Genomic DNA, 111,323 nt, shown 5'->3' on the forward strand with positions numbered 1-111,323 from the left:
AGATTATAATAGAGAGAACCAAGCTAATATTTATATGTTACTTGTAATAATCAAAGTCTAAACAGGGGTTAATTCAATTCAAGGGTAGAGTGATACAAAGAAGAAGCGCTCAATATTCCCATACATACTAATTCTAGGATAAGTGGGAAAGAATGAGAAAAGAATCATTTCTTATACTTCTAATATACATACATACAACTTTGGTCAATATTATCTACTATATAATTATATAGCCAATACCCCACTTACGATGCCCTCCTGGTGTTTCGAGAGACCACCCCTGGTTGCCGAATTTCTTACGACAACCCGTCATGGCCATCCAACCGAGGCTAAATACGGAGGAGTACCCTCCTCAGGAAAGTAACTTAGGATTATATACTAACGTGGAGGAATACCCGTACTGAGCTGTCACCATCAGCGGCCCACCTCTACTGTCCCGTAGCATATAACCCCAAATAATGATATTCAATAGCCTAAGCACCTCGCTTATACTACCAAATACTACTCTACAATCATCATCATGACATAGAGTAATCATATGAATGAACATTATACCCACACCATTGCATCTCCCGAGTAAGCTAGCTAGACAATTATATCTTGAATACTATATTGAAAAGCTGGTACTCAAATGATCAAAGTGAAGTAAAGTACCGTAAATATATTGAGAAGAATATTCTATAAATAGTACATGTCTTACAAAAGAAGGAAAAACTAGTAGAGCCATACCCGAACTCTTCCGAAGACTCTATTCTATTTCTATTCCACTATATTCTAGAGATTAAACTAAATTGGAGAGAATGTAAGAAGTTTCTTGCTTGAGTGTGTGGAAGAGTGAAGGATGAGAGCTCCTTAAATAGCCTCCCAATGACGATTGTGGTGGTTGGAATGGTTGGAAATGCCCTCCAACCGACATTGGGATGCAATCCTGGACGTCCATGTCAAACCTTGCATCCAACGGCGCTGGTGGGGGTGGTTCGGCCAAACCATGGGCTGGCCCAATCCAGTCCATTTTTGGCTGGCGGCCTCTTTGACTTCTTCTCTCCGCAGACTTGTGAATTCTGGCCCAATTTAGTTGTGTTATTTCTAAGTTATTGGCCCATCTTCCTCTAAGTCTGATTCTCGACATCGTCTGATTGATCGATCATCTATTTTTTTGTGGATTCTCCGGCCTCCATTTAATGTTTATTCTCTGCAAGAGGTTAGAAATCCTAGTGCTACTGGAAAATATCTTATTCTAACATGAATATGCATTGCAAGCATAACTAGTTCTCTTTTATTTTATTAATATTGACGGGTGAAACTAATCGATAATGACCGTCAACAGACACCATCAAGGAAACAGAGATGCTAGCCGCAAAGTTGGACCTCCTGATGAAAATGTTGGACAATCAGGACAAAAGCCAGCCTCAAGGAACCGTGAAGGCATTGGATTCGCACATCTCGTGCAAGGTCTGCGGGAACATGGGCCACTCGGGAAATGACTGTCTCGAGACCCGTGAGGAGGCCATGTTCATGGGGAACAACAACAACAATGGATATCGTCCGCACAAAGGCCAAGGGTGGAACCAGCCCCGCCCGTTCTACCACGGAGGTAACAACAACAATGGTAATTTCAATAACCAACCCTCCTTACGGCACACTGTTCCGCCAGATCGCGAAAGGTGAGAGCAAAGAAGAATCCATCCATCCATCCATCGGTCGATCCTTGGATGCATCTAGCTCTACCGCATTGGGATCGGTGGTGCTAGTGATATATTGTGCCAAGCTATAGCCACAATGTCGTGCAACAGGGGCCTGCCGACCTCGATCGGGAAGGAATCTAGGTCAATCACCTTCCCCGTTAGCTGCCAATCGATATCATCGTCTCCTTTTGATCCCGGACTCTCCGAGTGGGCTCTGTTTAGTTCGCAAAAAGAAAATGTTTAGGTGTCGCATCAGACGTTTGACCGGATGTCGGAAGGGGTTTTCGGACCAGGGTTTAATGTTACAGTTTGATGATTTGTATCGGGGGTGGCTGAAATACCAAAATTTCAAAAAATTCGGTCCGAAATTTTACAAATTTTTGAATAAAATTTGATCAATTTTGAACAAAATATTAACAAATTCATGAAAAAATGAAAAAAAAAATAAAAATCTCGCCCAAAACTATATCTTATCGGGGGGATGGTCCGATAGAACCGAAATTTCCGAAATTTCGAACTGAAATTGTGAATCATGTTTCGGACACGAATGGAAAAACTAATTTCATATCTCGCCTGGAAACCGTGTGACAAATTTATTAAGCCTAACTAATCCGTCATTAGCACATGTGGGTGTTGGTATTTCTTAACAACATTGCTAGAAATATAATTCCCAGCAATAGCATAGAAACACTCTTGGTATACTATGGTTACAGATTTCATCCGCAAGTGCACGGATATACCATTGTAGCATTTCACCCGAGAGTATTCCAAAGGTATCGTATTTATTTAATCCCGTGAAAAGATTATAATAGAAAGAACTATACTAATAATTTATATATTACTTGCAATAATCAAAGTCTAAACAGGGTTTAAGATAAAGAATAGGGTAGAATAACACACAGTAAGAGAATTATATACTCTCATAATAAATTGTCCAAGCTAAGTGGAAAGAAAATAGAAAGAATATATTCCTACACTTCTAATAGACATACATATTATACACACATCCTACCTATATGATTACTTAGCTAATACCCTCTTTCCAATGTCCTCCTGGTGCTTCGAGAAGCCACCCCTGATTGCCGAGTTTCTTACGACAATCCGTCATGACCATCCAACCGGGGCTAAATACGGAGGAGTACCCTCCCCAGGAAAGTAACTTAGAACTATATACACGCACGGAGGAATACCCGTACTGAGCTGTCACCATCAGCGGCCCACCTCGGCATATAACCCCAAATAATGATATCCGGTAATCTAAACACCACACTTAAATTACCAAATACTACTCTAATATCATCGTCATGACATAGAGCAATCGTATGCACGATCATTATACCCACACCATTGCATTTCTCAGATAAGCTAGCATCATAATCAATATAGTTTGGATGTATGATAAAGTTGGTATTCATATACTCCGAAAGTAGTACAATACCAGAGTAGTATAAAGAAAAATATTCTAATAAAAGTATAAGTCTTACAAAAAAAAAGTAAAGCTACTAGAGCCATACCCAAATTCCTCCGAAGACTTCTTGGACTAAGACTCCTATTCTATTCCTACTCCACTAGCTTGAGAACACTACTAAACTAGAGAGAGAGAGCTTGATTATTCTTGCTTGAGGTGTGTTTAAGAAATGAGGAGGTGAAGACTTTATATAGCTCTCCAATGACGGTAGTTGTCACGCTCAGAAATTCACGAACCAGAATTTCTAAGCTGAATGTGCATTTAATCCCTGTCCAGGACCAGCCAGGGTACACAAACGACAATTGTTGACATACGGATCCACGTCTTACAAAAATATAAAAGATTACAAATGCAGCGGAAAAGATAAAACGAGCTAGACGTGGAAACTTGACTTCAGCACAGGCAATCCTTGACGGCAGCGACGAAACCAACCTCTCTGAGATGGCTCCAACTGAGAAGAACTTCAACTCTGGTGTGGGGGAAAAGAGAGCAAGACTGAGTACTACCCACTGTACTCAGCAAGTCATACCGGAAGAGGAGGTATGATGTAGGATATAACCAGAGGAGGCTAAAGGTTCTTTTGCATAAAGCAGGCATTTCAAAGCAGTGGTTGAAAGCAGTAAAACAGTTGTAGTAATTAATCAATATGAACTAATCACTGTCCAACGCTACACCACGTTGCAACAGGCCCAACCATCCACCTGAACTACACCAGTTCATTAAGCTAAACTAAGGTGAGACTAATCACCGTGAATCTGGTTGGTCGCCCATAACCGCGGGCACGGCTATTCGAATAGTTTTACTCTGGCCAGAGGTGTACAACTGTACCCACAAGACACGATTCCACACATGTCGCCATGCCCCGAAGTATCACCATGATACTGCAAAGGGGGAAATCGTGACAAGACCCTCTGCATAACCCTCCCCTAACCATCCTCACTACGTTAAGGTTTCACCCCCACCCCTCAAAAGGCAGTGGGCGGTCCCCTCTTGCGCCGCGGTGAATCCGGCAGCTGGACAACCGGACACCCCGGTCGACCCAACTCCATCACGCCCACCCTCGCCACCGGTGCCTAGGAAAGGGTTGAGCTATACCTCAGATCAAGCAGTTACCCACTCCCGCTTGTGGTAAGCACGGTAAGTCTCCCAGGGTTTCCCGTGAACCGGTCCTTAACTGCCATGGGTGCGACCAGCTAAACCATTCACCCACAGCCCACCATTCAGTGTATTTTAATTAACTAACAACATTACGGTGGCACCAATCCAAAGCTACGCTCATAGTCAAAGTCTATGTAATCATGTGATCCCCATTTGTGCACTAGTTGAACTAGGCATGGCTAAGAATTTCCTAAACCAACATCTAGTCATTTTGATACCCAAGTTATCAATGGCATAAGGTAAACAATATATGGCTGAGTAATAGGACCCATCCCACATGACATTGTAAAAGAATGCAACATTTAATAGAAATGCAGGATATTTGTAAATTGGGTACAATATGATCAATTGTAATGCATGACTTGCCTTGCTCTTGCACTGATGAGACCTCAGCAACGTCTTCGAGAAACCGCGGATCAACGAAACGGCCGAAATCTACGCGACAAACAAAGCACACAAGCAAAACATGCTATAAGACTACTGAAACAGGAAACAAAACCATTTTTAATGGGTTCTTTGCATTTTTCTTGATTTACTGAGACTTGAATGGACTTAAACGGAGCTCGGATAAATTAGTTATGAATTTTAGAAGATAAACTGTGTTTTTACTAATAAAGAAAAAGTCCTTAATTAATTATTGCGCAATAAATCCCCAGGGCTGACGTCAGCAAGGGGGAGGAGCGGCACCGACAGGCGGGCCCCGCACGTCAGCTGCTCAAGAGAGAGGGAGGGGGCGCCGACAGGTGGGCCCCACGGGCAGCGGCAAAAAGGGAGGGGGGTGAGGCGTCAACCGGCTCGGCTCGGCTCCAAAACCGGCCGGCCGGCCAAACATGGCGAGCGGCGGCGGCATGCGGTCGCCGGCGACGGCAACCGGCGGCGCAGGAGGCGGTGGCGGGCGGCGCAGGAGGCGGTGGCGGCTTGGCCCGGCGCTAGGAGGGAGAGGAAGGGGAAAAGAGGGGAGGAGTGCCTCACCGTGAGTTGGCCGGCGTGGGGGAAGACGATGGCGAACGGCGACGGTGAGAGACGGGAGGACGACGGCCACGGGCGGACGGGCTCCGGGAGGACCTAACGAACACAACGGGGAAAACTAGAGAGAGGAAGAAGGTCCGCGGCGAGCGAACCCATGGCCGAAGGCAGCGGCAATGGAGAAACTCACCGGCGTGCGAAGAGGGGCGGGCTCCGACGGCGGGTTTAGCCGGGCAGACGGCGGACGCGGCGGCTCGCGGGATGGCAAACGCGGCGGCTCGCGGGATGGCGAACGCGGCGGCGTCGACGGTGAGACTCGGCGCGGCGGCTAGCGATGGGTGAAGGGGAGCGGGAGCAAAGGAGGGCACGGGGGAGCTCGGCGAAAGCGAAAAACGAGAAAGGGGGACACGGGGAGCGTTTTATAGGCGGAGGGGAGGCGGACGTGGCCGGGGAGGTAGCCGAAACCGCCGGCGACGTGGGGAGGTGGAGGGAGAGAGAATGGGGGGATTCAAATTCGAATCCCGCCCCTTGCGAGCGCGCGTGCGGGTCGGGAGACGCGGGGAGAGAAGGCAACGTGCGGAGGACGCGGGAGCGGCGCGGCGTGGGCGCGGGAGGAGCGGAGGAGGCGGCGGCGTGGCGGTTTCGGCGGCGGTTGCCGACGTGGGGCGGGCGGCTGGAGGAAGGGGACGACCCCGACAGGTGGGCCCTACCTGTCGGCGTCACGGAGGGAGGGGGAAAGGGGAACGGGCCGGCCCAACAAGGGGATGGGCGCGCGCGGGCGGCGGGGTGGACTGGGCCGACGGCCCAAGAAGAGGAAAAAGGAGGAAAAAGAAAAGGAAAAAGAAGAAAGGATTTTTCCTGGGATTTAAAATTGCACTTTGGTGATTTTTAATTGGTTAAAATTATTTCCAAAGCACTGAAAATTCCACTAAAAATCCTGTTAATATATTGTGACATGTGGAACTCAAGAAAAATCCCACAATGCCAATTCCAATTATTAATTGCATTTATTAATTAAGGATTCAACTCTAGGTTAATTAGAACAATTTCTTCGGACGATTTATTAAACCAATTTTTAAAGCAAGAAAAAAGGGGAAAACTTCAGGGCGTGACAGTAGTGATGGTTGGAATGGTCGGAAATGTCCTCCAACCATCATTAGGGAGTGATCGGAGTGTCCAGAAGAAACTCTGCATCAACGGCGCCTAGGAGGGTTCAGTCAAACCATGGGTTGGGCCTTCCTGGCCCATTTTCAGCAGGTGGCCTCCTATCTTGCTCCCATATACAGACTTGTGAATTTTGGGTTGCATTGATCGTGTCAAATTAGTGTTCTCAGCCTACTTGTCCGTAAGTCTGATTCTCCACAGCGTCAGATTAATTGATCGTCTATTTTGCTATCGGTTCTCCTCCATTTATGCTCATTCTCTGTAAAAGGTTAGAATGCCTTGTGCTAGTGGAATATATCTTATTTTAATACAATATGCATTGCAAGCATAACTTAGTTCTCGTTTATTTTAGCAATATTAACGGGCGAAACTGATCGATAACGACCATTAACAGTGGGTTACTGTAACACTTATGGCTAATCATGAACTAATTAAACTCAAAAGATTCGTCTCATGATTTCCATGTAAACTGTGCAATTAGTTTTTATTTTTATCTATATTTTATGCTCCCGTATGTGTCCAAAGATTTGATGCGCCGTTTCTGGGGGAAAAAAATTTGGGAACTAAAACCAGGCCTCACAGGAGGAAATAGCAGATGGCGGCGGCGTGCACATGGCGGCAACGTGTGCAATCACAACAGCGTCTTTGCTGATTAGAGTAGTGCCAACTTTTAATTTGGACTGGGCTAACCCTCCGTCTTAAAATATCTATACACCTAATTTAAAACCACATTATTCAATGACATGTGGGTCAGGGTGGCATATCACAAATTTTACAAAATTTGTGTGGCATGGTTCAAATTCTCCCTTAAAAAAAATACAAAGCTTCCGCACCAATTTTCATTCGTTCCTTCCTCCCTCCCTCCCTCCCAACGCCCCCCATCTCTTAGTAAACTTGTTTTTTTCACGGTAACTTCGTCTCTACAGCTTTCAACATTGCTGAATCGTAGATGTGTTCTGAATTTCTGCAGGTTTCTTTTATCCTGACTTTCGTTTTCTTATACTCGCCTGGTGAAATATTTTATGTAGTGGACTTCGACTAGCTATTTTATTTAAAAAATAAAATTGATATAATATCATTTTATGTTATGTCTTATTTTATTATTAAAAATATTTTAAATGTGAATTATGTTTTTATATATTTACACTAAATTTCTGAATAAATTGTCAAACTTAATGGTTAAATCAATTGCATGACTAGTGGTAGTACTCTCTTCGTCTCAAAATAAATCAACCTCGAACTATAATGTAACACATAATCTTAGTACAATGAATCTGGACATAGTTGTATAGTTGTAGTAGGATGTCATATCCTTAGGCCCTGTTTTGTTAGGGGTGAAAAGTTTTTGCGTGTCACATCAGATATACGGATACACGTTTAAAGTATTAAACGTAGTCTAATAACAAAACAAATTACAGATTCCGCATGTAAACCGTGAGACGAATTTATTAAGCATAATTGATCCGTTATTTGAAAATGTTTACTATAGCACCACATTATCAAATCATGACGCAATTAGGCTTAAAAGATTCGTCTCGCAATTTACACGCAATTTGTGTAATTAGTTTTTTTCTATATTTAATACTCCATACATGTGCCCAAACATTCAATGTGACATGGTGAAAAAAATTTTTTTGGAACTAATCAGTGCCTAAGGGCCTGTTTAGATCCCACCCCAAAATTTTACACCCTTTCACATCGAACATTTGAATAGATGCATGAAGTATTAAATATAGGCTAAAAAAATACTCCCTCCGTCCAAAAAAAAGGCATGTGACCCCTTCTAGGTTGCCTTTTTTCTCAATTGCACAGATTGAGACTAATTTGCGAGATGAATCTTTTAAGCCTAATTGCTCTATAATTTGATAATGTTGTGCTACAGTAAACATGTGGTAATGACGGATTAATTAGGCTTAATAAATTCGTCTCGCGGTTTAATGATGGATTATGTAATTAGTTTTTTTATTAGTGCCCGAATACTCCATGTGTCACCCTATATAATACCCAATGTGACACGCCAAAACTTTACACCCTTTACCCTTTGATCTAAACACCCCTTAATACGAGGATGGTTTATTTTAGGACGGAGCGAGGGAGTATATATATGTCCCAGTCCAGCTGTGGTCCGGTCTGGCTGTTCTTTTTCATTGATACATACGTAAGCACTGACGCAGTCTGCAAACGCGCTAAAATAAAAGTGCAAATAGTGTCATGAAAGCTCTTGTCGTGGAAATGAAACATCAAATGACCAGAAAATATTGTATGGAAATTGCTATACATACGACTTGTATGTACGGCTTGTGTCCGACCAACACTCAGCTGCTGCTCGCCCTGGCCCACATGGAAAGAAGCAGACTTATATGGAATGCAGTGATTGGCTGATGAGGCGGGTCGGACAGGAGTCGGACAATAGGGTCGTATGTATAGCACGATTCATATTGTATTTGTGGTTAGTGGCTAGCCACGCATGACAAGAAAAATAAATTATGACAAATGGGGAGGCTATTAACTATAGTCATATTGCATTTGCGCGTGAGAAGATGTGGCCGTGCGACTGCTTGTTACGTGATGAATAGCGAAATTCTACCCAAAAAAGAGAGAAAAAACAGCTGTGTGCTAGAGAGATATAAGGAGAGAGGCACCATTGTGCTCTTACACCAGCACAACATGTGCTGTGAATTTGAAAGGGGAAATACCAGCTATGGAAGCAGCGATAGTGAGTGCTTCGACGGGAGTGATGCGTTCCCTCCTCGCCAAGCTCACAAACCTTCTTGGTGGTGAGTACAAGCTACTTAAGTGGCTCCGTAGGGAGATGGAGTTCCTCGAGAGCGAGCTCCGTAGCATGAGCATCTTCTTGGAGAGGTTGGAGGACACGCAAAAGCTTCACCCCCAAATGAAGGATTGGAGGGATCGAGTACGCGAGTTGGCATACGACATTGAGGATTGCATCGACGACTTCATACTACAGCTTGATTCCAAGGATGCGAAGGTTGGGTTTGGGCAAAAGCTTCTTGCATCCCGTAGGATTGGCCACATGATTCGAGAACTCAAGGCGCGTGTAATGGAGGAGAGTGAGAGACAAAGGAGGTACATGCTTGATGGCTTGGCATCTGGGCCTAGTGTTCGTGTGAAGGTTGATCCACGGCTATCGGCTCTCTATGTCGACGAGGACAGATTAGTTGGTATTGATGCCCCGAGAGATGAGATCATTGGGCGGCTGTTGGACAAGCGGAGAAGTGCCTCAGCAAAACAGGTCATGACAATTTCCATCGTGGGTTGCGGAGGATTGGGGAAGACCACCCTTGCCAATCAAATTTACTGCAAAATCAAAGGAAAATTTGAGTGCGCAGCTTTTGCGTCAGTGTTCCAAAATCCCAACACCAAGAAGGTTTTGACGAATATTCTTTCCCAAGTGGCCACTACTGCTGCTGTGGAAGACGATGAGCAAGCCATCATCAACAAGCTAAGGGAATACCTTAGTGACAAGAGGTACGTACACCACCATCCCTATGTTTTTTTTTATGACGTTTTAATATGGATTAGGATCTAATACTCCCTCTATTTTTACTTTGGCCAAGTTTACAGAGAAATTTTAGCAACATCTATAACAACAAATTTGTTTTATTAAAACTAACATACAATATATTTGATAATATGTTTGTTTTGTGTTGAACATGTTACTATATTTTTTATAAACCTAGTCAAACATAAAAAAAAATTAACTAACAAAAGAGTCAAAACGATTAATGATATGAAACATATGTAGTAATTGATATTCCTAGTATACCATGTAGGGTACTACACTCAAGGGTAATATAGACTTTTCGCTAATCCTATACACCTCACATGCTACAAATGCTGATCTAATATGGTACTTCTCCACACTCCTTGTAAGTGGCACAGGTGCTCCGTAGCAATTGAGACCTGCCAATAATCCTTCCATTTATCCTTATATGCGTGAACCCGCCATGGGCATTCATCTTTCTCCTTCACACACACCTCACCTCATAAACATTTTTGCATGACTTCTCTACCCTCAACTCCCTTTGAATCTTCCAATGGAAAAAGTACGAATTACACCCCCCCCCCCGAACTATCGCGGTTGACCGAATTACCCCCTACCCGATTGAGATGACTTAATCTCTATCGGGCATTAACTAAAGACCATCACAGATGACTCATCCGTGACGGACTCTATACTAATGCCCGATTGAGATGACTTAATCTTTATCGGGCATTAACTAAAGCCCATCACTGATGATTATTTTTCCATTTTCCATATGAAATGTTTATATTCAATTTATGTGGTATTTTTTATTTTCAATTTATGAGAACTTTAAATATAATTTTAGGCTGATTTTTGTGTTTCAAATGTAAAAAACACAAACAACAAAATTGTACAACTCATCGAGATTTACAACTATTGTATTGGTCCTTTTTACAAATAAGTACATTTGAACAATTTAAATTTTGAATGTTCAAAATTTGACATCTTCGAACAAAAATAGGGTTAATAAATGATATCAAATAGAAAAGTCACCAAAACCAAAATTGTAGAATTCATCGAGGTGCAAAATTTTTATTTTGGTCATTTTTCCATCTGACTCTATTTGAACAATTTGAAATTTGAAATTCAAAGTTTGAGAACTTTAAATAGAATTCTTTTTATTAGTGAACGACTTCAACTGAAAAGTCATTAACAACAACAAAGCTGTATAACTCATCAAGGTCTATAACTTTTATTTTGGTCATTTTTCTATATAACGTTTTTTAACAATTTGAATTTGAATTTGAAAATATGACAACTTCAAATAACATTTTTAAATACTAAATGATTTCAACTAGAAAAGTCATCAACAACAAAGTTGTATAACACATCAAGATCTATAACTTTTATTTCGGTCATTTCTTTATTCGACAAAGTGATAGTAACATTATTCACAAAATTCACATATCTCTCATCTAGCTATTTTATGAACAATGTTACTAACACTTTGTCAGATGAAAAAATGACAAAAATAAAAGTTATAGATCTTGATAAGTTATACAACTTTGTTGTTGATGACTTTTTTAGTTGAAATTATTTAGTATTTGAAAATGTTGTTTTGAAGTTATCATATTTTCAAATTCAAATTCAAACTATTCAAAAAAAGTTATATAGAAAAATGGCCAAACTAAAAGTTGTAAATCTTGATAAGTTATACAATTTTGTTGTTGACAATTTTTTCATTTGGAATCATTTAGTATTTGAAAATGTTATTTGAAGTTGTCATATTTTTAAATTCAAATTCAAACTGTTAAAAAAAGTTATATAGAAAAATGACCAAACTAAAAGTTGTAAATCTTGATAAGTTATACAATTTTGTTGTTGACAATTTTTCCATTTGAAATCATTTACTACCCGAAAAATTATTTTGACTAATAAAATAAATTATTATACTGCAGTTAATTATTTTGCTACAGGTCAACTTACAATATAAACATTTCATATAAAAAATAGAAAAATACTCATCGGTGATGGGCATTAGTTAAACCCTGATAGAGATTAAGTCATATCAATCGAGCATTAGTATAGAGCCCGTCATATCAATCGGGCCTAGTTTGTATCTAAATCGGGCCCAAGTTGGTGCCCGTCACGGATGACAGCCAACTTGAGGCCCGATTGAGATATGGAATGTTATCTCAATCAGGCCTAAACTACGGCCTGTCACGAATAGATTTTATTCGTGACGGGCCTGAGTTTTATACCCATCTAACATGTCTGTGCGACCATATCTCAATCGGACGCTTTATCGGCCCGATTGAGATAACTTCCTTGTGACAGCCCGCTAATTCCAGGCATGTTAGAGGCAGCCACAGATGGAAGGATCTGTACTTGTGTCAGATAAGCATAAAAATTTCGTCTAGCTCCATTGCTCATGCTCCCTTTTTACTTTTTTTTTAGTTTTTTTGTCACTCATTTTAATATAAGAATTAATAGTTATTTGAGATTTATTTTCCTATTTACATGTAATAATTAAGGTAGTACATGGTTATTCCTCAGAAAACTGTAACTCCGTGCGTGCATAACTCAAACATGTGATGTGTTACACAGGTACATTGTCATAGTTGATGATATATGGGATATGCAAATATGGAAATTTATTGAATGTGCGTTGGTCAAGAACTGCCGTGGTAGCAGAATTATCACAACAACACGTATACATGATATTGCTAAATTGTGCTGTTCATCTCATGGCGATTATATTTACGAAATGAAGCCTCTTGGAGTTATTGACTCCAAAATATTGTTCGACAAAAGAATTTTTGATCCAGAGGAAAGGCGCCCACCGCAGTTGACAGAAGTTTCTGAGGAAATATTGAAAAAATGTGGTGGTTTGCCTTTGGCGATCATTTCCATATCAAGTTTGTTGGCAAGCAAACCAAAGTCAAAAGATCAATGGGACAGGGTCAAGGTTTCTCTTAGCTCTACGCTTGAAAGGACTCCAGACATTGAAACCATGGAATGGGTGCTATCACTCAGTTACTCTGATCTTCCTAATCATTTAAAAACATGTCTGTTATATTTGAGTATATTCCCTGAGGGCTATGAGATAAACAGGGAACGTTTGGTGAGTAGATGGATTGCTGAAGGATTCATTTACAAAAAACATGGACAAAATCCATATGAAGTGGGGGACAGTTATTTTAATGAGCTTGTGAACAGAAGCTTGATTCAACCAGCAAACATTAAGCCTGATGGTCAGACAAATGCTTGTCGAGTGGATGACACCGTTCATGATTTTATTGTGTCCATGTCAGTTGAAGAAAATTTCGTTACATTATTTGGTGGTTCAAAATTGGTACCAAGGTCACATGGTAAGGTTCGTCGATTATCTATTCAAAATGGCGGCATTCAAGAAAATATTGTCACATCAACGCACTTGGTTACATCGCAAGTCCGGTCACTAACTTTATTTGCTGTAGAAATGCCATCTCTTTTAGGTTTTGGTATGTTACGTGTATTGGACCTAGAAGATTGTTATGCATTAGAAGACCATCATCTTACGAACCTGGAAAGGCTAGTCCAGTTACGGTATTTGAGTATAAGAACATCACCCATTAGTGAACTCCCGAAACAAATTGGGCAGCTTCAATATCTGGAAACACTAGATTTAAGAGCTACGGGTGTGGAAGAATTGCCATCAACCATTGGTAGACTAAAGAGTTTGGTCCGTTTATTCGTTGATTATCATGTTAAATTACCAAAAGAAATCAGCAATATGCATGCACTGGAAGAGCTAACAAGTTTCTCAGCCTTGATGTACTCTCCAGACTTTCTGAAAGAACTAGGTCAGCTTACAAACATGAGGGTGCTCCGAGTAATTTGTGACTGTGATAGCTTTAAAGGTGATGCAGGAAGTTGCTTGGAAAATTTAGCTTCTTCTTTATGTAATCTAGGCACATATAACCTTCATTCCCTTTTTGTTGACATCAATGGATATGGTGAAGACAACTTCTCACTAGATACATGGCAACCTGTTCCATCTAGACTAAGAAGATTTTCCATTGACCGGTGGTGCCCCATCAATAAGATTCCGAATTGGGTGGGTTCACTGATCAACCTTGAAGAGTTAGTCCTATATGTCAACAAAATTTGGCAGGAGGATTTCGAATTGCTAGGACATATGCCTGCTCTGTCATCTCTGACCATATACTCAAATACTGCCCTTCAAGGGAGGATCATCATCAGTGGATTCCATTCTACCAAGTTTTTCAAGTTCTATTGCAATCCTGCAGGGTTAACCTTTGACGCAGGAAGTCTGTTAAAGCTCGAATGCCTTGATGTCATAATGAATGTGTTCAACACGAAGTCTTCAAATGGTAGCTTTGATTTTGGCATTCAATATCTTACCAACCTTAGAAATGTCTACATTCAACTTGATTGTAATGGGTCGACTGGTGGAGAATTGGAAGCAGCTAAAGCTTCCATCAAGAGCTCAGTAAACAAACTTCCAGGACAGCCTAAGCTGAACTTGAGCACATTGAATGAAAATATGTTAGTCCATGAAGAAGCTAATTAATTAAATGGAAGGGGACGTAAATTTCGAGTACGAACATTGCAGGTATCAATTTCGGTTTTGATTTTTTTTTTTTGCAGAAAGGACCAGTACCAAAAATACCATTTGTAATTTATAGTCTAACAATTCTTTACCCATCAAAATAATTCTCCAGAATTTCTGTTGAATTTGGTAAATGTTCACCATCACACTCCTAGAAAAAGCATTTTCCCATGCAGGGGAAATGCGTCATCCTAGGCAGATGGTGGCTCCGCCTGCACACCAACGCCGATCTTCGCAGTCGGGTAGGAGGTCCGCCTGGGAAGATCATTTTCCCTAGCGGACTGGAGCTAGACACGCTGCCTGGGAAAATATATCTTAGTCCGCCTGAAAAAATGAGATGACGCCGCCTGCGAAAATAGGTAAAAAATTTGAAAAAATGTTACAATAATAATTTGTGATAAATAATGTTCCAATTAATTAATTAATTGATGCTTAAATAATATTAGTAACTAACAAACATTTGATACTGACAAATATACATATATTACATAAGTGAATAGTGTCATCAAAATGTTAAAATATTTTTTACATTGTCACTTCGAGTACACTATCTAATTATATTATGGCATCGCGTTGTTCGGTTGTTCCACTCCTGAAGATTCTTGTAAGCTTCGCTTGTAGCCAGAATGCTCTCTGCGTCGAAGAATCGTCCTTTGACATGATAGCACTCATGGTGGATGAAGTGGTAGAGGTCACACTGCACATTTATAATGCATGTATCGTCAAAGCTTGTTCGAAGTTCTATTCTAGGCAACTGCATGCATGAAAGAAGCACAATATATTAGTATCATCTAGATGTGCAGTTCTCCGATGCACTTATACATTGAGTCAAGAGATTTACATCCTCTGCATTAACCATGTATCTTCCATTAACCCTGAGGAATTTGCATGCATAATACCCGCAGAGGACCGTGCCTCTAGATTGCTTGTGACACTTCATGACATATCATAGAAGAAAATAGTTAAGTTTTGTAATTAGTAAAACAATTGAAATACATTAAGTGAGTGGAGTATTACCGGCCAATATGTATATACTAACAGCTTCTCCCTTGTTTGAATCTACTCTCCACCCTTCTTCTTGTAGTAGTTGTATGCACTGTATGGATTTTTTACCGTTTCATATTAAGTAGGAGATTTAATTTTAATACATTATTAGTAGACATGCAAGAGTATTAGAATCACTTACTATTATAAGATTGTTAGAAATTGTTTGTACGTCATGTGATGATAATCAAGGGGGTCCAAGATTGTCACGGTGCCGTAGTTCGGGTAGATAATGAAACAGATGTAATAATCGCTTCATAGTAATGACGTTGTAGTTAGTCACGGATGAAATAACACAGATATGTACAAAAAAATCTACTGGACTTACTTAAAGTTGTACGCGGTCAGGATGACTCTTATTGTGAAAGTGTAAGTGTTGACAGTCCTTAAATCATAATTTATGACCGTCAATGCCTGCATATAATGAGATAAAATATGATATCCAACTTAGTGGTAGGGATTATTACTAATAATTTCCACTAGTGTTGGTGAAATATGTGTATGCAGGTATTTTACAAAGAAAACATATCCGTCATGCGACAAAATACACCTCCGAACAATCAGGACACGTTTACACAGATTGGAGGCCCAATAAGTCAATAAAAACCACTTAGAATTGGACCAAAACATAGTACATAATGTTAGGGGCCCAATAAGCAACCTCCCAGCTGAAGGAGAGGCCAGGAGGAGTGTTTTTGGGTTCGACCGAACCCTTCCTAGCGCATCATGCCATCTGCTTTCACGTGGACAGCCCTGATTACTCCCTAATGATGGTTGAAGGGTATTTTTGTCATTTCCCATGGCTATAACTGCCATCTGGAGCCTATAAAAGGAGGAGAGGCTCTCGTTCCAAAACACACAACTTTGAGCTGAATTACAAGAGGCTCTATTGTATCTTTTGTACATTAGAAAATAGGTAGAGAGTGAGGAGAAACTCTGGAGGAGTGCCCGGAAGTTTGGCGCTCTCTCCGACTTCTACCTCGACGAGTGTAGCTTTCTTTCTATGAGTAATTCTAGAGTAGTACCGGAGCTGTCGGTACACTCTACTCCGGGTTCGGAGAGTCTTCTTCTATAAAGCAAGTATTCGAGATCATTTCTTATGCTATTTAATTACTTAGTCTAAGTAGCAGAGATTTTCATCTTTGTGGGTTTATTTTTTATTATTCATACTAAGTGCTCTAGTACTAGAACTTTGGATAAAGAAGGAAGTTCCTGTGCAAGTATTATAGAGCAGTATTATGTTTTGGCTAGACGCCTAGACATCCCTAGTGGCTAGACGACCTAACCATGAGCAGTCTCCTTCTTCCAGATGACCACGCAAACGCTTGGCTAAAAAAAGACCACGCAAACAGGAACCTCACCTCGACCACCAAATCATATGCTGCTGCCTGTGGATTTCATTGCCAGCTACTGAAAATCAAACCCTTTACAATCCCGGTCTCATGTAGCTTATTATCCCCATCGATTAATCTGTGTAGAGGCTCTGATTTGAAACCTAATCCAAGTCTAGGCAGCAGCAGGAAAGCTTCCCTCGAGGCCTAGAGCCCAAGACGGACGAAGGGCGAAGGAAACGATCCGGATTTGGGAGCGATGCGTGAAGCCGATTGAAAAGTAATGAATTTTTTAAGTTGTTATATATATTAAGGATTTGTTGGTACAAGATAACGGGTCCATCAATTTAAGTGAAAATCGATGACAATATAGATCTAATCTAACGATATAAAATAACGGGTCCATTAATTTAAATGAAAATCGACGGTGAGATTAGACAGTACCATGTGGCTGCCTATGAGCATTTGTAGGAGTGCAATGTGACGACCTAGGAGTGTTTGTAGAAAATTTAATGGACTTTTAATGTATAACTAGTTGGGCGTCCCACGCAATTGCGTGGCTTGCATCAATTTTTAATTATCTATTTTTACACATTATTTTTTTTAAATTATCATTCGTTACCCCTTGCTCCTTTGACACCTTTTCATTTGGTTACTCGATCTACCACTACATCCATTTATCCTCTTTAGAACTTTAAAAATTAAGCCTTATAGTTTTTAGAGTTTATTATCTTGTTGGGTTTCGTTTTCATAATTTTTAGAAGTATCATTAAACATCGCCAATTTACTACTCTACGGCCCGTCCGCTGCCACCTCTCTTTATTGTCATTGGGATTTTAAAAGTCTTTCCAAATCGTTAGTGGTTTCACCACCATACTCCTCTACAGCCCGCCTGCTGCCTTCCCTCCTTATTGTCATTGATATTTTAAAAATCGAACATGATTATGGGATTTATTTTTACTCTCCATAAGTCCCGCTAACCGTCATGACCATGCTGCTTAACGGCATGCCTATCGTCACTCCTCTTAATCATTATTGGGATTCCATTTGGGGTTTTGTCTATAGTTTTTAGATATACCATCAACTGCCACCACTCTACTCCTTGCCTATTGCTTCTCCCCTCTTTATTGTCATTTATCATCGTTGTGTTCTAGATGAACTATTTTAAAAAATTGCATATTTTTCATTCTGATAACTTTTATTCATAAATTATACTCCTACTTGAACTCTTATAATTACTTTTCTATTTTTTTAAAATTTATTCTATTTATTATTTTGAACTTTAATTAATCTCATCATGTGTTCTAGATTGTATTTTATTTCAATAGTCTTTATTTTTTTTACAAATGTTAGTTATTTATAAATTGTATTCTAGTTGAGCTCTTATTTTTCTTTTTCTATATTCTGAATTTATTTTACTTTTTATTTTGAAATTTAATTAATCTCGTATTGTGTTCTATATAAACTATTCTTTTAATATATTTCTTATTTTTATTTTAAATTTTAATTGTTTCAAAATTGTATTCCTACTTGAACTCTTGGATTTTATTTGATTTTTAATTTTTAATTTTTAATTTTAATTAATATTATCTCCGTCCCAAAATACCTGGCGCTTTGAGTTTTTATTTATAATATTTGATCATTCGTCTTATTCAAAAAATTATGGAATTATTGTTTATTTTGTTTGTGGCTTGCTTTATTATCAAAACTACTTTAAGTATAACTTATCATTTTATATATTTGCACTAATTTTTCAAATAAGACGAATAGTCAAACATTCCAAGCAAAATGTCAAAGCGACCACTAATTTGGGATGGAGGTAGTATCGTATTGGTTTCTTATAAGAAATCTTCTTTCAATATCACTTATTTTTAATTTCGAATTTTAATTATTTTCAAATTGTATTCCTACGTGAACTCTTATTATTTTTTTTCTAATTTCAGATTTTATTTTATTTTTATTCCGAATTTTAATTAATCGCGTATTGGATTCTTATATTAACTCTTATTTCAATATTTCTTATTTTTAATTCTGAATTTAAGTTATTTTTAAATTTTATTCATACTTGGACTTTTTTTTCTAATTTCGGATTTTATTTTTATTTTTATCCAAATTTTGATTACTCTTGTGTTAGATTCTTATATGGACTCTTCTTTCAATATTGCTTAATTTTAATTCCGAATTTCAGCTGTTTTTAAATTGTATTTCTACTTAGACTCTTTTTTCTTTTTCTCCGATTAATGTGAGAATTTCTAGCCCCCACAGCGAACGTGGTGCCTATTTTCAAAGCTGTTTAATAATATAATACTCCCTCCGTTTCGAAATGTTTGACGCCGTTGACTTTTTAGCACATGTTTGACCATTCGTCTTATTCAAAAAATTTAAATAATTATTAATTCTTTTTCTATCATTTGATTCATTGTTAAATATATTTTTATGTAGCCATATAATTTTACATATTTCACAAAAGTTTTTGAATAAGACGAACGATTAAACATGTGCTAAAAAGTCAATGGTGTCAAACATTTCGAAACGGAGGGAGTAGATAGATAAATAGATAATAGATAGATAGATGACCATAGAAGCAGGCATATAGTGTTTTCTGCCTGACATATATAGTGGCATGCACTCGTACAACAGGCTGGGTAAAAACACCAAACCTGAAAACATGGCACCAAATCACCAGTTGCCAATACAAAAGGAAAAATTGCTTCAACCTGAACAATGCATATGCTTCAATCCAGTCGGCGCAACCATTGCCCCAAACGCAGCTGTTTCAACGGAGGACCAACATAGTGCTTCCCTTTGCGAGGGCACTTCCATTTACCGCGGATCTCTGTCGTTGTTGGAGCAGCTGCTACTTCTGAAACATTAGTCATGTCTGCTAAGGGGCTTCTGCTAGTGCGTTCTTGGACTACGACTTTCTGTTCCACAATGTCACGGTTCTCTTGCAACGTCGTGGACTTCGCTCTTCTCGTTGGGGGCTTAGGAATTTTGTTTGTGTTGAATGTTTGTTCTAGTTTCTCCTTTCTCTTGATGGCAACAAAACCATCAGCTGCAACTGTTTCTTCCTGCTCTTTGTCATCCATTGCAGGGTTGCCATGGCAAGTTTCTTCTCCTGGAGAATTTTCTTCAGTGTTAGGTATGATGATATCATTACAACCGATGGATGGTAGGCTGCTCTTAATGCCATTTCCGTCAAACCGCCTTTTGGTGCGATCCTTGCATGTTCTAGTACAATCAACTGACAGTTTGCTCTGCTCATTACCATCTTTCGGGGTGATTTTGTCAGCATGACATGAACTCATACCATCACCAATTAGCAGTTTGCTCTGCTCTTTCTCCTGATCAACCTGGGAACCTTCTTGAGTATCACCTACATCGATGCCATTACAATCCACCGGCAGCTCACTGCATTCGATCGCGCCTTCCTGACCTCCTTGAGTATCATCATCATCAGGCAAGCCCATGGCATTGCGATCTGGCAGAGGCTCGGCTTCATTTCTCTGAACAGACAACACCGCCTGAGTTTCAGTTTCAGAAGTCTCACCGATGTTGTCAAGAAAGCCATCTCCGAACAAGCTCCGCAAGCTTTGCTTCCTCTTCGTGCCACGCTCCACTTTGCTCTTACTAATGGGAATGAACTCTCTAATAGCAGAAACCTCATGCTCGTGTTGCTGTCCACATTGGTTTCCCCTCAAAGCAGAATCACCATCACCATCACCATCACCATCATGGGTGGTCGGTTCCAACAACGAATCCACAGGCACCCCGACCTGGATATTCTAGAACAAAATATGAATTTAAGGAAGTCAATTTGGATAGGAATCTCTGAGAAAAAAAATTGGATTGTAATAATTTGTGAGAATGGGTAGCAAGATAAATAGAAGCAAATCGAGCATGATCTGACCAAAAAGAAAAAATTGCAGCAACATTTTACCTCCAGCGGGTCTTGGGTCTCGCTGCCGCTATTGCCGCCATTGCCACCAACCAGCTCCGGCACCTCCGGCGACTCGTACTCATAGCTCGAGAACCAGTTCTTGATATCCGGCGGCTCTGACGAACAACACCGAAAATGAGATCGGAAGATCCAAAATTGCCGTATCAAGAAATGCTACAATCTGTCAGGGAACACAAGGGAACCTACGGGAAGGGAACGAGAACGGGTGCGAGCTCCATCCTCGCGCCTGCAGGACCAAAAAAAAAATCGCCATCGTGAGGGTAAGAGCATCCCGAAAGGCCAATCGGTTGAGCCGGCGAGCGGCGGTCGACGGGATAGCATTGAAGAAGCAAGGATTGGGAGGATAGGAGGAGATCGAAGGGGAATGCCTTGAGGCGGCGTACCTCGATTGCGGCCGCGGATTCGTCGGGGGTCTCGGCCATGGCGGCGACCGAGGCCGGAGGGTGGGAGTCGCGAGGAGGAAGAAGAAGATGCCGCTCTGCCGCGGTGCCGCGTCTGGGGCTCTGAAATTTCGAAGTGCCCGCGAAGCGAAAAGCTCATGTTGCCGCGCGAAATGAAAAAGGGGAAAAAGAAATCGCCAAAGACTTTTCGGCTTCCCGTCAATGCATTGACCAGGCCGTGAGGCCCCTCGTGGCTAGAAATGGCGGGCACAAATGAGCCGGCCCATATAAAGTTTTTCTTTTCCTCTTTCTGTATTCGTAACAACCCGTAATAAAATATTGACTCGTCAGGCAACTGTCACGCTTTACGTTTCTTGATCTTGACGGAAGCTAGTCAACCGTCTCTGACAAAAGTCAACCAACATTTTGATCTCTACTCGGTTAGACAGCTCGGTGGATCGACGTCCCCAAACGCCACCCCGTGCGCGTTCCGGCAGAACGACGCCGCCGGCTGCTCCTCCTCCGCCGCCGCCGCCGGTGGCTGGTACCTCAGCCGGACGTCCCTCATGGCGATCCCGGCGCACGGCCGGCTCGGGCTGCAGTCGAACCTCACCGCCGTCGCCGTCGCCGACGTCCCCTCGATGTCCGTGTACGACACGCCGCTGATCTCGATCCCCGACCCCTGAACACACAGCAGAGAGAGAAGCCATTACGACGTCGGCATCCATGGCGATGGCGCGACGAGGTCACAGGTTTCAGGGCTGCGTGCCTCGGTTGGGCAGCTGGCGTTGCCGGGGCAGTAGTTCTGGTCGACGATGATCGGGTTGCTGACGTTCCGCATGACGACGCCGGAGAAGGAGACGCCGGCGACCGCGCCGGCGTTCGCCTTCGCCCACGTCTTGATCCGCAGCCCGTTCGTCGTCCCGGCGAGCGCCGCGCCCTTCACGGTGATGTTCCGCACCGCCACCTGCTCCGGCGTGTCCCCCAGGCTCCCGATGCTGCCACACAACACAGCAATGGAGCTCTCTCTGAGCATCTTCGAGCAGACGACATGGATTTCGGCTGTGTCGCTCACCTGATGCCGTGGCCGGGGCCGCAAGTGACGGCCTCGATCAGGACGTCGGAGGAGCCCTCGACCATGGAGACGCAGTCGTCGCCGGTGCCGATGACGGCGTTGCGGACGGTCACGCCGGTGGACTGCTTGATGTGGATGCCGTCGGTGTTGGGGCTGCGCCCCGGCGCCGACACCACCGTGTCCACGATCGCCACGCCGGCGCTCGCCTGCACGGTGATGTGGATCCCGGCGCTGTCCCGCGACGTCAGCCCGCGCACCGCCACGTTCCTCGACCGGTATATCGTCAGCGACCTCGTGGCGGGCGGGCAGTCGGGGCGGCGTGCGCGCCGGCACGCCCAGAGCGCGCGGCCGCGGCCGTCCAGCGTCCCGCCGGCGACGGACACGCCGTCCACGTCCTGGAACACGATCCACAGCTGCACGCCGGCGTACGGCACGGGCGCGACCACCGTGGCGCCCGTCATGTTCACGGCCACCGCGCCGCTCCGGCACGGCCCGGCGAACCTCGCCCTGGACACCAGGTACACCCCGCCCGCCGGCACGACCACCGTCGCCGCCGCCGCCGCCGCGTCGCCCGCGCACGCCGCCGCCCACGCGGCCTCGAACGCCCGCGCGCTGTCCGTCACCCCGCCGTCGTCGCCCACCGCGCCATAGTCGATGACATTGTACGTCGCCGCCGCCGCCGCCGCCGCCGCAACGAACGCCGACACCAGCAAGTGCGCGGCGACGGCGGCATGAGCATGAGCGCGGCGCGGCATTGGGTGGTGGGGGAAGATAAGCTTGCGATGCGATTGCTGGTGCGATGCAACAAGAGTTGGTTGTGTTAAAGCGACACGTTGATGTGGCCTTCAAAACTGTCTTGGACGTGTGTGCCATGAGTGGTTTGAGGGGCAATTACTTGTAAGATTAGGCAATGTTATGTACTGCTGCTAATGTGTGGACCAGTTGCTACGCCACTTATTCGTGTGCACGGGTGCACAGCAAGGTTAGGCAGGACTTCAGGAGCTTGCAGTGCAGTGCAGCCTTGCAGGACATTACCTTCTTTTCTCAGTTCCCTCTAGGCCTTGGTGCTACGAATCTTAGGGCATGTATAAGGCCACTTACAGTGCGGTGAGGTGTCGTGTGGCAATCTCCATCCACGTTGGCCCAATGTACGCGTGGAGGAGAGAAGGAGGTGGGGCCCACGTTTTCCCCAGGTTCGCGTGGCTAGTTTTGGCTCCGAGAACCTCAGCAAATTTTGTCAGAGAAAAGCACATGCCACAGAGCGAGAGAGAGAGAGAGTGAAGAAGCTCGCCGGAGAGGGAGAGGAGTAGGGGCGCTGAATCCGTACCAGATCTGTGCCGAGTTCGCCATCCCATCCGGCGGCGACGAGAAGAGCTCGCCCGCGGAGGTGGTGAAGCGACGGCGCCCCGCCGGCCGACGCCGAGCTACCTGGCCGCCAAATCCTCCGCCGCCGAGCTCCCCCGCCGCCTAATCCTCCTGCTACGAGTGGTCTCGATGTGACATGCAAGATAAGACCACTTAAAGACCACAACTCCCACAATGGAAGCCACCCTTGAGTGTTTTTTGTGTTTTAGTCCTTAGTTTCTTACATGTCGGCCCTTGTAAAACTTTATTATTAAATCCTTGATTTTTTTTATAATTGGACTCTATGACAACAAAAAGAAACACAAATATACCCCTGATCTCCTGTCGGTCCCACTTGTCAGCCCCTATCTCCTTTTCCTCCCCTCCCCTACTCCTTTTCCCCATCAAAGCCACCAGACGCCACCAACTCCTCCCCTCCCACTCCGCTCACCGCCGGTGGCAGCACTGCCTCTACCCTCCCTCGGCTACACTGATCGGGGCGTCAAGCTCCGTGGCAGAGGGCTACGAGCTCGAGCTCTCTCCTCTCTCCGCCAGCGAACTGGAGCTCTCTAGTCTCTCCCCTCTCCTCGTGACGGACCGAGGGGGGCACGGCAGCGATGAGACAACGAGCTCACCTGATCTGACCGTTATCTCGGTGGGCAATGAGCTCATGCGGTGGAGTCCTCGGCGGTGGCGCAGACGACCTCATTGAATTCGGACGCAATCTTGCTAGATCCGGCCATGACCTTGGCAAGCGACGAGCTTGTGCGGTGGAGTTCGTGGCGGTGGCGCAGACGAACTCGCCGGATCTGGACGCAGGCTCGTCAAATCCGGATGTTGGTGACTTGCCGGACTCCTTGAAGGCGTTGGCGGCACACGACGACAACCTTGGCAGTGGCGGCGGCGCATATATAAGTCATCCCTCATATATAAGTCATCCTTGGGGCAGGGCGGGCAGTGCAGCCGTCATGGCCCCAGGCGTTAAGCACCCCCCCCCCCCCCAACCAAACTATATGTAGCTAAGTGTGCATATATAGTTTGGGTTTGTAAGTACATGTTGCTTTATGTTGTACTTCCTCAGGAAAAAAAAACCTCATATTCATTGTACTTATGTCCCCTTCTAGATTTTTTTTTGGATGGAGTATTAGTTATCTCTTGGAAAGAGAGTTAGGTTCTTATATATATATTATGCTATATGTATGTACTACTTCCATCACAAATAAACCAACATGGGTAGGGATGCGATACTAGACAGTACAACAAATCTAGATATGATTCATTGTACTATCTACTGTCACATTCATACTCAGCTTGGTTTATTTTGAGATGGAGGTAGTATGGTTAAAATCCCTTGAACACACAAAAAAAAGATAATAGTTCGATGATTTTTATTTGTTCTACGAGATGGCCATGTTAGTTAGTGCCTTAGTAATCTATAGCATAATTTCCATGATTGATTCATTTCTCTTGTAGCACTGCACTAATTTTCTACAGATTGCGTGATTTTTAAATTTTAGGGCCATAACAGATATTATACACTTGAAAAGTTTGGTGTTGATAATTCCTTTTTATAGTTAATTTGTTTTTCTATTCAATTATCACCTAACAAATAGTTTATGTTTAGTGATGTGTTAAAGTTAAACATTCCATTCTATTTAAAATAAAAGGCCACCCGTTAGGGTTCAAATCCTATTGCCCATATACATTAAGCACACGTAAGTGGACTTTCAATAAGAATTTATTCAGGCTACGGATGTGAAATTGGTCTTCGTGTATGTTAGGGGTAGACTTGTGTGTAGTAATGTGCACATGTGTGTCTCCCGTATAGTATGAAAAGTTTAGTCATATTTATATATACAAATGCTAGTTATCGTAGGGTCTCAATTTTTATCTCGCTCTACACTAAAATTTCAGGTCCGGCCCTGCTCACTTAGGGCAATCTTCAGACAAACTCCAAGAAAAAGTAGTGAAAATAAAAGGTGAATTGAACAAACAAATAAAATAAAAATATTAAGGTGATAGATTGTACAAATTATCTTTTAGTTTACAAGAATAAAATTAGAGGTGATAATTGCCTATTCTACACAACTTGCTCTTACTCCCTCCGTCCCTAAATATTTAACGTTATTGACTTTTTTAAACATGTTTGTCCGTTCGTCTTATCCAAAAAATTTAAGTAATTATTAATTCTTTTCCTATCATTTGATTCATTGTTAAATATACTTTTATGTATACATATAGTTTTACATATTTCACAACAGTTTTTGAATAAGATAAATGGTGAAATATATTTAAAAAAGTCAACGGCGTTAAATATTTAGTGACGGAGGGAGTATTACCCTGTAAACTGATGGTGTATGGTCAGCGGCGTTGTCCGTTTGGAATTTGATCGTTTCTGCTAACTAAAAGCGAACCTAGTTTCAAGTGATATATCTCGGACTTTCAGACGGAAATTAATTTGACATTCATGTGGAAAGCGCGACAGCTTTTGAGTAAAGTTGGGTAAACTTAAACTGAAATTAAAGGCAGAACAACTTCCACCTAAAGATATCCCATCCACTCTCAACCAAAAGTCTCGAGCTTCCGGTTCACTTTCAATTAATCATTGGCATTATTAACCATGATTTTGGAGCGGTTTAAAGTCAGATATTATCGGCTGACCGCTCAGGACAATTTTGCAGAGGCACATGCATGAAACATTCGAAACATTTGTTCTTTTTTTTCCGGACACTCAAGCTTTGGCATGAGCTTAGCACGACAATCCATTAGAAGATGCAGAGTCAGGCCTGGGCGACAAGGCTACTCGTTTATCTCAAAATTTATAGAAAGTCTGAAAATATCATATCACCGTTTCGCTCACAGTACTTAGGTGAAACGGCTGTTAGCGTAAAAGTTTTTATAAGTAATACTTTTGTGTTCCTCAATGACTTAAAAGTAAATGCTGAAAAATTAACTACAAACAGAAAAACTCAAAATCAAATCTAGTTAAACTTAAGTTTTAAAATTCAATTTTTTTATGCTTAATAAAGAAACCATATTTGATACCGGAATATTTGTTTTGATAACATGCAACTGGTTTCCCCGTTGGGTAATCCTTCACATTTGGCAAAAAAAGAAATTTCAAGAACTAGAAAGCCTACGTGGCTACGTAATACTCTGTTTTTATATTAATAATTTGGAATATTTTGAGCATACTTTAGCTTTCTTTGCAAAAATCCAAGAGAGTGGCTTAATCCGCCCGTTAGTCCGTTACTAGGGCCGGCCGTCGTAGCTTCCGGATACACCAACCAATATGGCTTGCTTTTTCCGTCGCAAATCACCAAGATTTTCACATGTAGATGCAACCATTGTACGCTTGCTGCCGTACGTCGGCGGCGTCGTGCCGTGCCGTGCGGTCGCCGGTCAGAGGCAGCTCGGTGGGATGACCACGCCGGACGCCGACCCGCCGGCGTTCTTGCAGAAGGACCTCGCCGGCTTGCCGCCGCCGCCGTCGTACGTCAGGTTGATGTTCCTGAGCCTGATCCCCGTGCATGGGTTGCTCCCGCTGCAGTCGAACCTCACCGCCACCGCCGTCGCCGACGTCCCCGTGATTCCCTCGTACTCCACGTCGCTGATCTTCACCCCCGAGCTCTGTTGATCATCAGCCATGGCGCCCGATCAGCTCACACGCACCGAGCTCCAAGCTCAAGCATGGCGTGTTGCTAGCAACAAGCTAGGTTTGGATTTTTATTTTTATTTTTTTGAACTTTTTTAATTTTAAAAATATAAACTCTTTCAAAACTTAATTATTTACAAGATATGAATCATTTGACCATGCCAACCAGACAAACGTCCAGTTTACCTGATGTGATAGTGTTATTTGGCCACGCCGGATTGATTAGAGTGACAATGTTATTTGGTCACACCATCCTAATTGATGGTAAGATAAAACTGTACAGTTGTTTGTGTTATTTTACTATGTCAAACGGGCTAGGGTAGCCAAAAGGTTCATATTTTAAAAAAAGTTTTGGAAGATTTATTTTTAAAATTTCAAAAAGAAAAAAGAAAAAAAAATATCCTATGTTTGTGGTTACCTGGCCGGGGCAGTTGACGTTGCCGGGGCAGTAGTTCTGGTCGACGACGATGGGGTTCTGGACGTCGCGCATGGCGACGTTGGCGAACCGTACGCCGGAGACGCGGCCGGCGAAGGGCTTCCCCCACGTCTTGATCCGGAGGCCGTTCTGCGTGCCGGCGAGCGACGCGGACTCCACCGTCACGTTCCGGACCTCACCCTCGCCGGCGCGCCCGCCGAGGCTGCCGATGCTGATCCCGTGCCCGGGGCCGCACCGGATGTTGCGGATGGCCACGCCGGAGGTGCCGGGCCCCACGGAGACGCAGTCGTCGCCGGTGCGCACCGTCGCGCTGAGGACGGCGACGTCGCGGGACAGCGCGACGTGGATGCCGTCGGTGTTGGGGCTGTCCGCCGGCGCCGCGATCCGCACGCCCTGGAGCGTCACGCCGGCGCAGTCGAAGATGGAGACGTGCACGTTCTTGCTGTCCACCAGCGTCACCCGCTTCACCGACACGTTGTTCGACTGGCTGATGTCCAGCGTCTAAAAGCCAAATTCGATCAAATTTACGAACAAATTCAAACGTGAAACACAGTATGGGTTTGAATATTTGAAAGAAATTAATTACTGTGGTGCCTGGTGGGCAGCGGCGGCCGGCGGCGGCCTTGCACGCCCAGAAGGCGTGGCCGTTGCCATCGAGCGTGCCGCCGCGGATGGCGAGGCCGTGGGCGTAGTGGAACGTGATCCACGACGCGTTGCCGACGGCCGGCGGCGCGACGACGGTGCCGTCGATGGCGAGCACCACGCCGCCGGCGCTGCGGCAGGGCCCGCGGAAGTACGCCCGCCCGACCAGGAACGTCCCCGCGGGGACGCGCATCACCGGCCGCTCGCCGTCGTCGCCGCACGCCGCCGCCCACGCGGCCAGGAACGCCCCCGCCGCGTCCGCCCTCCCGCCCGCCCGCGCGCCGTAGTCCACCACGCTGTACTCCGCCGCCATTACTGACGCCGCCGCCGCGAGCGCGAGGACGACGCCGACCACCACAACCACCGTGATGACGCTCATCTCCTCTGCTCGATCTCAAGCTGATCGAGAGAGAGGGAGATCCAGAGACGGGATCGGCTGCGAGATTGCTCGTATTTAATGGCGATCTTTCTTGCATTTGCGTTGATTTGCGGGCGGCGCGGCCATGTTGGGGTGCCTCGATCGGAGTGCGTGTGATCGGCTAGGTAGGAGTGTGGGGTGAAGGATTGCGCGGCGGCTTCGCGCGCTTCAATGGCGGGAAGGATCGGATGCACGGAATGGAATGAGATTAGCGGCCGTACAGAATGCCGTGGTGTGTACGGATTGCTTGCCGTACAGATGAATGTGTAGGAGAGACGGTTTGACCGCGGGCGACGGAAAATTGTTCGTGATTATGCATATTTGTGGTTTCATCCATGATACTAATGTGTCTTTCAAAATACTCTCTCCTTCCCCCTAAATGTTTGACGCCGTTAACTTTTTTAAATATATTTGACCGTTCGTTTTATTCAAAAACTTTTATGAAATGTGTAAAACTATATGTATACATAAAATTATATTTAACAATAAATCAAATGATAGGAAAAGAATTAATAATTACTTAAATTTTTTGAATAAGACGAACGGTCAAACATTTTTAAAAAAATCAACGGCGTCAAATATTTTGGGATGGAGTAAGTATAGTAGAAGTGTTATATTAATAAGAGAGTACTTATTTTTTGAATGGGCTGACATTTCTTAGCTGGACGTTCTGCTATGGTTCTTTTGTAATTGTACTGAGCAGATAAATTACTTAAAAGAAACTAGCACTATATATCATGAAGAAATGAAAACATACGGTATAGTTGTTTAATATAGTATAGGAGGAATTAGATTACTTTGTAATATATATTGGATTCGTTGTATTGAGTCCTGTATATATGACCAGTATATATAGAGATTATATGGATAGAGATAAGAAAGGATAGGATACAATCAATCCTATCGTATTACAAATTTAACTATCATATACTTTAGTAATATAATATATTCTAATAGTATATAATTGAATGTGTCAAACAAATAGGGCTTATGATCTTGATTATGAATCGAACAACTATGTAAATGTAGGAATGATGTGATCTGACTTTTGTGTGTTGTCCATGTACAAGCTATACCTAATGAGTGCATTGAAATATCCGATTGCTAAAAATAACGAAAAGTTAACCTACTGCCGCTTATTCGTGCTGTTTGTACTCTACTGACTGGTCATTCGTCTGGTTAATTTGCTACCTACTTTCTTCCTTCGTCCTAAAGTGTTGTTATTTAAGATTGTGATCCAAATAAATCTTTGATTTGTACTTCATCCAAAAAAGAACTCAACATAATATAGGATAATATAGGATGTGATCTGTCCATATTCATTTTACTAGAAGAAGTCACATCTCCATCTACAAGCATAGGTATCTTTGATAATAGTGTTTTCATTATCTTGATGAGCTCCTCTTTATTTAGGCTTACGAGCCATCTTATTAAAAAAAAAAGAGAATAAAGCCCAAACAAATAAACAACTTAATCCGATGAATAGGATGGCAGGAAAGGTATCATCCTAAATGAACTTATCATGATTCATGCCAAATTAATACTTAGTCACATAAAACCCCGGCCTTAAACTACTAATCCACAGAAAATACCAAAAATTGATGGGCGGATGCGTGCATGTTTCTTTTTTTTTTCTCTCCCACCGCATTATCCTCTTCTGTGTAAGCAGAAATTTTATATGGCCAATTCTGATTCAGAATTGAAAGTTTCTTAGGGCATTCTCAATGGTTAAGGTCACTAGAGCAATAAGATGGGACCCACATTCTTATGTTCTTTTGTATATAACATATGCTACAATATATATAGCTTTTTCTTGATATTAAGCTGGGACCCACTCATGAAAAAACTCTATTCAACATAAAGAGCATCATGCGTGGTGCAAAAGGTATGAAATATTTTTTTATTTCTTATGGTCTAACCTTAAGGTTGGTTATAGCCATATTTTTACTTTCTCCTCTCCCAATGCATAAAGGTAGAAAAAATACTACTTTATTCTTTAAGGTGGCTTTGCATGCAACGTTGTGGATGCCCTTATGGAAAAGTTTTCGAGAATAACGATTTATGATAGACTTGACAATCCCAAGCCAAACCATACACATTTATGTGTGCACCGGGGATGCAAGTGTGCTTCTTTTTCTCGCTTATCCTATCTATATTTTTTTTTCTAAAATTTATATTACCATGTAAAAAATAAACCACCAAGCATGTTTTTATATGGAGAGTAGAACTGCCCATTTATGCATTTGTACGTGTTTTTATATGGATAATAGAACTGCCCACTTTCATGGCTAAAGTACATAAACATTCGCCAATCTATCTATTATATAATTAAAGGAATAGAAAAAGAAGCCTCCACGGTCGCTCTTATGGCCTAGAAATTCTCATATTAATCGGAGAAAAAGAAAAAACAGAGTCCATATAGAAATATAATTTAAAAATAGTTGAAATTCGAAATTAAATAATAAGGAATATTAAAAGAGGAGACTAGAGTCCATATAGAAATACAATTTAGAAATAGTTGAAATCGGAATTAAAAAATAAGAAATATTAGAAGAGGAGACTAGAGTCCATATAGAAATACAATTAGGAAATAACTGAAATTCGGAATTAAAAATAAGGAATATTAGAAGAAGAGACTAGAGTCCATATTAAAATACAATTAGGAAATAACTGAAATTCGAAATTAAAAATAAGGAATATTAGAAGAGGAGACTAGAGTCCATATAGAAATATAATTAGAAAATAACTGAAATTCGGAATTAAAAATAAGAAATATTAGAAGAGGAGGCTAGAGTCCATATAGAAAAACAATTAGGAAATAACTGAAATTCGAAATTAAAAATAAGAAATATTAGAAGTAGAGTATAGAGTCCATATAGAAATACAATTAGGAAATAACTGAAATTCGAAATTAAAAATAAAGAATATTAGAAATAGAGTATAGAGTCCATATATAAATACAATTAGGAAATAACTGAAATTCGAAATTAAAAATAAGGGATATTAGAAGTAGAGTATAGAGTCTATATAGAAATATAATTTACAGAAAATTTAGAATTTTTTAAAAAAATATATTAAAAGACGAGTGTAGAGTCCATATAGGAATATATATAATTTACAAATAACTAAAATTTGATATTAAAAATAATTAATAACTAACACGTATATAAAATATAATATGAATATTACACATTAGTAGTTTTATAAAGTTATTGCAAAATTTAAAATTATGTTGTCATTTTAATATATTTGAATAATATAATGAGAAAACATATATGCTATTATATGAGAAAAAAATATAATGATAATAGCAGCGTAATCTGTGCGGGCCACCATGCTAGTTATATAAAACCAACCAAATTTAGCGTAATAACAACCATTCATCACAGCTTACCTCACCCAGAACAAAAAAAAAACAAACAAACAAACAGCTGAGCTCCTCTTTTTGACTGAACTATCACAATCCACCATCAGTTGACTAACCCAAACCATCATCATCCAACGGCCCTCCGCCCTCCTCTCCACATCGTCATCACATCAAATCCGTCGCACCAGACCAAAGCACCCCACCCCACTCCAGTCCACGCTCCAAACCCTCACGCCCCCACCTCACCGCCGCCGGACGGCGACCCCTCCCCGGCCGGGATCGGCGGCCAGGCGAGCTCGGGCGCCCACGGCTAGCCCCGATCTTCGGGGATCCACGCGCGGCTCGGCTGCAGCCGGCGAGCGCGAGGTCGACTGCGGGGGAGGCCGCGGCCTAGGTGTACGGGATCGGGCGGCGGCCGCTGCGACGGCGAGCTCTCTCGGCTGCGTGACCGCCGGCGTGGTGCGGGGGACTGTGGTATTCTCTTTACCTCCACCGGCCTCTCGCGACCTAGCTGTTTCTTGGTCAAAGTCAAACCTCCTCCTGATTAGCTCTGTATTTAGCTGTTCATAGTGATGTCGATTTCCGCTTTTCCCCTGATTTGCTCTGCTGCTAGTATCGGATCGAATTCCTGCTGACGGGGATGCTCCTGTTTTGCTCGTTAGGTGATCCAGGTTGCATGTCCTAGTGCTAGTTGGTTGTTGACCATTGGTGAGAGCTTTTTCATGTTAAGCTGTGGTCTGGTCGATGACCAAAAAAAAAAGAACTCTTGCTGTTGTTATCTTTCGGTTCCAGCATTTATTTTGTATAGATCCATGGTGCATTTAATCCACTTGCCTTCATGCCTTGTATATATCTTAAATAAGTTTGGCTAGCAAGAATGATGTACTTGATGCCTCGATGAGCCACAGTATCAATGTGTGTGTTACGTGTGATTTAGCTATAGTCTGATGTGCTACAAATCTAAACGTTAGTTCTTATGCATTGGTAAACTCTGTATGAGTATTCTTGTGAATGTTCACACTATTTTCTCTTATGTTTCCATGTAGGCATCCAAGAGCTTCATTCTCAAGTTTGGATGTTGAAGGGGTTCAGGAAGTAGAGCACACCAGGATGTCTGTCAAGTGTTCCATTACTATTATCATCCAACTTCTCTTCTGCTATATGCTTTGTCAGCCATGCTATGGCACATTAAGTGACATCCAATGCCTAAAGAGACTGAAGGAATCAGTTGACCCAAACAATAAATTGGAATGGACATTTACTAACACTACTGAGGGATCTATATGCGGATTCAATGGCGTGGAGTGCTGGCATCCTAATGAAAACAAGATTCTTTCTCTTCATCTTGGCAGCATGGGTCTTAAGGGCCATTTCCCTGATGGGCTTGAGAATTGTAGTAGCATGACTTCACTGGATCTCTCGAGCAACAGCCTTTCCGGTCCAATCCCAGCTGACATCTCAAAACAGCTGCCATTCATTACAAACCTTGATCTATCTTATAATAGTTTCTCAGGGGAGATTCCAGAATCCCTAGCTAATTGTACTTATCTAAATATTGTCAATTTGCAAAATAACAAATTAACTGGAGCAATCCCAGGGCAGCTTGGTATTCTATCTCGCCTAAGCCAGTTTAATGTTGCCAACAATCAACTGTCAGGGCCGATACCTTCATCTTTCGGCAAATTCGCGTCATCCAATTTTGCAAATCAAGACCTCTGTGGGAGACCTCTGAGCAATGATTGCACTGCCACTTCAAGCAGCCGTACAGGGGTCATTATTGGTTCTGCTGTTGGTGGTGCAGTTATAATGTTTATAATAGTTGGTGTTATCCTGTTCATTTTCTTGCGGAAAATGCCTGCCAAGAAGAAGGAAAAGGATTTGGAAGAGAATAAGTGGGCAAAGAATATCAAGAGTGCAAAAGGAGCGAAGGTATACTTCTCATTTTGGAATTGTGGTGTATTTTTGAGCGTGCACATCTATCTATTTGAATTCACCTTGTTACTCTTCCCAATTTATGAAACTTGGTTATTTTCTGGTGGTGGCAGTTATTGTCTTTTCCAATCACGCTTTTGTTCTTGGGATTTAAGAATTAATAGGTGCCTGTACTTGTTCAGATGTTCAAAAATTGTGGGTATTGGTTAACTCGCTAAGCATACTAACATATTTTCATGCCACGAAATAACCACTTAACAAAGATTTTATTGTTATACAATCTCTCTTTCGTAATTGATGGTATATTAATGTCCAAAGCATGTTTCTATTTTCCCAATCTGTTATCAAGTGGCACCCTCTTCCCAGTTCCCACCCATCTCTAAAGAAACTTAATTGTATATTTTATCAGTACAGCGCTTAGGGATTTATTTTTAGCATCAGACCTGATAATATTTGATTAGTCAGCACATTCACCTACAGAAACAGTATTGTTTGATGGATTTTCAACCTTTTTTTTTATTCAGGTATCCATGTTTGAGAAATCAGTTGCAAAGATGAAGTTAAATGATCTGATGAAGGCAACAGGTGATTTTACTAAGGATAATATTATTGGATCTGGTCGATCAGGAACTATGTACAAAGCTACACTCCCAGATGGTTCATTCCTTGCTATCAAGAGGCTACAGGATACTCAACATTCCGAGAGTCAATTTGCATCTGAGATGTCAACATTGGGAAGTGTAAGGCAGCGCAACTTACTTCCTCTTTTAGGCTATTGTATTGCTAAGAAAGAGAGGCTCTTGGTATACAAGTATATGCCCAAGGGTTCACTCTATGATCAGCTACACCAACAGACTAGTGAGAAAAAGGCATTGGAGTGGCCATTGAGGCTCAAAATTGCCATTGGGTCTGCTAAAGGTTTGGCATGGCTTCACCACAGTTGCAATCCCCGCATCCTTCACCGGAACATTAGTTCGAAGTGCATATTACTCGATGATGACTATGACCCTAAAATTTCTGATTTTGGGTTGGCAAGGCTTATGAACCCCATCGACACCCACCTGAGCACATTTGTCAACGGTGAATTTGGAGACTTGGGGTATGTAGCTCCTGAGTATGCACGTACCCTCGTGGCCACTCCAAAAGGGGATGTTTATAGCTTTGGAGTTGTGTTGCTTGAACTTGTCACTGGTGAAGAGCCCACACAGGTGAAAAATGCCCCGGAAAACTTCAAAGGAAGTTTGGTGGATTGGATAACATACCTGTCAAACAATGCTATCCTTCAGGATGCAGTTGATAAGTCCTTGATTGGAAAGGATCATGATGCTGAGCTGCTTCAATTCATGAAGGTTGCATGCTCGTGTGTGCTTTCCGCTCCAAAGGAAAGACCGACAATGTTTGAGGTTTACCAGCTAATGAGAGCTATTGGAGAGAAATACCATTTTAGCGCTGCAGACGATGAATTGACGATGCAGCCGCAGAATGCTGAAGCCGAAAAGCTTGATGAGCTTATTGTAGCAAACTAGATGAGGGTGATGAATGGATGTTGCTCAGATGCAGTAGCTACTGTGAAGCTTCTAGATAATCAGGGTGATCCGAACTGAATGGAATCCTGCTCAGTATATTTTTTCCAGCAATTGCACTGCTGAGCAACACTAGGTAAAGCTGTAAGCTCCAAGATATGCATGCCATTTGGTTTGTAAGATCTGTATCAATTAGCCATGTTAAAACTTTTTCTGTACATTCTTGCCTTGCTGTGTACTATCTCTAGGATTGGCATGTCCTGCTGTTGTAAGATGGATCAACTGTATCAGCATCCGAATTTAGTTGTAGTAGCTCTTAGATTTAGCAATGTTGAACAGTACTACTGGGTTGTTGATCCTCCACATTTTTTTCGGTGCGTTCCTTTGTCATTTTTGTTAGTTAATGTGGAGTGAGCCCCTACAATAATCTGATGAGATGTGGGATTACTGGTTTCTTTGGTTTCTTGGTGAGTTTCAGCTACCGAGTTGGTAGTTATCACCCTTGTGAAAAGACTTTTAGTCTTCATGTCTTTGTTTGCATGAAAATTACCACGCTAATATCAGCATTACAATAGCTAGGGATCTCGAAAGGAAGCAATCTGTTATGCATGCACAGCAGATCAAGAATCAATTTAAGAGTGAGAACTAAGATCTAAGCTCTTCAATGCTGACAAGTGACAATTGCAAAATCCGCATCAAGTAACAAATCCAACAGTTTCAGTTTCATACCCCTGAACTGTATTATACGGATTACGGAGTGTTGATATTACTGAAGAAAATGTTGCCAAAAATAGCACATTATTAGTGTAGGATAATTTGATGTCACCTCTTAAACTGAAACTACATGCCAGTACGCAGTACGCAGACATTAGCTCAATCATCGCAATACGTATCAGTATTAGAGAATTGGTTAAATTCATTGCAATATATGCTGCAGCCTAGGAGAAACAAAAACTTGTGAAAATTTTGAGGAAGAGATAAAACAGACAATAGAAGAAATATACACTACAAATATTATAATGGCATTGTCAATGAAGTTGGAGTATTAGTTGCCAAGAGAAAAAAACACACACATAATCAGCCATGGAGTACCATTTTCCTATCGGTCGGCAGATGAGACACTGCCTGCAAAATCAGGAAAATAGTACTCTCCGTTCCATATTCAGGCATGGAAGAAATCACCGTGTTGAAAAACACTTTCCTTAATTTCACTGGCTTGAGATCAATCGTGTGGATATCGACTCTTTTATTTTCGTTAAAATGAAAACTACCTCAGAAGCATGCCGATTTGGATGACACGACCTGAAGAGCCTCATCTGTTACCCTAGTAAGTCAAAGCCAAAACCAAAATTTAAATTTTCAAACTTAATTTTGAAGTTAATTTTAAAATACTTTTAACGCAGCTTGTTTTTCAGCATTGGCTTTAAATCGCTAAGAACACACAAAATTTTTATCTATAAATTAATTTTTATTCCCTAATAAGGGAAAACAAATATGAGCAACCAATAAGGACCAAAGAAATGGATGACACGACATGATGTTTGGCAAGGCTCCCTAAGAACTCGAGATTTGGCAACCAAATCACAAGCACAAAACTGGCACAAGCTCGAGTGCTGGACGTGCATTTGCCAAAAAGAAAAAGGAAGAACATATGTAGGTCCAACTGGATGTCTGCAGATAAATTATTCCATCGGTTTACTGCTACAGACGCCGCGAGAAATACAAAGCTTGAACACACTGTTTTCAATTCACAAGCACCGCATTACACGACTATAATTGGAGAAAAAAAAAGGTGGTACATGTCTCACGCTATTGCAGGTGTTATGCTGGAACAGGAATACAAGCTTCTCTCTTGTTTCATAAGTTAACAAATCCATCACACTGCATGATGGCTGGCGGCACAGGGGAACGGAAAAAAAAAAGAAAAACTAGTAAGGGCGATATCGCCGGCCATGACTCCCTTCACCACCTCGGCTGCCACCATCCCTCCGGTCACCGCGTCGCATTGGTGGTGGAGGGGGAATTCCACCAGGCTGTTGCCTATCGACATTGGAAACAAATCGTGAGGAATGGAGATGGTATGCTAAAAAATTGTCTAGGGCAGCAGAAAAATTGTCTTACAGAACATATCCAAGACGACCGTCAGGGAGCACCATTGGGACCATCCTCATTCCAGCTGGTGCTGGTCCTCTACCATAGATCATAGGCTGCCAAAAAAAAGGAGAAAAGTCCATAAAGACAGACTACAATGTCAATATGGTAGCCTACAAATGTTTAGTTTGGTTTACCTGGTTGAATCCAGGACCACCACCACCATAAGCACCATATGGATCTCCCATGTAGCCACCATAAGGAGGAAGTGGAAAATTTGGAGCTCCTGCTGGCTTGAACGAGTGATCAGGTTTCTTGTCACCCAAAGGTTTGGCCATGGATACTTCCAGCACTTGCCCTGTGTTTCAGTCAGAGCAAGATTAACTCTAGTTCTGATGAACAAAATTTAGAAGTAGCCATTCACATAGTCCTTGGCAATGCCAGTGGTTCCTTGATATCCAAAACTAACAAGTTACTAATATACAGTGTAACAGTGCTGACTGCAAAGGTCCTGTAAAATCATCAGAGCAAATGATCTAAACATATCTGCTTTCCACAGGAAGCAACTACCTAAACAAAGAATACCAAGTTCCATAAATAATGATAAATGATAAACAAGGAGAAAACATTACCATTAAATTCATATTTTTCGCTTCCTTTAACTGCCTTCAGTGCACTTGATCTTTCAGCAAAGTGAACAAAACCAAAATCTCTCTTATGCCCATCCTTAGCAGGTGGCAAAACGACTTTTGTGACCTCTCCATGCTTTTCAAAAATCTCCTTAATCTTCTCTTTAGAAGCATTTTCTGGTAAGTTCTTCACATATATAGTCTTCACCTGTAAAGGAAATGTCATTCAGACAAAAATTTCCTAGGACTCAACAAAAAAGGTGATATGACATATCAAAGCTAATAATCTCTGTGAATATAAAAAATTGACAAGCTAAAAGTGCATCACATAAGGAGAAACCATCGACCACATAAACAACCTTGCACAGGCATTGAACGAGTAGACCAACTTCAAGTCAACCTAACTACTATGTCAGATTGTTTTAATGTACAGACAACAAGCAATTACTGGTTATACATCCCCTACTGTACCATGTAGAAATAAAAGTAAGAATGCGACTGGGACCTAGAAATACATCAGCAAAAAGATGGTTATTCTGGTTCAGCCATGGTAACCAGTAATTATGGTTCACAAAATCTTTTAATGTCACAGATTAATGTTTCCTTATTCATTTGCCAGTTCCTTCTCTAGCAAACATTATATGGCATAAAGGAAGCAAATTCAGTGCCTCTTTTCCAAGTAAATTACCCTAATAGATTCGCAATATTGACAGTTTTTTTCCTAAGGGGTTCTACTTCAGTGTTCATAGCTGTACTCCGTACATTGAAGCATAAATTATGCTGAGTTTTTCATTTACAGTGTGCCAACTGAGTGGCCCGTGCACTGCAATGGGATCAAAACATTTCAAAGCTAATACTAAAATTTAAGGTAGTACTGCATGTTTCATGTGTAAGAAAATGTCATCAATATAGTACCTGCAAGAAAAAAAAAACACAAGAAGCATAGATGCATGGACAGACAAGGTTGCATATGAACTCTTGGTGTATGAATGAAATTTAGGGTTCAGGTATATATGTCTTTAAGAAAAGTGATTGAATCATTTTTCTTGGAAACTACAGCGTTAAGTTCTAGACAAAACAATTGGCAAGCCAAAGACCACTGCTAAAGAAGCAATGCACTGATTATTATAATTTCACACTTCTGACTGCTGGTGCTCACCACACCAAACATGAAGAGTCCAACTTCAAGAAAAAGTAGGCCTCTTTCCATTCAGACCACCTCCCCATTTGCTAAAGAAAGACCCGACAACTTCAACACAACAAATTAAGAAGATACTGAATGATCTAAAATCTGTTAGTCTTGACTCTTGGAGTATTTTCTCAAGCACCTTGTATGCATACATAACTGAATGCTATTATCCAAGGCAATTCCTTGTTTGAATCCCCTGGCAGCAACACAGGAACCAAAAGAGGAAAAAAAGTCAGCAAATGTCACCATTTCAATGGACGGCTGGACACGAGTCCAGACAATCTTGTTGATGCATGCTTTCTCCCACTTGCCGTGCAGCCGTTCCCCTGCAGCTTCCTTGAGCTGCCATGCACATGGCCCATGTCACATTGCCGCCTTTTGTTGTGCTCGCGCTAGTGGGCTAGCGTGTAGGAGGGTGGTAGCGGATGTAAAAGAGGGTGAGATGGTAGATCTGTGGGTAGGTGATGCCAGTTAGCAACTTGAGGTCAAGCGGCCAAGGGGAAGATAGCAGTGGGGCGTGGTGCATGCAACAGTTGGGGGCATGGGGAACATATGGTCAGTATCGGCACGGCTTGGGAGGCGCCAAGCACGCAAGCATTCCATCCATAGAGCATCGATATCGGTAGGGTGTCGACCTGTACTGAAGGCGCAATGCGTGAGGCAGGATAAATGTGTGCGAGAGGAAGATAATGGATTAATGGCATACGTCAGGTGTGGGATATGATCACGAGTGGAGATGGGGAAACAGTTTCTGCGGGACGTGGGGGCAGATGGTTTGGAGATGATGTGCTGGTGCTTGATTTTGTTCATGATGACAGAATAAGGCCACAGCACGACATTGCACGCCGTGCACAATGGGAAGGACATGTGATGGTTGGGGCGGAAGGGCAGAGCAAACTCTGCTTTTTATAGTAGTAGAGATAAGGGTACTAATGGATGGTAGATTCACCAATAGGTTTTCTTTTCATATAGTAAAGATACCTGGGCAGCTGCAGAAGAAGAATCTGATGAACCCTTAGGTTCAGCCCAGCTGACGGTCAATTGGCTACCATCAACCTTAAAGTTTGGTGCTGACAATTTCTGCCTGGCATAGTCTGCACAAGCGTGGTTATAATACTCAACAAAGAGGAACCCACGGTTACGGCTTGGGTCATGTAAATCCTGCAGGACCAAGAGAACATCTCTATTAGCAAACTTGGGACCTTTGTCGTACAAAATACAACTGTGAAATCAAAAGACACACCTTGAACATCTCAATGTTGACAACACCTGGCCCCTTCCCTTGGATTATCTTTCTCAGCTCCTCCTCACCCAACCCCTTGGGTACATTACCAACGAATAGCCTGTGCTTTGCCTGCGACAGTGAGCACCGCAGTGTCCTCCCCTGCACCAAAGACCAAACCATCCAATGTAAGCACATCATACGTGATAGAACAAAGCCTCCTCTATGGCGACCAACAGAGCTACAAGGTAATACCTTGTGTTCTTTGTCATGCAGTTCCTCGATAGCACGCTGAGCCGCTTCCTTCGCGGTGAAGTTGACGAATGCGAATCCTTTGTTCTCCTTGGTCTCTTTATCCTTCATCAACCTCACCTGTCATCGATCCATCCATGGCGTCATATCAAAGTTGCATTGTGTTACAGGCCGGGCAAACAATACTGAAAAAGAAGATGCTGATAGCATTCAGATACCTCATAGATTTCGCCGAACGAGTCGCAGAGCTCACGGAGGTCCTCCTCGGTGGTGTCGCGGGGGAGACCGCCGATGAACACCTCGGAGCCCTGAGGCGGCAGAGCGAGCAGCTCATCCCACTTCCGCTTCTCGTCATCGTCCTCAGGCCCATCGCCGCCGCCGCCGGCGGCCTTGTCCATCTCATGCGCTCCTCCTTCGCCCGCCGCGGTCCCCGCGTCTCCGTGGCCATCGCCCTCGACCTCGGGATCCTCCTCGTCGTCGTCCGGCTCGTCGGAGTCCTCGCGGCGGCGGCGGCGGCGGTACCCGTCCTCGTCGTCGTCCATGACGTCGTTGTCGTCGTCCCCCTCCAGGTCCACCTGCTCCTCCGGCTCCTCCGACTGCTGCCGGTCGGACATCCCCAAAACCCTAACCCTAGAAACGAACCAGCCACCACCACATCACCAAAAAAAAATCAGAAATCCCATCCCAAAAGAATCCCGCAAAACCCAAAAAAAACTCCAGATCTAGAGGAGAAGCTTAGGTTAAGGAAAAAAGATAGAGAAGAAAGAGGAGGAAGAGCTAGAGGGAGGAGGTGCGCTCACCGGCGGCGAGGATGCGGCGGAAGAAGCAGCTGGACGGCGGCGGCGCTGAGCACGCGAGGAGGTGACGCACGAGAGAGAGAGAGAGAGAGAGAGAGAGAGAGGCCTTCTGCTGATCACGGCCCAAATAGCCCAATCGGCTATCAGTCAAAACTTTCACATGTTCTCTAAAATATTTTTATTAGCTACTTCTTCACTTGTTCCCTTATTTATATCTCATCAAATCATAGCCATCTCCTATTTAATTACACTCTTCATCGTTATTCTCCATGAAATTATAAAGTGAAAGGTAACCAAACAATTCCAAAGTCTAAAGATAAAACAATTCCAAAGTCTATTGATAAATTTTTGTACAGGACATCGTGACTTTGTGGTTTTAGCTTTAGGATACCGCATGAAATCACTTTGGTAAACACACTCCGTACATATGGTTATTTGTCACGAACACTCCATCCATTAAAATAATATTTTTGTGCTAACTAGACACTTTTTTACATGGTTTAGACCAAATTGCCTCTCCTTTCTCTTTCGATTCCTCTCTTCCTCCTTATCCCTTTCTTTCTCTCCCTCCTTCATCTCTTCTCCGCGGTGCGTGCGCCCTGCTCGGCGGTCGCGCCCGGAGTGCGTGTGGTCTGCTCAACGATGGCAGTGGCGCTCGGAGCGTGGATGGCGACAGCGGCGGCACCCGGTGCGCGTGCAGCCTGCTCGACGATGGCGGCGGCGCTGGACCTTCCCGGCATGGCCAAGAATGCGGCGATTGTGGTCGCCGTCTAGAATCTCCCCGGCGTAGCGAGGAGCACAGTGGATTACACCGTAGAAGCCTCACAGTAGTGGCTGGTAGTGGTGGCCTCCTGCAGGGCCGGTGGTGAAGGCGTGGCTCTCCTCCATGCTGCTTGGCGAGGAGCTTGAGCTGCTCTGGGCCAAGCTGGTCGTGGCCAAGAAGGAGGCGGCGGGGAAGAAGCGGGTGGCGGTGGAGGAGCTCCGCCGGCGCGTTGACTATGGGCGTGACGAGTTGCAGCGGCTGCGGTCAGATGTCGCCGCACCGAGGAAGGAGAAGCACGCGTTGGAGCAGCGGTGTGCTGGCGTGGTCCGCGGCTGCTGCTGCCGCCGAGCAAGCCGCGTGCGCTCCGGGCGCCGCCGCCGCTGCCAAGCTTGTCTCCCGCTGTGACCAGCCGTCTGCCGCAACGCCTCAGCAGCCGACACCGCTGTGCTCTTGGCCGCTTCCAGGAACATTTCGACAACCACAGGGCTCACCGGCCAGCAACACGTCGACAACCTCACCGGAGAAGAGAGAAAGGAGGGAGAGAGAGAAAGGAGGAGCAATTTGGTCATGTAAAAAAGTGAGCCTCCTCTTATGCCCGATCCAGGTGGCTCTCTCAACGGTGGCGTGGTTATCCTGGTTGGCAATGGCAGTGAGGCGGCGGTCCACGGTGGTGGCACTGTTATGCTTGATGTCCGCGTGGCAGTCCCAGATGGCGACGTGGCGGTCCATGGTGGCGGCGCTATGCCCGGTGTCGGCGCAACAGTCGCAGGGAGCAGCGGCGTGGAGGTCACGGGAGGTGGCATGGGGTCCGAAGGCGGCGGCACGGGGTCCGCAAGTGACGGCATGATGGTCACAGGAGGCGAGGAGGCCGCAAGCGGCGAATCGACGATCACTGGGGGCGGCGAGGAGGCCACAGTTGCCGGTCCCTGACCGTCTTCATTGCCGTCTCTCAGGTGCTGCCGACAATCACCCGAGAAGACCCGATGACATGACCTGGGTGTGATGGCACCCAGATCGTCACACCCTCGCATCACCCCAGCCCCGCCCCATCGCGCCCTCCCGACGCCCATTTTGGGAATCTGCCTATCCTCCTAGGATAGGAGGAAGGGCACTGTGGAGAGGAGAAAGGGGAGATGGCGGTGCCGGCATGCTGCTGCAGATGAGGGGCCAGAAACAGGTCAATAGCTCTGTTCTATTGCTAGCTACTCCGTACCTTGTTTCTTTTTTTCTTTTACTTACTATATGACAAATTGATTAATCTCCCTGTTGGGTTTTTATTAATTCTGATGGAGGGAAGTACGTTTTGTTTTGATTGATAACTTTTGTGCCATGTGATTTGAAGGATTACTTTGCTAAATTTAGGGCCTCATCCTTTGGCTTTTTCCGTAATAAGCCAAAACGGCTTATTAGAGAATAAAAATGAATTTGTAGGTAAAACGTTTATATATGTGTTCTGGTGACTTAAAAGCCAATGCTGAAAAAGAAACTACGTTGAAAATATCTCAAAATCAATGTCAAAAAAAAAGTTTGAAAATTCAAATTTTAGCTTTTTCTTTGGCTGAATAGGCCATCCGATAGGAGCCGAGCAATTGCATAAAATTCAAAACGGAGGCTTGCAGTACTATCACTAATTAGAGAACAGAAACAGATACTACAATATAGAGTGAGAGTTGGTGTACCCTTGCAAAAGTCCGATGATAATATGGCATTATGCTCAATGAATCCTTTATTCAGGGATAAGTAATTTGGGTTGGATAATCAATTCTAAGAAGTGTGTCTATGTACTGAATACCATTTTAACGAGGGAGCTGTGAGGGTTTTTAGAATTCAATTCTAATGAAATCAAAGAAAATCTCTTGAAGATATTTCTCAGGTTATTGTTGCCTTTTGTGTCCTTCAGAGATGGATATTTTGTACTCATTGTGTCCTTCAGAGATGGAAATTTGAGTCAACACAAAATAATGTTGTCTAAGCAAATGGTTGTCTAAAGGTAAGATCGTCTTTTCATACAACTTAACGGAGAGTTGTTAATAACAAGTTGACGGTGATGGTATTTTTAGGAAGTTACTTTTGTCGATGACATTTATAGGATTAGGGTGCTTATCCATGAATATATATATGTTAAAAATATTGTGCAAAATAATGTGAAGGGAGATGATTGGATGTTGATTCGTGAACGGTATTGCTAAAAAAATGTCGCAAGTTTTTTGGGCAAAAGACTTTCAAATGTGGCTATAGTATAGTTGTAATGGAACTACAATGCAATTACGGCTATAGTATAGTTGTAATGGAACTACAATGCAATTACATCGTAGTTACAATAGTGTAGCACTGTAGCTACATTGTAATCTCTATATAAGTTAGATATAAAGTTGTATATATTATTTTAACTAGCATGGTGGCCCCCGCAGATTGCGCGGCTAGCATCATTATATTTTCTCTCGTATATGTTTTCTTATTATATTATTAAAATATATTACAATGACAACATAATTTTAAATTTTGCAATAACTTTATGAAACTACTAATGTGTAATAACTACTCTAGTCTCCTCTTCTAATATTCCTTATCTTTTAATTCCGAATTTCAGCTATTTCTAAATTGTATTTTTATATGGACTCTGCTTTTTCTTTTTCTCCGATTAATGTGAGAATTTCTAGGTCATAAGAGCGAACGTGGAGACTCCTTTTTTTTCTAAATTTTAGTTAGTGTTAAATTCCTATATGGACTCTATACTCTACTTCTAATATTACTTATTTTTTAATTCCGAATTTCTATCTTTTTTCTTAATTGTATTTCTATATGGACTCTATACTCTACTTCTAATATTCCTTATTTTTAATTCCGAATTTCTATTATTTCCTAATTGTATTTCTATACTCTACTTCTAATATTCCTTATTTTTTAATTCTGAATTTCAAATATTTCTAAATTGTATTTCTATATGGACTCTAGTCACCTCTTCTAATATTCCTTATTTTTTAATTCTAAATTTTAGCTATTTCTAACTTGTATTTCTATATGGACTATGTTTTTTCTTTTTCTCCGATTAATGTGAGAATTTCTAGGTCATGAGAGCGAACGTGGAGACTCCTTTTTTTCTAAATTTTAGTTAGTGTTAAATTCCTATATGGACTCTATACTCTACTTCTAATATTACTTATTTTTTAATTCCGAATTTCTATCTTTTTTCTTAATTGTATTTCTATATGGACCCTATACTCTACTTATAATATTCCTTATTTTTAATTCCAAGTTTCAGTTATTTTCTAATTGTATTTTTATATGGACTCTATACTCTACTTCTAATATTCCTTATTTTTAATTCTGAATTTCAGTTATTTCCTAATTATATTTCTATATGAACTCTAGTCTCCTCTTCTAATATTCCTTATTTTTTAATTCCGAATTTCAGCTATTCCTAAATTGTATTTCTATATGGACTCTAGTCTCCTCTTCTAATATTTCTTATTTTTAATTCCGAATTTCAGCTATTTTTAAATTGTATTTCTATATGAACTATGCTTTTTCTTTTTCTCCGATTAATGTGAGAATTTCTAGACCATGAAAATGAACGTGGAGGCTCCTCTAATATTCCTTATTTTTTAATTCCGAATTTCAGCTATTTCTAAATTGTATTTCTATATGAACTCTGCTTTTTCTTTTTCTCCGATTAATGTGAGAATTTCTAGGTCATGAGCGCAAACGTGGAGGCTCCTTTTTGTTACGAATTTTAGTTAGTTTTAAATTCCTATATGGACTCTATACTCTACTTCTAATATTCCTTATTTTTAATTCTGAATTTCTATTATTTCCTAATTGTATTTCTACATGGACTCTATAATCTACTTCTAATATTCCTTATTTTTTATTCCGAATTTCTATTATTTCCTAATTATATTTCTACATGGATTCTATACTCTACTTCTAATATTCCTTATTTTTAATTCCGAATTTCAGTTATTTCCTAATTGTATTTCTATATGGACTCTATACTCTACTTCTTATATTCCTTATTTTTAATTTCGAATTTCATTTATTTCCTAATTGTATTTCTATATGGACTCTAGTCTCCTCTTCTAATATTCCTTATTTTTTATTTCCAAATTTCACCTATTTCTAAATTGTATTTCTATATGGACTCTAGTCTCCTCTTCTAATATTCCTTATTTTTTAATTCTGAATTTCAGCTATTTCTAAATTGTATTTCTATATGGACTCTGCCTTTTCTTTTTCTCCGATTAATGTGAGAATTTCTAGGCCATGAGAACAAACGTGGAGGCTCTTTTTTTATTCCTTTAACAATATAATATATATACAAGTTATATTATAGTTATAGTGGAATTATATTACAATTATACTATAGTTAGATTTGAAAGTTTTTCCAAAAAAAACTTGCGACAGTTTTTCAGATAGTCCCGAATTCCATGAATTGGTAGGTGATGTTGCATACTTGCATGAGTTTGTTATCTTTGCATGTTGAGCCTTAGGATTTAGTGAATTTTAACTTTATAGTAAGATAGGATGCGCCTAATCTAACCTACATGTGTGTATGTGAAATGTAATCGTAAATCAATTTTTATGCTGATCATCTATTTATCTTATTTTGACTCGTATGTAATTTCCGACATAACCAGTTTCACAAATAATTAAGTACTCGTTAGGTAATATAACTGGCAGGAAAGTAAAGCATGAGGCAACAAGAATAACATTATTCATTGTTTCATAAGCATTGTTTTGCTGTATCACCAACGCCACATACAGAGTTTTGAGAGAATTTTATAAACAATATTACAAATGTAGCAAACCAAAAATAAAACATCAGCTTCTGACTTCAATACTGTAGCATACCAAAATGACAGGAATGTGAACCGTTCAATTCAGACCATGTTAAGGAAATCTGACTTATAAGTTTTACCAAGCCGAAATCTGAGCTTCAAGACAGGCCATTCACCTATCAGCTTGGTAAGAACGGGCAACAGTGCTGGGACAAGGCAAATCACAATGGCCAACCACCGAAGACGAGCGACTAAAACCGTGTACAAACTGTCGACGGGGGATACTCGTAGACCGGATATAGAGGGTATTGGGGTACGCTGGTATTAGGATCTACGTAATACTACATCAAGCAAATGGAAAACAAAGATTATACTGGTTTAGGCCCCTTGATAGGTAGTAGCCCTAATCCAGTTGATATGAGATTATATGACGGAAATCACAGATTACAAAGGGAATAGTGGAACTCGATGATACCGACGAGATCGTAGTCGAATTGGTTCAACTAGATCACTCGGCGACTTGGCTCCTGTAGGCTCTGACTTTGTAAGCTATGGTGGATGTGTTGGCGGTGAGATTCGAGATGCCTTAGGTCCTCTCGGGGGTCCCTTTTATACCGCTAGTCAGTTGGTCTCCAAGTAGGGGAGACATCGGACCCTACACGATATAGTGACGACCCAGTTCTGTACAAGTAGGACTCCTTCCATCTGTGGACTCCGTGATGAATTTCCTTAACGTATACAGAAAACGTCCGTATACGTGCAGATATACCATATCTATACACGACGTATATCCGAGGGTAGAGGGTATACCTTACCCGTAACCCTGACAGTAGCCCCCGACTTCTGCTTAAATGAACTCATGTAACTGATCGCGACTTCCGATGTCGAGGTTGTTGTCGTTTTCGCCTGATCGATCTTGGTATGAGAACCGTGGAGACAAAGAGTAATCGACAACACCATGCGAAGTTCAACGGTCATGAGTGAATTTAAATTGAAGTCCGAAAAACTGCCGCGCGTAACGGACCCAGAAATTTCCAGCGGTCATCTCTCCTTTCCTTGGAATTCGCACCATCGGTAGTGCGTCTATTTAAGGAAGTTTTGGGGATCCATTTTGAAGTCCGCTTGTTGCGAAAAACTCTCCAGCCTCCAAGCGTTCCTCTTCTTCTCCGCTCCCGCAAAAACCCTAGCTTGCTCATCTCGGTCCTTTCTCCGGCGACCTCCGGCGGTAATGGATCTCGACAAGTCTACTTCTACCAGTGCGTCGTTGAAGAAGCTGCAGGAAGACGGCGCCCTTCTCGGTCACGGGACCATAGAGAGAAGCAGGAGGTATTGAACCCAGCATGTCCTGGGCCGCATGGTCGCGGTCGAGGACTATATTCTCTGTGGTTTTCTTCCTCCGCCTTCTGAGTTTCTTCTTTTGGTCTTGAATTTCTACGGTCTTTCTTTGCTCCATTTGAACCCCAATTCCATCGCCTTCATCAGTATCTTTTCGCATCTTTGTGAGGCCTACATTGGGGTAGAGCCGTTTCTTGACCTCTTTCGTTTCTACTACGAATTGCGTTGGATGGAATCCAACAGGGTATCTGGATGCGTTGGTTTCTGACTTCGGGATGGCCTGAAGTCGCGCTATATCCCCTTCCAGTGCCCCTCTTCTCATAGTAAATGGCGGGCGAGGTGGTTCTATCTTCAGATAGAAAACTTGGATCCGGTCTTCGTTGTTCCTGAGGAACAGCCAGACAAGATTTCGTCTTGGACCGCCAAATCCGCCTTAACCCCTTCCCTTCAGTCCTTCATCGATATCATCAATGACCTCCGAATACGAGGGTTGTCAGGGTATGAAGTCACTGCCGACTTCATTGGTAGGCGGATCCAGCTGCTCCAGGCTCGAGCCCACCCAGCCTTTGACTATTCTGGGCCGGAGGACGCGACCCAGGTTTCTCCTCGGGGTATTTTTCTTGTATTTTGGATTCTATTCCTGACTTATCGAATTCTGGTTCTCGATCTACAGGTTTGAACCGCGAAACCGTGGAGCGCCGTGTCAGCCAAGTGATGATCAGCGGCCCGACAACGACGAGCAACGTCCCTGTCCCCCTTTGCGAGAAGGGGACAGCCGAGCGTGAAGCCGCAATCAACGTGAGTGTAGTCGACGACCCCTTTATATTTTTCTTCCCGAATCGCATAGTGACTTCATATGGTGCAGGCTCTCCCTCTGACTGACGTCATCGGGCCACTCGTGGACCACCAGGCGACGACTTCGTTGAAAGAGGGCGTCGCCCAGGAGGCGTCCAACGTTGCTGCTGCTGCTACGACCAGTGGCGGCAATGTTCCGAAGAGGGGGAGTAAGTTTTCCTCCGTGCTCGGTAACCGTCGTAAGGCACCCACCCCATCGGTAAGCCCCTTTGGTCATTCATCGCGTAGTCGAAAGATATTGTCCTCACATCGTACTCATTTTACTTAGGCCTCGGATGCGTCTCCTCCACTTCCGTGACGGCAGAGGCTGGTGACACTTGGCGAGAAGTAAGTAGACGAACTTGAGGTCTTGTTAATCCATCGAACTTTGGTAGCCTGTCTTGATGGCAAACTGCGGCAATCATTCATAGGGCTGTGCGGGCGAAGGCGGCGCAGGACGGGTCTGGAGGAAACTCCAGCACGTCCCTTGCAGCGACTTCGACAGATGTCGTGGTCGCACCGAGGGGCCGTGAGGCGACGCCCAGTGGTCCTGCCGGTGGCCTTGTGCCTGCTAGGGGCCCGCACGCCGACGTCCTCACCTAGGGGGAGCTCTAGATCGAGATGGAGCGTATCCTCCAGGCCGGTGCTCGTGGCATAGGGCACAAGATCGAAGAGGCGAAGGCGGCGGCGGCGTCGTCGGCTAATGAACGCACCGACAAGTTGGCGCATGACCTGGCGGAGGTCCGCGAGGACCTCCAGAAGATGAAGGAGCTGGTGGCTGGCAACGAGCGGCAGCGGCAGGGGCTCGAGCACCGCATGTTGGAGCTCGAGAACAATTTGTCAGAGATCCGTGGCTCGCTACGGGTTACCTACACCAGCTTGCATCAGCTAGCCGGGGAGTGCGGCGTCACGACCACCATCCCGGCGAATCCCGATGAGTTCTCGCTGACGACTTCACTCGCGGAAATGGCCACGGTGATGGAGGAGATCCCCTCCAAGCATGCGGCCAGGATCAGAGAGGAAACGTCCAACGGGATCTACACTGGGGCATGCCACGTCCTTGCGTGCGTAAGGTTGGCGCACCCTGAACTCGACCTCCAGAGGATCTTGGATCAGGGGACGGCTAACGATGCGCGTAAGGGCGTGATGGAAGAAGTCGGTGATTTGGGGGAGTCTGTTCTCCCCCTTTTTGAAGAGTAGGACTTCAGTTTCCCTGTACTCCTTAATTAGTTATGCTTTGTAAAACTTTTGTTGGCTCCAACTGCCTTTGTGTGTGCAGTCATCACCTTAGTTTTCTTTAGCATTTTGATCCCGAGTACTTTGTTGTTTGTAGAGATGTCGATGTTGAGGATGTCCAGCAGCGCGGGCAGCCTGAGTTGCCAGTGATCGTTCCAGCACTTGCGTTCGAGCCGTATGTGCCGTAGGACGACGTAGATCAGAACTTGTCCGTGGAAACGGGCATGGCGACGACTTCCTTAGGTTGGTCCTTTTTGTTTTCATCTCCTTTGATCTTCCGTCTGGATTGACTTAATTTGCTGTGTTCTCGAGAGAGAAAGGCAGCTTGACTTAGTCGTTTCCATGCTGAGCAGACCTCGAGAGTGCGCTTGCCGACCGAGATCGTCGCATCTAATACTGGAGGACGAAGTTTGAGGTGGCAGAACTCGAGAGGACTATGTTGGAAGTGAAAAAGGACTGGGCACTTTGGTTGTAATCTGTACCTGAAAATAGGCTTTATTGAAGCTGTAAGATGTCTTACAGGTATGGATACTATTGATTTATACATAGAATTTACGTAATTGATCAATGTTCCAAGAATTTGCTAACTCGCGACCATCGCCGTCTGCAATCTTGAATGCGCCTGGCCGCAAGACTTGCGTGGTCGTGTACGGTCCTTCCCATTTGGGTGAGAGCTTGTTTCGCCCTGCTTGGCTTTGAACCCATCGGAGGACGTAGTCGCCGATCGAAAGCGTGCGCGCTCAGATGCGCTTCTCGTGGTAACGGCGAAGGGCTTGTTGGTAGCTGGCTGCTCTGACGGTAACTCGTTCTCGATGTTCCTCAAGTAGATTCACATCGTCGTTTCGCTTCTCCTTCTGATCCTCATCGAAGTACTTCTGTACTCGTGTACTATGATGTTGTAGCTTGGTGGGGAGCATGGCCTCTGAGCCATACACGAGGAAGAAGGGTGTCTCCTGGTTAGACGTTGTCGGTGTGGTACGCACGACCCATAGCACTAATGGGAGTTCTTCGACCCACTTCTTGTCATGTGACATGAGCCTGTCGTAGACACGGGTCTTGATTCCTTGTAGTACTATGCCGTTTGCTCTCTCGACCTGTCCATTGCTCTGAGGGTGAGAAACCGAAGCGAAGCAGATCTTGACTCCCAGCCTGATGCAGTAATCCTGGAAGTCGGCACTGATGAACTAGGAGTCGTTGTCCGTTATGATGCGGTGAGGCAATCCATATCTGCAGAACATGTCGGCCTTGATTTCCCCCGTGGGTGTCGCTTCAATTCACTTAGTGAATTTGTCGATCGCCACGAATAGGAACCTGTAGCCGCCCTGTCCTCGTGGGAATGGTCCGAGTATGTCGAGCCCCCAGCACAAGAACGGCCAAGTAAGAGGGATAGTTTGGAGCGCTTGCGCTGGTAGCTTTGTGTGTTTACTGTGAAATTGATAGGCTTCACACCGCTGAACCATGTCACAAGCGTCTTTGAGGGCGGTTGGCCAGAAAAACCCTTGTCGAAAAGCTTTTCCAACCAATGTACGACCGGCGGCGTGTGACCCGCAGATCCCTTCATGTATGTCGAGGAGGAGATGTCCGCCGTCGTCGAACGAGACGCATTTGAGAAGTATCCTATTTGGCGCCTTCTTGTATAGATCGTTGCCGATCATACAGTAGATTTTTGCTTGACATGTTATTTTCTCGGCTTCTGCATCATCCTCGGGCAACTCTTCGCTGCTTATGAATTTAATGAGTGGGGTCCGCCAGTCATCTGTGGTCTCGATATCGGCAACGGCATGCTCTGCCTCTGTAGCCCCCGAGCTGATGTCGGGGGCGACTGGGCTATCTTCGCCGTTTGCATCTTTCACTAATGGCTTTGTCAGGACGTCCAGAAAGGTGCCGGGTTCGAGTGGCTCTCGTCTGGACGCACACCGTGCTAGATCGTCCGGCTCGATGTTGACCTTGCGGTATACGTGTCGGACCTCGATCCCATCGAATCTTTTTTCTAGCTTCCTGACTTCTGCGAGATACTTGGATAACTCGGGATTAGAGCACTTGTAGTCTTTGTGCACCTGGTTTGCGACTAGTTCGGAATCTCCTTTTACGATCAGTCGCTTGACTCCAAGTGCGGCTGCTGCTCTTATCCCAGCGAGTAGTCCTTCGTATTCGGCAATGTTGTTGGTTGCCCTGAAGTTGAGGTGGATCGCATGGTTGAACTGATCTCTCGAAGGTGATGTCAAGATGAATCCTGCCCCTGCTCCCTGGCTGTTGAGTGCGCTGTCGAACGCCATTGTCCATGTTTCGTTATTGGTTTGACTGTTTGACCTATTTTCAGGTATAGTCCAATCGGCTACGATGTCGGCGAGGACCTGGGACTTGATGGCTGTTCGTGGCACAAAGTGGACGTCAAACTGGCTTAGCTCAACTACCCATTTCGCAATGCGGCCGACAACATCTTTGTTTCTCACGACTTCACCGAGAGGGAAGGAGGAAACAACTGTGACCCTGTGGGCCTAGAAGTAGTGGCGTAGCTTTCTTGACGTCATGATTACTGCATAGAGCAGTTTTTGGATCTGTGGGTATCTTGTCTTTGTGTCGTGGAGAGCTTCGCTGATGTAGTAGACTGGTCTTTGCACCTTCTCTCTCTCGACAACAATGACAGTGTTAACGGAGTATGGCGTGGCGGCGATATAGAGAAATAATTCTTCATTAGGTTGGGGAGCAACAAGTATAGGGGGATTTGACAGGTAGCGCTTGAGTGCGATGAATGCCTCTTCGGCTTCCTGTGTCCGTACAAATTTGCCTTGTTTCTTGAGCAGAGCGAAGAAGGGTTGTCCTCATTCTCCCATCCTAGCGACGAACCTGCATAGTGCCGCCATGCACCTAGTTAGCTTCTGTACTTCCTTGAGTCTTGTGGGCGACTTCATGTTCTCGATTGCCTGGATCTTCTCGGGGTTTGCTTCTATTCCTCTGCCAGAGACGAGAAATCCGAGCAGCTTGCCCGATGGTACTCCGAACGTGCACTTCTCTGGATTGAGCATGAGGCGATATCGTCGGAGGTTGTCGAACGTTTCCCGCAGATCGTCAATCAATGAGTCGCTTGTCTTGGTCTTGACAACAATGTCATCGACGTAGGCCTCGACATTGTTCCCAAGCTGATTGCTAAGTGCCCCCTGGACCGTGCGCTGGAAAGTGTTTCCTGCGGTTATCAGTCCAAACGGCATCTTAACGTAGTAGAATACCCCGAACGGCGTGATGAATGCTGTCTTCTCCTCGTCCTCTTTCGCCATGCTGATTTGGTGGTAGCCGGAGTAAGCGTCGAGAAAGCTCAACAACTCACAACCGGCTGTTGAGTCCACCAGTTGGTCTATTCGAGGAAGTGGGAAGTGATCCTTGGGACACGCCTTGTTGAGGTCAGTAAAATCTACACACATTCTCCATTTCCCGTTGGCCTTCCGCACCATGACTGGATTGGCTAGCCACTCTGGATGGAGTACCTCTCTGATGAAACCAGCTTTGAGAAGCTTGTCGAGTTCTTCTCGTATGGCTTGTTTTCGATCTGGTGCAAATCTCCGCAGTTTTTGCTTTACTGGCTTGGCGTCGGGTTGCACCATGAGTTTGTGCTCAATCACCTCCCTGGGGACCCCCGGCATGTCGGACAGCTGCCAAGCGAACATGTCAGCATTGTCGCGGATGAAGGTGATGAGTGCGAGTTCCTATTTCTCGCCTAGTGATGCCCCGATCTTGACGGTCTTGTCGGGGTTGGCACTGGAGAGTGGAACGATCTTGATTGCGCCGTCTGGTTTCGGCGTCTTGTTTGTTTTGCTCACTTTCTTGGGTGGCTCAGCTGTGGCGGGTGGGCTGGGCGTGTGCTCGACCATGTCGAGGCTCCGCTTGTCGCATTGCACTGCCAGCTTAGCGTTCCCTTGAATAGTGATTGTTCCCTTTAGTCCGGGCATCTTGAGCACTTGATACGCGTAGTGAGATGCGGCCATGAACTTCGCAAGTGCAGTTCTTCCAATGATGGCATTGTATGCTGTATCAAATTCAGCGACATCAAAGGTGATCTGCTCCGTACGGAAGTTATTTGCTTGGCCAAAAGTCACAGGCAACGTAATCTTGCCTAATGGTTTGGACGATGACTGAGGAGTGATTCCATGGAAGGGTTGATCGGTGGGTGTCAACTCGCTTCGTGGGATCCCCATCGCGTCCAAGGTGCTGGCGAAGAGAAGGTTGATTGAGCTGCCGCCGTTGATGAGAACTCGCGCGACCTTGATATTTCGAATAGTGGGTTCGACCACGATCGGATATCGTCCTGGGATGACAGCAGTCTTGGGGTGGTCTTCTTCTGAGAATTTGATCTTCTGTTCGGACCACTTCATTTTGGGCGCGGCCCCCTGCCACGTCGAACAGACTTCACGTTCCACTTTCTTGTACTCTCGCTTTGAGGAGTATGCCGTGGAACCTCCGAAGATGTGCGAGACATGGAGATCAGAGTCTAGGTATGCTGAGTCCGATTCCTGAGTAGCTACCTCAGCGTCCTTCTCGACTACATGTACTTGCTTGCCTTTTTCCAATGCCATGTGCTTTGCGAGCGACTTTTTGAAGACGAGGCAATCCTCCAGAGTGTGTCTGTTCGACTTGTGTATAGGGCACCATATTTTCTTCATGTCGCTGCTTTGTGGGACTGGGCGCTTGGGAGGGTCCGCGTATTTTGTCGCGAGAACTTCCGCTTGAGCTTTCCTTTTCCCACTCTTGCAATTTTTCTTCTTGCTTGATTCAGGTGCGTCCTTGGCTGGTTCCTTCTCTCCCCCGGTCTTCGGCTTGTCTTTCTTGCGTCTCAGTGCGTCATCCGCGTGAGCGCATCGATCGAAAATCTTGAATAGTCTTCGAGTAGTCGTGATGCGCCTCGTTGCCAACTCCTAGGTAGTATAGCGATCTCTGACACCGGACTTGAAAGCGCGGATTACAGAAGCATCGGTGATTTGGGGGATTGTGTTTCTGCACTCATTAAAGCGCCGAACATAGTCCCTCAAGGATTTACCCGGGGTCTGTGTCAATGCGTGTAGGTCGTCTTCGATCGCGTGGCACTTGTAAGTTCCTTGGAAGTTAGCGACGAACTGCTGCCACAGATTTGCCCACGAAGAAATCGAGTAGGGCGGGAGATGCATCAGCCAAGAACGCACAGAGCCTTTCAATGTAGTTGGCAAATAATTCGCCAACGCGTTGTCATCTGCTCCGGCAGCGTAGAGTACCGTGGAGTAGACCTGAAGGAATTCTTCTGGGTCGGTACTCCCATCGTACTTCTCTATCGCTCCTGGTCGGAATCTCTCAGGCCATCGGACATCGGGCAACGAACGATTGAAAGCTCTACACCCGGCGATGGGGGCGGTGGGTTTTCGGCGATCGTACGTCCTTCGTGGATGTCTATCTGACGATGAGGATGAAGAGGATGATGACGATGACGACGGGTCACTTGGTTCCGGTGTACGATTACGAGGACGCCGTCCAGGTTCTCGAGGATCCTGTCGTCGCCCCCCGTTGTTGTCTCGGCGCCGATCTCCATCGTCTTCATCGTTTTGGCGGCGTCCTCGACCAGTATCGCCTGGCATCCGCCGTTCGCGATCATCGTGATCACGGCGTGTGGCGGTTATCACGGTCTCGGTCTTCGCTCGAGCGGCCTCCTCGTTCTTTGTTTTCGCGATGTCGTGAAGAGACGCGATGTCGGGAACGGTTCCCGTTGTCTCGTGTGCGTCGTGCTTCTTGGCGGCCATTCAGATGATCACGGAGATCGTCGGTCCGTGAGGTGGAGGGGTGGCTTGACGAGGCGACCCCCGCTGCTCAGGGAGTTCGCCATTAGCACCGCCAGCTGGCGGCTGTTCCGGGTGCGCTGCAGCAGCGGCCTCCTCGAACGTATTGCTGAGGTTGGTCACTGATTCCCGTAGCCGTTCTGTCCACTGTGCGAGATCATCATTCAGAACGGGATCGTAAGGGGTTTCCCTCAGTATTGCGTTGATAACCCCGATGTGCTGGGCTGGTGTAACCACTTGATTTTCCGCTTTCACATTAGCGCGTGCTGACGTGCTGGTCCCATCGATAGCAAATACATCGCGCGGTGTACTCGTTGATGATGAGCCATAGTCTTTGAGAAAGTGTAGGACTGATGGCTCGTGGGGATCGATGTCGATTACCCCAACGAATCGATCCGAGATCAGCGTCGCTCCTTGTTCCTTGTCTGTATCCCTAAGAGAGATTCGCGACTGCTGGACCTTAGGAGGCGGTGTCTTCATGGCGCTGAGAAAGACCTTGCAGCTTGAGAGGTCGTGATTCTTTGTCTTGTGAATAGGACAATAGACCTCATGAGTTGGAGAAGTACGCTGAATTCCACGCTCCTTGCAGGCACGAATTTCAGCTTGCACGTTGAGAAAAACCCAGCAGGCTTGCAAGGTATGTTTCCTGGTTTTGTGGATAGGACACCAGGACCTTGTCATCTCGGAAGTTGTCCTTGTCTGCTCGTGATTCTTGTCGGAAGGACAAGGTTTGGCCGCACTAAGATCCTTCTCGGGCTCGGATGTCATCGACGTTCCGTTCTCCGCTTCGACGGGTGGATTCTTCGACATGGAGTCGTCCAGGGTTGTAGCCACGGCGTTCTCGCTTCTGGTCATTCATGGACCAGTCGAGATCGACACCGTGGTGTAAACGGGAAGACAAGTTCGCCGACTTGAGTCCACACCAGCATTGTTGAAGCAGGAACTCCTTGGTTGAGGCCGGTGTTGACGCTGTTGTCGACGAAGCCTGATGATATAGTAGTAGAACCTTGAGCACCAAGAGCCCCTACCTGGCGCGCCACTGTCGACGGGGGATACCCGTAGACCGGATATAGAGGGTATTGGGGTACGCTGGTACGAGGATCTACGTAATACGATATCAAGCAAACGGAAAACAGAGATTATACTGGTTCAGGCCCCTTGATAGGTAATAGCCCTAATCCAGTTGATATGGGATTATATGACGGAAATCCCAGATTACAAAGGGAATAGTGGAACTCGATGATACCGACGAGATCGTAGTCGAATTGGTTCAACTGGATCACTCGGCGACTTGGCTCCTATAGGCTCCGACTTCGTAAGCTGTGGTGGATGTGTTGGCGGTGAGATTCGATGCTTAGGTCCTCTCGGGGGTCCCTTTTATACGCTGGTCAGTTGGTCTCCAAGTAGGACTCGGAGATATCGGACCCTACACGATACAGTGACGACCCAGTTCTGTACGAGTAGGACTCCTTCCATCTGTGGACTCCGTGATGAATTTCCTTAACGTATACAGAAAACGTCCGTATACGCGCAGATATACCATATCTATACACGACGTATATCTGAGGGTAGAGGGTATACCTTACCCGTAACCCTGACACAAACTAGTTGCAAATGTTCTGATAGTTGCCATGTATGAAAACCACATGAGCTTCTTAGTAATAAACCTGTAATGAAGCAAAAACTGGAGATCCTCCCACTTGGCTATGATGCATATGAATGCAACAGCAAATGAGGAACATATTGCTAAGGTGTCTGAGATCAAGAAGGCCTGAAATGCAACCTTTTTTTGCCATAACAGGAAGTCCCTCACTTCCAGCATCAGCACTCGACGCAGGTCATTAATGAAGGCAGCTACTCCATCCACGTCGTCGTCGTAGCGATTTGGTGAATGGCGGTGACCTCGTGTTGCACGGCGCTGGTTGACTGTGTCGCGAAGGTCGACGGGACACTGGTGAGGTGGAGAGCGAGGCCGTTCAACTCGGCGCTCCCTGTGACGTTCGGGAGGCGAGTGAACAGATCGTTCGTCGTGACCCCTGCTCCTGCGACTAGATCCTGTGCCGGTGATGCTGAGGCTTGGCTGATGATAATCATGAGATCGGAAGTGAGGGACTCGGCTACCAGTCGGGGTGCGGGTGCTTGCGGAGTTGGCTGGAACCGAGACAGCGATCATGGTCTTCGTTTGGTTCAAGATGTTGACAACATGATCAGCTTGGTTGAGTGCGTCTTCCTTGAGGAGGGTGTTGAGGAGAGTGATTGCTGCAACCGCGTTCTGCTGGGGGGTGCGAAAGACCGCTGTTCCATCGACGTCTTGTTGCCCAATGAGTTCTCTCGCTCGGCGCCCAGATTCCAAGGCGCGTTGCCGTCGATCTTCAGCCTCCTTTGCAATCCGTTCGCGATCTTGCTGCTCACGCTGTAGTCGTTCTCGCTCCTGTCGCTGTCGCTCTTCCTCCAGTCGGCGACGTTCAGCTTCTTGCCGTGCGCGATCTTGGTCTGCTTCTCGGGCTTGGCGCTGTTCCTCCATTTCGTTGTCAGCCATGAATACGCCGAAGAAGAGGGGCGTGTAGTTATCCTCATAGCTGTCGTCGAAGTTGTCGAGGTCACCGTGGTCGTAGTGGTAGCCGAAATCGTCGTAGTCGAGGATCTCGGTTGGTCGAGAACTGACGCCGGGGGAGCTAAGGTAACCATCCAACTCTTCCGTCGAGACTGTCCCAAGAGGTTGGAGTATAACGCCAACCTCTCTGGATCTAGATTGGATCGGGGCCGAAGCCGGAGCTCGCCTAGATCTTCGAGTGGGAGATGTCTTGGCAGTGAAGACAGCGGCCAAATTATCAGGAAGTTTCATTAGGATTGAGGGATAGGACCCGTCGTCTTGATCTGGTCGCGGAAGAGTAGATTGGATCTCGCCCGAGTGGTTTGAAGCCGACTCGGGAGAGATGATCTTGGAGTAGGCCTCGGCCGAGTTCGGAATACCGAAGGGCATGGGGACCTGGTCTCTCCCCGACTGGTTTGAATCCGAGTCAAGGAGAGAGATCTTGCTGAAGTCGTTGGTGATGAAGTTGAGGCTGCCGAACCGAAACGCTTGCCCGGGAGGGAAGGCGAAGTCGTCGATGCCAGAAACGAAACCCATCGCACTTAGTCGGCGAGAACTTGACGCTACCCCTACCTAGCGCGCCAACTGTCGAAACAAGATTTCGGCAATAATAAAAGGGAGTGGCTATCAAGCTAGGAAAGTGGATGGGTTTGGAGACAAGAAATTTTTATACAGGTTCAGGCCTTCTTATTCAAGAAGTAATACCCTACTCCTGTCCGGAGATGATTCCGCCGAGTGTGTTATTGATTGTATGATTGGGAGAAAAAAGAATCGTCCCGAGAGGAACCCGGACCCCTCCTTATATTGGGGAAGGGATCTGTAATATAAAGTACAGTCCATATCCTAACGGGATATGGGATTACAGATAAAATACAATCGTAACCGACTAGGATCCCAGGTATTTTCTTAACATACAAGTTTAGAATCTAACCCGAGTCCTCATAGAGATATTCTATCTATATTTGGTACCGTATATCCAGCTGGAATATAACCGCCATGTAGATATGGGGTAACCATAATCTCCACAGCACTATATCCTCCAGGCAAGGTGAAAGCTGCTGCAAATGTAATTGTTGCTATAAGGATCGCTACTAATGAAGTGTTGCTTGTGTATCTCTCAGTTAGTGCCTTGACATCCTTCCTTGATTTATTAGTTACTTTTTCCTTCGCTTCCATATGAACATTATGCATAAAGGATGCATCTTGGGGATCAGCTTCCAACATAAGCAAGGACACTTCATTCTGCATGGAAATCCAAATAAAGTCATAAATAATGGAACTAGGATCAATATAGTAGCAGCGGCAGCAACAACAGTAGCAACAATTAAAATAATAAAATCCCCAAAATAATATGAATATAGTATTGTTACATTAATTATAGTTGTCAGCAATAAATTATAAAATTTGAAAACAAAACCAATTCTATGATATTAAGGATGCATGCTAGTGTTGAATAATAATTGTATAGGGAAACAATTCAAAGGTCCAAAAAATCTTTTGCACGGTCATGGGATAGTGCCAATGTAATAACATGAAAATGTCTAATGATAAAAACCAATAAGATTTTGAACTTCTTAAAACTTTTGCATCATGCATGTTAGATGTTCTGGTTGTCATTACTTATAAACCCTAAGGCAGTAAGGCCCTGTTTGGATCATGGGATTTTCAAATGAACTGTACAAGATTCTTTTAGAATGGTTCCCATGCATTCCTCCAGTTTCATAGGAAATAAAACATCCAACCAAAGCTAAAAGAACAATTCCTTCACTCATTCTTCCTCACTCTCTATATCTATTTGCCGTGTGTTTTCCTGTTATCGGAATCCCTTATGTTTCACTGTTCGTGTGTTTTGAATTCATTATTTTCCACTTTACGTACTCAACCCTATTTCATCTTTGTCGGTTTATAGTAGAGGCCCATCGAAGATGACTCATAAGTGACAGGTTCTAGTTAACTCCTCTACTGGGTCAAAACTATCGATTATGAGGTTTAATATTGGCTCGACAAACATAATAGTTATCGGTGACGGCGACCAGCTGATAAAGATGACTTTTCACATCACAGACCATTAGTTTGTGACGGAGCCTCTCGCCGATACAGATAAGCCCCCCCCCCCCCCCGCGCGACATAGATGAGGTGTTCATATTTATATTTTTTTCCTAACGGGCCCTGAATTGACAAACAGGAAAAATAATAAACAATGGTCACAAATACACAACTAAATTAATATCAGATTAGCCCCTCAAAGAAACAATTTTGTATCTCCCATCATCTAAACCCCAATTGTCAAAATTGTCATAAAAAGTGCACTACTGTTCGCTATTTTGTATTTTGTTGGGAAGTCTGTCTGAGGGTGTGTAAAATGACTCAAATGCTGTTCTTCTATTCCTGTGCCTTCTCATTCTCATCCTCGCAATTTCTCTCTCTTCCCTGTGGACGAACTCGATATAGCTAGGAGTAGCTCGATATAGAATACTAACAATATGATGACATGGGAATTTTGTTCATGATCTACTAGTATAAGCTGGCTTTCCTAAGTCTAAACCAAGTAATTTAGTTGATGCCGTCATCGACGAAGTTTTTAAAGTTGAATTGCACTTGCACGTATTCAAGAAGATGTACTTGTGAGATCAGAGGGGAATGAAACAAGCATACATACCCAGTTTAACGTCTTAGCGCGACCCGTGACTTTCCATGATTGCCAACTTGGTGGATTACTGTCACGCCGAAATTTAGCCCAAATTTCCAGACTATTTTGTGTATTAAATCCCTATCCAGGACCAGCCAGGGTACACAAAACGACAAGTAATAAACAGTTACAAACGTAAATAAAGCGTAAAATACTTACAGAAGAGGCACTTAGTCCTCACACCGAAACAAAAGCAGCAGCAGCGGAAAAGGCGATCCCAGCGGGGCTTCAGCTCCACTCCACAGGCAAAACTCAACTGGGGTCTGAGCCTTGGTCTTTTAACTTCGTCTTCAGCTCAGAAGCACTACACTTTTGAAAAAGGGGAACAATAGCAAGGCTGAGTACAACCACCATACTCAGCATGCCACACCAATGATGCAGACGTGCAAGGGGAGACAATGATGGTTTGTGGCTATTTGCATAAAGGTGGTTGTAAAGCATTTTATTAAGCAAAATAGTAAAACGGTTGAGTAATTAAGGTAATATTAAATCTCCACTGATCAACGCTACACCACGTTGAACAGGCCCAACCATCCCACTTGAACCAACTAGTGCATTGAGTCGATTTATTAAGGGTCAGACTAATCACGGTGAATCTGGTTGATCGCCCATAACCGCGGGTACGGCTATTCGAATAGTTTTACTCTGGCCAGAGGTGAACAACTGTACCCACAAGATACAATCCACCGGCATGTCACCTTGCCTGCGTAGACACGTCACCATGTCGAGTGATTGTGACAAGACCCTCCGCATAACCCTCCCATAACCATCCACACAACGGTAAGGTTTCACCCCCACCCCTACCCCAGAGGTGGGCAGTCCCCTCGTGCGCCGCGGTGAATCCGGCAGCTGGACAACCGGACACCCCAGCTGACCCAACTCCATCACGCCCACCCTCGCCACCGGTGTCTAGGAAAGGGTCGAGCTATACTTCAGATCAAGCAGTTACCCACTCCCGCTTGTGGCAAGCGCTGTAAGTCTTCCAGGGTTTCCTATGAACCGGTCCTTAATTGCCATGGATGCGACTCGCAAAACCATGCACCCACAGCCCATCATTGAGTCGCGTTTTAGTTGGATAATTACGATCATGAAACATTGCTAGATGTCTCGAGCACGCAGCTCATCAATATACTAGAATGTCTAATACTGCAATCATCGACTGAGCTAGTAGTAATTAAGCATGGCTAAGCATATAGTTCTAGCTAGGTTAACATAAGTAACACAAGCTAGTCGATTTATGACCCAAGGTTGACAAAGAACAGATATCAAGTAAACATGGCAGAAGCGAAAAGAAAGAAAAACCCTGATCCCATGTAATTAGCAAAACATACATATTTATTTGCAAACGGTAAAACATATGTAAATTGGGATCAACATGCTCAAGGGGAATGTGTGACTTGCATTGCTTCTTCAAACAATCTTCTGAACTGAACTCTTATCCTTGCGACCGCGAACATCCGAAACAATGGATTCTACACGCTAGCACGCAAAACGACGAAAAACTCTAATAAACACCAAGAAAAAAGTACATAAAAAGTAAACAAACATGTGGATCTCAACTTTAGATGAATCTTACAACTTGAATGGCCCAATTCGGAGTTCGTATGAATTAGATATGAATTTTAGAAGTTTTGAGCCATTTAAACGGATTTCTAGAATTATTAATGATTTATTGCGCAATTAATATTTGTTTTTACAAAGGAAATGGGACATCGCTGACGTCAGCAGGGGGCGGCCGGTGCTAACACGTGGGCCCTACGCGTCAGCGGCACAAGGGTAGGGGCGCACGGTGGACACGGTCCACCGCGGCCTCGGGCGCACGTCCACCACATGGACGGCCCAGATGGAGGCCCAGCCGATCCGACGGCCCAGACCGACCGTGGCTAGGATCAAGGGGAGGCGGCCAGCCGGCGGTGGCGCGGCACGGCGCGTGGCGGCGGCGACCCAGCCGGACGGCCACCGGTGGCGGCAGCGCAACGCGGCGGCCGGCGAAGGAGGGAAAAAGAGAGGGGAGGGAGGCAGTTCTCACCGTTGGGCACGGCGACGGAGGGAGGCGGCCGGCGGAGCGCGGGATGGATGGGAGGCGGCGGCGTTCCTCGGGGAGGCGACGCGGACGGCGCTCCGGCGACGACCAGCGAAGGCGGAGAAGCGGCCGAGGCAGTCCTCCCGCGAGGCCGAAGGAGGCGACAGAGCGACACCAGGTGGTCCGGAATGGCGCCCAATGGCAGCCGATGGTGATAGAGGTGGCGGCGGCTTGAGTTGACAGTGAAGGTGGAGTTTCGGTGAGGGGTTGGGGAAATGGAGCCGCGGTTGGGCTTGCCCTCACGGTGGTGGAGCTAACAGCTGCGGCGGTGTGGTGTGAGGTGGCCGGGAACGGCGGCAATGGTGGTGGTGGCTCGGGTGCACGGTGGGGTGGCGGTTCTAGCGGCGAAATGGAGGAGCGGAGGGGATGCCGGGGTACGGTACGACGCTGCGAAGCCGCCAGTGGCAGTTGCGTGGAGCGGCGGCGGCGGGAGCGGCTGTGGCGGCCGGCTGGAGTGTCGCCGGCGAGCGGCGGAGAGAGGGAGCACGGTGGGGAGGTGATTAGGGGGTGTGGCGAGCTCGGGGTGGAGGGAAAATGGGAGAGGGAGCCCCGGGGATGCTTTTTATAGCCTTGGAATGGCGGGATCGAGCCCGGGAGAGGCGGAATCGGCCGGTGTCGTGGGACGCCGACGTGGGCTCGTGGCGGCGGTTCGGCACCGATCTTCGAGGGGCGAGTGGGGGTTTCGGTTGAGGAGGTGGAGAGGAACCGGTCCACACGGTTAGATGCGAGCTCGGGAATGGGAGGGCGCCGGATTTGGCGGTGGAGTGGGCGGCGGTTGGCTGGAGGTGGGAGATGACCCCGACAGGTGGGACCCACCTGTCGGCGGGTCGGGGGGAGGAGGGAGGACGAGACAGTTGGGGGAGGCAAAGTAGACTTCGGGAGAGAGAGCCGAGCGGGCCGAGGGAAGGGAGGCCGGCCTGTGAAGGAGGAGGGGGAGGAATTTGGGCCGAGCCCGAAAGGGAGGAAGGGGAAAGAAGGAGAATTAAATTTGTTTTCTTTTTATTTAAATGAGTTTAATGAACTTTGTGACTTTAAAATTACTTCTTGAGCTCTGAAAATTCGTGGGAAATTTCAGAGAGTACATTAGGGGCGCAAAGAATATTATAAAATATTCTCGGCCATAATTTTCAAAGGAAATTTTTAATTCCCTCAATAATTCACTTGATTAAATTGATTTAACTTTTATTTAATTTCTAGAAAATGTATTATTAAATGATTTTTAATCCCGAACGAAAATTGGGGCGTTACAATTACCATGGTTGTCAAGCATTGTGACATCAGTGCCTCTATGAGACAACAAAGCAGCCACCATTTTTGGGTTACCCTTATGGACAGCAACACGTAGAGCAGTTTTCCCATGGCTATCTCGCATGCCAGTGAGTTTCCGTAGTTGTGGTGTGCTCAGGATAAACTTAACATACTCTACTTGGTCTGCGGATACAGCTCCATGAAGACATGTCCAACCAGTCTTTGTGCAATAGGGAGCATCTGGACAATGGATAAGAATCTCTTGAGCAATGCCAATATGCCCTCGAATTCCGGCAGAAACAAGAAGAGGATCTAGTGGCGGTGTTATTGTCTGATACGATGTACCCTAGAGAAGAATCATGTTCCAGCAATACTCGTAACACGGACCATGCCCCAGAGGGCGGCATAGTGAATAGGAGCACGCATATATTCGTTTTGTTGTTTGGCCAGCCAAGGGCGGTTCTCCATAACCTTTTTAGCAGCGTCTGAAAGTATGTCTAGGGATGCAAGTGGGGCGGGCTTTTTTTTCGGCCCGCAGTCCCGCCCCACAAAAAAGCCCGCAAATTTGCGGGCTGGCCATCCCACGTGGACCTTGCAAAATTGTTTGGCCCATCCCGCACAGCCCGTTGGGCGCCACGGCATTAGGGCACAGACTGGGAGACGCGAGACGCAGCCGCAGCGGCGCAGCCGAGACGGGAGACGGGAGATGGCGGCGGCGAGACGGCGCCACAGCGGCTGCTACTCTCGTCTTCCTCGTCGCCCATCCATCCAAATCCAGCAGCCGACGCCCTCCAGTCTCCTGATCCAGCGAAATAGTGAATCCAGTGCATTTCATACTTCAGTTCTTGATAGTTCTTGATAGATCCATCCAATCCAAATCCTGCAGCTTGCGATGCTGCACTGCCGCCTCCAGATCTCTACACACTAATTAAGGTACAAGATTAAACTAACCTTTCATGTGTTTCTTGTGTATTTATGTGAATCAACGAATTGCTTCTCCAAGAATAGTAGCAGGTTGTCTCACTCACTCTATTTGTTTTTGTATATGTTAAACTTTGAGTGTGATTGGTGATCTAGCCATTGTTATACTGGACATCAGCGTCTGCAAATGATCTATTGCATCTTTTTTTTATCTAATTAATGTGGTGCATGATTAGCTACCACTGGTTTGACATAACAAGATTGATAGGTGCTCATTCAGAGAAGTTTCCTTCAGACTAATTTCTTAATTATTAGCTTCAGATTTTTTTTTCTTGTTCTATAGTATATAAAGTACAGTTACATGTAGTAGTAATATAAAGCTACTGTTGCAGTATCTGGTACGTTTTACCCAACTTCAACATGCTATTTTCATGAACTTTGGAAGATAAAGATGGTTTTGGACAAGGAGGCTACAAATGAAGATGTACCATTGCATCTATTGTCAAGGAAATGAAAGAAAAATTTAAGAAGTACTGGGACGCTCAATACTTGCAAATATGTTTCCCGGTTATTTTTGATCCAAGGTATAAGTACAAATTCATTGAGTTTCGTTTGAAGTCTGCATTTGGAGCTGCTGCAACTCCTTACCTTAAGGAAATCAAGAGTAATATGCAGAAATTGTTTGATGAATATTCTGCCAAGTATGGGGGCTCAAACAACATCAATTCTCAGCCCGAAACAAGTGTTGAGCAGAATGTTGATGCAAGTAATCAATTCACTGATTGGAGACAGTTTCTACATGACAAAAGCAGGAGCAAAGTAAAGAGTGAGCTTAGTCGATATCTTGCTGATATGCCTCAGGAAGGTGATTTCCAAGATGGGCATGATTTTGATATCTTGAACTGGTGGATGGTAACAAAACAAAGTACCCTGTGATTTCACGAATGGCACGTGATGTTTTGGCTATTCCAGCAACATCAGTGGCATCAGAGGCAGCATTTTCAACTAGAGAAAGGATCATTAGTGACTATAGAAGTAGACTTTCGAGCAGTACTGTAGAGGCATTGATTTGCCTTCAAGATTGGATGAGGGCAGAAGGTTTGGGTGATTTCTTTGCACGTGATCTTGCTGAGAGTGATGACCAAAATGTGCAACATTCAGGTATTTAAATTGAGATTCGTTTGAATTAACTTGGCTATTCTATATTTTTGTATAGTTGTATACTACACCACTAACATCATTGTTTCTTTTTTATTAACATCTAACAGTCCAGCATGTACTCTTTTTTATTAACTCCATTGTTTCTTCCTATACAGGTGAAAATGCCTATACACCTCTAGTAACATGTAGTACCAGCACAACAACCAGCAGCAGGTTATATATCTCACTATCCTCGAATAACTGCTTGTTATTGTCAATTATGTCCTTTAATTCATATTTTGGATGCATTCTTAATTGATGAAACTTAGTACATATTTACTCCATTCTACAATATGGAATAACGTTGTGATCAGTCGGTTGATGAATTCATTTCTAATTTTCGATTAGTAGTTTCTCCACTCTAACTTTATTAAATTTAATGTGTTGAAGGTAATATAGAAAAAGACCGGAAGAGCTCATAGAGTTGGAAGCAGTTGTTTGTCACTTTGTCAATTGGGACAGTTGGTTTATCATGAAGAGAAAATGCATCATCATCACTCTAACTTTAGTCATGATGTTGAAGGAAAAGAATGGTGTTCTTATTCAGTACTATACTTGTTATGTCATTGAAAAAGAATACTTTCACATGAAAATAATACAGTTTTCATGTGCTAAATTTGGGATATGGAGTAGTTATGTGCTTGTGTGATCGATGAACCTAATTAAACAGAGATGTGCACATTGTGGGCTGTCCAGCGGTGCCCGTTGGGCTGAGCAATCCCGCCAAGCCATGCGGGGCGGGCTGCCGTTTGCCCGCACATGCAGTTTGCGGCTGGTGTGGGGCGGGGCGGGACGGCCCACAACCCATCCCACTTGCAATCCTAAGTATGTCCAAGGAAACAATATGGTTGTTACAATTACAGAGTGTCTGTGTTGTACTGTGTAATTCTAAAAAAAAAGAAATTAACAACGAGAAATACCTCGACCTACAAAATCTCACCTGCATTTCCACTTCTCACGGCAGCATGTAGAGCGTTGAAACCTTTGCATCCTACATCAGAGGAGTCTGGGATAGCCAACAACTTCTCGAAAATGTCAGCAAAATCTCTCATCATCGCAATGAACATGGGTGACTCGTTGTCCTTGTTCACGGCTCGCGACAGCGCCGGCTCTTTAGCTATTAGCTCCAGTGCAAGGTCCTTGTGGCCGCACCGAATAGCATGGTGCAGCGCATTACATCCACTGCCATCTTGCTTCAGAATCACGTCGCCCAAGCCAGATTCACTGCAACATCTGAGTAGTTCTGAAGCCAATGCAGTATGTCCGCTTGTCACGGCGGCGAGTAGTGGCGTCTCCCCGTATGAGTTGACGGCGGCGAGGAGAGACGACTGGTTGATCTCGAGGGCGTCCTTGCAGAATTTCAGGTGACCGTGGATACAGGCTATGTGAAGGCAGTTGCTCCCGTTCTTAGTTGTTCGAAGCAGCACGTCTGCTTCACGGGCAGCCATGTCCTCCTTCAACGTTGTGGAATCACCAGATTTGGCTGCTTCCAGGAGTTGTCTGTCGATATAGATGGCCCGCCCGGCACGGCCTGGCCCAGGCACGGCCCACCAGCCATCGGGCCGGCACGGCCCGATCGGCACTTCGTGCCGGGCCGTGCCGGCCCATGGGCTGCGCCTCCCGCCCAGGAACGACCACCAGCCGTCGGGCCGTGCCGGGCCGGCCCGAAGGCGCGGGTGGCCCATCGTGCCTTTTTTTATATAAGTCTATTTTTCATCTCTCCTCTTTGGGCTGTGGCATATATATAGCGAAAATAAGTCTATTTTTCGTCCCTCTTCTTTGGGCTGTGGCATATATATAGTGAAGATAAGTCTATATTCTGTCCCTCCTCTTTGGGTTGACATATATATATATAGCTAAAATAAGTCTATTTTACGTCCCTATTCTTTCGACCATGGCATATAATATGTCTATTTTTACTCCCTATTGTTTATGTGTCGGGCCTAGCCTGCGGCCCATCGTGCCGTGCCGGGCCAGCCCAACGTACCGGTGGAGAGGCCCAGGCACGGCCCAGTGGTTGAGCCAGGCCGGCACGGGCCTGACCCCTGACGGGCCGTGCCGTGCTTGGGCCGGACCAAAACGCCGTGCTGTGTGCCGGGCCATCGGGCCTCGGGCCTCTTGGCCATCTATATCTGTCGATCGTTTCTACTACATTCTCTGATAGGTTAGTGTCGGTGCCTGATGTTTCCTCCATGGAATTTTACCTCCAATTTTAGAATATTGTGTGCACAGATTATCTGTTTTCCGTTCAATATTTTGGACAAAGTACGGAGTACTCCAACTGGATGACTTAACACTCTGGAAGCCTTCTCTGTTAATTAGGCAAAAAAAACATATTGGATCATGTCAAGAAATTAATAGGACTATAATGTTACTAGTTTTTAGCGAAAATAAAACCCGGGCCTAACGTGTTGATCGACATGCCCAGCTGGGCTAAACTACTTTGTCAGAGAAGAAGAGAAATAACGCGAGTGTTCGACAGAAAATGATTGTGTACGTATTTTGCAACAAAAGAAAGAAGAAAATATCGTGTAATAGTTAAATTACAACATTCTGGGACATCCTTTTGAAATATGTCAACTGTCAGCGTATTTTTGCAAGGATATATATATATATGTGTTCTTTGGTGTGGATTCGAAACTAATTATTCCTCGTACATGAAAAATGGAACGATAATTAACACACAATTAATTAAGTATTAAAAAATATTAATATGATTTTTAAAAGCATTTTTTTCAAAAAAATTCACAAAACATTCATTTACCAGTCTGGAAAGTATGTGTGTGGAAAATAAGGAATGGGAGGTTGGTAAGCTCAAGAAATGAAAACGACCTAGAAGCATTCATATTAATCATATTTATATTCTGTTTTAAGTTCAATATGTTCAAGGCCGCAGCTCTAATAAAAAGCACTAAATCTCTAGAAAAGATTTTACCCGTTACATAGGAAGGTTTGTAACGGTTTTATTATGCATCGAACACTGTGTCACTACTTAAAAAAACGATTTTTAGTGATGTTGGCCTTTTATTTTTCTAGTAGGATATGATTCTCGGAGCCAAATGTCCGTCTACGAAAATGTAAACCGGAGTGTATTTTCATCATCCGTCTACGAAAAACAATTTTTCAGGGCACAGACGGACCTCTTAAGTAGCCGGCTGAAAAAAATTGATTTTCTCATGCGGAACGTTATATGGTCCGCATGCAAAAATCATGCATAAAAAAAAATCTAAGTCATTCTTATCTTCTCCTCCACCCCTCCCCACAACTCATTTCCCCTCTCCACTCTCTCACACACGCCCCTCACTCTCTCCTCCCTCCCTCCCTCAAAATCTGACTGGAGGAGAGGAGGGCGACGGTGGTGCGGCGGCTCCCCCTCTCTCCCTCCCCACTCCTAGATCTGGCTAGAGGAAAGGGAGCGACAACGGCGGCGTGCACTGTAGCGCCTACAGCATCTGGAAAGATTGGATTTGCTGCCTGCGAAAATCATTTTCGCAGGTGGTGCTTTGGTCTGCCTGTAAAATTTAGGTATTTTTACGAGCCTTTAGATACATACGGAAGGTTTGGCCGCCTCGAAAATGTGTTTTTACCGCCAGGAACAACGCTTTTTCCAGTAGTGTGCATAACCTTTTTTTTTCGTCAAATGAACGAGTGGTGAAATTAAGTTAAAGTGAATTAGAAACTGGTCAAAGTTTCACGTGTAGTTGCTTAAAAGGGTAAGCTACAAAATATTATAGCCCTTAATTTAATGCATGCATGATACGTGGTTAAGGGCTTCTTTAGATTGTAGCCAAAATAAATTTTACCAAATTTTGGTAATTTAGTAATATTGTCAAGTTTTGGCAAGATTTCTTATGATTTTCACTAAGAAACTATATTGATACATATATATGACAACTTTACTTAAAAAATGACATGGTTTGAAATAACATCAATATAAACAACCCCTAAGTTTAGAGGCGGTAATTGTGAGTGCTCACTTTTACTTCTCTCTTGGTACAGTAAATCTGGACCATATTCGATGTACTACCTAATATAATACTCCCTTCGTTTTACATTATAAGTTATTTAAATTTTTTTTTCTGAGTCAAAGATTTTTAAGGCTTGACCAAGTTCATAGAAAAAGTTAGCAATATTTATAACACTAAATTAGTTTTACTAAATTTAACATTGAATATATTTTGATAATATATTTGTTTTGTATTGAAAATGTTAGTGTATTTTTCTATAAATTTGATCAAACTTAAAAAAGTTTTGACTAAGAGAAAATTCAAATGACTTATATCATGAAATGGAGTGAGTACAATAAATATGTACTAGATTATGTCTCATCTTATTCTAAGATACTCTCTCTGTTCTAAAATAAATCAATCTCATACTAATATATGACATATCATAATACAATAAATATTGTTATATTTTATATGCAGATTTATTATAATAGGATGCATCAAATTCTAGTGCGAGGTGAGGTTAATTTATTTTTGGTTGACGGAGAGAGTACTGTACAGTCCGTACTAAATCAAAATATAGCCGATGCATCAAGCCAGTTTTTTCTTTCTCCTGTGCGTCTCAAAGGTGCCGGGTATGGAATCGGCACCTTTGACCCTGGCTAATCAGTGCCGCCTTGCGGGTGTTGGTTGGGCAAACCGGCACCTAAGAGGTTTTCCATCGGGCACCATTTAGGATTTCTGTACTAGTGTTTGTATCACTCAACGTATATTGTTAGACTAATTGCTTGTCAAATTTATGAAGTTTGAATTTTAAAATGGTGCACGCCGAAGCGAACATATTAACTAAAAGTAGTACGCGTTGCCGTTAGAAAAGAAAAACAGATAGATAACCAAAGAATAAGATTTTATTGCACTCTCACATGTATTTATATTGGTAAAAGAGCTAAATGATTATATAGATTTATCGTTTCTCCACTATTATAAAAATTGAAGATGTTTTTGCCGAGATTTTGGTATATCATCCGTGTGTTTGAGTTGATTTCTAATTTCATCTTTATCTTTTTTTGTCTGTCTTCTTTTTTTCGCTGCTTTTTTTTTCGATTCGTTTTTTCATTCGGTTTCTTTTGCTCCTTTTTTTTCGCTATTTTTTTTATCTGGTTTTTTTTATATCTCATATCGGATATGTTGCACGCCGCCACTGCTTACCAAATCTAGCGCAGTCCCACTTCAATATGTGTCCCATGCGTTTTCTACTCCAATTGATTACAAAAATTGATTCCCCACACCTCTCTCATCATTTTTTTCTCACAATTTTCCTTTCAATTCGCTTTAATCCATTGGATTTAGTTTTTGTCGCTGATGATAGTTGGCCGGCCTTTAATTTTGCGGATTCGTTCTGTTTCGGAAAAGCGGAAAGAGTAGATCGAGTGAATCAAAACCCCTCGACCAATTTTCAGATATAAAAAAAGATTTGACTGGATTTGATAGGGAGAATCAGCTCCTGCATACGGGCATAGGACTAGGAGGTTGAAGATGGTGGTTGGATGTGTGAATTAGGCCTATAGCTCCACTTGTGGGCTGGATCAGAGAGATAGGACAGTCGGCTGTACGAGCTGGGCATGTCGCTCGATTTGTGGGCTAGATTGGAGAGAATCAGGTCGAGCAGAGGGAGGAAAGAATGGGCTTTCGACCCAAACAAAGGAACAATTTTTATTAAGTTTTTTAATTATAATGTATATATAGTGATCCTAATATTTCATTCATTGCTCAGTTCCTAATAGCGGTTGTACCACGGAAAAACGTTTTTACCCGTTGCAACGCACGGGCATTTTTCTAGTAGAAGAAAAAGACAAAGAAACTTATGTTAAAAGGTAGAGCCCATCGGCTGACTAAGAGCTGATTATAAGTCGTAACGGCTATTACTGAAAAATACTAATAATAGAACAAATTAAGAGTAAGACTTTTATACCTGTATTGTTAGCATCTTAAAACTCAATATTAAAAAAGGGGACTACGATAAAAATACTCTAAAATCAGCTTTAAAAATATTTATTATAAACGAGATGAGGACTTACAATACGTAGTGTGTCCGCTCGGGACTACTGTCGAGAGGGCATGGAATTGAAACGCCTTAGCAATGCTTCGCGGCGACGGCAATAAACGAAGAGAGTTTGAGCATAGCACAGATGACCCGATGGATGGCACGAGCGAGTATATATATGTACAAATCGTTCATGAACTGAGGGCACGAATGCCGCGAAGACTTCGTATAACAAATCGGGGGTGGTGGTCAGCTCAGATGATGACATGTGAACAACAAGGCGAAGACTTGAGACGACGTCAATGGGCCTCATCGTTTGGAACAGTACTAACCTAACAAGTTGTTGGGTTTGCTGTCCCGTGTACCATGCATCTGTTTCTGAATGTAAAATCTCTTTTTAGCACAAATTTTATCACTTCTATAGTATTGTTATTTATTTCATTAATATCCTCTTATTTTAATCTATCTATAAGTTACGGACAATCACCATTACATTTCTACGTTTAGGGCAACCATATTGTGGCTCAAAAGCAGACAGTAAGCAATGAATACACTTTTATTATCAGGTTATAAGCATTGTAAAAAGAGGTAACAACAACTACTTGATTGTAGTGTTACTACCGGGTAGCAAGCATAGGAAGTTAGCAACCAAATAGCAGATAAGGAACGTAGCAATTCTACAGGATAGGAAATAATTTTTTTTCTTGGTGGACCCAATCTTATTCTCTATGGCAGGCAACAAACATTGTGCCCTCTATCATAAACTATTACCTCCTGCTGCTTGGGCCCACACTAATATCAAGTTGGGTTGGATAGACTGGACCTGTTCTGCTGCCCGGGCTGCGGCCGCAGCCGGCAAGAACAGTGCTGCACTCACTATGCACGACTGTAGCCATCACAGTCGGCCTGCCGAACATGCCCACTGAGAATATCCTTAAGAGGGAGTGGTGGTGGTGAATTTGCCACACCTTTACCACCGTCTACTTTTATTTTTGCAAACAAAAAAAAAAGGTCCTACATGTCAAGCTCCCCACGGTCAACTTTTTACTTTTCTGTGAGAATAAAATATATAATGCTGTTAGTAACAAATTAAATAAAGAGGATATATATTGAAAATAATGGTAATAACGAGTTAATGATATTTTTAGTTAAAACTTCTGTTGCACAGATAAGATGCTAAACAACCCAAATATATGGCCTTATTAATTTCGCTTATGCCTATACTTATATTACTTATATTATAAGCTAAAATTTAAATTATAAAACTTAATATTTTATTTTTCTATCGATGTTTATTTCACAACATTTATTTTTATTTTTGTTACTAAGGACACGTATATAAAATTTACTTATAAATTATTTTTATTTGCTAATAAGAGATATAAAGGAAAAATTGGAAAAACCACCCCATAAATCACTCGAAGTTTGACATTCCACCCATAAGTTATTTTGTTGCAAATGTCCACTCACCTACTAAGTTTTGTTGCAAAAAACCATCCCAGTAAACACATGCTTAATCCAATCAATATGTTTTCATAAAGTGTGAGCGATTAATGTGGTTTTACCAAAATTAAATACTTCCAGAGTATTCTTGATATTTTTTTTGAGATACCACAAATAAAATTGCAGACGAGAGCTTAAACGTTGTCACACTGAGTTTCTCTATATGAAAAAAAGTTCAATTAAATATGGAAAATAAGTCTAATGCAAACGCTTGGACGGTATTGACTTGGCTAGCTTAGTCTGTGATAACTATACACCAGCAATAATAAACTGATTTGATTAAGTATGTGTGCATTATGGTGATTTTTTTTAACAAAACTAAGTAGAGAGTAGGTATTTGCAACAAAATGACTTACGGGGTGGAATGCCAAACTTCGAGTGATTTATGGGGTGGTTTTTACATTTTTCCCCGATATAAATAAGCACAACAATAGGACTCATGCTTATTTTCTAAAACTAAGAGGTAAGGCAACCTAAACATTCTAGTACTTGTCTTTTTTTTTTTTGAACTGAGAGAGAGTAGGTGGCTGTCCTACCTGCCTGTCGGGTGTACCGGTTAGTAGTATTAAAGTCGCATATTAACTTTTTTCCTACAATTAATTTACACTAGTAGTCATCCCATATATGTATATCTATTAATTTCATTTCATTATTGACATTTTACATTAAATTTGCCTCATCGATGTTGATATCATTTGGCGGTATTAATATGCTACTTTTTTATTTTCGGAAAGAGAGAGCTCTATGTATTAATCATTTGAGGGATTACAATCGCGAGCTTTTAGCTCGGAAACACACGCCGGTGCTTGCAAGCACAAAACCACCAATTGCTTCAAGGCAAAGCAAGTTGGGCTAAACTATATGCTACTTTATTAGGACAAGTTTTACAAAAGAGATGGATGTCACAGCTAATCTTGACTATAACATCAACTAATAAATATATGTAACATGTACAATACTCCCTTCTTCCAAATGTCTAAGACCTATCTCTTTTTTATCAAGGCCAAGAAGCAATTAACCCATTCACCATATGATAAAACCAATGGACATGGAACCAATAAGTACTAAAATAACTTCTTCGATTCCGATCAACAATTTAATTTAGTACATGGTGACTACATATAGGACTTAGACTTTTAGAAAAACTAAATAATAGACTAAGTCTTAGACTTTCGAATGGAGAAAATATATCATATCTATACTAGTTCTAGTGCCCCCAATGTTTGTTCGCCCAATCTACTCTTTTTTGTCTCTCTCCTTTTGTTTTGAATTTTGTGCAGTGGTTGTCTCTTACATGAGGGGGTGGCTCCTTATCTCTCTCATCTCTTCTCTCCTTCACCTAACTATTTAAGCTTATGTAGCATCTAGGAGATTGTGCTTGGATGCTTATAGTATTTGACGTGGCGGACGTGAGCCTATTTTTTGACGCGGTCGGACTGAAATGCCCCGGCGCCTTATCTCCTCATATTGCTTGCTGGACACTAAATTGCTTGCTGGACACTAAATACATAGGTAGATACATTGTACATATATGTGACAGATATACCGGCGTGGACTACGTTCTATCCAGCCACCGCCGCCGGCGAGCTCCACCGTCGTCATGGTTGTCGCACCGGGCGTGAGAGGTATACACGGCATTGCATCACCATCCAGCCAACTTTGAACCCCAGCACGACGGTGAACCCGACAGCGCGGTCACCGCTGCCGCCCCCAGCGCTGTGTCACTGTCACCGTTGGCGTCCATATCGCCCCCCGGCAGCCGCCTGGAAGATGGTGCTCACACCGCCATCGAACGTGAGGAAGAGGCAATGCAGTAACCAGACGTGGCGCGCCATCTTGGCGAACTCGACGAACCATGGCGTGTCGGAGAACGCGCCCCAGCGCTCGCCACGGCGCCGCGCTGCGCCGTGCTCCCGAAGAACACCGCCTCCATCCGCTTATGCACCACGGACAGGTACCCGTCGCACGGGAACTCGTCGAGCGCGCCCCACCGCGAGCTCCGCGCGTCGAGGAACTCTGCCGCTGGTGCCGCCTTAAGCTCCGCGAACTCGTCGAAGAACCGTCGCCGGTCATAGGAGCTCCGGTCGTGGAGGGCGCTCAGGCCGAAGTCCCACTGGTGGAAGCCAACGAACATATTGAGCGTGATGAACGACTCGAGCGTGAACTTGGCATCGCCGGCGTGGCACAGCGGGACGCCCGGGTGCACGATGAGATCCCACCCCGCCTGCCGCATCTCGCCGATAGAACCCTAGCTCAATATGAGGAGATAAGGCGCAGGGGCATTTCGGTTCGACCGTGTCAAAAAACGTGCTCCCGACCACCACGTCAGCACAGCAAGTTTTATATATTTAGACGGCGAGGTCCATCGGCAAATATCGACGGTTATGTAGTGTCTTTCCCTAAAACTTTGTTTTTGCGATATCTTGTAGCAAAATTTGCCATATATCATTGACCAAATTTACCTCAAGAAAGAAGAGAAGATTGTCGGAAGATTGTTCCTCCAGCCGAGGGTGTGTCGCTTGCCATATAACTAGAATTAAACACTGGAGGATGCTGCCATGTGGTGCGGCGTGTGGATCGCCAGGTGTAACACCACAGGTAACCACTTACCTAGAGTACCACACCAAAATGCACTCAAAACCATTAACTTCCAAAATTATTAGAAATTTCAGCAGAGTCTCCCCTATAAATATGGATATCCATGACAGACAGTTATAAATTAAACTAATAATAATATCATTCCCACAGTGTGATCCATCCATATAACCCATGGAAAGAAACTAATAGATATCTAAAGGATTATTTCAAGACCAAACCAGGATATAGTTTAAGTGTCATTATGTACCTAAGCAATATAGTTTGATAGTGCACAGATAGGTGTGTATACATAGGTGTGTATACAGGAGTGCTACTTCCCGCCCATACATGCCGATCTCAATGTGGACCTAAAACCGAATAAACACAAGAGTGAGTACAGAAATAGTCAGCAAGTACAATATGGAACTAGAAAACACATATACACATCATTGGCAATAAAGCATGCACAGAAAGCTTTTTTTCTTTGATAAGAAACACATTTTTAAACACCAAGTCAAAGAAAAATAGTAGTTCCCGTCCCGTGCAGGCATGAATTGAAATAGTAGTTTACATCCCGGACAATTGTGAATACATCCTAGCATTTGTCGGCAAAACCGAGTAAGCGTGATCAACGCTTACCCACAGGAACATGAATAGAAAACTAGATAGCACATCCATGACTCGCATGGAGCATGAATAATTGAAAAAAAAAACAAAGAACCAAATTGAAACCATATTGCACATCCATGTCAAGCATGAAACTTGAATTATTTAACTAGAACCAAAATCCGGAATATTAAAACAAGAATAACATTGTAAACATAAGATGAACTCGAAATCTAAATAGCGTGAACAACAATTTTGAACATAAGCAGTCACTTGTCACAAACAAATATATCGGAAATAAATAGATAGAGCAAACAATCCATAAATCACACAATTAGTTCGTCATGCACTTGCCTCCAATCAAGGGTTGGTATCATGCACGATCTGAAGGACCACCACCTAATCACAAACAAAACCTTAACAAACACATTCAAACATGCATATAAAACAATGAAAAATGTGAACCTACTCCCCCATCCCATCAAAACACAATTACAAGAAACGCCGCTTGCACTATAAACAATACTGCTGCTTCAAACCTTTATATCTTGAAAAATAAAAAGGCTATGACTGAAAATATATACATTTTAAAAATCTACAGAACAATACCTACAACTTTTATGTAGAAAGCATATTTTTATTCTACCATTTAAATGGACTAATTTGCGCTTGAAAGCAGGCTTCAGAATCTGTCTAGAATTTCAGAGGGCATATACAAAAACAACTATATCTGGAGTTCTACTCATCTAATCAAAGTGTATTTTACCAATATGGAAATCTCGGAGAAAACTCTACAACTTTGTCTATAAGAGGCCTGACTGATTCCGCTGTTTAACCACTCCAAAAACGGTTCAATCTACTACTATCCAGATTATGACATAGAAACAACAGTTGTACTAAAAAATCCATATCGCCTAAACCACTTGAGATAAATTCGCGCCCTTTGGTCAGAAGATAGATCCAAATATTATCTACAACTTTCTAGTTATACACTTTTGCATAAAATATCATTTAGACCTCCGAAACTTCGAAAACCGAAACAATGTAAATCTGCCAACGTGGAGAACAGCCAAATTGAATCACAACAAATAAAACTCCTTCTCTAACCTTCCTTATCCACGAATTAAAGCACTAAAAACACCCTAGAACAACTGATAGTACAAGGGGATAAACCTCACTTAGAGTTTCCTTCAAGATTCCAAGGGAAAAACAATGGGGAGCACTGATCTACCTTTCTCCTTTCTCCTCTCCTCCTCCTTGTTTCGTTTTTCCACTTCGTTTCTTGTTCGAAGTTCATGGGGTGGAGATCTATGAAGGCAAGTTGCTGTAGAGGAGTGGGGGATGTGATATCACATACAGACAGGAGGAGGGGAGGGAGAATGGCGGCGACGGGTGAGGGAAAGGTTGGGTTTCCGGTTCCCCTCCTCTCTCTCTAGGTTTTAGGGGAGAATCAATGGGCTGGGAATGCAACTCAAAACCAATAACCAAACCAACATATGTTTTTTTTATTTTTTTCGAGGTGTTACACCGAGTCGCTACTTGCCTCATGACTTGCGTGGTGGAATTGAAAAGAAATAAGTTCACTTTGACTCCCGGAAAAGTGACTCGAATCTAATCTATCCATGACCCTCAACAGCAAAACCTGATATCGTGATTCCTAAATTGTTAAACTGGTGCAATTTAACTCTCTCGGCGGTTTTGGAGGACAGTTTCACTAACGTGGCACCTGCGTGGCCGTATTGACGTGGCACTTATGTAGCATTAGAATTAAAATATATACGTGAGGCCCACTTGTCATCCTCTCCTCCTTCACCTTCTCTTCTCTATTCTCTCTTACGCAGTTGGGCAGCGATGGCAGGCAGCGCTGCTGTGGGAAGTGGAGGAGAGGGCAGCGGCGGGCAGGCACAGGGCATTGCTCAGCGGTAGGCGGCGTTGCGGCGGGAGATGGAGGTGAGGGCAGCGGTGGGCAATAGCAGGGGCGCTGCTCGGCGGAGGGGCTCGAGGGCCCCACAATTTGTTTCTAAATGGGTCCCATATATAATTTTTAATTCTAATGCCACATAAGCGTCATGTCAAACGCCACGTGTGACGAAAACTAGGTCAACACAGCCATGTCAGCGAAACCGCTGTACAAAACCACCGAGGGAGTTGGATTGTACATGATTTAAATATTTAGGGGCTCAAGATATCTGGTTTTATGGTTCAGGGTCACATTTAAAGGAGTCATTTTGAAATTATTCCAATTGGAAATATCGTGGCGAACATTTAGGATTTGCCGCACGGCGCATGTGTTAAGACTTTGCCACACGTCCAACTTACACTGGGTTTTGGGGGCTTAGACAGCCGCACTGATCGCCCTCCTCCAGGGCCGGGCCTGTGTCCTGTGCAACAATCTGATGCATTGCGAGTAGTCCTGTCCTTCTGGATCTCTCGCGTATGTGTGCCTGGGCCAATACAGACACCCGGCCAGACTCAGTCACCATGCGAATTTTTTTCGTTTTTAGATTTTTTTTTAATATTTACAGAAATAATCTATCGACCAAAAAAATTACAGAAATAGCCCCTGCCGCCCTAATGGTGGGCGGCAAGCTGACGTGGCAGACGGTGGGTCGACCGCGCCGTCTGCCGCCGTCGGCCAAAATTGCGATTAGGCCCCTGCCGCCCGTACAGAGGGCGGCAAGGGGCTAATTGCAATTTTGGCCGCCCATAAAGAGCTTGCGGCCGTACTTTTTCATCTGGGTCCCTTGCCGCCCCAATAGAGGGCGGCAAGGGACCCAGATGAAAAAAGTATGGCCAAAAGATTTTTCTATGTTATGTTAATAATAAATAAAGAAGTATTTATTGGTAAAACTTGTTAATATTGTTATAAAAATGTATTGAAGTTGGTTGTTGCGCAATTTCATATGTTAAGTGAGGTATTATTTTGTACCTTATTCGACGTATTAGTACTCGGATAATTTATATAGGCCTATCGCAGTCTGGGTCGTAGAAACATTATATGGACTTAAACAAGGAGAATTATGTAACATGAAGAAATAGTAGTACAATTTGAACATGATACAACTATTTGCATTGCGGTTACATAGATGATATTAGATTCGAACTAGGAGGGAGGTAGTGCAATAGTTGAACACAACGACGATGTAGTAATGGGACAAGGAAGCATGACAGTAGAAATTTTAATATGCCAAGTTGTCCGATAATAGCTAACCCCTACGTGAGGATCCCTCTCCTCTCTTAAACCGCGCTTTAGTAACCCTGTATTGCTTTGGTAGTTCAAGCTGCACAACACGGCTAGGTGGAGTTAGAACCCTTCTGGTGTCTATCCATTCTCTGTATTGACATCTCCTTGGTGGTTCCTGGGAGGAAAGAATAGATGTAAAGCAAGCAAAGTTAGTAAATGTTGTGAGAAAATAAGGATTCATGTAATCAAAATATTCTTACCATGAAATCGTCGTCAAGAATATTTGGACAAACAAAGAACCTTCGACCCAATGTTGTAGGATTTATGGAACGAAGAACCTGACAACGATCACCACACCTGCATCTTGGACGGGCTTCCCATGGAGGGAGTGCCGTAGTTAGCACCCGCCAGTCGCTTTGTTGTTCACGACATTGTCGTTCATAAGCCGCTTTTCTCTGTAAGTATTGCTCAGTACTTTCGGATGCGAAATACCAGCGACCTTCTTGTAAACAAGTGGTTAGGTCGAGAACGGGATTTTCTGTATCGACCCACTCGATGTATGCGCAAGCCGTAGTGCGGGTCTGCCGAATAGAGTAGTGTTACGAAGAATAAAGCGATTGCCTATACGGAATGAATAAGCATATGCAGATAATAAAATACCTCACGGTCATAGTTAGGGCACCTAAAAAAGCGCCTTCCTCGAATATCAGGATTCCTCGAAGCCATTAGTTGGCATCGATCACCGCATAGGCAGAGAGGACGCTGGCACCAAGGTGGTAGTAGGTATACACAAGGATCGCTACGCCAGTTTGGATCCTCAACACCTCGGCGTCTAGCCATTGACGAAAGCCGGTCGGATTTGTAATGAAGCAAGTGGGGAAGAGAGTACTGAATGTGACTGAGTTCTGAAAGATTGTGAGGCCTCACTCGTTAAGGCGACTTATATAGGCGCAAAAAATCGAGTGATACCCCTGACATGTGAACGTGGTGGGGTATGGTGGGTACGCCTGATTGGCGCCGAAAGATACATGCATGATCGGCGCCGAAAGTTACATTGGTCGTATGCGCCAAATGGCGGGCAAATACTCGTATCACACGCGAATAAAGGAGGCTGCATCGGTGCGGCAGAAAGTAGTCGTGCATGCGCCGAAAGGTATCGTGCATGCGCCGAAAGGTATCGTGCACATATAACAACAACGTAGTCATTACACAAGCATACAGTACTGGAAAGTGAAGCAAGTAAACAAAGAGAAGACTGCTCTACTGGCCCTGCCCCGCGCCGCGACCACGCTTGGTCCTCCGGGCCTGTGCTCGCACGTGGTCCTGGGAGTAGGTGAAACGATCCGGTGGCACAGCACGGGTAGCACGAGTGTCCCGCGGAGGAGTGGCCTGCGCTTGGTCCTGCGTCTGCACCGGCGGTGCGCCTCCCAGCTGTGAAGGCCCGATGACGTCCTCTGTTGAGCCTGAAGCGAAGTCGAAGTCAGTGATGTCGAAGAGGAAGGTGGAAGGCAACAAGTGGTCCGACGAGGTCCCAGCATGGTCCAGTGGTGGACCCTGACTCGACGTGCCGGCTGCCTGTGACGAAGTCCCGGTGTACTGCCAGAACTACGCTGAGTGCGAGGTCGACACAGCTGCCTGAGACGCTGACCCTGCAGCCTGGGAGAAGTGTGCGGCCTGCGTCATAGCGAACTGGGCGAAACCTACACATCGACAACGGGACCCTTGTAAGCTAAGACATAAAATATATGTAAATTGATTGTCGAAGTAATGTTGTTTTTTTAAGTACCTGTGGGGGGCACAACAGAAGGCCTAGCCGAGGAAGGCGGGGTGCTGAACGGTGCACGAAACCCTGAAGCAATCGGCAAGTGAAATGGCTCACTTATATGTGCGAGGCATGTACAGAAATAGTAATAAAAATACTTACCTCCGTGCGGAGGGGGAGTTGGCCTAGGAACGTGCGCAGCTGGACGGGGACCAGTCGGTACGGGTGGCCGCCGTACAGCTGTGTCTGCCCGAGCAACGTCGTCTGCACGACAGGTGAGCACTCGGAGAATCGAGCGCATCGACTCCACCATCCGCGTGTACGTCGTCAGGTGCTCCTCTACGGGTACCGGAATCCCCGCGCCTAAACGTTGGATCGTCGTTGAACCGTCAACGACGACCCGGTTGATGTCGTCGACCTGCATGGTTAATTTGTTCGTAAATATTCGTAAAATTTGACGAAGAGAAAGACATGAAAACATAAAGGAATGGTGCGATACAGGGTACTCACAGCACGAGCGAAGTCCTGGTCGCGGTGCCTGGCATAGAGGTCTCTAGTGCTCGCAACGTGGGGTTGCTGCTCCAAGGGAGCGAAGGTGACCCTAGTACGGGTGCGTGGCTGGTACCAGCGTAGGTAGGCCTGGTACGACTCCTCAGTGTGTGGCTCTCCCTCGTGGTCCACGACCTCCTCGGTTGCGAGCAACCAGTCCTCAACAAAAGTCGCCAACTTGGCGGGCCAGTCGCCAGCTGAGTGCTAACCCTTGCGCGAGTACCTGCGAATTAATGTGTAATATTAGTGTGAAACGACAGATGTTACAAATTATTGTGAACAGGCAGATTTTAATGCAACAACGGAAAGCGTAGTGCAAGATCTTACCCGTGAACAGCAGCTGGGACGGTGGTCGGAAACGGTACTGGAAAGGGCTGACGGAAGCCGAACTGCCGCATCACGCGGAAAGGGGCGTGAGGCTCAACGCAGATGTCGAAGACCATCGGAACCGTAGTCATCCAGTACGCCTGGTCCCTGGTGCAGAGTGTGGACAGACCCAACGGCGCACGAGCCTGGGTAGCCGTGGCACTGTAGGGCTCCCACACGACGTCAGTCGGCAGAAGGCGGTCGAACTCCATAACAAACTCAGGATACGACCGCCTAACCTGGACGTGAGCCCATCGGCGCTGCAATACGAGACGATCGATGTGATGTACAATGAACTTAGCAATTAACTTAGCAATACGATAAGATCGATGCAACGTACCTGACGACGGCACCACAGAGTACCCATCGTAGGGTAGTCGACCTCTGGTTGCTCCTCGTACAGTGACTCCTCGTACGCGTGCTGGTCCACCTCAGGGCGGCCGATCGCAATCCTCTCAGCTGCCCAGATAGAAAGAAAGAGAGGGCACCCACCAAAGGTCGCGCTGGGATCCGTCTTCGTGCAAGACTCACAAAGTGCACGGTACAGAGCCGCCAACAACGCGGAACCCCAGCTCCACTGAGGCACCTCGCCTACCGCGGCGTCGGTGATGCTCCTGGCGTAGTGCACGAGTCCCTTGTCGACCGCGTGCCCGTGGCCGCCACAGAACATCACCCAGCCAAAAAGCCAGAGCAAGTACGCCTCCAAACATCGGCTGTAGGAGTACTCGTCGGCCTCCTCCTGTAGCTGCTCAACCTGCAAGCCGTCGATAAAATGTTAGGCACCTTAACTGTGGACTAAATATGTAATACAATTGTCATTTCGGTACAAAAACACTCACGGTGAACTAAAGCAGCCACCTCTTCGTAGGTCCGGTGTTGCGGTGGTGTGCCAACGGCTCGAGCGGGAGGTGCGGTGCGCGCTGTACTAGTGCGAAACGTGCCGTCAGATCGTCCTGCCAGTCTACAGCCGTGGTCACTGGCCCAACAACGTCTCCCGCGAGCGGTAGCCCCAACAAGTACGATACGTCCTGTAGGGTAGGGGCTACCTCACCGCACGGCAAGTGAAAAGTGTGCGTCTCTGGCCTCCATCGATCGACCAAAGCTGCTAGGAGGGACCTGTCCACAGTCCATCGTCTGGCTGGGTCCGCGTCGCCGGCCGCAGCCTCCACCAGCCGACACATCGGTAGGAGGCCGGCCTCACGTAGCCTGCAATAACAAATTAATATGTCATTATAAAAAATATTACAGTGCAACTAACTTATAGTAAAACACTGTTCGTACCTCTCGACAAAGGAGTCGTGAACCGTGAGTAGCTCACCGCACGTCCGTGCCCGGAACGTCCCAAGCTGAGCCCCCTGCACCGCAGTAAGGTGAGACCGGTGTCGGTGATCTATCGCCGGGTCCAACAACTGAGGTGTATCCTGACGTGCCATCTCTGAAAAATATAATGTTTCGTGTTAGAACAATTCAAAAAATAGTAATGTAAAACAAAAGATAACTTGCAAAATTATGAAATAGTAATAAAATCATGAGATTAATTATGTACAACAAGAGTACAGGCTATTTAAATATAGCAAACGTTACTAATGGTACATAACGATGACGTGCAATTTAACATATATGTAGAGTTCAATAATATAACATAACATTACTTGTCAAAGTCCGACATACATCAGCATACCTAAAGACATTAGGCACCTTAGTCCGACGTTACATCACGAGACCTAAAGACATGACTTGCCGAAGTCTGACATTACACGACGAAACATAAACACATCGATAAGTTCGAAACGAATTACAAGCAAATCCACATGCCGACATAGAACATAAGAACTACACCACGTAGCCAGACGTGGCACGACGACGCCTAGGACGTGGTCGAGTGGAGGTAGTGCCTTCACCCGTAGGGCGAGCTCCATTTGCTGCTGATCCTGATAGTCCTGCCTCCGCCGCACTTGGTTTCTCCTTGTCTTTAGGACAATGCTTGTAGGTGTGCCCATGTTCATCGCATTTGCTGCAACGCTTCACCCTGCCAGCCTCCGACTCGTCCATATCGTTGCGGATGCGACGAGTCCTCCTCCTTCCAGCCTTGCCTCGGAGCTTCGATGGGTCAGGAATATTGAGTACTTCATCGTTAGTCTCTGTGAACTCCCCAGCTATGCCGAACCCATAAATCTCGCCGCTCCATGTATGATATATTGCTTGCTTACTGAAGTACTGTGACACATATACTGCATCTGGTATGCCACACTCCGCTGCGGCAGCAATGACATGGGTGCATGGCCTGTGGAGCAGCTTCGGCTTTGCACAAGAGCAATAACATGTGCCGTCGGCTTTGAGAACACACTCCTGCTTCACTCTCTTGCGGTAGATACCCCTGCCTGCCTTATCTTGACATAGTATCTCAAACCTGTGCTGTTGGGTACCTTGCACTAGAGCTCAATGTTTCATGGCCTTTTTACGCAACTCCTCTAGCTTTTTCTACATGAAAGCTCCAAACAAAATGCTGTTGTTCGGCATAGAGGGAAGAACTGCCTGGAACCGATCCCTAAAATACCTGCATGTCCCATGTAAAATGAACTCCACTATGCCAACTAGTGGCAGTCCACGGACACCGCGCATCACCCAATTGTAAACTTCTGCCAAAATTGTTGTCATTATTCCATATCTAGCACCACCTGTGTCATACGCCTTGGCCCATTTCTCTTTTGGTTCATGCAGAATCCACTGAGAAAATTTCCGAATCTCCAATCCAGTTCTTCTAACCAATGTTGGACTATCCGTTGGGAGAGGTCCAAGAGCTTGAGGAGGGTCAGCAACGGCGGTCGATGGAGCCGCTGCACGCTGATCACTGCATTTGGCTGTCAACTCATCTAATCTCTTCCAAAGCTCATTGAATTTTTTCTCCTGGTTCTGATTGCACAGCCTCTTGAACATGTTCATGAGCTCCTTGTTCTTGAATTGCTTGAAGAAATTAGCTCCCATATGACGCATGCACCACCTACTCTGTACATCTTCCCAAACACCGGGGTATCCTCGTTCCATACTCCCAAACTGCAACTCTCCTATCGCTCGCAGAATGCCAGCGTGCCTATCATGTATCAGGCATACATTTGGACTCATACCAACAACTTTTGTTTTAATCAATTTTAGGAACCAGTACCAGCTGTCGGTATTCTCACTCTCAACAAAAGCAAATGCCAAGGGCAATACCTGATTGTTCCCATCTACCCCTATTGCAGTTAGTATCTGGCCCCGATACTTTCCTGTCAAGAATGTCCCATCAATGCAGAGAACAGGACGACAGTTCACGAATGCCATCTTGCATGCATGTAGAGCTAAGAACGCCCTTTGCAGCACACTCTTGCCAGGATGTTCAATCGAGGGGAATTTCTTCACTTCGTAAGAGCTCCCAGGGTTTCTTTCCTCGATAACACCAAGCAGGCGTGGCAAATTGTCATACGAGGCTTCGTAAGTTCCAAATCTCATCTCTATTATTTTCTGTTTGGCCCTCCAGGCCTTGGCATAGCTAATAGTATACTTGTATGTCTCTTCAATGTGTTGGATTATTGACCTTGGTTCATATGTGAGATTATCGATGACATGCGCATACATCTCAGATGCAACAAATGCACATGTAATGTTCCTGTGGTATTTCTAAACACTAGGTAGAAAACATGTATGCTTGGTAACAACTGACACTGTCCAATAATCCTTCCATTTCCCCTTATACGCGTGCACTCTCCAGGGACAACCATCTTTTTCCTTAACACACCGAACTTCATATTGCGACCGGTTCGACTTGGCAACCCAAAACTCTCTATGAAGTGACACTGCAAAATGTTTTACCGCCTCCTTCATATCTTCTGCTCTACTATAAATCGCTCCCTGAATAACCTCATTTTCTTTGTACTCCCATCTCACACTATCCTCTTCAGAGACGATCAGCCCAGAAAAATCCTCACTAGCCCATTCTGCTGGATTAATATCCGTCTCATCATCTGACGAATCACCTTTCTCTACACGCTCGTTGTCAGAATCCTCCCTCTCCATTTCATCCACAATGGCACCGACAGTCTCCCCCTCGTCGGCCACTCCACCTGGTTGAATGCCCACTGGAGCTACTACGCCCCCGTCCTCTCGTGCGTTGACCTCCTCCACAGAAGTCTCGTTTACTTCAGCACTTGGTCCCTTGCCATCATCCATGTTCGTCTGCACACCTGGATCCTTCGGGTGAACAAACGGAACCAAAGCTAGAGGCCACCCGCGTTGCAATGCATTTTCCAAATACCATCTCCACACTCGAGAGTTTTGAACTGGCATTAGTTCCCAATAAAAACCCTCAGTTGCCCGACTTACTATAACATTGATTGTTATGTCACTTGTCTGTGGATCAACTCTGAAGCCCCTCATTAACCATCCTTTTATAGAAGGTACACTCCTCTCAGCCGGTCTATCAATTCCCCTTTCTGATACAATAAAATCTGACAGATCTACCCCAGTTGGCCCGTAACGGACGTTTCCTGGTCCATGGTAAACTTGGAATATTTATTTGTTCGACATATCTGTCAACGAAATAACTAGATCATATTACTCTTTCATGCAATAAACATCTACAACGTAATATCTTCTTGTGTAAGCCAATGCAACGGTAATGTATTAATTCCAAACTAGCAGATCTACGTAGTTACCGATATCTACAATACGCACTTCTAGATTAGTACAACTAAAACCCTAAAAATATAATGCATTTATTCAAACAAATTTTTAAAGAATACACACTATTTAACTCAATAGTCACATATAGGATCTATGAATATTACCTGAAATCGGCGTCTGAATCCGGCAGGGCTTCGCCCCTTCTTCTCTTCTCCTCCCCTCTCTTCTTTTTTTTTCACTGGAATTGAGGAGAGAAGAATGAGGGCTGGGGGCTGGGCAGCAGGCCTTTTATAGGCAGCGAGGCCTGCCGCCCGGCCAGAGGGCGGCAAGGGGCCGCCTGCAAAATAGCCGGCCCCGACTGGTTTTTGCATTCGGGCCCCTTGCCGCCCCACCAGAGGACGGCAAGGGTTTTCCTGCAAAAAACCCTCCCTCCGTCACCGCCCGTTCCTCCCCCGTTTGCCACGTCAGCTTGCCGCCCCAGAGGTGGGCGGCAGGGGCTATTTCTGTAATTTTTTTGGTCGATAGATTATTTCTGTAAATATTAAAAAAAAAATCTAAAACCGAAAAAAAATCGTCACCATGCTAGTGCACAGCTCACTGTGCAATATTAGGCCTTATTCGTTTTGAAGGATTCCTAAAGGAAATCTCAATTCCTTTGGAATAAACACTATTTATGCATTATTCATGCATTCGGTTTGTAGGATTCAAAGGAAAATTTTCCATAGGAACACTATGCCAATCCTCCAAAAATCCTGCAAAATGTACTAATTCCATAGGAATGAAAACATCCACTCTATCCTCTTTTGTTTAGCTCGGTGGAGGAAAAATTTCTGTGTTCCAATCCTTTGTTTTGCACGTGCATTCCTGTATTATTCCTATGTTTTTCCTATTCCTGTGATTTGGAAATCATGTGAACCGAATAGTCACACTAATCTAAAATACCGATTTCAAGGTGCAAACTCTACCAAATCATTGGGCCACGTGGCCAAACCAAAAACCAAGTTCACATATCGTTAAAATGTGCCACGTGTCCAAAAGAGCACGCTCATTTTAAACGTGTGTGAAGAGTCCAGATAAAACAAAGGAAAAATCCAGAGCATTCTAAACTCGGTTGAAAAAAATAACATGAGAACACGAAAAGAACTGGTGAAAAAGAACTTTTAAAACAACTATAATATAATTATAATATAATTTCACTATAACTATATCATAACAATATTATAACTTGTATATAAGTATTAAAATACTATATGCAACTTTATATCTAACTTATATAGAGATTACAATGTAGTTATAGTACAGTCACACTATTGTGTACTCCTTCCGTCCCATAATATAAGGGATTTTGAATTTTTGCTTGCGTTGTTTGACCACTCGTCTTATTTAAAAAAATTTGAAATTATTATTTATTTTTTTTGACTTACTTTATTATCCAAAGTACTTTAAGCATAACTTTTCGTTTTTTATATTTGCACAAATTTTTTAAATAAGACGAGTGATCAAACCGTGCAAGCAAAAACTCAAAATCCCTTATATTATGGGATGGAGGGAGTACAATGTAACTATAGTGTTACACTACACTATAGTAACATTTAAAAGTTTTTTTTGCCAAAAAAACTTGTGACAGCTTTTTAGCAATTCGAAAAAAAATATAAACAGCGAGCTAATATTAGCTGTCGTAAACCGGCGACAAGGAAGACATCTACCGCAATATTTTCCGGATCCACGGAAGCTGTTGCCAATGAGCAAGATCCATTCACTCAATGGAGCAAGCGGAGGGCGTCGAGCCGTACCAGCTGTGATGGTCCGCGAGTGTGGACGCGCCAACCAGCCAACGAGCATCGAGGTCGAGACGCCATCCACGGTAGCAACGACCGCCACCCCAAGCTCGACCACATCCAGGAGGAAGAAGAGAGAGGGATGAAGAAGGGCTCAATGAGGATATCCAGATTTGGACAATCAAGGGACGAGGGCGATGTTACCTCCGCTACCATCATCTTCCTCCACTTCTCCTTGTTCTTGCAAGTGTTGTCTTCGTCAATGGCTGATGCCTTTCTCCTAGCACCGACGCGGCAATCCTTGTTCTCGCAAGCACCATCTTCCCCAATGGTTGTCGCCTTTCTCCCAGCACTGACGTGGCAATCCCTGTTCTCGCGAGTGTCGTCTTCCCCAACAGCTATCGCCTTTCTCCCAGCACCGACGCGACAAGTAAAGCTCCAATGCCACGATCCAACGACCAGTTCTCTAAGCCACCAAATCCGACATCCTTTAACCCACCGGATCCGGGGCCACGATCTCCGGTGATGCTGAGACATGGCGGGCCGCGATGGCAATGAGCGGTGACGGGGACGAATCATCGAAGATTCTAGGCCCTTCCACTTTCTATTACTAGGTGATTCTCCATGCTTTGCTACAGGTTTGCTAAGCAATTTTTAATATATATTTTTTTTTCATCAATGGAGCTAAGAGTAAAAAGAATAGAAAATAATGAAACTAAGCCTCATCTTAAAAGCGAACAATTTTTACTTGTCAAATTACAGTTTTGCCCTTGACTAGAGAACAATTGCCAAGCCTAAAAATTTTAAAACGGTTTATTTACACGACAAGCAAAGGCCTAAGAATGAACTAATAACAATTTGACATTGGAACATAAGATGCAAGTAAACACCCATTAACATAAGCCATGTATAGAAGCAATGTTCAGAGTACATAGATTAGGACTTGCGCAGAATTCCACTATCAACAATATATAATAAACATAGTCAGCTAAGTAATGTACAATCTGTAATCAATAATAAATTTTTTTGGGCTCAAACAATATCAAGATACTTGGTCTTAAAAGCATGACCCAACCGAAATCTGAGCTTCAAGACCGGCCATTCACCAATTAGCTTAGTCAGAACAGGCAATAAGATTGATAGAAAACAAATTCCAATAGCCAACCACAGGATGCGAGGGGCAAGAACAGTGTATAACCCAGTGGCAAATGCTGTTGTGGTTGCCATGTATGCCAACCACATGAGGTTTCTAGTAATGGTTCTATAGTAGAGCAAGAACTCAAGGTCCTCTGACCTAGACAGGATGCACACGAAGGCAACAGCAAGTGAGGAGCACATAGCTAAGGTGTCAGAGATCAAGAATGCCTGAAATGCCAGCTTTCTAGCCATGATAGGATGCCCATCATCGCTGCTATATCCTCCAGGTAAGGTGAAAGCAGCAGCGAAGGTGATTGTTGCGATGAGGATTGCCACCAAAGAAGTGTTGTTTGTGTATGATTGAGTCAGTGACTTGACATCTTTCCTTGATTCATTAGTTACCTTTTGCTTGGCTTCCTCAAGAAGGTTAGAAAGACATGTTGCATCTTCTGGATCAGCTCTCAACATAAGCATAGACACTTCATTCTGCACACGTAAAAAAAAGGTGCACATGAAGCACATGGTATTATGATAGCAATGCAAATGAGTGGTGCTATAAGTTTGTGATTAGAGGCCAGAATGAAGGAGAATGTAATTATGTAACAGCATTTTATAAGACTACGCATATCCTGCAAATCAAATGGAAATGATGTATTTATGCCACATGTTTTTCTTTGTCATTTGTCCCTTTGTTTACTTTTTGATTCATGCTGCTGATGCTTGTTTGGGTTTGCTTTATTAATAGTATATTGCACAGTATTTAACAGGCATCAATTCTGGTTTATTACTCCCTCCATCTCAAATTATAGAGTGTCATCTTTTTTAGGAAAAATCAAACTCACTAACTTTTGACTAATAACCATACTAATCATATAAATACTAAGTATTATGTATGTTATATCACAAGATTCATATTTTAAAATATTTTTATGTGATGTTAATTTCATATTCATTAGGAATATAACATGGAATAAATTAATGGTCAAAGTATGTTATTGAAGACCGTGTAAAAAATAAAGATCTTATAATTTGGAATGAAGGGAATACATTTTACTACTAGATCTTATGGATATTTAATGCATTCTACTAAATCAAATGACCATTTTTGACTGAATACAATAACTTCAATTATAGCTACTACTACTACTACTCCGTAAATCAAATAAAGTGATTGTACAAATTTATATACGAGAGCTCTATTTCCGGGTAAGATACTGGGAATCGATCCAAATAGGATAATAAAAATGAGAAATCAACAAGTACTTTGAAATTGCGGTGCACTAATGCCTTTCATGGTTCCTATATCAATGTTACTTTTCAGTTTCATTGCTATTGCCTTACATGAGTATGTATGCTTAATTTGTTCAGCAGCTTACTGATTTCCAGTCAAATTTATCTTCCTTTTCTACCATGAATTAACTGCAACAGTTTTATGGAAATTAATTTGCGGCAAATATACGTACCCAGATGAGAGTCTTAGCATCCTTGGCATCCCATAGATGCGAGCTTGCTGTCTGTGCACTGTTGTCAACCATTGTGTAGTCAACGTCTTTCCGAGACAGTAGAGCGGCAACCATCTTCGGATTACGCTTCATGACCGTGTAATGTAGAGCAGTCTTTCCGCTGCTATCCCGCATGTTTACGAGTCTCTGGAGTTGCGGTGTCCTCATGATGAACTCAAAGAACTCTGTATTACCAGCTTGCACAGCTTGATGCAGGCATGTCCAGCCATTCGCACTGCAACAGGGAGCATCTGGACAATGCTTCAGAAGCTCACGAGCTGCACCAATGTGACCTCGGTATGCGGCAGCATTGAGGAGGGGTGAGCCATTTGTGGTTGTTATATATCCTAAAGACTGGTCATGTTCCAAGAATACTCGTAGCACATCAGCCTTATCCCAGAGTACAGTGAGGTGCACCGGAGAAGTCCCTTTTGTGTTTTCTTCTCTGGCCAGCCAAGGACGTGCCTCCACAATCTTCTTAGCAATAGCTGAAAAACAAGTGATCATGGCACAAGTGGAATATGTAAATTTGAGTAGTAGAAGTGGTCAATGTTCTACATAGTCCTAAATGTCAAAATCACGATTGATGCTGAAGATACCTGCATTTCCATTCCTCACAGCAGCAGCCAAAGCATTGTAGCTGCAGGCTCCCACATGAGAAGAATTGGGAATTTCCAGCACTTTCTCGAGAACGTCTGCGAGATCTCTCATCGCTGCAATGAACATGGGAGACTCGTTGTGCTTGTTCACACCTTGCGACAGCGCAGGCTCAGCTTCTATCAGCTCCAGAGCAAGCTCCTTGTGGCCACTGCGGATGGCATGGTGTAGCGCGTTGCATCCATCCCTGTCTTGCCTCAAGATTGCCTCGCTCTGTCCCAGCTCGAGGCAGCATCTGAGTAAAACTGAGGCCAGAGCATCATGGCCACTCGTCACCGCAGTGAGCAGTGGTGTCTCCCCATACAAGTTGACTTTAGCGACAAGACACGGGGATAGCACCATTAAATCTTTGCAGAAGCTCTCACGGCCATGAATGGAGGATATGTGAAGGCAGGTGTTGCCCTGTGGAGTTGTTCCGAGCAGTATGCTTGGATCCTGCGAAACCATGTTCTTCAATGATTTGGAATCACCTGATGTGGCTGCTTCCAGGAGCCCTCTGTTCATCTCTACTCCTGGTGTTTCAGACTTTCAGTGCTGATGTACTGGCTGAAACAATAAATATAGCTATAGGACCAGTAGCTGGTGACTAATTTTTTGGGGCATTGTGGCTACATACTTGATGAGATATCTTTTTGGTGCTGATTGTGAAGATATTGAATGATGTCTTTGTGCAATGCCTTACAAGAAGTAAAACTCCAACCAGATTCCACTCTTCACATGTAGAGAGCACTGCATTTTCCACACATGTAAAAAGCCCGAAACTGCAAAGAAAATTGTACAGTATATCACATCATAGCATGTATCATTTCTACATGTTTATTATCTATCGTATAATAAAATCCACTGACATGTGATCTAAGCTTTCTTGACAAGACAAAAGGAAAATATATAGTAGTACAAGATTTAACTAAAAAATATCAACATTTAGCACTTGATTTGATGAAAATCTAGGATTAGAGTAAAATTAATCTGGAAGCTATTACTACTTAAACTACAATTGTAATGTAGGATCTAATAGGATATCACGATTTCAGGGAGCGGGGTTCAGAGCCAGTTGATAGGGTTGTCCAATGTGGGTTGACTGAACTCAACTCATTAAAACCCATCACTGAAGGTACACATGAGACACGGTGACATGACCGAATTGATGAACTAGCAGAACTGTTTTCAATGGTTTGTCAAAAGTCAAAACCAGGTTTGAACAACACCCATACCTGTTGGCACGATGCTGTTTTCCCCCATGGGGCTGGTTGCTGCAGCTTGGACACCATGGTGTTGACTATGCTGCTCTTATATGGACACAAATAGAAATGGATTGGGCTGGAAACAGAGGAGGATGACAAGAAAGCAATTTTCTACGTTTTCCTAAATTTACCTCCCACCCCCGTGAGCTGGCTAATCCTGGCTTCAACCAGACCAGTGTAACTGCGTAAGTGATGGTGTGTTGTCTATTGTGCTCTCTGCTAGTGCTATTCTTCAGTGTTTGCCTGTGGTAGCTTGTATCAACTACCTTCTTATTGAATCTTGTACTTCTTTCCTACCAAAAGTGTAGGAATAAGTAATAATGCTGGCTTCGTCTAGCCTTTGAGCCACGCATACCCAGCAGTGATGGTTAACAATTAACTCAACGGCTAGTTGAATAATAATAGAAAAAAGAACCGATCAGCTCCAACTAGTTTTGAGCCCCTTAATATAAACTAATGCACGTATTGTGCCTATTCAGTTCCCCATTTTCAAACAAGTAACTCACTGTAAATCGTTCTTTCGTCCTCACATCATCAGGTTAAATGGTTAACTACCCCTTCAGCCAACTTGGCATTCCAACAAACACCTTGTGTACACAACCTTTGAGCCCTAACAAACACCATACATGTGCACAGTTGTACACGATCTCTGCGCTCTAATCTGAATAAAAACTACAGTTGCATCATAAAAGAAACATTCCACATCCAAAAAAAAAATAATAAAGCAACAACTCTCAGATAAAACACGAAGCGACAATCAAGCCAGGGCTAATATCTGGGGATTTTTATTTGAGCAAGAACAAGGGGCTAATACTTGGGATTTTCGTTCGAGCAAGAGGAGAGGATGCACTTTGTCCGTGCGTCGGCAATCCTAACGACTGGCCAGCCAACTCCTCCGCCATGGATACGACAAGCCAACTCCGCTGCGGGCTGCGGCTGTGTGCGCCGCTGTGGCCAGCCTCGCTGCACTCGGATAGAGAAGCATGGGTCGGCGTAATGCTTTTCGGCACCCGCCCCCGCGCCGAGAGCTGGTTTCTCCCCCACTTCCCCGGCGCCGCCGCGTCCCGTCGCCGGCATCTCTGCGCCTCGCCGCCACTACGGCTGGGGCTAGCTCGCCTCGCCTGCTCGCGCGTCGCCCTGGGCCCGCCGTTCCAGCGGGACAATCCTAGAAGGAAAAAGTTCCTTTTACCGTCGAGTTTCATTCGTTTTTTTTTTTTTTTTGTTTTTGACTGAAGAAGGTAGAGGAGAGAGAGAGGCTCTATCTTATAACCATTTTATTAATAGTAGTTATAACCATTTTATTAATAGTAGTTAAGGTGTTACAGCAAAAGTACATCAGAGCAGAAAAACAAGGGAAGAAGAAAAAAAATAGAGAAAAAGAGGAAGAAAAAAAGAATCATTCGTAATTCTAATCCGCAAAACTAGATATATAAATAACTATCAAAATTTCTTTTTATCCTATATCATACTAGTAATTGCCTGTACTAACGCTATGGTGATATTTTATAGTACAATAGTGATAAATAGAAAAATCCCACCGGATGTTTTTGTTGTTCTATTTTCTTTTGAAGAGCAAAACGACATATTAATTTGCAATCAAGAAATTAACATATAAACCCAAAAATAGTCTAATATAAACGCATTCTAATTAATCTTGTTCACATGGCCCAGATATTGTTAGTAGGAGCAACACCGTTATTCTTTTTGAAAATCGGCAAATCCATATTTCGGGTTGGCGGCAGCGCCGATCTGGGCGAGGGCACTGTGGCCTGAGGGGCGAACTTGGCGGCGGACGGGACTGGGGCGCAGCCGCGGTGATGTGGGGAGGAAGGCGTGCAAAGGAAAGAGGGCGGAGCGGCGTCAACGCGATGCGTAGTGGCGGTGCCGGTCAGCAGCTGCTGCGGATGATGAGGAAGTTAGCGCCACGCCGGGGATCCAGTGGCGGCAGCGGTGGAGTGGCGTCAGCGCGATGCATAATGGCTTAATGCGGATGTCAGTGTGTGCGGCGATGCGTGGGGATGGGAACGGGGTGGATGCGTGAGGGAGAGGCGCGATCGGGTGGAAGAAGCGCGGATGCCGTCAAATGCAAACTCATCAGATCATTGTCGATCGTCGGATGTGTCATACGATGAATGAGTGAACCACTTATTTAACTATAGGGTAGATGATGTGTTGACTTTTGATGTTTTTTTCCATGTCACACATACATGGCACGAGAAAAAATAAAATAAAAATAAAAAAAATCAATGAAATCAACGTGTCAGTTAGGCAAAATTTTTTACCCTGTGACATCGAATGTTTGGACACATGCATGAAGTATTAAATATAAAGAAAAAATAACTAATTACACGGATTATGTGTAAATTGCGAGACGAATCTTTTAACCCTAATTGCTCCATGATTTGATAATGCGGTGCTCCACAAATTACATCGTCCCACTCACGTCATACCAAGGAAATTCCTAAATTCCTATCTGGAGAGAAAATCGGATGGCCGGACGCCCGCACCACTCCTCTTGACCACTCCAACCTCATCTCTTTCTCTCTCATGTCGGTGGAGATGCTGAAGTAAGAGGCGGCGTCCTCGCCGGACGACGATGGCCTCGCGTCCGCCGCGCCGCCCTTGGCCGCGGCCGTTGCGGCGCCCTCCTCCTCGCCACCACCGGCCACTCGGTTGGGCCTCTCGCGCGGACCTGCGCGAGGCGACTGGACAACGGTGAGATGGAGCATGGCGGGCAGGTCGCCGGAGTCGAGGGAGGCAGTCGTGGTGCGGAGGTGGTGGAGGGAGAGGGATCAGCAGCGTGAGGAGCAAGAGCACCACTGCCGCGGAGGCTACGGGGAGGAACCGACACCGGCGGAATTAGTAGTCGTGGTGGTGGCCGAGGCCGTGGCCGAGGGAGCGCAACATTCCGGCACCGTTGAAGATTTGGTCACCGGGATGGAGGAAGAACCCAAATCTAGACCAGGTAAACTTATGTGATTTTTCGATGTTCCAATTTATTTTCTCTCAATGTTTCTCTGTGTTAAATCGAAATGTTTCACTATGTATTTTAATATTGTTTCACATTTTTTTCATCGATTCTTGAGGATCCATTGATATTTCTCAATGTTTATATGTTAAATCGAAATGTTTCACAGCGTATTTTAATGGTGTTTCACATTTTTATCATTGATTCTTGAGGATCCATTGATGTTTCAACAGTATAAACTTGATGTTTCATGTGTAAGACATAAATGTTTCAATCTTTGATTCCAATGTGTTTCATCTTTTCTAATTGGATGTTGCACACAATGGTGTTTTCGGTGTTACAATCAGCATCTTTAAATGTTGCATATAATTGGAATATTTTTAACCACATGATGAAACATTTTTTCATTGGACAAGGGAACATCTAAAACATTTTTGTTGAAACATTTTTTAGTTAATGGTGAAACATGTGAAACAATTTTTCTATATACGGTAAAACACCGTCCGAAGTTTTGACTGGGATTGGATGTCCGATCCCTAGTCGTCTCCAAATAAATAATGCTAGAATTAACAAAAACAAAGTCATTTTAGAAGCATACATTTAAGTTCTTTTGTTCGCTTCGTTGTTAGCTCATATATAATGCAAAATATAGTACATTTAGTAAACACATAGGTATGTTAATTCGGCTAATAGGTTAGAGAAATGATTTTTCACCCACCAAATTAACAATATCTTCAAATGATCAAATCCAAGCTATCTATTATGCCTCCCTCATTTCATACTAACCCTTCACCCACTTTCCTATTCTAATCCCGTTCCTCTTTATCAGTTAACGGTAGAGTCCCTAAACCTTTTTAGGATCTGTAAGAGAATTTCTAGAGTGGGGTGCACGTTGATTTATCTCAACGAAATTGATGTTCAATCACACGGTAACATAACTAAATTCTCTTTGTTAAATCCCATCCCCACCTGTAAATAATCATAAGAGGATTCCATCAAACGTGACAAGTATAACTGATGACAAGATCAAAATCTCTAAAATTCCCAAATTTTTTTAGGACATATACAACAAAATCCACAAAAGAATGGCATAGAAGATCAAATTGTATGAAATAAGAATGGCATAAAACTCGCAGAAGTACTGTACCTTATATAAAATCGGAGAGCAGTAGCTAAAGATCCATATATGCTGCTGAAGGCAGTTATAGGGATCTTAAGAGGGTCGCCAACCCAGCCTTCTTATCGTTTTATCTATTGCACGCCAAACGCTAAACAATTTCGATAATGACATCAACACTGATTTGGCCCCCTGTTTTGATTAGGTCTTCTAATTGCATTGTCATGGTGCACACCATTGTGATTAAACTACATAGTATATACTAGGGGCGGAGCCAGGAAACCACCAAAAGTAGGGCTCACAACCTGTTTAGATACCTTATATCTTCGAAAGTTTCACTAAAATTTAAATGAATCTTATAGGAATTTAGGAAACAAGCCTAAAGCCCTAGCTGCCCTAGGCTTGTCATATACTAACTATTCTTTCTTGTATAAAAGTTAGACACATATACTCACGCACACAAGCCACATTCACGCTCATGTACACCCCAGATGGGTGCACCTTAGATTGGACTAGTCTCACGCAATTATATATATGAATTTGGTTGAAGTTTGATTAAACTGCTTCAAATTCAGTCAACTTTTGTTCAAGATCTGAATTTTTCATGGTGAGGTTTTGCCCAGACATGCAAAATCATGCTATCTCAGGCTCTCCCATGATCATTTTACCCAGAATGATATATTCTGTTCCCAATATTCAACTGAGCTGTACATCGCTTGGTATGTTGTTATTTTTTTTAATAACCGGAAGTGATGGACAAAAAATAGTGGCTATGGAGATGAAGGTAAGATGAGCTCAAGACTAATTTATTAATTTACTATTAATTAACAAAACTTTTTTTTACCCCTACCAATGAATTAGAAATTTACAACTTCATATCCCCATCCTTGTAATAATTTTACAATCAAGTATGTGACACATTAGTTTGCATTAATTTTTCCATTGTTCACAAATTATCATTGAACATCCCTAAAAGGCTAAAACTGTGATGAAAACTCGCATATAATTTGCAGTTAACAAATCAATAACAATAAACAAGAACTTGAAAAAAAAGATACAAGTCATTACATAAGCTCCACATGAATAATGTTCAGAGTACATTATTTAGATTATATACATGAAGTTAAAGATTTAACAATGTATGCTATTATTGATCAAACAACACGTGACACATATATTTGAACAATAACGATATAATATGCTATCATTTACAAGATATATCGATAATATCAGACCATATCAAGGAACTCTGATTTGAAAGCTTGGCCCAACCGAATTCTGAGCTTTAAGACAGGCCATTCCCCGAGCACCTTAGTGAGAATTGGCACTAAAACAGCAACAGAGCAAATTCCAACAGCTAACCATAGCAGCCGAGGGGCCAATACTGTGTATAAACCGGTTGCAAATGCTGTAGTTGTTGCCATGTACGCGAACCACATAAGCTTCTTGGTGAAGGATCTGTAGTAAAGCAAGAAATCGAGATCCTCCCATCTTGCTATGATGCATATGAACGCAACAGCAAGTGAGGCGCACATTGCTAAGGTATCTGATATCAAGAATGCCTTAAAGGCAACGTTCCTTGCCATTATAGGAAGTCCCTGGCTTCCAGCATCACTGCTGTATCCTCCAGGCAGGGTGAAAGCAGCAGCAAAGGTAATTGTTGCGATGAGGATCGCCACTAGCGAAGTGTTGCTTGTGTATGTTTGAGTCAGCGACCTTGCATCCTTCCTTGACGCATTGATCAACTTTTCTTTGGCTTCCTCGTGAAGATTATAAACGGATTTTGCATTTGGAGGATCAGCTTTAATCATAAGCATTGACACTTCATTCTGCATTAATCCAGAGAGAGGAATAAATAGAGTTCACAGTATGTCTAAAATATCAGCTAATCTATTACATGAATAAGTTTTTCTATGTGGTCCTTGATGATATATGATGAAGTACTACACTTAACCAGAAGGGTTCATGAACACTTCAGAAAGCCAAAAAGGATTTCCTCTGGGGATTGGGGGTGTGAGGAGCCAATAGATCTGAAATTAAGAAATATTTTGTCCCCAAAAAAGTTGAAATTCAAAATTTTTTTACCAAGTTTAAATATTTTTTCCTAAATTCAAAAAATGAAACTTTCAGGTGAAATAATTTCGTGCAATCCCTGTTTACAGAGATAATTTTGTGCTACTGTAACATAATGAGGAATATAAATAAGAACTACCACATAAATGTGTGTGAACATCAATGCTTTTAATAGTAAGTTATAATCTGAAAAGATGCATCACCAAAGCTTGCTGTTGTACCATCAATTATTGGGACCAGAATGTGCCTGTACTATTATAACTGGTGAGATTTGATAAGGTGCAATGGCACAGAAACAAGAATCCTCTGAAACTATGGGGATGACATGGCATCATTTCACAATTTCTCTGTTTGCTACCATCTTGCAAAGTTACCATATAAAATTCAAATTGTTCCAGATGTTTTTATTGCAAGTATGTGTTTGGTTTTACTCCAAATTAGGCAAGATCATTGTGTAAATAGTAAAGTGTTTTGAAATATTAAGTTTTAATTAATCAGATTATTCTTTTCACGGGAGTTGAGATGTTCCCTAATTAATGTTTGTTAATTTCTTGATAGTAAAATCAAGTTACTAGCGGTGATTGCAAAATGGACAAAATGACCACATCATCAATGGAAAAAAAAAATCGACCTATGGCAAACATACATACCCAGTTTAATGTCTTCGCACTATCCAAGGCATCCCGTAATTCCCAAGCGGCTGCATTACCGTCACTGCCAAGAATTGTCAAGTCTATTTTCTTGTCAAGTAAAGCAGCAACAATTTTCGGATCACACTTCTGGATGGCATAATGTAGAGCTGTTTTCCCCTTGCTGCTACGCATGTTCACGAGTTTCTGAAGTCGTGGTTCCCCAAGGATAAACTCAACGAATTCCATATTACCTGATTTGACAGCTTTATGAAGACATGTCCACCCATCTTTTTTGCAATATGGAGCATCTGGGCAATATTTGATAATCTCTCGGGCAACAGCAACATGACCTCGATGTGCAGCAGAAAGGAGGAGAGGATAACCATTTTTTCTGTTGATAACATACCCTTGAGATCTGTCATGTTTCAACAATACTCGTAGCATGTCGATCTTTCCCCAACGTACAGCTAGCTGAATTGGAGTATTACCATCCTTATTTTCTTCTGTGGCCAGATTTGGGCGTTCAACGATGATTCTTTTAGCAATATCTGAGGACAAACCAAGGCATGAAGGATGTATCAATTTGAGGATTATCAAAGTTTTTATTGTCCTGAGAAGGTAATATGAGATACCACACTTTCTAGCGTTAGTTTATGGTGCCTCCTTGCACTTACCTATTATTGAGGTACCGAGAGGTATCATATATAAATACTAAAAAGTATGGCATCTCCTCAAGGACAATACAAAGCATGTCCCCAAGGATCTTAAAAAGCTCAAAGCATAAAGTTTCATGATACTAGGCTAGTTTGCCATGTGATCTCAATTGAACTCCATAGTTCTCACCTGGATTTCCATTTCTAATAGCTGCATGGAGAGCATTGTAGCCATAGGTTCCTGAATGAGAAGAACCATCAATTCCCAACAGTTTCTCAAAAATATCTGTAAACTTAGAATCCCTCATCATCAACGCAATGTACATGGGAGACTCGCCGTATTTGTTGACATCTTTGGACAAGGCAGGCTGAGTCGCTATCAACTCCAGTGCCAGGTCCTTGTGGCCGTTGCAAATGGCATGGTGCAGTGCATTACATTTGTGCTTGTCCTGTTTCAAGATTACCTCACTGAATCCTTGTTCATGGCAGTATTTGAGTAGAAAAGCAGCTAAAGTAACATGGCCACTTGTTATGGCAGTAAGCAGTGGCGTCTCATTCATCACATTCACAGTAGTGAGTAGTTTCTTCTTCACGGTTGGATCCTGTGGAAGTGAAAGAACATCTTTGCAAAATTCCAAATGGCCACACATGGAAGATATATGAAGACATGTGTTTCCTTGTGGATTTTTTCCAAGCAGAATTGTAGGATCATGTGAATCCATGTACTTCATCTTCATTGACCTGGTATCACCAGATATGGCCGCTTCCAGGAGCTCCCAATCTATGGTTGCAGTACTGGCTGCACAGGCTGCCATCTATCTTATGGAAAGGATAGAGAATGATCTCCCTTTTATTTCAACAACTTTGGATGAAGTCCCTAAAAGAAAAAAATGGATGAAGGTTAGAGGAAAGAGATAACACTATTCAGTCTCCTCTTCAAGTCTTTTGCTATAGAGCTTGATCAGGGAACATAAATTTCAGGAAGAACACAAAAAGAATTGAAAAGAAGTGTTCAAACAATCCTAAACGTGACACTTAGGAAATGAACTTAAACAAGAAAAATTCTTGGCCTCTTTAGTTCTTTCAAACTATACTACATTGCTAGTAAAAGTTTTATTGGTAGTGTTCATGCAATGGATAACGTTCAGGGACATATATCAAGCAACAAATGGTTAATGGGGACTTGTTTCAGTACACCTCTTTCTGAAATGCAAAACGTATGTGAACTTCAGATAAATTTTGTTTCTAACGATTAAGCAAATATGTACTCCTTTGAGTCATGAAAACTTCTTTTTTTTGAAACAAAATGTCATGAAAACAAGTTGTTCAGGACATGTTTGAAGTCAAACTATAAAACTTTTAACATCAATTTCATTTAAAATATTTAGATTGGATGTATGAAACTCATGCATATATTTGCCTCAAAAAGGTTAGTAATGCTACAATAATTTAAATGTTTTACAATATGAATTAGAGGTTAAACTTGTATTTTTAAAGACCATTTTAAGATCTAAAATGAGTATTGTTTATAATATATTTGTTACATAACTTTTTGTCGTTATCTCCGTAATTTGAAAGTGAGATCTAACTAATTCCGCAACAATTGAGTGTTGAGATCAGATAAACGCATCGCTCTCCCACGCATAATTGAAAGCTTTTTTCTAACCAAAGTATTTATCAAACGCGAGGGCCGCAAGCATTGTTAGAGCTAGGATTATTTAGACAATGAGGATGCAAAACTGATTACATCTTCGCCATGATTTATTATTCTACGGGTCCACATTGATTGTTGATCATTGAATTCAAACACATCTGAGGATGAACCAACTAAGATACAACCTTCAAAAATAAATTAAAAAAGAAAAAAAAACTAGTTCGCCACCTTAGATTTCAACGAACCAGAACTTACATAGAGGGGTGTGGGTTGGCCAACCCCAGGTCGCCGTTGACCGGATCCCCCTGGACGCCGCCGTTCGGCATTTGCCGGTGGGCGGTGGAGTACGGCCGGAGCTCATCGGCGTGGGTGCCTACGCGGTGGCCGCCGGCAGCAGGGGATTCGATGAGCGTTGCGTGGACGTGGTGGGTCATCTGCTGGTGGTGGCTAGGCTTATTGGCAGGAATATAATGGGCCTTTCTCTACCTTACTTAATTGGGCTGAAATGGATCACAAGTTGACAACATATTGCACCTGTCTAAAATTTGGTGGAAATTTTGCTACAGCACACCGTGACTTTGCGGTTTTAGCCATAGGACACAAGACGAAGTGACTTTTAGGGGGAAAACACACCCAAAAGTTAGATATTTTCTGGTGGACACCGCATCCATTAAAATAATAGTTTTCGTGTGAAATGTAAAAAATGCATTTGGACCCACATGCCAGCTCTCCTATTTCTCTTCTCTCTATCACCTCCTTCTCTTCTCTCTCATCTCACATGTCAGCAATGACGGCGGCAAGCGAGGTCCGACAGCGGCGGGAGGGCTAGGGCGGAGCGGCCGTGGTTTTTAAATCATATTTGGACATAAAGGTGCAGGTTTTTGAATATTTAATATGTGGAGGGGGTGTATAGGCGGGAAAGGCATTATAGGTGTCGGTTTTAGCTGTTCCGACACTTATAGTGACGACATCGGATGTCTAAGGTTAGCCCATCGTTGTATCTCTGCCAGATCCTCCTTGATAGTCAGTACCCTACGTCGCCTTTTCTAATTTTGTATATGGGGGGCAGAAAATGCTGATTTGGTCTTACTCTAATTTTGTATTAGTTCTGTTATATGATCAGAATCATCTTTTTGCAAAATTTTTATTCCCATTGAACGTCCCGGAGCAAATTTTGCAAAATTTTGAGCCCCACACGAGAATCACCCCGGAGCAATTTAATTCCCATTGAACAACTAAAATACAAAACTAGAACGTCCCGGAGCAAATTTTGCAGTCCATTTTATTAATACTTTGTATACTAAATCGTCTAAAAGATTATTCTTTACTAATTAGGTGCTCACTATAAATTTCCACATTATTTGGAGAAACAGTGAAGTACCTACATATCAGGCCACACGCGTCCTTATGTAACGACCATTTTATGAATCGGCCTGACGATGAAGCATATCAAATAGTAAGACAAAGCTGAAGTGCTGAACAACACGAACGTCCCTACGTACCTTGCGCAGGCAGCACAATGCTCGCTGTGAGAGACGACGGAGATGACAGCCAATTAACTGGGGTGTTTAGTTGGTGATTGCAGATGAAAGGTCGACATATATACTATGAAGTTTCATGTCAACGGAAGTACGTAACCTTCACGCTTCCATGAATAATGGATTAAGGTCAGTTGGTCTCCCTCTTGTTCTTATCATATCATCGTTTCAAACAATTAATTCTATCGAGCGTGATGCCTGCCCGCACGTTGTTGCCCATTACCTCTTCTCCTTCTTCTTCTTGGTATGTACAGCACAGTATGCTGGCGCTTTTTTGGTTTTGTATGTTCATCAGCAGCTGGTTTCCACTAAAAACAAAATATAAAAAAAATGTTGATGCAATAATGGAGGAAAGACATCAAGGAAGCACTAGATAGATGATGTTAGAGTAACGGGTGTACGACTATATTCAGCAGGGTTAAATGGTAACCAGAATTTTGATGTTTTAGATAAGGGTAATGACAAATAATTAGAACTTTGACTATTGATCATGTTTAAAATACTTAGTTTGAAGGCACTAGAGCATGACATATAGATTAGTTTTAAAAAATTATATTAATAAAAATTAAATATTTACCTCTTTTTACATATTATAATATACAATTATAGTTAAAAGATATGTTTTCACTACTACACAAAATAAAGCTAATAGGTGTCGGTTGGGAACCGGCCTTAGGTGCCGGTTTTCCCAACAGACACCACCAAGGCGGCAATGATGACTGAAAGCCGGCTCGATGCATCGAGCAATTTCACTTCAAGAACAGATGAACACAACATGAACATTAAGAACATAAGATGAACACACAAAATGAACACAAGAACACACATGAACACAAGAATACGCACATGAACACTCCTGTCGGGCCGTCGCCGAGTCCCCTCCTGCGGGGCCGTCGCCTTCCCTTCCGCCACCGCCCACCACTGCCGCCCCCGCCTCCCCTCCTGCTAGGCCGCTGCTCCCGGCCAGATCTGGCGGAGGGGAGGCGCCGCCGCCGCCCCCGCCTCCCCTCCTGCCAGGCTGCCGCTCTTGGCCAGATCTGGTGGAGGGGAGGCGCCGCCGCCGCCTTCCCTCCCGCCACCCCGCCTCCCCTCCTGCCGGGCCGCCGCTACCTTCCCTCCTGCCACCGCGCGCCGCCGACGCGCGAGAGAGGTGACAGAGCTGAGGGAAAGAGAGCGCTAAGAACGAGAGAGAGAGAGAGCAGCGGGGGATGAATGGATAAGAACGATGACTCGGGCAGTGTGGATAAGAACGAGAGCAGTGACTCGGCGGCTTGGCTCACGGGTCGGTTTTTACAAGTGTCTTTTCTAAAAACAACCGACACCTTTAATTTATTATAGTTTATTATAGGTGTCTATACTAACAACCGACACATATAGTAAAGATGTCGGTTTTTTTACATAACCGACACCTATAATCACTTAAAGGTGCCGGTTTTTTGTGTTTCGGGCCGCGGAGATGGGAAAAGACCTATAGGTGCCGGTTTTAACACTTCTGGCACCTATAGTGGCGACATCTATTTGATGTTTTGTAGTAGTGTTTTAAGGTTGCGTCATTATTCAAAATGTAAAGAACTATGATATTGGAGGAAGTATAACGCACATGTAACAGTACTTTTAACAAGAATTTAGTGTTTTTAATAATAATTTATCGACATGGAGCAAGCAGCTTGAACATGAATTATGGAATGAAGTCAGCACATGAAGAACCCGAATAGCAGCCAGAGCGACCTTGCACCACTGGTGGAGAAACCCTTTGTAGTCCCGGTTTGGAACCCCCCTCTAGTCCCGGTTTTCAAACCGGGAGTACCAATCCGGGACTAAAGATCGCTATCTTTAGTCCCGGGTGAAATAACCGGGACTAAAGATCGATCTTTAGTCCCGGTTGGTGTGAAATTGATTAGTAATTAAACAAGAAATCGTTACATAATGAAATTTTGAATTTATTTGTATGTACATCGAACTCTCTTGTGGTGATGATTTGGTCTGCAAGGCAGTGGCAATACTCGCACACGTAATAGCCGCACAAGTTAGTTCCCTGCTTTTGCTTTGCGCACTACAAATAAATGACAAACAACGAGAGATCTAATTAATATACACTTGTATGTATTTGAATCGGAGAAATATAAATGTAGATCATGTGTACTCACAGGAAATTTGAACTTCCGACTAAGTCTTTCTCTCAATTTGCCGCGGACCAAATGACGGAACCGATACCAAGCCCTACATGGAGTTTAAAGCTATGATTCATAGTAGCAATTAACATAACAAGATTTTCTTAATTAACAGAGGAACTTATGACGGTACCTGTCTATAAGTTCGAAAACCTTGTCAAACGTAGACTCTTTTTTATCCATTGAGTCATATACGTTGACGGTGCAGGCCGACAGGTCGAAGAGTAAAAGCACCCAGTGGAATCTGCAATGTGCGTGGGATGCATTACATATGAAACAGTTAGCAAGTTCGTACGGGAATGAAATTTGGTATGTAGGAAGACAGTAAAATTAAACTAACTCTGTGTTGTACGGCAACAGTATGAACGTCTTGTAATGCTGCGCCTTCAGGAGATAGACGAGATTGTCCTTTGTTTCTTGTGGATATTGGTCGAGCATTGCGACGTTTACTCTCCGAGGGTCGATGAATCCAATATCGAAAACCCTCCGCCGTCGGGCCCTTTGAATCTCCATTCTACAACGATAAAAGGGAGTATATTATTTTCTATAGTCTACTTATATACAAGGACCTAATTAATTAGAGGAGACGTATAGTAAGAAATCTAACTGAACGATATACTTACAAAATCCAGCAACTCATAATAGAGACGTCGAGGGCGTCCAGCTGGTATAGTTCATAGATTCCTTTGAAATTGATCCAGAGAATGTCATCTCCTTGCAAGAAGTCCGTGTCCCTGATCCTCGCTCCGATCATCTCTCTACCGGTGGCGCTCATCTCCATGTACAGCTGATGGAACTTGTACATTTGTGTGGGTAGGAACTGCAGCAGCTCAGGCTTGACAAGCGGTTTACCGAGTTCGTACATGTATTTTACTTCCGCCTTTTCGATTGGTGCGACTCCTAGCAATTGATCCGTAGTTAGACCGGTGTCAGTAATAAATTGTTCTATCGTCATTTTTTTACCGGTCACCAACGGCTCGATCTCCTGGTTTGGTTGCTCTCCAAGCTGAGGGACTGGTTTGGACTTTCCAGAAGATGCTTTCTTCAGCGTTCACTCATAGTCCGATAGCTTGATGGCCTCCTTGACAGATGCAGACATACCCCTGAAGAAGTTCCTGACACTGGGGTCTATAGGAATCTTCTTTTCTGGACTTCGAGGCTTGAATTGTCTCTTGACTTCTGATGCAACGTAAGCGTCAAGCTCCTCTTGCGTGCAATCGTACCCCGGGTCCTTGTTCTTGGCGGCGTCAACTTTCGCCTTCTTCGTTGCCCTTGTGTGGGCAGGCGGTGGAGTTGGGGGGGCCCTTGACTTTGAAGGTGCCGGAAGAGGAGCTTGCGGAGGAGTAGGTGTAGGAGCCCGAGGAGGAGTCAGTGCAGGATCCTGAGGAGGAGTCGCTGCTGGAGCCTGAGGTAGAGACGGTGCTAGCGGATCATGAGGAGGAGACGGTGCAGGATCCTGAGGAGGAGATGGCGGAGCCGGAGGAGATGGTGCACGAGACGCTGCTTGTCGCCCAGGGAGGATGATGTACCACCTGCGCCATAGAATAATGGCATGGCTTGTGTCTCGTAGATGCGTCTCACCGTCTCCTCTACGGTAATCCAGCTCGAGGTCCTCGTACGTGCCTTCGACCAACTCAACTTCGACCTTCGAGTATCCTGCTGGAATCGGCCTGCAGTGGTAAGTACCTGAAGGGTCCGTTGGGATGGCCATGCCCGACGCCACCTTCATGTTGTGAGAGATTATTTATTAGTAATCAACATATATAAGCAGCAACTAGCAGAATGGCTAAATCTAAAATATATAAACTACGAGCTTACCTTTATTGATAAGTTCTTGTAAGGAATATGCAGCTCACATGGTGTCCGCTGAGTGATGTCATCAACGGGACAGGTCGATTCGTCCTGTGTTTGCATGGCGTCCATGCTCTGTGATCCTACTTGCCCCGTTGAGGCGCAGCTGCTACGGTTTCCTGACGAGCTCACCATTGCAGGAGGAATGGTCGGCTGGGGATCATGGGACCGATGTGCGGCCATGCGTTCATCAACCTTCCTTGCCACCTCCTCTTGCATGCTGAGTTCGTAGCTCGATACCCGGAACTCTAGATCTGCAATCTTCGCCTCGGTATCTCTCTTACTCCTCATCCGACTCCTGTACGTGTGGATGTCCTCCTTGAAACCAATCTTCCAAGGAATCACCCCTTTCCTTCGTGTTCGTCCTGGATGCTCTGGAGTCTGCAGGGCGAGTGTCAGCTCGTCCCTATCTCTGTCCGGTCGGAACGTGCCCTGAGAGGAGGCTTCCACTGCATCTGTTAGTCGTCGTGCAGCCTCTCGTATTTGATCGCCGAAGACCAGTGAGCCATCAGCTGGGTTGAGCGTTCCACCGTGAGCATAGTACCAGAACTTCGATCGTTCCGGCCAATTGGCGGTTGCCGGTTCGATACCCCTCTCAATCAAGCTAGCCTCCATCTCCTCCCACTTCGGCATCGCGACGCTATAGCCTCCTGACCCCAAGTGGTGATGGTACTTCTTCTTGGCGGCATTTTCTTTGTTTCTTTCCATCATCGCCTGCCCTTGTTCACCTGTCTTATATGCAACGAACTCGTCCCAGTGATCCCTTAGCTTTGGGAATGTGTCGAAGTTCGGTGTCTGCCCCTTCAGGATATATTTCTTGTACAACTCTCCCTTGAAGCTCTAAAACTGTTCTGCCATTTTCTTCAGAGTCCACCTTTTCACTTTGTCCTCTGTACCCGCGGGAAGGGTGAATGTCTCGAGCATTGTGGTCCACAGCATCTCTTTCTCCGAATCTGGGACAAAGCTCTCATGATCTCCGCGTGCCCTTGTTCTTCGCCAGTACACCGTACTGACAGGCACGTTATCCCGCACAACCCAACCGCTGTGACGTACATAGTTCTTGGCGGCTTCGGCCGGGGCACTAGGACGTCCATCTTCTTCCACTTCCGTTATGATGTGCCGACCCTCAAGCTTCTTCGCTGCACCTCGTTGCCCGCGTGCCCTCTTCTGTCCAACGGAGGGTTGACTACCACTAGCCTCCTCCTCCTGGTTCCCCTCCACATCCCTTTCCACGTGCCCCTGCTGGTTCCCCTCCGCATCCCTCTCCACGTTCCCTTCCTCGTTCAAGTACTGGTTTGGAACCTCGTTCCCCTCTTCTTCATTCCAGTACTGGCTGCTTCCCTCCGCGATTGTATCGTACAATATCTGTTCCTCATCGTGGTCAGCCATCTGTTGATACAAGAAACATCTGCTAAGTTACGAGACATTTATGTTTTAACAATCTAAGTCATGTATGCTAAGTGTAAATGTCGTACATTAGAACCCTACACAACCTTACGTGCTAAGTCTAATTACAAATCGTGATATAAGCTAAGTCTAGGTGACGTATATTATACAACCCTAGCTAGTAAATAATTATATACTAAGTCTAATTACAAATAAAATAATCTTATATTAAAACTCAAATAATATTACATGCTAAGACTAAAATAGTCATGTATATGCTAAGTGTTTCGTGCGTATATGCTAAGTCTAATTAAGACTACAATAGTCAATTGCTAGGAGTCGCACCAATTCCGTAGTCAATAATTACATACTAAGTCTAATTTGCAATAAAATAATCTTATATTATAACTCAAATAATATTAGAACACTACACAATCTTATATGCTAAGTCTAATTACA

General features: G+C 43.9%; 10 protein-coding genes, 2 long non-coding RNA genes and 1 pseudogene across 22 annotated transcripts; 4 read left to right on the top strand and 9 right to left on the bottom strand.

The window, feature by feature from the left end:
* Positions 1–9,100: 9,100 nt before the first annotated feature.
* Positions 9,101–16,680, top strand: LOC4350204 (disease resistance protein RGA5-like). The gene is made up of 2 exons (XM_015760390.3): positions 9,101–9,930; positions 12,536–16,680. Exons 1-2 carry the CDS (start codon positions 9,143–9,145, stop codon positions 14,502–14,504), a joined length of 2,757 nt encoding a protein of 918 aa, XP_015615876.1. The 5' UTR covers positions 9,101–9,142; the 3' UTR covers positions 14,505–16,680.
* Positions 16,681–19,491: 2,811 nt separating this feature from the next.
* On the bottom strand, positions 19,492–21,384 carry LOC4350205 (uncharacterized). 2 transcript variants are annotated; one of them, XM_026021540.2, is made up of 4 exons: positions 21,263–21,384; positions 21,066–21,105; positions 20,859–20,974; positions 19,492–20,694 (listed from the first exon to the last, which is right to left on the bottom strand). In XM_026021540.2, the coding sequence occupies exons 1-4, from the start codon at positions 21,299–21,301 to the stop codon at positions 19,654–19,656; spliced, it is 1,236 nt and encodes a 411-aa protein (XP_025877325.1). In that variant the 5' UTR covers positions 21,302–21,384; the 3' UTR covers positions 19,492–19,653. The 2 variants fall into 2 exon arrangements, with proteins under 2 accessions (XP_025877325.1, XP_015615971.1); XM_015760485.3 differs by having other exon boundaries at positions 19,492–20,703.
* A 161-nt stretch (positions 21,385–21,545) lies between these two features.
* Positions 21,546–23,209, bottom strand: LOC4350206 (polygalacturonase). The gene is made up of 3 exons (XM_015760486.3): positions 22,335–23,209; positions 22,029–22,257; positions 21,546–21,941 (listed from the first exon to the last, which is right to left on the bottom strand). Exons 1-3 carry the CDS (start codon positions 23,087–23,089, stop codon positions 21,693–21,695), a joined length of 1,233 nt encoding a protein of 410 aa, XP_015615972.1. The 5' UTR covers positions 23,090–23,209; the 3' UTR covers positions 21,546–21,692.
* Positions 23,210–26,718: 3,509 nt separating this feature from the next.
* LOC4350207 (polygalacturonase) lies at positions 26,719–28,839 on the bottom strand. The gene is made up of 3 exons (XM_015760487.3): positions 28,356–28,839; positions 27,752–28,270; positions 26,719–27,308 (listed from the first exon to the last, which is right to left on the bottom strand). Exons 1-3 carry the CDS (start codon positions 28,788–28,790, stop codon positions 27,081–27,083), a joined length of 1,182 nt encoding a protein of 393 aa, XP_015615973.1. The 5' UTR covers positions 28,791–28,839; the 3' UTR covers positions 26,719–27,080.
* Positions 28,840–32,397: 3,558 nt separating this feature from the next.
* LOC4350208 (probably inactive leucine-rich repeat receptor-like protein kinase At5g48380) lies at positions 32,398–36,105 on the top strand. Of its 2 annotated transcripts, none has more exons than XM_015762076.3 (3): positions 32,398–32,670; positions 33,243–34,125; positions 34,653–36,105. In XM_015762076.3, exons 2-3 carry the CDS (start codon positions 33,307–33,309, stop codon positions 35,652–35,654), a joined length of 1,821 nt encoding a protein of 606 aa, XP_015617562.1. In that variant the 5' UTR covers positions 32,398–32,670; positions 33,243–33,306; the 3' UTR covers positions 35,655–36,105. The 2 variants fall into 2 exon arrangements, with proteins under 2 accessions (XP_015617562.1, XP_015617563.1); XM_015762077.3 differs by having other exon boundaries at positions 32,398–32,667.
* A 1,200-nt stretch (positions 36,106–37,305) lies between these two features.
* LOC4350209 (heterogeneous nuclear ribonucleoprotein Q) lies at positions 37,306–41,980 on the bottom strand. Of its 2 annotated transcripts, XM_015761942.3 has the most exons (10): positions 41,835–41,980; positions 41,253–41,664; positions 41,038–41,154; positions 40,804–40,944; positions 40,542–40,721; positions 39,807–39,902; positions 38,375–38,579; positions 37,940–38,100; positions 37,773–37,858; positions 37,306–37,691 (listed from the first exon to the last, which is right to left on the bottom strand). In XM_015761942.3, the coding sequence occupies exons 2-10, from the start codon at positions 41,646–41,648 to the stop codon at positions 37,580–37,582; spliced, it is 1,494 nt and encodes a 497-aa protein (XP_015617428.1). In that variant the 5' UTR covers positions 41,649–41,664; positions 41,835–41,980; the 3' UTR covers positions 37,306–37,579. The 2 variants fall into 2 exon arrangements, with proteins under 2 accessions (XP_015617428.1, XP_015617429.1); XM_015761943.3 differs by lacking the exon at positions 39,807–39,902.
* LOC136353923 (uncharacterized) lies at positions 40,013–40,400 on the bottom strand. The gene is made up of 2 exons (XR_010737439.1): positions 40,267–40,400; positions 40,013–40,195 (listed from the first exon to the last, which is right to left on the bottom strand). It is a non-coding gene; the product is annotated as an uncharacterized lncRNA (long non-coding RNA).
* A 291-nt stretch (positions 41,981–42,271) lies between the features above and the next one.
* LOC9271305 (uncharacterized) lies at positions 42,272–43,913 on the top strand. Its single transcript, XM_015761945.3, has one exon. It carries the CDS (start codon positions 42,830–42,832, stop codon positions 43,439–43,441), a length of 612 nt encoding a protein of 203 aa, XP_015617431.1. The 5' UTR covers positions 42,272–42,829; the 3' UTR covers positions 43,442–43,913.
* Positions 43,914–47,474: 3,561 nt separating this feature from the next.
* LOC112936969 (ankyrin repeat-containing protein NPR4-like) lies at positions 47,475–62,466 on the bottom strand (annotated as a pseudogene).
* A 4,661-nt stretch (positions 62,467–67,127) lies between these two features.
* LOC136353922 (uncharacterized) lies at positions 67,128–67,929 on the top strand. The gene is made up of 3 exons (XR_010737438.1): positions 67,128–67,267; positions 67,423–67,480; positions 67,697–67,929. It is a non-coding gene; the product is annotated as an uncharacterized lncRNA (long non-coding RNA).
* Positions 67,746–73,476, bottom strand: LOC107277263 (ankyrin repeat-containing protein ITN1). Of its 2 annotated transcripts, none has more exons than XM_066305253.1 (3): positions 73,332–73,476; positions 68,247–69,037; positions 67,746–68,127 (listed from the first exon to the last, which is right to left on the bottom strand). In XM_066305253.1, exons 2-3 carry the CDS (start codon positions 68,989–68,991, stop codon positions 67,940–67,942), a joined length of 933 nt encoding a protein of 310 aa, XP_066161350.1. In that variant the 5' UTR covers positions 68,992–69,037; positions 73,332–73,476; the 3' UTR covers positions 67,746–67,939. The 2 variants fall into 2 exon arrangements, with proteins under 2 accessions (XP_066161350.1, XP_025877408.1); XM_026021623.2 differs by having other exon boundaries at positions 68,247–69,617; positions 73,332–73,444.
* A 17,715-nt stretch (positions 73,477–91,191) lies between these two features.
* LOC4350212 (ankyrin repeat-containing protein At5g02620) lies at positions 91,192–94,212 on the bottom strand. Its single transcript, XM_026021550.2, has 3 exons — positions 93,520–94,212; positions 92,882–93,408; positions 91,192–91,904 (listed from the first exon to the last, which is right to left on the bottom strand). Exons 1-3 carry the CDS (start codon positions 94,079–94,081, stop codon positions 91,314–91,316), a joined length of 1,680 nt encoding a protein of 559 aa, XP_025877335.1. The 5' UTR covers positions 94,082–94,212; the 3' UTR covers positions 91,192–91,313.
* A 5,736-nt stretch (positions 94,213–99,948) lies between these two features.
* On the bottom strand, positions 99,949–106,640 carry LOC4350213 (ankyrin repeat-containing protein At5g02620). Of its 7 annotated transcripts, none has more exons than XM_066305721.1 (6): positions 106,303–106,640; positions 105,421–105,764; positions 105,300–105,351; positions 102,455–103,141; positions 101,630–102,159; positions 99,949–100,735 (listed from the first exon to the last, which is right to left on the bottom strand). In XM_066305721.1, exons 4-6 carry the CDS (start codon positions 103,077–103,079, stop codon positions 100,136–100,138), a joined length of 1,755 nt encoding a protein of 584 aa, XP_066161818.1. In that variant the 5' UTR covers positions 103,080–103,141; positions 105,300–105,351; positions 105,421–105,764; positions 106,303–106,640; the 3' UTR covers positions 99,949–100,135. The 7 variants fall into 7 exon arrangements, with proteins under 7 accessions (XP_066161818.1, XP_066161817.1, XP_066161819.1 ...); XM_066305720.1 differs by having other exon boundaries at positions 104,174–105,351; XM_066305722.1 differs by lacking the exon at positions 105,300–105,351 and having other exon boundaries at positions 105,680–105,754.
* Between the last annotated feature and the right edge of the window lie 4,683 nt (positions 106,641–111,323).

This window comes from Oryza sativa, chromosome 11 (assembly GCF_034140825.1).
Source record: "Oryza sativa Japonica Group chromosome 11, ASM3414082v1".
Classification (NCBI taxonomy): Eukaryota; Viridiplantae; Streptophyta; class Magnoliopsida; order Poales; family Poaceae; genus Oryza; species Oryza sativa.

What these genes read in the sequence shown, in the direction of transcription:
- LOC4350204 (XM_015760390.3), top strand. Translation starts at nt 9,143, where the DNA reads ATGGAAGCAGCGATAGTGAGTGCTTCGACGGGAGTGATGCGTTCCCTC. An exon ending in GAATACCTTAGTGACAAGAG is followed by an intron (nt 9,931 to 12,535) that starts GTACGTACACCA and finishes TGTGTTACACAG; the next exon opens with GTACATTGTCATAGTTGATG.
- LOC4350205 (XM_015760485.3), bottom strand. Translation starts at nt 21,301, where the DNA reads ATGGCCGAGACCCCCGACGAATCCGCGGCCGCAATCGAG. An exon ending in AATCCGCGGCCGCAATCGAG is followed by an intron (nt 21,106 to 21,262) that starts GTACGCCGCCTC and finishes TTGGTCCTGCAG; the next exon opens with GCGCGAGGATGGAGCTCGCA. An exon ending in CCCGTTCTCGTTCCCTTCCC is followed by an intron (nt 20,975 to 21,065) that starts GTAGGTTCCCTT and finishes GTTGTTCGTCAG; the next exon opens with AGCCGCCGGATATCAAGAAC.
- LOC4350206 (XM_015760486.3), bottom strand. Translation starts at nt 23,089, where the DNA reads ATGCCGCGCCGCGCTCATGCTCATGCCGCCGTCGCCGCGCACTTGCTG. An exon ending in GGCCCCGGCCACGGCATCAG is followed by an intron (nt 22,258 to 22,334) that starts GTGAGCGACACA and finishes GTTGTGTGGCAG; the next exon opens with CATCGGGAGCCTGGGGGACA. An exon ending in ACGCCAGCTGCCCAACCGAG is followed by an intron (nt 21,942 to 22,028) that starts GCACGCAGCCCT and finishes CTGTGTGTTCAG; the next exon opens with GGGTCGGGGATCGAGATCAG.
- LOC4350207 (XM_015760487.3), bottom strand. Translation starts at nt 28,790, where the DNA reads ATGAGCGTCATCACGGTGGTTGTGGTGGTCGGCGTCGTCCTCGCGCTC. An exon ending in GCTGCCCACCAGGCACCACA is followed by an intron (nt 28,271 to 28,355) that starts GTAATTAATTTC and finishes TTTGGCTTTTAG; the next exon opens with ACGCTGGACATCAGCCAGTC. An exon ending in ACGTCAACTGCCCCGGCCAG is followed by an intron (nt 27,309 to 27,751) that starts GTAACCACAAAC and finishes GATGATCAACAG; the next exon opens with AGCTCGGGGGTGAAGATCAG.
- LOC4350208 (XM_015762076.3), top strand. Translation starts at nt 33,307, where the DNA reads ATGTCTGTCAAGTGTTCCATTACTATTATCATCCAACTTCTCTTCTGC. An exon ending in AGAGTGCAAAAGGAGCGAAG is followed by an intron (nt 34,126 to 34,652) that starts GTATACTTCTCA and finishes TTTTTTATTCAG; the next exon opens with GTATCCATGTTTGAGAAATC.
- LOC4350209 (XM_015761942.3), bottom strand. Translation starts at nt 41,648, where the DNA reads ATGTCCGACCGGCAGCAGTCGGAGGAGCCGGAGGAGCAGGTGGACCTG. An exon ending in TCCAGCCGTCCATTGAAATG is followed by an intron (nt 38,580 to 39,806) that starts GTGACATTTGCT and finishes TTTCCTTTACAG; the next exon opens with GTGAAGACTATATATGTGAA. An exon ending in CGAAAAATATGAATTTAATG is followed by an intron (nt 38,101 to 38,374) that starts GTAATGTTTTCT and finishes ACTGAAACACAG; the next exon opens with GGCAAGTGCTGGAAGTATCC.
- LOC9271305 (XM_015761945.3), top strand. Translation starts at nt 42,830, where the DNA reads ATGGGCGTGACGAGTTGCAGCGGCTGCGGTCAGATGTCGCCGCACCGA.
- LOC107277263 (XM_066305253.1), bottom strand. Translation starts at nt 68,991, where the DNA reads ATGGGCCACCCGCGCCTTCGGGCCGGCCCGGCACGGCCCGACGGCTGG. An exon ending in CGTGAGAAGTGGAAATGCAG is followed by an intron (nt 68,128 to 68,246) that starts GTGAGATTTTGT and finishes GGACATACTTAG; the next exon opens with GATTGCAAGTGGGATGGGTT.
- LOC4350212 (XM_026021550.2), bottom strand. Translation starts at nt 94,081, where the DNA reads ATGAACAGAGGGCTCCTGGAAGCAGCCACATCAGGTGATTCCAAATCA. An exon ending in TGTGAGGAATGGAAATGCAG is followed by an intron (nt 93,409 to 93,519) that starts GTATCTTCAGCA and finishes CTTGTTTTTCAG; the next exon opens with CTATTGCTAAGAAGATTGTG. An exon ending in ATGCTAAGACTCTCATCTGG is followed by an intron (nt 91,905 to 92,881) that starts GTACGTATATTT and finishes TTACGTGTGCAG; the next exon opens with AATGAAGTGTCTATGCTTAT.
- LOC4350213 (XM_015761403.2), bottom strand. Translation starts at nt 103,079, where the DNA reads ATGGCAGCCTGTGCAGCCAGTACTGCAACCATAGATTGGGAGCTCCTG. An exon ending in TATTAGAAATGGAAATCCAG is followed by an intron (nt 102,160 to 102,454) that starts GTGAGAACTATG and finishes GTTTGTCCTCAG; the next exon opens with ATATTGCTAAAAGAATCATC. An exon ending in GTGCGAAGACATTAAACTGG is followed by an intron (nt 100,736 to 101,629) that starts GTATGTATGTTT and finishes GGATTAATGCAG; the next exon opens with AATGAAGTGTCAATGCTTAT.